Raw genomic sequence first — 144,179 nt, 5'->3', positions numbered from 1 at the left:
TTCTATGGGGACTGCCCCTCTCATGGACCTGGACCTCACTTTGAGAACCTCTAATCTAGTTCTTCAGTATTCGTCTCTAATTGGGGGGGGGGGGGCTTAGCCCCCAATGTTTCTTAACCCTAAAAACGCCCCTGGGTCACGTTGCGCTCTCTCTTGGTGCGTGCTCCCCCTGCAATAAACGTCCAGTGCTGAGTGCTCCAAAATTTTTATATATCGAATATATCTAACCTTAAAAATGTCAAAAAATTGGACTTTCAATCGAAACAACAAGTGATGAACAATGCAAGACCAATGCCTGAGCTGACTTATTTAAAACGAAGGATATCCACATAGTAGGAACATAAAATATCACTGTTTGAATACAATAGTGATGGTTAGCAGTAGGACAGAGAGGTTAAAGTTAGTAGTTGAAGCAGCAGTACTAGACATGGGTATGAAGGGGTTGACAATGGGGCAAGTGTCGTATTCGATTAAAGAGAATAATCTTCAGGACGAGGAGATAACATTTATATGTTTATTCAAAGGTAAGCATCGTTCAGCATGAGTGTAACTCCATTCACGGCTGGCAGCCAACTGCCTGTGAGGACCCCTGGTCAGGTATACATAAGCAAGGTGCGCCTGGCGCGCCTGTCGTAAATGATATATTCACAGCATGAATAATATAGTAAAGATATATTCAAAGCATGAATATTACATCCTCCTTCTTTTAGAGAAAGCTTAATAAGCTATGAACAAAATTGAAATTAGGAATGGTTGTGCAATACTCTGTAAGAGTTTCTTTGTAAACAATAACAAGTGCGTTACCTGTGTCAGGACCAGGCAATGTAAACAGGTAGGATTAATATGTTAAACATAAAGATTCATGTATCAAGGTATTACAGTTCGTATTGTGTGCCCTCTTATTCTGGATAGTCTGCTTTAATATTTGAATACTTCAGCTGTGAACAAGGTATGTATTCATGGCTTATTTGGTCGTGTCTCAACACTCTTACCATATGCAGTTCTTATTTGTAGAAGTAGCTTGCTAACAAAATGGGAATATATATACAATTAAGCAAGGTAAGTAGGTCATAGATTCAACACATATAGTAAGTCATCATTTCAGCATACATTAATATTTGTTACATTTCACCACCCCTTTTTTTTTTTTTTTTTTTTTCAATGGGGCAAATGGTGTTATAATAGGGCAGTGATCCGCCTGCACCCTGTACATTTATAGGTCTAAAATGTCCCGAGGCTTCACTGCTCGGCCGGATCTGGTGTAGTATGAAGCTGAGTTCTCTTCTGAGTCCTCTGGCAGTTCAGGGTCGTTGGTCTCCGGCGGTTGATCGACGCTCTCTGGACTCGTCATACCGTCGCTGTCCTGGAAGTGTTCCTCTTTCGTGTCCCTCAGGTGCCTGCGGTTGCGGCGGTATTCGCGTCCATCTTGGGTGCGAACGTGGTATGACCGCGCAGTGTCAGCTGGTTGTATGACTACTGCTGGCCTCCAGCGTCCAAGTTCTTGTAGCCTGACAGATTCACCACAATGTAGTGGGGGCAGCGGTCTAGCTGACCTGTCATAGTATTTCTTCTGGTGCTGTTGTCTTTGCACTCGTTTGTTATGTCCATCTTTTTGGCTTACTACCCCTGGCCGCAGCTGTTGGTTGGTGCTCGGGAGGGTTGAGCGTAGCCTGCGGCTCATCAACAGTTGTGCCGGCGATTTGAAGTTGTCGACTGGGGTATTACGATACTCCAGGAGGCTTAGGTACGGGTCTCTTCCGTCTGCCTTAGCCTTGTCCATGAGTGATTTTGCCGTCTTCACGGTTCTCTCCGCTAGTCCGTTGCTTTTTTTTTTTTATATTTTTTTTATTATTGCAAAACAAAAAATTATTAAAAGTCAGTACTCAACACACAATGCATAATGAAACTTTCAGTAAAGGTGGTTAAAATATATGCAAGTACAGAAACAGGATAAAACAAAAAAAGTCTATAATAACATTTTAACCGTATACAGTGTATATCCAGCGAAATTACAATTATATAAATGTTAGTATATAATATACCCCTAATACCTATTTTCTAAAACCCTACACACATATGCTCCAGCTCAAACCCCCCCCTCCCGGACCCCCTCTTGGATAGTACCTCCATTATCCCTCACTCCTAACCAGACACTACCATTATAAGCTAGCTTTTATTCTCTCCACCACTTCTAACCACATTGACATTTTGGATTCATTGAGCCCCAGAATTCTTGCTGTAGATATTTCTTGATATATCACATCGAGATATGTTAGAAACCACACTTTTCGGCAAATTTTTTCCGGTTGAAACCAACGTGATGCGATCAGTTTTTTAGCTACTGTGATACCCGATAAAACCAATCTTTTTAGTTGTGGATTCACTGCAAACTCAAAAACATCATTCAATAGTAATACCGCGGGGTGTACAGGTATATTCCAAAATACGAGTATTGATAATTGTTGGGACACATCTTTCCAGAATGCCTTAACTGGTGGGCAGTCCCAATACATGTGCATAAATGTTCCTTCGTCCCCATTTGTACATTGGGAGCATTTGGAGTCTTGTATAAGCCCCATTTTGCACAGCCTTATAGGAGTCAAGTATGTCCTGTGAATATAGTTCAGATTGATTTGTTGATGATCCGGGTTCCTTGATGTAAGTCGGACATTTGCCCAGGCTCCTTGCCAATCAAAGTCATATTCCAGGTCTGGTATATCCCTCCTCCAGACAGTGTCTAGTTGAAGGGTTTCATACGAGGACGTTAGTAATTGATAATAAAAACCTGATACAAAACCTCCCAATGTATCTCTTTCATAGAAAAATTTGTGGTATCTGTGGTGTTCAATTGGTATGAGTAATGGAACACCGTGAGATCTCATACAAAGTCGTAACTGTATGTAAAAAAGCCATGTGGACTCGGTGAGGTTAAACTTTATGCATATTTCGACATAACTACAGAGGCCCTTGTTATTAAAAATATCCCCTAATGAGTGTATGCCTTTCTCTTCCCATATAGGGAATCTTATAGGTCGTTTTCCCATTAAGAGTGCATTGTTATTGAATATGGGAGTGTGATTATGCCATTCTTGAGGGTTAGGATATTTCTTTTGTGTTTCCCGCCATGTTCTGATTGCATGGGTAATTATTGGGCCAAATTCTCGCTCACAATGCTTGATTGAAAGTTTAGTGTGTGCTATGTCTTTCAGTCTCTGTGGGGCTACCATGTTTTCTTCTAATTCTCTCCAAGATACCAAAGCCTGGGGGTCAAACCATATCTTCAATGGTCTTAATGTGAAGGCCTTAAAATATTGTAAAAAATCTGGGACTGCCATGCCACCGTCTGCTTTATTTCTCTGTGCGGTGGATCTTTTTATGCGAGGTGGTTTGTTATTCCAAATAAATTTGTATGTGGAGGTTTGTAATCTTTTCCAGTAGCCCTCTGGAGGAGGTAACGGAAGCATTGAGCTGAAGAAATTGATGCTAGTCCGTTGCTTTGCGGATAGTGTGGGCTTGACGTGACGTGTGTGAACTCCCACGACTTGACGAATGCCTCGAACTCTTTAGACTTGTATTGTGGTCCGTTGTCCGAGACTATGGTCTCTGGGACGCCATGCCTGGCACAGGCTGCCTTTAGCTTGTGGATAACAGCTGCCGATGTGGTGCTGTGAAGTCTGTCTAGTTCGAAGAATCTGCTGTAGTAGTCGACGGTCACAACATAGTCCTGGTTGTTCCAGTTAAAGAGATCTGTCCCTACAACCTGCCAGGGGCGGTCTGGGATACGATGAGGCATCATGGGCTCCTTGGTGTTTGATGGGCGGCGCTCTTGGCATATTGAGCACTTCTCCACGACTTGCTCTATATGTCTACCCATTCCAGGCCAGAACATGATGTCTCGTGCTCTCAGTTTGCATTTTTCCATTCCCATGTGGCCTGCATGGATCTTGATCAGCATATCTCCTCTGAGGCTGGTAGGGATGACTATTTTCTCCCCCTTGAAAATTATTCCATTCGTCTTGGATAGTTCATCTCTGTGATTCCAGTATTCGGTAATGTTCTGGGGGCATTGTTTTCTTTCCTCAGGCCATCCCTCCAGGATAGCCTGGCTGAGCAGCTTTAGCTGTGTGTCATTGTCTGTCGTTTCTCTGATCTCCTGTAGCCTGTCGTCGTGTACAGGTAAGCTGTTGTACACCATGTGTACCTGAAGGTCCATCCCTTCACTGAGACCGTCGTCGTGAGAGGTGAGTGATTTCCTGGACAGCGTGTCGGCTACTGGGATGTCTTTCCCAGGGCGGTGCACGATCGTGAAGTTATATTTGTGTAGTTGCAGTATCATCCTCTGTAACCGCGGTGGGGCTGCGGCGATCGGCTTCTTCATGATCGACTCCAGGGGCTTGTGGTCAGATTGCACCATAACATGGCGACCGTAGGCATATTGGTGGAAACGTTTGAATCCATAAAGGACTGCGTACATCTCCTTTTCGATTTGTGCGTAGTTGACCTCGCTGTCCGTGAGTGATCTGGATGCGTAGCTAATGGGCCTTCCTTCCTGCATCAGCACAGCGCCCAGACCATACTTTGATGCGTCCACTTGTAAGCTGAGCTCCTTATCTGGGTCAAAGTAGATGAGGACTGGCCCAGGTTCACTGGTAAGTATGTCTTTCATCTTTTGGAATGCAGCGTCGTGCTGCGTGTCCCACAGGAATTCATTCGATTGTTTAAGCAGCTGTCTCATGGGTGCGTTGATCTCGGAGAGGCTCGGGGCGAATTTCGCCAGATAGTTGACCATACCTAGCACGGTTTCCAGTTCTGCACGGCTCTTTGGCGCCTCCATCTCCTTGATGGCAGCTATCTTGCCTGGGTCAGGCTTCATGCCGTCAGCTGAAAGGATGTGCCCGAAGTAGCTCACTTCGGTGGCTCCGATGGTGCACTTGTCTGCGTTGAGCCGAACGCCTCTCTCCCGTGATCTCACCATCATTGCATGTAGGTTCTTATCGTGTTCCTCTCTGGTCGCGCCATATACAAGGATGTCGTCTACTATAGCTGCTACTCCGTTCAGTCCCTCGTATGTCTCGTCGATTTTTCGTTGGAACTCGTCTTGGGCAGAAGCGAGCCCAAATGGTAATCGTAGGAATCTGTACCGTCCAAACGGTGTGTTGAACGTCGTCAGCTTCGATGATTCTGTGGAGAGCTTGATGGACCAGTATCCCGACCTTGCATCCAGTACGCTGAAATAGCGTGCGCCTGTTAGTCTGGGTGTGATGTCCTCTAGTGTCGGCAGAGGGTAGTGCGGGCGCTTGATAGCCTTGTTTAGCTCCTTAGGATCCAAACATAGTCTGAGCTTGCCTGTGCGTGGTTTCTCAACAATGACCAGTGCACTGACCCACTCCGTTGGTTCGATGATTCTAGCGATGATCTGTGTGTCTTCCATACTCTGTAGCTCCTTCTTTAGTCGGCCACGCAGGGCGATCGGTGTCCTTCTCAGTGGGCAGACTACTGGTTTGGCGTCTGGGTCTATATGGATGTGACACTCTCCTGGGAATAGTCCTATCCCTTTAAACACGTCGTGGTATTCTTCCATGATGGACTGTTTATCTGTGTGTGCATTCACTGACAATACTAGTTTAATGAGGTCCATGTTCAGGCATGCCTGTAAACCTAGAACTGGGGGTGCCTGAGTGTCTACTATGTAAAAGTCTAACAACATGCCACGCTCTTTGTATTTACACTTTAACGTGCATGTGCCCTTTACCACTAGCTTCTCTCCACCATATCCTGTCAGTCTGCGTGAGGTAGGCTGTATTTTGCGTTTATCTTGTAAACTGTGATACTCTCTCAAAGGAATTACATTTACTTGTGCACCTGTGTCTAACTTAAATTTAAGCTCTGTGCCCTGTTTTCCTACTTGTATGTCTGCGAACGCTTGTTCTGTTGCATCAAACCGTCTGTCTGTCACGGTGTCTACATACAGTTCATCTGACTCAGAGCGCATGCTAATCTCGTGTACTGACTTTTTCTGGAAGCTACCGGCCCTGCAGACTTTGGCAAAGTGGTTCCATTTTCCACACTTCGTGCACTGTTTTCCCCTAGCTACACAGTTATCCCCTTCCTTGTGAGCTCTACCCCCACAGTATCCACAGTTCTTACGTGTGTCTGTGTCGCTCGCTCTGTTCGCTCTCTCTGTCCACTCTGCTCTGGGGCGATATCTCTGAGCGCTATGCTTCTGTTCATGTCTGTGCACCTCGTGCACAAGCTGCTCCTGCGCGCTGCACGTGGCGCCAGTAAAGCTCTTTATCTGTGATTGTGCTAGCTCGTGGGCTCTAGCTATATCTATCGCGTTGTCTAACACAAGTCTGATCCTACGTTTAATAGTTTCTCTCTTACTTTTGCTGAGTGTATGCCAAACACTATGCGGTCTCTAACCATCTCATCATTGTTCACATATGCACAGTCTTTCACCAGTAGTTTCAATGCAGTGACAAATTGTTCGAATGACTCGCTCGGTTGCTGGGTTTTCTCATGGAATTTGTACCTGGCGAAGATTGTGTTCCTCCTTGGAAGTACGTATGCTTCGAAATTGTCATAGTAGCTCTTCAGTACCTTTGCTTCATCTGCACTGAGAGTCCATGTGTTGTGAATGTCTCTCCCTCTTTCTCCGCTCCACAGTAGCAGGTAGCTACATTTCTCGTTGTTGTGAAGGGCCAGATTAAACGGAATATATATATTTATTTATATATATATATTTAATTGTATTTGTATATTCTCTAATATTCCCTGATATCCCTTGTATATTCCTTGTACAATATGCATTGAATATCCATTCTAGCCTACTGAACATCCCATAATAGTCTCCATTCTACTATTGGTCGAGACCTTGGTGCCAGGCTGCCATACCCCTCAGACCCAGTTCAAACGTACCGCTCGACATGTACGAACAAGTCCTAGTTCCGCGTAGGAATTTGGCTACCGCACCACTAATGGGACTATTTGTTCATAGTGCGTATATATACTGCGCTACTAAAGTAGGACTTTCTTTTCAGTCCAGTTTCTTACCCTCCAATAGAGTCACAGACGTAAAGCCTCCCCGCGACGCCACGTGTGGGAGTAAGGCCAAGTTCGGCCTACCATCGGTATTGAGACATCGTGTATATTAATATTTGAATAGTCATATTTAGCACTATATCGTCGAGTTGGACGTAGTCTATTAAGCTAATAATAGTCTGTTAATATATAGTGCTTCGTGCGGTGAGAATACTACCGTAGTCAGTACCCCATCGTTTCGGGCAGAGAACTGGCTGCTTACCCAGGGTGGTTGACCCTATGTGAAGCTGCACCCGAGGAGCCCCAGAGCCGACGAGCGAGTGGACCTGTATACCGGATTATTCTACCGACGACAGCCCGCCTTCCCAGGCACGGATTATGCTTTGGATACTTTGATTATTCCATGGATAAAGACCCCCGACACTGCCGTGTGTTGGAACCCCCCCCCCTGGAGAGGACGCAAGGTGAGGAGACGCTCTGCAAGACGAGGTCTCTTCACGTCTCTCCCCCGTGGACCGGAGAGAGCCGGCCCACAAAGAGTCCACCTGCTTTCATCTGTGGTCCAAGGATCGCCGGCGCATTGAACGGCACTACAGTGGGTTCACCTGGGATACCCTTGGCCGGACGAGGCAGCTGGATTCTACCCCCCCCCCCCCCCCCTCCTACTCCTGTCGGCTTACAAGCGACCGGATTAACCCCCTCTAGTGTATCCAGCCTATAATCATTAAAGTATCATTGCTGTTATTCCTTAACTATTCCAGGTCGTATATTTACCACCTGCGCCTTCAGAGATTGGACATTCTCTATTGATATACCGACGAATACTCCTTGCCATAAAAGTGCATCCTATTTCAATTCATAAATGTAATTAAGTGATTAAGTGCTTATTCTACACACCATCGCTGTGTAGGAAATAAAGACCTGTTTCTAATTCGTACATTTGTTTCATCTACGTGAGAGTGTTCATGATAATATATTTATGCCGTGTACTGGGTGGCCGAATATTAAGTACAAAGGTAGTGGTAGTAAGTATCATATCTAGTAATACAGTCAGGGAATTGTACCCCTCAGTTACAATTGGTCCTTCGAGCCGGATGGTAATCAGTGTAATATTAATATAGTGTTATTAATATTGAAATGGCCTATGATGAACACTCCACGAAACGATCCTCCTAACCAACGCCCGCAGCGCGAACGACGGCTCCCTCAGTACTTAGAGGCTTACGCTGTCAGTCAACAACCTAGTCTTCTACTAACAGTAAACGCGGTAAAACTAGAAAGTAAAAGTATGTCTAACCCCAACGCCCAGACTACCCCGACCATAGAGGCCCCTACGGGCTCTAATGTAACTGACCAAGTTCACGGTGGGGACCAGTGGGAACCAGACATGACTTCACACCCCGCCAGTACTGAAGAAGTAGTCCCCGATGAGTCCCGGGAAGAATACAACGCTACCGAGAGAGAACTCGGCACGGAAGAAGACGGGGAGAGCACCGTGGAGATAGAGCTCCAAGGCTCCGCAAGGAGTACCCCGAGGGAAGGCTCCCCTATACAACCGCCTTCTCCCAGCGAGGCAGAGAGGACCCTACAGCAGGCATTCCTCGTCAGCCTGAAAGCCTCTACTGAACGCGATAGACTCCAGGGTGAACGCGATCGATTGCAGATACAGCAACGGAGCGAAGAAGAGCACATACGCCTGGAAATAAGACGCATTCAGATGGAAGAGAATGTGGCCCGAGACCGAGCAGACAGCCAGCGAGCAGCTGCTGGTGCTCTACGGGACGCAGAGCGCGACAGACAGCAAGCGCAACTAATAGAACAGCTGATCAGACGGACAACACCCTCTCCCTCCGCCAGAGGCTCCAGGAACTCGTCTAGACACACCTCCAGGGCGGCATCCCCTAGCCGAGTAAACAACCCTGAACTTGACCAACAGACGAGGTCTATACCCCCCACAGACCACCTCCCCCCACCGGTCCAAGCGAGACCTAGCAACCGGGAAGGAGCAGCATATCCTGTGGAGAGGCTAAACCAGAGACTACAAGCACTGGATGACCTAACTGAAGACGAAGAGGAAGAGGAGGAGAACCACGCCCGAAGACAGCACAGTACTCTACCGGACCAGGAGGTCCGGTACAGCCCAGGCTATACTCCCGCGGAGCTGCGCTACAGACCCCCGACTCTATACACGGGTGAGCACGACGCACGACCCGCACCGAGGAACAGCACCTGGACAAGCGGGCCATGGTACACTGCCGGTACCAGCCCATACCAAGGAGCGGGAGGAGACTCGCCTAGGAGGCCTCTCCCCCAACGCTCGCCGATGTATCCACAGTCAGCGTCATACATTGGCACGCCTATGGTACCCGACTTCACCCAAGAGAACCGGGCCCAGTATACAGAACTCCGCATGTGTCTGGAGACCATGTTGGTGGATGTATTGGTTGAACGCCACAAATACGCCATCCTACTGCAGCACTTAAAGGTGCCCCGCGCACATAATATAGCGCTCGCCTACGCGACTTCCACCACCCCATACACAGCAGCGCTGGTAGCATTGGACCAGAGGTATGGGCGCATATGGGATTACGTGATCCAGGAGATCCGACACATCGACCGCTTACCCCCAGCAATAGACAATCGAGCACTGGACGACCTGTCCATCAGAGTGCAGTCCCTGGTAGGGATGTTGGGAGCGCAAAGAGAGAAGGGGAAGTATGAACTTTACGCCAACTCAAATGTGGAAAGGATTCTGGAGAAGCTGCCGCCCGCTCGTCAGGAGCGCTTTAGGCGGCAGAGGGACCACAGAAACCCGAATGGCCCCGAACCGAACCTCCTCGATCTAGCAGACTTCCTGGCGAGAGAAGTCAGCAGCCTACGGCTAGATACATTCGGACGGAGCACCCCTGGCTCCAGAGAAGGAACCAGACGACTAAATGATGGAAGAAGATCGGTGACTGTGATGCACCAATCGGAGTCAGTACCGAGCAGCAGGAGCCACAGTACCCCCTCCAGAACGGAGAAGTGGAAGATAGTGTGCCCCTACTGTGAGAAAGAACACTGGCTAGCGCAATGTGACTCCTTCCCCAAGCTGAACGCGGAGGAAGCAGGTCAATGGATAAAGTCCAACAAGCGCTGTTTTCGCTGTGCGCGCTCACACATGGCAGCCGAATGCCGCTTAAAGAAAAGGTGCACCAAGTGCGATGGAGCCCATATGGACATACTTCACGACAGTAACAGACGGCGCCCTTCACCTGCACCATCCAGCCGCAAAGCGAGCGTCATGTACATCGATCCCGCCAGCAGCAGTGGAGCCCGAGTACTCCTAAAAGTAGTGCGTGTGACACTAAGCTACCAGAATGAAGTCCTGGACACTTACGCCGTCCTCGATGACGGGTCAGAGAAGGCCCTGCTGCTCGCCTCCGCTGCGGCCCAGCTAGGGCTGCGGGGAGGCGAAACCCAGATGACAATTCGGACAATAAGACGAGATTTGAAGACGATAAAGGGCGAGAATGTCTCATTCTCTATCGCAGCAAGCGGCCAGCCTGAGCGACGGTACCAGATTGCAGACGCTTTCACCAGCCAAGAAATAGGACTGTCGCGGTACACATACCCCGTCGCCAAGCTGATGGAGAAATATGCACATCTGCGCAAGTTACCGATCCCGCTCATAGACAATGCTGACCCTGTTGATAGGCTCCGACCATGCAGACCTCATTGTCCCGATAGACCGGGTTCATACCGGACCCCGAGGCTGTCCTGCAGCAGTCGAGACCCGTTTGGGATGGACTCTCCAAGGCCCGCTCGCCAAATCTCTCAACCGAAGTACAGCCACTAGATGTCTCCACTCCCGAGTCACAGAGGGAGAAACCGCACTCCTGCAACACGTAGAGCGGCTATGGACCCTAGAACAAATGCCCTTTAAGAACGGAAAGAAAGACATTCGCTCTAAAGATGACATTTACGCAATTCACCTCCTCGAGACAGGGACCAAGAGAGTCCCGGTCAACGGCGTGTTGAGATACGCCACGCCACTCCTGCGGCGAGAAGGAATGCCTACTTTCCACGCCAAGACAGACGCCACAGAACGGTACCTGCTGAACACGGAGCGGCGCTTAGCCAAGAACCCCGCCCAAGAGAGTGTATACCGCGCTGAGATTGAGAAGCTCATCACAGCGGGACACGTCACAAAGATGGACATTAAAGAGGCTGACCAGACCACTGAATCGTGGTACGTGCCCCACCACAAGGTCCATCACAACGGTAAAGACCGCATAGTATTTAACTGCAGCTACCAGATCGGATCCCAAAATCTGAATAAAGAGTTACTGCCCGGTCCCACACTCGGCCCCTCCCTACTCGGCGTTCTACTCCGCTTCCGCCAGGAAAAGGTGGCCATCAGCGGGGACATTAAAGGAATGTTCCTGCAGGTGAGATTAGTAGAGGCGGACAAGCCCCTGTTACGGTTCCTATGGAGAGAGAAGCCAGGAGATGAGCACCCAGCCATCTACCAATGGGAAGTCATCCCCTTCGGAACGACGTGCAGCCCCTGCTGTGCGACATTTGCACTACAGAAACATGTAGCAGAGGACCCAGCAGCGGACGAAGAGGTCCGACACAGCGTAAAGAACAGCTTCTACGTAGACAACTGTCTACAAAGCCTTTCAACCCAGGAAGAAGCCGAGGCTCTCCTGATTAAACTCCGCGCCTCATTGATCAAAGGCGGCTTTGATCTCAGGCAGTGGGCCAGCAGCGATCCGCAAGTACTGCGCAGGCTCTCCTCCGAGGACAAGGCAGCCAGCAGCGAGACCTGGATGGCTACAATCCCGGGAGAAGCCCAGGAGATGACCCTGGGATTGGTGTGGCGATTCAAAACAGATTTGCTTCACTACAGACACAAGCCCCTGACTACGGAGCAGGGAAGGCCGGCGGCGGCGCCGACCACCAGACGGAGTGTGTACACAACACTCGCTCGACAATATGACCCGCTAGGATGTATTCTACCGTACACCACCAGGGCAAAAATGATTGTACGAGCATTGTGGGACAAGGACCAGGGCTGGGACGACCCCATTCCTGCACACCTTGCATTCACCTGGAGAGAGTGGGAGATGGAGCTCCACTCACTCCCAGGCGTTAATATGCGCCGAAGCTACTTCCCACCCACGGTGAGGCCAGAGACATGTAAAATGGACTTACACGTCTTCAGTGACGCCTCAGAGGTTGCATACGGATCAGTAGCCTACTTGCGGGCCCAAGCCCAGGGGGGAGAAATCTACACAGCATTTGTCCTCGCCCGCTCGAGAATAGCCCCACGCAAGCAACAATCTATCCCACGTCTAGAGCTCTGCGCAGCCCTAGCCGGAGCGCACCTAGCCACGCTCATCCAACGTGAGCTCACCATACCGGTGTCTAGAACAATCCTGTGGTCAGATTCCACGACGGTACTCGCCTGGATCAAATCGGACTCATGCAAGTACAAAGTCTTCGTGGGAGTCAGAGTCACCGAGATTCAAGACTTAACCGAAGAGTTAACCGGAGAAACAGAGTGGCGCTACGTTGATACAAAACAGAACCCAGCTGACGTCATCACCCGGGGGATGCCCCTGGATGACCTCACCCGTCGCAATGTCTACAGTGACGGCCCCGCATTCCTAAGACTCCCGGAAGGACAGTGGCCCATGCCTATCCCGAGGGAAGCAAGTCCAGAGGAGGTGGAAATTAAGAAGTCTGTGTTCTGTGGATTGAGCACCGTAGCCTCCACCGACCCTAACATAGACGATTGCACGTCCATAGAGAGTGCACAACAAAGAACATTCCTGCGGTACCACCCGGAGTGCAAGTCCCCCGCTGATATGTCAGCAGCTAACTACGAGGAAGCAGAATTGCTTCTACTGCAGCGAGCCCAGAGAGACTCGTTCCCCGATGAATTGGCCTGTCTACAGGGAGGAAAGCCCATCCCATCCGACAGCAGATTAATTCATCTGGCCCCCGAGAGCGACGCTCATACCCTCATCAGAGTGGGTGGTCGCCTACGCAGAGCCCCCAATCTACCGTCTCTACAGACCCGCCAGAAGTGGGTAAAGGAGAGAGACAATTTGACAGAAGGAACAGTCGTCATGATTATTGATCAATCACTGCCCAGAGCTATGTGGCCGGCCGGCCGCGTAAGCAAAGTGATCACCGGTGCCGACGGCAAGGTCCGAGCAGCTGAAGTGCTCGTCCAGGGTCGCACTTACACCCGTCCCGTGGCAAGGCTCATAGAACTGCCTCGACTCCCAGACACAATCGATGATGACCATGACCCTACAACCCTATGACTTTGTGAAGTTGACTGACCCCTACAGCAAACCCTTATGTGTAAATAGACAACGCGATTAATCTGTCTCTGTTTAACTGATTAGGTCTGGGACCTATTCAGGGGGTGGCTGTTGTGAAGGGCCAGATTAAACCGAATATATATATTTATTTATATATATATATTTAATTGTATTTGTATATTCTCTAATATTCCCTGATATCCCTTGTATATTCCTTGTACAATATGCATTGAATATCCATTCTAGCCTACTGAACATCCCATAATAGTCTCCATTCTACTATTGGTCGAGACCTTGGTGCCAGGCTGCCATACCCCTCAGACCCAGTTCAAACGTACCGCTCGACATGTACGAACAAGTCCTAGTTCCGCGTAGGAATTTGGCTACCGCACCACTAATGGGACTATTTGTTCATAGTGCGTATATATACTGCGCTACTAAAGTAGGACTTTCTTTTCAGTCCAGTTTCTTACCCTCCAATAGAGTCACAGACGTAAAGCCTCCCCGCGACGCCACGTGTGGGAGTAAGGCCAAGTTCGGCCTACCATCGGTATTGAGACATCGTGTATATTAATATTTGAATAGTCATATTTAGCACTATATCGTCGAGTTGGACGTAGTCTATTAAGCTAATAATAGTCTGTTAATATATAGTGCTTCGTGCGGTGAGAATACTACCGTAGTCAGTACCCCATCGTTTCGGGCAGAGAACTGGCTGCTTACCCAGGGTGGTTGACCCTATGTGAAGCTGCACCCGAGGAGCCCCAGAGCCGACGAGCGAGTGGACCTGTATACCGGATTATTCTACCGACGACAGCCCGCCTTCCCAGGCACGGATTATGCTTTGGATACTTTGATTATTCCATGGATAAAGACCCCCGACACTGCCGTGTGTTGGAACCCCCCCCCCTGGAGAGGACGCAAGGTGAGGAGACGCTCTGCAAGACGAGGTCTCTTCACGTCTCTCCCCCGTGGACCGGAGAGAGCCGGCCCACAAAGAGTCCACCTGCTTTCATCTGTGGTCCAAGGATCGCCGGCGCATTGAACGGCACTACAGTGGGTTCACCTGGGATACCCTTGGCCGGACGAGGCAGCTGGATTCTACCCCCCCCCCCTCCTACTCCTGTCGGCTTACAAGCGACCGGATTAACCCCCTCTAGTGTATCCAGCCTATAATCATTAAAGTATCATTGCTGTTATTCCTTAACTATTCCAGGTCGTATATTTACCACCTGCGCCTTCAGAGATTGGACATTCTCTATTGATATACCGACGAATACTCCTTGCCATAAAAGTGCATCCTATTTCAATTCATAAATGTAATTAAGTGATTAAGTGCTTATTCTACACACCATCGCTGTGTAGGAAATAAAGACCTGTTTCTAATTCGTACATTTGTGTTGGATCCGTTTCATCTACGTGAGAGTGTTCATGATAATATATTTATGCCGTGTACTGGGTGGCCGAATATTAAGTACAAAGGTAGTGGTAGTAAGTATCATATCTAGTAATACAGTCAGGGAATTGTACCCCTCAGTTACACTCGTCCTCTCCTTTCTTCTTGAGTGGGCCCGAAAACATCAACTCCGCGTGCTGCCTGAACTTCTTCCATTCTCCCGGTAAGTCCAGAGAATCCCAATTAATCCGTGGCGACGGGACTCCGTTGATATCCATGTTCATCCTGCTTCTGACACCATGTCGTATTCGATTAAAGAGAATAATCTTCAGGACGAGGAGATAACATTTATATGTTTATTCAAAGGTAAGCATCGTTCAGCATGAGTGTAACTCCATTCACGGCTGGCAGCCAACTGCCTGTGAGGACCCCTGGTCAGGTATACATAAGCAAGGTGCGCCTGGCGCGCCTGTCGTAAATGATATATTCACAGCATGAATAATATAGTAAAGATATATTCAAAGCATGAATATTACAGCAAGTATCAAGGGAGTTAGGGAAGTTAGGGAAGAAGGTTGTTGTGAGTGATCAAGTAAGAGAGTTAGGGAAGGTGGTGGTGAGTGTTCAAAAAGGCCAGAGTCAGCCCACAGGAGGCAATGAATGACTCATAGATTAAGTTTGGATAGGGTGGTGATGTTAGGGATGGGGTTTTTGTTTTGTGTGTTATGGGGTTGAATGGATTGTACAGTAGGTGGCGGTATGCGCCTTTTGTGGTCGCGATCTGCCATTAATTAATTGAAGAAGAAGAAGAAGAAGAAGAAGAAGAAGAAGAAGAAGAAGAAGAAGAAGAAGAAGAAGAAGAAGAAGAAGAAGAAGAAGAAGAAGAAGAAGAAGAAGAAGAAGAAGAAGAAGAAGAAGAAAACTCCAATAGGGTCCAGCTGCAACCTCGGAGATTGTTCCAGATTGGGCAACTTCCGCCCGCCTCGTCATCTCGAAGTACGTCTGACGTTGAACGTCAAAATCAAAAGCAAGTACGTCTGCGCTGACGAGAGGGGGGGGGGGGGCTTGTATTGATCAGGTTAGTTAGTAGATATTGTACCGATCAGGTATTACAGATCATATCCGCATGAAATAAACTAAAATGTTAAAACCCAGTAGATATTGTACCGATCAGGTATTACAGATCATATCCGCATGAAATAAACTAAAATCAAAAGCAAGTACGTCTGCGCTGACGAGAGGGGGGGCGGGGCTTGTATTGATCAGGTTAGTAGATATTGTACCGATCAGGTATTACATCATATCCGCATGAAATAAACTAAAATTGTTATGGTTTGTAACCGACCCCAATCGCACAACACAAGACAGGTATGATGGTTTGCCAAGAAACAGATATTTATTGAACAACAGGGAAAAACAGGGAAAAGGGCAAATGTCCCTTTAAGGGAGAATCACAAATACAGGAATATAATATGAGGGGAAGGAAAGGTGCCTTTAAGAGGCGGGCAGGAAAAGGGAACACTATGGGAAGGTAAGGGAACGCCTAAGGGAAGGTTAAGGGAACGCCTTGGGACAGAGGAACTAGAGACTAGGTAAACAAGGGACAAGGAGAACTAGGGATAGAGGACTAGGGACTAGGAGAACTAGGGATCAGGAGAAACGGGGACTAGGGGAACTAGGGACAAGGAACTAGGTGGAACTAGAAGGGGAGAACTTGGGACCAGGAACTAGGTGGAACTAGAAGGGGAGAACTTGGGACCAGGAACTAGGTGGAACTAGAAAGGGGAGAACTAGGGAACAGGAACTAGGTGGAACTAGAAGGGGAGAACTTGGGACCTGGAACTAGGTGGAACTAGAAAGGGGAGAACTAGGGAAACGGAACTAGGTGGAACTAGAAAGGGGAGAACTAGGGAACAGAGGGGACTGAGGCCCGCGGAGGCGGGCTGGGAAACAGGGAGGAACTGGGAGGACTGGTGGAAATCATCTGGGCCGCTCTGCAGGACAGAGGAGAGAGTTAATGCACAAAAGGGAAAAAACAGAGCAGGTGCAGAACAGCCCAAATAACAAAGTGAACAAAGTAATAATATCTTCGTGTGACAAACACACAGGGGGAGATGTAAAGTCCAAAAATACTATTCTAAGTGAGAACCAAAAAACAGAGGCATTACGCTGGGAGATGAAATGTCCAAACTAACTAACAGAGGCAATACGCTGGGAGATGAAATGTCCAAACTAACTAACAGAGGCAATACGCTGGGAGATGAAATGTCCAAACTAACTAACAGAGGCAATACGCTGGGAGAGTGACATCACAATCAAAACTCACCCAGGCGTATGCGTAAAGGTACAGGAACAGCAGCGGGAACGGGGGCAAGGACACTACGCTGGGTGAGTGACATCACAATCAAAACTCACCCAGGCGTGTGCGTAATGGTACGGGGACAGCAACGGGAACGGGGGCAAGGACACTACGCTGGGTGAGTGACATCACAATCAAAACTCACCCAGGCGTGTGCGTAATGGTACGGGGACAGCAACGGGAACGGGGGCAAGGACACTACGCTGGGTGAGTGACATCACAATCAAAACTCACCCAGGCGTGTGCGTAATGGTACGGGGACAGCAACGGGACGAGGGCATCGCCACCGGGTGGCTGGCTGTCCGAGCCGAGGAACAGAGCGCTGGAACAGTGGCGGTGACGAGGGCATCGTCCATCGGGTAGCCGCTGTCGGAGCCGAGGAACAGAGTGCTGGAACAGTGGCGGTGACGAGGGCATCGTCCACCGGGTAGCCGCTGTCGGAGCCGAGGAACAGAGTGCGCGCCACACCTTGGTGTGCGCGTCGGAACAGGGAGCTGGAAACAGTGGCGGTGGCGAGGATGTCGTCCACCGGGTAGCCACTGTCGGAGCCGAGGAACAGAGTGCGCGCCACACCTTGGTGTGCGCGTCGGAACAGGGAGCTGGAACAGTGGCGGTGGCGAGGATGTCGTCCACCGGGTAGCCACTGTCGGAGCCGAGGAACAGAGTGCGCGCCACACCTTGGTGTGCGCGTCGGAACAGTGGCGGTGGCGAGGATGTCGTCCACCGGGTAGCCACTGACGGAGCCGAGGAACAGAGTGCGCGCCACACCTTGGTGTGCGCGTCGGAACAGAGAGACGCCTCGGGGTGCGTCTGCGTGGAGGAGTGTGCCAAGCACGAAGGTCTGGAAGATGCGCGTCGGCGCGCTGAGGTCTGGAAGATGCGCGTCAGTGCGCTGGTACGGAGGAGCGTGCCAAGCTCGAAGGTCTGGAAGATGCGCGTCTGAGCGCTGGTACGGAGGAGCGTGCCAAGCTCGAAGATCCTTGGAAGATGCGCGTTGCGCGCTGGAGACTGGAGAGCGTGCCAAGCTCGAGGGTTCTTGGAAGATGCGCATTGCGCGCTGGTCTGGAGAGCGTGCCAAGCTCGAGCGTCCTTGGAAGATGCGCGTTGCGCGCTGAGGACTGGAGAGCGTCTGCGCTGGTCTGGATGTGCGTCAGGACGAACAGCTGCGCGGGGGTCTGCAGTGGAACGCTGGGGTGCCTCCCGTGGAAGTACAGGGAGCGCAGACCAGTCTCCCCCACAGGCAACGGCGACAGCTGGCGAAGGCTGGAGCAAACATCTTGACGCCGGAGAATGGAACAGCATAGGCAGACAGAGGATCTCCCGAAAGAGTCTAGATGTTTAGAGAATATGACTCGGCAAGTATACAACACGACCCCACGCCAAAACGAGGGGAAGCGCCCTGGTATTTAAAGCCCACAGGGGGACTAATTAGCCTGCCACCACAGGTGCGAGAGATAATAGAATATCAAACAGGTGTGGCCACTAAGGGTAAAGAACGAGAGGGTGGGGGCTAGAGAGAGTGAGTAGGGAATTCCTAACAGTAGGCTTAAAGAAGACAGAGAATAGGGAATTCCTAACAGTAGGCTTAAAGAAGACAGAGAAAAGGTAGTGAGCAGCGGGCAAAACCTCACAAAAATGTTAAAACCCAGTAGATATTTTACCGATCAGGTATTACAGATCATATCCGCATGAAATAAACTAAAATCAAAAGCAAGTACGTCTGCGCTGACGAGAGGGGGGGGGGGGCTTGTATTGATCAGGTTAGTAGATATTGTACCGATCAGGTATTACATCATATCCGCATGAAATAAACTAAAATGTTAAAACCCAGTAGATATTGTACCGATCAGGTATTACAGATCATATCCGCATGAAATAAACTAAAAAGTTAAAACCCATTTAGACTGTTTCTCATTCCTGTACTGTTGTTTATACTCTGCTCCTGTGTTGTAACCCAACCCCCTCCAATGTACAGTAAATGACCAAGTATGGTTTTGTCAATATTCCAATGTACAGTTTTGCTTGTACAGTGTCCCCCACCCACCCACCCTACCCGACCCCCCCCCCCCCCCCCCCCAACCACCTCCAATGTACAGTCCCCCCCCCCCCCCCCCACCTACCCAACCTCCTACAATGTACAGTTTCTACGTCAAATGTATATACTCTCTTTTCTGGACTCTTTTTGTATCACAAACAATACTGTATTTGCAAATCTGGTATGTCATAAATGTATAGATGTAGCAGTACTGTCTATCTGTATGTCGTGTATGTCATATGGTATGATGAATTGAAAATGCAGGGGGACCCTGATGTAAACAAGCCGAAAGTCTTTCTCTGGTCTGCATACCCTTAACAATTGTGTGTATTGAGCCGTACTGTATTGTACCCATTCTGCAATCTGTTAATACAATTTTCATCCAATCAATCACTTGCGCGGTTCCTACATTGTATAGGAAATTAAATTAAGAAAATAAACATTTAAACAACTGTGTCTTTATTGTATTATTATCAACTGAAAATAAACAAACATGTCAAACAAAAAAAGGTTACAACTGACACTTATTCATATCAATAGTTAAGATGGACGTCCTACCTAGAATCAACTTCTTCAGACGGATTCCCCTCCTCTGAACTGTAATGTGTTGTCCTAACTAGAGTACATTACAGTACAGTGCGGGAGGGGAGGGGATATTTTGGTTAATTAAGAATTGTGATAATTAATCACCAACTAACCATGTAGCAACCAGTAGTAATCACCAATAATCCCCTTAGAAACCACACAGGCTCTGCCACACCTAAACGGAATCTCACAAGTTGCAAAAACACTTCTCAAGAACAGATAATCACCCAGACACAAAAACCATGCTACATATGCATTACTGACATAGAAAATCTAACAAAAAGACATAAACAGTCACTTTGCACAGGGTGTCCACTGTCCAGTTCATGCGTTTAGCATTTAGATTATTAGTGTCATGGTTCCTGCCAGGCAGCGCTTCCTCCCTCTCTCTCCAATTCAATTAACGTTCGCTAACGTAGAGATACGTCAGACGTACTTCGAGATACGTCAGACGTACTTCGAGATACTTCCGTACTTTCCGCCAATCAGCGCACATTGTCCTGTCCCGGGAGAAATGTCGTGGGAGCTCTATATGAATTGAAAATGGGGGACCCTGATGGAAACAAGACTAAAGTCTTTCTCAGGTCTGCATCCTCTTAACAATTGTATGTATTGAGCTGTACTGTACTGTACCCATTCTGCAATCTGTTAATAAACTTTTCAATCAATCAATCAAACCTTGCTAATTAAGCTGGTCTTGTTCCTGCTCATTCCTCGCCCTTTATTTTAGATCTAAATGACCAGCCAACAAACTATGCCATGTTGTTGGGTCCTTGAATTTGATTAATTTGAATTAATGTTCCAATTGGGTAACAATGTTTTTTAATGTAGCCTAATGTAGGTATTTTGGTATGCAGACTGTTTCCCCTGAAAAAAAAAACCAACAGGGGTGCTGTGCTGCACGCACGCTGCCGGAATCCATTTTGTGCGCACGCTGCCGGATAAATTACTGTCTGTTTAACTTTCTGTCTAAGTGCACGTCTATGGCTTGGGGGGAAACATGCACTTAGAATCACCAGAAAGGCTTTCGAAATAGTGAAATGCCATGTTGGCCTCAATATTTTCAAAACAAATTATATGAAAAGGTTATGAAATTAACAAGAATGTGATAAAATATGTAATAAAAACGGAGCTCAACGCATACATTTGATGGTAGAAATCCGTTTGTTTCCTCAATACCAAGATGGTGGCGGTCTCTTGACGTCAGTGTCTTCGAGAATACCTTTAGAATAGTTCGAGATGGGTTATTCATGTTCATTGAGTCATGTGTGTGTGAATTTGCTTAGCTAGGATGCTTTTGGTGTGTCGACTGACATATTTGTACAAGTGCAAAAAATGAAATCTTATCAAGTGAAAATATCTTGTATTTGGTACAATAAGTCCAATATTGAGTAGATTTCTATCTTGAATTCTCATATTCCACTGGCAGGTAATTTAATCAAGTTTCTTGATTTTGGTCAATTGAATCTTGTTTTAAGAAAGTTAATCTTGTTTTCTTAAAATGACCAACATCAGAAGGAGAAAATTGCTAAATTATCTGCCAGTGGGATAAAGATAATTCTACACAATATTGGACTTATTGTACCAAATACAAGATATTTTCAGTTGATAAGATTACATTTATTTGCAGTGTAGTTGTAATCAGGGTAAATGTCAAGATTAATGACATGCCTCAATACTTAAGAAAATGTACACTATTTGTATTGAACATAGATATAGATGATTTAATAGATAATATAAATAGAAAACATAGATGGATACATAGAACATACTAACTGTCTAACATACAAAAATCATAACACTACAACAGCATGTTACACCTACAGTAAGAAGTCTTAGTGGCATAGGCTACATTCTGCCTAGAGCATTTCATTTTCCTGGGCTTTTTAAAGAAAAGCTCCAGGGCCCTTTGGTAGGGGGGGTTCACTGGTATAATAATATAATAACTTTATTTGTATAGCACTTTTCATACAGAGGTTGCAGTTCAAAGTGCTTCACAACAGTAAAAAATACAGGCATAAGCGAGCATAAAAAGATAGACGGGTAGAATCACAGTGTTTCACATTAGGATCTAGCATCCCAATAGGCTCTCCGCTTACAGTTTTCAGTAACACAAATAGTAAAAATAGTTTAAAATGATTCAGTTTAAAAATAGTAAAAAAGAATTATAAAATAGAACGGACATAAAAAATACAGGCATGAGCGAGCATAGCAAGCAGGGGTGCAGTCGTAATATGGGCGGAGGCCAAACGGTATCCTATTATTATGCAAAGTCTAGGCACTTATCACCTAGACTTTGCATAATAATAGGATGCGCGCACTTCGAAGCCCAAACGCCGTTTGACCGCGGTTGCCCAGCACTGCACCACTGATAGCAAGATATGGCAAATCACAGTGTTTCACATTAGGATCTAGCATCCTAATAGGCTCTCTATTCAGTAATACTCCTGTAATTCCCAACATACTTCCCAGTACATATTGCTGTAACTTTAGTGATATTAGATCCAGCGTTTCCGTTAGCCGGTAATTACCGGTATTTGAACGGCAAAATCTGTTGAAGTCCGACATATTTAATCTCTCCGGTCTTAATGTCCGGTGAAAATAATTCCCTGAGTCTAAGCACAATTTGATTATTTGAATTGTATTAAAATAGGCTAAAATTAAATAGCCTATGCGATGAACGAAACGATCATTACATTTGTTTCCTCGTTGCTTCTAATAATGACAACGACGTTGTCAGCGAGAGCTTAGTGCTGGGTGTGCGAACTTTTGTGAAGCTGCAGAGCCATAGCAACAGCAGCACAATGCAGTATTCCAGCAGTACTCCAATTCAGCCATTTTCAGCCAATGTTGGGTGGGGGGCGCTGCTGTGCGGTTCCCAGAAAAGAGCCAATAACAGCTGAATCAGCTGCTCTGCAGCGCCATACTCTTTGCAAATAAGTCGTTGCGAGGTGGAGAGAGTCGTCACGCAAACCACGATAATGTTGCCGTCTCTCTGCTTTCTCAGTTCTTCGCTTGATATAATTAATACAAATATCCAATATAACGGAATTCGTTAGCTCATAAAAATGTGATTATAACAGACTGCTGTTTAGTGTCGGACCGACTGCCCACATACGCGGTCTATTTTATTTCAGCAGCACGGAGTATCGAGGGACTTATTTTATTTGGAATATATTAATGACTGTATACGCAAAAGTAGCCTAGTTTTAAGTAATACTATTATAAATCTACATGCCTTGAGGATGACATTCTTTATATAGCCTGCCTATCAATTGTTTTAAAGCTCAATAAACTATGACCGGAATTAATCTCATTTGTCCGGTAGATTGAAATCTTGCAGGTCACGGAGACCGGAAAATTTTTTTCTAACGGAAACCCTGATTAGATCACAGGGACACGAACCCACACTGTAACTTTAGTGATACTAGATCACAGGGACTCGAACCCACACTGTAACTTTAGTGATACTAGATCACAGGGACTCGAACCCACACTGTACTTTATGTAACTCGATGAGGCCATGAGTAAGCTCAAGATGGGCAAATCTCCAGGCCGTGACAACATCCACCCGGAGTTTATCACCCACCAGAGCACAACAACATCTGACTGGCTCTGTGCATTCTTCTCTGCATGCTATCAGAGGTGCAAGATCCCCAAGACCTGGCGTCGTGCTTCTGTAATTGCCCTGCCAAAGCCAAACAAACCTGCGGAAGACCCCAAGGCATATCGACCCATCTCGCTGCTCTGTGTTCCATTTAAGATATTGGAAAGAATGACCCATAGCCGCATTGAGCCAGTAATTGACACACAGCTCCCACAGGAACAGGCCGGTTTCCGACGTGGTAGATCAACAGTGGACCAGGTAACACTACTGTCTCAAGACATCGAGGACAGCTTCCAGGCTAATGAGAAAGCGGGGGTAGTGTACCTGGACCTGACTGCCGCATACGATACTGTCTGGCACCGTGGACTCCACCTGAAGCTGATGAGGATGGTACCTGATCGGCACATGGTGAAGTTTATCATGGAGATGTTGTCTAACCGCAGTTTTGTCCTACACACCAGCGATGGCCAGCGCAGCAGGCTCAGAAGACTGAGGAACGGTGTCCCACAGGGGTCAGTCCTTTCTCCGATGCTGTTTAATATTTACATCTACGATCTCCCAGTCACAGCATCCAGAAAGTACGGCTATGCGGACGATCTTGCCATCATGCTGAGAAGACCCACATGGAAGGCACTGGAGGACGGTCTTAACCAAGACATGGACATCCTAGTAGCCTATCTACAAAAGTGGCGCCTACAGCTCAGCACCAGCAAGACCGTTTCAGCAGCATACCATCTCTGCAACAGAGATGCCAAGAGGGAACTGGAGGTATATGCTGACCACAAGCGTCTGGAGTCCCAGCAAGCCCCTAAATACCTTGGCGTGCGTCTGGATCGGACACTGTCCTTCAAACAACACCTCGAAGATGTCAGGGCAAAGACAACATCAAGGGTTGCGCTGATCCGACGCCTCGCAGGTACAACCTGGGGAGCCACTGCCAAGACCCTTCGGATATCCACCCAAGCCCTGGTCTTCTCGGCAGCAGAGTACTGTGCCCCAGTCTGGAGCAGAAGCCTGCACGTTAAAAAAGTTGATGCGGCTACTAACAACGCCCTCCGGATCATCACTGGATGCCTGAAGGCTACACCCGTCTTCCTGCTGCCAGTCCTTGCAGGAATCGCACCAGCTGGCCTACGACGAGAGGCTGCCACTATCGCCCTAGCAAGGAAGGCAGTGAACCATGACTGGCACATCCTACACAACACCACAACAACAACAGCACCTATGAGCAGACTCAAGTCCCGCCACCCCTACAACAAGGTGGCACAAGAGATGCTCCGTTCCACCACTGAGGACCTATCCAGAAATGGATGGCTGGCGGCAGCCTGGAAGAGAGAGTGGGAGAGTGCTGGGCCAACCCGTATCCACCACCATATCTGGGATCCAGGAGATGGCGCCACAGGAGACGATCTTCCACGCCGGCAATGGGTTCTGCTGAACCGTTTAAGATCTGGGGTTGGTCGCTTTAAAGCATCATTAAAGAAGTGGGGCCTGGCAGACAGCGCTGCATGTGAGTGTGGAGACCCTGAGCAGACTGTTGACCACATCCTGACCATCTGCCCCCTATACAAACCACCCTCGGAAGCCAGCCTCTTTGATGTGGGACCAGAGTTAAGGGCATGGCTACAAGATACGGAGTTGGACCTCTGACGTTACACGAAAGAAGAAGACAGGGACTCGAACCCACACTGTAACTTTAGTGATACTAGATCACAGGGACTCGAACCCACACTGTAACTTTAGTGATACTAGATCACAGGGACTCGAACCCACACTGTAACTTTAGTGATACTAGATCACAGGGACTCGAACCCACACTGTAACTTTAGTGATACTAGATCACAGGGACTCGAACCCACACTGTAACTTTAGTGATATTAGATCACAGGGACTCGAACCCATACTAAATAGTGGGACCTATTGCATGAACAAATAATCAGTGTTTCACATTTGGATCTAGCAAATAATAAAAATAGTTTAAAATGATTCAGTTTAAAAATAGTCATCAGTAAGAAGTAAAAAGTGCAATAACCGACACATGAATTTGATAGGCAGTGTATAAGAGTAGGCAGGGTAAGAATAGTGCAGGTAAATACAAGTTGTGTCAGGATATCCCTGATGTTTCCTCTTGCCACTAGGTGGTAGCAGATATCTATCAGTGAAATGCCTGAGCAAAGAGATAGGTTTTAAGCCGTCTTTTAAAGATGTCTAGCGAGTTGGCTTCCCTGATGTTTTGGGGTAGTTTGTTCCATAGTTTTGGGGCATAGTTGATAAAGGCTGCATTACCGATCCTCTTTTGACTGCTTCTGGGAGCCTCTAGTAGTCCAGCAGCTGATGATCGCAGTGTTCTTGCTGGTGTGTAATTTATTAGAGTGTTGGCGATGTAGCTAGGTCCCTGTCCATTTAGAGCTTTGTATGTAAGGAGAAGGACCTTACAGGCCTGTACACTGCGATGATATGATCGCAAATTGCCCCCTAATTTGGCCCGTGCGAGTTTAAAATAATATCTGGGGGCAAGCTTGCGAGTGGTGATTTCAACCCTTCATTCGCATTTCACTCCTAAATTAATCCATACAAATTGTAGTAAAACATTAGCCTACAACCAGGGCTGTACAGTGCAATATAATGTTGCGGTTGTAATTTCATTAGACAGACCAGCGCGGACCTTTAATAACATGCAATTTAATTGAGACAAGCAATGAGCTAACGGTAGCTACTAACCAAGGTTACCATTAGGATTATGCTAAGCTAACTAGCGATCTCTGCTAACCCTGGAAAACGGTCAAAGCGGACTCCACAAGACTAGTTCCATTCGTGAGGAAAGGGGGTGAGTTATATTGACAACGCTTGACAACAGAAGTTTAAACATAACTTCATATTTATTGGTTATTATTCATTTCTGTATATCATTGAATTTCCATCTCCGTGTGTCTCCATCTCTTCCTGTTTACATTCGAGTGTGACGTCATCACCTACGGCAGCTTAGACTATCAAAACGCGAAGGGGGGGGCTGGCTCTCTTGTTCGTTCTCGCCCCCTCTCTCTCTCTCTCTCTCTCTCTCTCTCTCTCTCTCTCGCTCTCTCTCTACATTCAATGATTTAAAGTAGCCAAATGTTACACACAGTATAAATACTAACTGGATAGTTGATGATATAAACATTTAATTTCATTATCTGAAATATTCTAAAATCATTAAGTCTGTGTGATTATTATTTTCTCACAGTAGTGTCTGTGTATATATATATATGTGTGTGTGTGTGTGTGTGTGTGTGTTTGGCTAAAGTGGATAGAAAACACAGTACTGTGTAAAAGGCACCCAAGAGTTTTTATATAAATTGTCTTAGATGTAAGCAATTTTTTTTATTAGTGTGTCAGTAGACTACTCTTAGTACATTTTCATTAAATTATTTTTTAAAGCATCTTCATGGTTTAATAATGCAAACATATGTTGCAGGGACTTATTATAATCATCATATTGGCGTGACTGTATGCATCAAAGGGTTAAATCAAGCATTTTTGATGCATGTCAAAATATCGCGATATCATTTAGAGGCCATATCGCCCAGCCCTACTATAATGGTAAAATAGTTATTTAAAAATTTGCCCCTAAAAAATATTCTTTGTCCCTAAATTTCTCATTTAGGGGCAAGTGTGCCCCTAGTGAAAAAGCTTAGCGTACAGCCCTGCCTTAAAGTCAATTCTAAATGTTACAGGAAGCCAGTGTAAAGCAGCTAAGACTGGACTAATGTGCTCTCTCCTTTTTAGGGATGCCCCGATCACGTTTTTTGCCACCGATACCGATCACCGATCGTCGTGAGCCATATCGGCCGATACCGATCCGATACCGATCGTTTTTGATTAAAAAGAAATAAAAAATTATTTTATATAAAGTTTTTTTTTTTTTTTTTTAATAAAATATATATATATATTATATAATTAGACTTGTACTTGTATTATCTGCGAGACATCTGTGTGTACTCTAGTAGCCTCCAGCTCCAAAAATGATTCTCCGGCGCTGCAGCGGGACCCTATTGGTAACGTTATGCTTTGGTCATTTCACATTCGGCAAGCCCTCAGCTCGAATACGCATTCAATCAATGTTATAAGACATTGATATCAGGAGCTATCTGTAGCTACTGCTAGCCGGCTAGATGACGTTAAGACAACTATTTAGTTCAATCGGACATTTCGTTTTGAACTGTGAACCAACGTCAGCTAACGCAAGCTAACGGAGATATCAACATGGACTACTAGGCTTCCTGGGGCATTTGTTGATATCCGGAGCTATCAGTAGCTAGCCGGCTAAATACCGTTAGACAATGCCTACTAAAAGTGAATAGTTGACTGGGTAATTTTGTTTAAACAGTAACGATAGCTAGGTAGCTAACGTTAGCTCAGGTCGAATGCACTATCTAGACTTAGCAGAGGAGGTCCGCCTCCTCTGTGTTTACAAACTCTACACGGGTACGGGCGGGGCTAGGGAGGAGGAGCAGTTTGCAGGTCCTGTGCGTCTGAGACAAGTAGGGCTGTCTTAAATGCTTCGAAGCTTCGAACGTTCGATTCGATGGCACAAGCTTCGAACACTAAAAAAAAACGAAGTTTAAAAAAAAAAAAAAATCAAAAAAAAATCAAAAAAAATTCTCAAAATTTTTTTTTTTTTTACTTCGATTTGTGTGTGTGTGTGTGAACTACCCATCCCAGTTAGGACAGCCGAATCCCGTCCAATCTTTCGCCGTCGACTAAAGACTCACTTCTTCAACCATTATCTGAAATGATAAAAAAAAAAAAAATAATCTAACCGTGACTAACCTTACTGTCATGCACTTGTCCTAATAAACTAACCTACACTGTAACACGCAACACTTTGATGAACATTGTTACTCAGCTGATAGAGTTGTACCCTTCTTGCTGTCTTGTTGTACAGAACTTGTAAGTCGCTTTGGATAAAAGCGTCAGCTAAATGACTAAATGTAAGTGTGTGTGTGTGTGTGTGTGTGTAGGTGTGTGTGTGTGTGTGTGCGCGCACCTTGTAGAATTCCACACATAAGAAAGAAAGATACTGGGATGAATAAACAAAATAGGAAATAAAATGTAGAAATGCTTGCAATACATAAATAAATATGAATCTCCATATATGAAATATAACATTTAGATAAGGTGCTACTGAGATGTTTTGGTGAGTTCTTTGTTTTTTTGTGGAAGTTGCCCTTCTTAAAAATGCATGAACATTCACTGATAATTGGTCTGTAGTGGAGTCTACAAGGTCTACATTGCCGGACCATGTAGAATCCGGACCTTGTAGACTGACATAATTCTGTGCATAGTTTAGTCTACACAGGCCATATTTCAAATAATCAAAATCTTACTTCATTCATCTTAAACATTCTTGATTTGGGGGATTGGTAGTTCCCATGAAATCTGAAGTTGTTCAAACGACAACAGCGATCCACCTTGAATTAAATCACACAGCCGAGTGAAACCTTGTTGGATGAGTCAGTCACGAAAGGGGCTACTTAATTAATTAATCCAACCCACTTTATTTATAGAGCACATTTAAAAACAACAACGTTTACGAAAGTGCTGTACAAGTCCCACAACATAAGATAAAAAAAAATATATATTAAAAAAAAAATATTAAAACATTTTTTTTTATTTTTTTTATTTTTTTTCGAAGCTTCGAATTAAAATCGAAGCTCGGCCCCGAAGCTTCGATTGCCAAAAAAAGCTTCGAAGGTCAGCCCTAGAGACAAGCGAGTGAGATATCCACTTGATCAGTTTCCGTGATCGGCGAATATGACTAATTATCGGAATTTATACTGATTATCGGCCGATAACGATCGGTGGCCGATCGATCGGGGCATCCCTACTCCTTTTGGTTCTAGTTAGCAGTCGGGCTGCAGAGTTTTGGATTAGCTGAAGCCTCTCTGTGGTTTTCTTAGGGAGACCTGTGAAAAGTGCATTACAGTAGTCTAACCGGCTAGATATGAATGCATGAATTAGCTTCTCAGCATCGTTCTGATTAATAAATGGTCGTACTTTTGCTATATTTCTGAGATGGAAGAACAATGTTTTCGTCACTCTGCTAATATGAGAATTGAAGTTCAGTTCTGAATCTATGATAACCCCAAGACTAGTGACCTCAGATTTGATCCAAGGGGTTAGTCCCCCCAGGTTCTTTATTAATGTTTCTTTTCTAGTTTTGGAGCCGATAATTAGAATTTCAGTTTTGTTCTCGTTTAGTTTCAGGAAGTTCTTACTCATCCATTTATTTATTGCCAGTAAGCAGTCTGTAATGGAGCTAATCGCTGTATCATTTGGTTCAGCAGATATGTACAGTTGTGTATCATCCGCATAGCTATGGAAATCTACATTATGTTCTCTGATGATATCACCCAGCGGTAACATGTAAAGGGAGAAGAGTAAAGGACCTAAGCAACTCCCTTGTGCAACTCCATAGTTGTTGTCGTATAAATCAGACATGTGATCTCCTAGTTTAACATAGAATTTCCTCCCTCTGATGTATGTTTTAAACCAGCCCAGCACATGTTCTGAGAAACCGACATGGTTTTCAAGACGATCGATTAGAATATCGTGATCGATTGTATCAAATGCTGCACTGAGATCTAACAGGATAAGGATGGAGATCTTATTCTCGTCAGAGTTTAGTCTGAGGTCACTGATTATTTTGGTGAGGGCAGTTTCAGTGCTATGATATTTTCTGAATCCTGACTGAAATTCTTCTAAGATGTTGTTTTCTTCAAGAAAGGAATTTATTTGAACTGAAACTATCTTTTCAAGTACTTTACTAATGAATGGTAGGTTGGATATTGGACGATAATTTGCCATTTCATTACTATCCAAGTTAGGTTTTTTTAGTAATGGCTTTACAACTGCTGTTTTAAAGGCATCCGGGAAAATACCAGTCCTAAGGGAAGTGTTTATGATATCTAGCACAGGACTTGAAACACTATTAAATACCCGTTTGAAGAAAGCTGTAGGTATAGGGTCAATGTCTGAGGTGGAGGAGTTACATTCTGAGACAGTTTTGCAGAGTACATCTAATGTGATGCATGTGAAACGTCTGGTAGGGGGCCCATTGATGCTGAGATGCATGATACAAGTGGCCAGATGGTCTCCCTGCAGCCTGTTCCTCGGGTCAGTCTTCACCTGTAAATACGTAATATATATAATAATTTGTCACTCTTTCCAAAAGCAAAGAGGCCTATAAGCGTGGCTAACGCTAATGGTGCGCATAACTGCAAGGCTAACTGCCTAATAAAATGGGCACAGAAAGAGGATTTCACCTGTCTAATGAACACACTAGAGTAGACTAGAGTCTAGACAAATATCAAGATGTATGTATCCATCTGGTGGACCAATTGCATGCTTTCGCAGAGGACAAGAAGCCTTCAGTCGACTCCTTCAGACATTAAGCAGTCCAGTGAGTCCACCCCCGCACAGCCCAAATCTTTCAGGGGGTTAGTCTCGTTCATAGCAGCGGTGGTCCTGATTCAGCAATGAATGCATATAAGGGAAACACTGGTATGATATATAAATACAATCAAATAGGCCCTACTTAATTTTGGATGATACAATGAATGAACTACTGCAAGTATACAATTTCCAATTACTTGAATTAGCTAAATCTAGTTTTGAATGTCTACTACATGATGTATTGTATTCAATGGCAATATCAACTCTCAATCACCTGAGTTCAAAGTTTATAACAATTCAATCTTTACAGAATCGGGCATCATGAACATCCTAAATGAACATTACGAGGAGAAAGTGCGCCCCTGCATTGACCTCATTGATTCGCTGCGGTCCCTGGGTGTCGCGAGCGACCTGGCGCTGCCAGCCATCGCCGTGATTGGTGATCAGAGCTCTGGGAAGAGTTCCGTGCTGGAGGCGTTGTCAGGGGTGCCTTTACCAAGAGGCAGTGGTGAGTCTGCACGTGTCCATCAAATAACACAATAGCATACATTTTCCTACATTTTAGGCATTGCGACTTAAGAGCAAGGCAACTAAGTAGTCAACTGCACATATGGTTTGACCATAAAAAATTGGAACAAAAGGTTTTATTGTATCAGGTGTACTTAATAACCAAAATCTGACTACTAGAAAGGTCTAATTTTCACGATGGCAGCCGCCAATTACTCCTTTATTATTCATCCTAGACGAGTCATTTTGGTGTCTAACCCCATGTGTTGGTGATCTAGGAATCCACTTAGCATAATATAGAAACTATAGTGAAGTGATTTCAATTATATATTAAAGTAATTGGTTTTAACCTCTTATGTTAAATGTGAAGACTATTTTCCAATGTAATTGGAAATGTCTCCTTTTTCCACATCGCCATATATTAATGGTGATTTCACTTATAATTCACATTCTGTTTTTGAGGAATAAATTCATTATTACTGTGAAATTAGTAACCCCCCCCCCCCCTTTTTCTCATGTTTTGAATGTTTTGTTGCTATTTTTCTATAATTTATTTCTTTGATTCACACCAGATTTACAATTAGTTGTCACACTCTTCCTCCCATAAAGGTTGTCTCACAATTTTTTACATACTCCACAAACAGGCATCCATTTATGCATACAATGCCTATGTTTTGACTAGTGTTGCTCTTCTAGAAATATAATCCTTTCAGGGTTGCCTATTGAAATACTGTACACCTCCAGTACAGAAACATTGTTTATGAGTTTGCGTGTCAGGTAGACCATTGATTGACAGTCGATTCTGCCAATTACGTCACACCGCTTTCACCCACCTCTGCTGTTGATAACGCTAGCCAAGTTAGCACACACACATGCACAGTGGGCCAGTGACTTTGGTGTAGGGGTGTAACAATGCATCGATCCTAAGGGGGAAATTCAACTGCATCGATTTGAAAATGTTAGAATCGATTATCGCAATTTTTTTTCTTTTTTATCTTTCTTCCCCTCCTTTTTCCCCGATTTTTTTTCTCCCATCCCACCCTTCCTGGTTGTTGCGTACTTTCCCCTACTGTTGGTCCGGGAGACCGGAGACTGTCTCATGCTTTCCTCCGACGCATGTGCAGCCTGGGGCAGGCCAACCTGGCCGCGCAGGTTCTCACCGGGGAGAGTGTAGCGTGTGGGAGGCCACACTATCTCTCCTTAGTTCCAACCCTTGCTGAGCAGGCGCCCCGACCGAACTGTAGGGGTCGCTGTCCACAACGCCCAGGACCCACCCTTCAGCTTTCCCACCCCCTGATACAGCCAATTGTATCAGTGTGAGAGGCCAGCCAAGCTGATGGCAACGCAGGGAGCTGGATTCTAACAGGCGAATCCAGTGTCTCCCGGTGTTGGTGACGAACGTAATCTCCGTGCGCCACCTGCCCCCCCGATTATCGCAATTTTAATGTGTACACAGTATAGGGATGGGTACCTTTCACATTACCTGTGAATCGATACCGGTACCCAACGGTACCTTTTTTCGGTACTTTAGTCTCAAGAAATTTAATTTACCTACCTCAATCGTAAAAAAAAAATCCAAACTTCAAATAACTACAACTTCGACAGTTTTCGGCTTGTCATTGCTCCGACTGCTTTGTTGTTGAATCAAGTCAAATCCTAGGTAAGCATATATTGTGCGTGTGAACGTTGACATTTTTTTTTCTCTCTTCTTCCAGTATCTCACTTGTTTCGATACTCGGTAGTACCGACATGTTTCGGTTCGGTACCTCAAAAGTACAGAATTCGGTACCCATCCCTAACACAGTGTTATGTTATTGTCATGTCCGTTACAGCCAACACAACGACATACGCGCTACTGCATCAACGTTATGATTAACAAAGCAAGGCATTCGTTTTGTTGCATTAACACTTTGGCTGCCAGGAAACGTGTTTAGACGTCATTGCCGGCCATGCTCAAGTTGCCGGAGGACACTTTACAGCGTCCTTATATCAATATTTAAAAAATCTGCGATCGGATTCATATGTCCCCTCCGCTGGCCTGAGATCCACCAGGAGGACCCACTGAGCTCTCTGGCGGTTCAGGAGCGCCATCTGGTGGCCGATCGGCGCAATCGCTTAAAGGGGAACTCCAACATTTTGGGAAATTAGCTTATTTAACATCTTCCCTGGAGTTAGACAAGAAGATACATACCTTTTTTGTCTCTGTGCGTGCATTTTAGCTTTGGGAATAGACGCTCCGTTAGCATAGCTTAGCTTCATCACTGGAAGTGAGTAGGGGCCGGAGCCTTACAGTGCCTTACAGTGTATTGCAAGGTCTGACATTGACCAAACTTGATATGCATGACCTTGGTGGGCTCTGGGTCAACTCCTGAAAAGGGGGTCAATGTCAGACCTTGCAATCAAAAGTTAGGGGGCACACTGAAATTATGGCAAGGGTTATTAGCCCCCTAACTTTTGATTGCAAAGTCTGACATTGACCCCCTTTTCAGGAGTTGACCTAGAGCCCACCAAGGTCATGCATATCAAGTTTGGTCAATGTCAGACCTTGCAATACACTGTAAGGCACTGTAAGGCTCCGGCCCCTACTCACTTCCAGTGATGAAGCTAAGCTATGCTAACGGAGCGTCTATTCCCAAAGCTAAAATGCACGCACAGAGACAAAAAAGGTATGTATCTTCTTGTCTAACTCCAGGGAAGATGTTAAATAAGCTAATTTCCCAAAATGTTGGAGTTTTCCTTTAACAGGATGTGCCATAGAGGTTGTGCTGGACGTCCGTATTACTTCCGGGCACTCGCTATAGGTCCCGGCATTCTAGCTCGTCACAATACACAGTGATCGATTGCCAATAACTCGATAAACAACATGATTTGGACGTATATACCATTATACAAGCTGGAGATGGACCGGGTAAATCTACATCCCATAATGATAAGATTTCTACTCTACGATGATCGCCCAACGGCGCGCGGAGACTGGGGTGAGTTTTAGCGTGTAACGTTACCGTCTTCAATACTAACTGCTATTATCAACATTTGACCCACATTAGATGATTGGTATAACGCTGCCCACGGAATTATAAACGCCCCCTAGCCCATCCGGTCAACATCAGATGACGTGTAGTAACTTCTAGAAGTACGTCTAGTTGGAATTCTTTATATCGCGCTGATTGCCATAAAACTGTATTGCATCATCAATATAATGCATTTGGGGCTATAGATCACGTTCTGGAGAAAGCTGCAGAAAGAGATGAAAACATACTTATACATTAGACCATACTTTACTATGAATATGTGAATGAAAAAGTTTAACGTTGCTACACAATGAACAATACATATAGGACTTTGAATGGGCCCTAATAATGGCAATGTAGCAATAGAATTTAAAAAGTTATAGCCATGCAAAGAAGGGGTACTTCTCCATAGACAAATAGAGCCGGCAACCTATGGTATATCATGAATTTAACCCAAGGCAACCAAAGTGTTAAGGTTATATTGCTATCAATAAATCTAGGTGTTCTAAAATCTATTGCTATTGGTAAGACTAGAATAAATTACATTAATTTAATGTTACTGTCTCAGAAAACTTGCATATCGCAATGGCGGACTTTCAGGAAGTAAACAAGCAAATTAGAGCTTCCGATTGGTCATTTCCTTTATTTCCCTTGAAACCAGTCACGTCACTCTACTGTGATTGGACAGTTGGCTTGAGTGCAATGTGGGACTTGTAGTTTTTTAACGATTTATCAGCGGAGAGAAAAAAAGCACGACTGAGGCTGTAATCTTCACTCGCACACCGTGCGAGTAATTGATTTTACCGATTCGCACACACTAGGGGCAAATGTGAGCAATATGGTCGCACTGTAGAGCCCTGCTTCATGTCGGCTCTTTCTAGTAGCTCTACGGTGCTGATGCGGTCTTGCCACTGGATTCTGAGGATTCTTCTGAGGCATCTAAATCAAATCAAATCAAATCAAATTTATTTATAGGGCCCGACAACACACGTTAATGTCCCCATGGGCCGTACAGGTCTTCTTTAAACAAGTCAAGAAGACAACATAACAATAAGTCAAGAACAGAACAAGAACACTAGATGAATGCAAATAAATGAATGAATGCAACACTCCCAGACATACCCCACGCGAAGGTAAGGAAAAACTCACTAAAACCTAACAATAGGGAAAAAAAAGCTCCACAGGCAATGTGGAGGAGAGAAACCTTAGAAGGGCCGTTCAAGGGGGGATCTCCCTTCTTAGATGTCGGTGATAGTAGTGTTGCAGACGGACAGTTGGTAAGCATGCACTCATGTGTGTGGTGAAACACAGATGAGTGCATGCAATAGCAACTGTACATTTTGAAAAATTAAAGATAGAGCTAATAGCGATAGCAACTGAACATTTTGAAAGATTAAAGATAGAGTTGATAGCGGATCTATTTGAGGCACAGGGGCGGCGCAAGAGGGTCACGTCCTCCCCGTCTTAGTCACGGGACATTCAACACTCCGGTCGTTGCTCAGGGACAGCCGGAGACAGGGGGAAGGGGGGTGGCGCAGAGAGGGTCGCGAACTCCCCGACATCATCGCGGGACACTCCGGTCACCACTACGAGACCTCCGAAGACAGGGGGGCACGCAGAGGGGGTCGCAATCTCCCGGCCTTCGTCACGGGACGTCCAACACTCCGGTCAACACTCCAAGACAGCAAGTCATAGGAAGACAGGGAGACGGGACAGGCGTTAGACAGCTCATGAGATTGTAGTAGGCGGACATAGCAATAGATACAAGTGGTAGGCATATATGTGAATGGAGTAGATATATGAAGTAAGCGTATTATGTGAATAGAATAGAAGTACTTAACCCAGCAATGAAACCGCGTTGACTGTTAATCTGTTAACAGTCTGTTAATCAGTTGACAGGACCACGGACAGACGGCGGTGAATAACTGATCCAATGCCTCGGAGGTGCATGTAGAGCAGTCACTACAAGCTTGGCCAAGACCCCGAGGCATCCATCACCTTGGTCAGCGCCAGGAGACGGGTACTCAGAGAGAAGAGGGAGGGAGGGGGGGGGGGGGGGGGGAGAGGGGGGGGGGGGGGAAGAGTTAGAGAGTTCCCATGTTTGTGGTGCTGCAAAGGAGCAGACATGTAGTACCCTGTAGTGCCATGTAGTACCCCGTAGTGCCATGTAGTACCCTATAGTACCCCAAAGTGCCATGTAGTACCCCGTAGTATCCTGTAGTACCCTGTAGTGCCATGTAGTACCCTGTGGTGCCATGTAGAGCTATGTAAGCCATGTAGTACCCTGTAATGCCATGCAGTACCAAGTAGTACTCTGTGGTACCATGTAGTACCCTGTACCCTAACTAAACTACCCTATAGTAAACTACCCAGTGGTACCATGTAGTACCCTGTACCATAACTAAACTACACAGATTAATCTAAAGGTCAGTCCCCGACCAGGTGAGATCAAGGTAGGTTGAAGGAGAGAGAGAAAAGATGAGTCTTAAGCAGGGATTTAAAAGCTTCGACAGAGCAGGCGCCCCTGATGACGGCAGGTAATTTGTTCCACAGGTAGGGAGCGCGGTAGACAAAGGCTCTGTGGCCGGCGGATTTCTTTTTAACCCTAGGGGTCGATAGAAGCCCCGCATTTTGTGAGCGCAGAGCACGAGCGGGCGAGTATCGGGAGATGAGATCAGATAGATAGAGCGGTGCAAGCCCATTTAAAATTTTGTAGGTGAGGAGTAGCACTTTAAAGTCAGAGCGGGCTTGGATAGGAAGCCAATGTAGGGCGGACAAAACTGGTGTGATGTGATCAAATTTTCTAGTTCTAGTTAGTATCCGTGCAGCCGCATTTTGCACGAGTTGAAGATTTTTGATGCTTGAATTAGGTAAGCCTGAAAAAAGTGCATTACAGTAGTCCAGACGTGATGAGACAAAAGCATGAATCAGGGTTTCAGCATCAGCCAGAGTTAAAATGGGGCGTATTTTTGCGATATTACGAAGATGGAAGAATGCAATTTTGGTGACATTTTTTATATGTGCATTAAATGTTATGGAACACGTCGAATGATTTGTTGTCTCCCTTGTTCATTTTTCATTTTTCACAGGACTGGCACCACCAGTGTTTTGTACAATCTCAGCTTTGTTTTTCTTGAGATGCTGTTTGAGTACCAGATCTTTTTTTAGTTTGATGAATGCACCTCTTGCTTTGGAGAGTCTGTTCTTTAGGTCTTTCATACCTCCTCCCTCTTTACAGATGGTGGCTCGCTTCCCAAGTATGTGAATTGGTCTACATCCTCAATCTCTTGGTCGTTGATGTTGATTTTGTCATGGTTTCTTGCATTAATTCTCATGGTTTTTGTGTTTCCGGTGATAATCTTGAGTCCCACTCGTCTGGCTTCTCTCTCCATTCTCGTAGTTTTTTTTTCCTGGATTTGGTGTTTGGTAGAGGAGAGTAATGCTACATCATCTGCAAAATCCAGATAGTTGAGTTTTGATGTCAACTTCCATCTGATTCCATTCTCGCCTTGTCCAACTGTTCTTCTCATTATCCAATCCATCATCATTAAGAATAAAAAATCTGACATGTTGCATCCTTGTTTGACACCGCTGTTGATGTTAAACCACTTGCATATTTCTCCTTGGTCTTCTACTGCACACTGGAAGTCTTCATAGAATGTTTTCACTATCTGGACAATCTTATCTGCGATTCCATATTTCTTCATAATTAGCCATAAGCTTTCATGGTGGACTGAGTCGAAAGCCTTTTCAAAATCCACAAAGTTCAGGTGGAGTGTTGCTTGCCACTCATTTACTTGCTCAATGATGTTCCGCAGCAGGGTTAGAAATTAACTTTTTTTTTCCAAGGGCTTTTTTTGCCCCACCTTAATTGATTTTCGGGGGCTTTTTTTTGTATTTCGGGGGCACTGCATTTTTATGATAAACGGTAGGTGTGGGACGGTTCACAAAATGGACGGTTCGGTTCGTATCACGGTTTTGGGGTCACGGTTTTCGGTTCGGTTCGATATACATTAATTTTTATAAAAAAAAAAAAATAACACTCAAATCTAAACATGCTTCTCATTTCTTCTCATTCACATATAAAAAAGGTTTACAGTGTTACAGTGTTTACAGCCTTAAATAATGTTTGGCACACAAAGACCGAACTGACTGAAAAATATAGGCTACATTTGTCAAAGTATTAACTTAATGCAAACAAACAATATGCTCAGCCAGCACTAGACTTTCCTTTCTTTAATATAAACACAAAAAAACAATGTCAACCATGTTTAAATTCCCTGATTGTCAGTTCTTAATGGAAAGATTCGTTTTCTGCTTGAAATTATTATGTATCTGTCTACATTTATTTAGACTAACATTATTTAAATATTGAGTGCAACTGTGGTGGATTACGTAATTCGTTGAGTTGGAACTATCTATGGGTTGGCGCCGGGTCCCCACGGACATTTTAGCGTGTGGCACCTTCAGCTCCGGTAACGTTAGGAGTAGTTCATATTTAACATCAACAAGCAGCACGATAGCAGCACGATAGCAGCAATAGTCCCGGTTGGAGTTAGTAAAACACAGTTGTATGTTAGCCTTCTTGGATGTTGAATAAACGCCTATCATTGTCTTTAAACACCCCGCCTCTCAGACTCTCATTTCCTCCTCTGCTAGGCTGCTAGCTAGTAGCACTAGCTAAGGTAACATTTCGTTGACTATTAGCTGGGGCTAGTGCTACCATAGTTCAACATGCGTTGTGTAGTACAAACTGCTAACGCTATGGCAAGATGTGTGTAGGCCTATGTAATGTTAATGGCTATGTTTTTAAAGTCGTAATGAAGATTGATTTATATTGTGCTTGCCATTTACACAAACTGACTAGCACCTGGCTGCAGTGCTAGTGCTGCTGCTGCCTGCAGCCAGTGCCCCCCTCTCCCGGCTCCGCCAAATGAAGTTTTTTATTTGCGCGTCATCTGAACCGTACGACACAGACGCTCCATTACCGGATAAATATATATATATAATTGTAAACTGTCTGGGGCATTTTGTGCCCCCCTTAACTGATTTTCGAGGGCATTTTGTTCATTTTCAAGGGCATTATGCCCCAAGCCCCCGTTAATTTCGAACCCTGTTCCGCAGTATGAAGACTTGTTCTGTTGTTCCTCTTCCTCTTCTGTAACCGGCTTGTTCTTTTCTTAGCCGTGAGTCGATTCCAATTCTGATTCGGTCAATGATGATCCTGCCAAGTATCTTCCCTACGACTGGAAGTAGGGTGATGCCTCTTGAGTTCTTGCATTCTTTGAGGTTTCCTTTCTTTGCTAGTTTGATAAGTCAAATCAAATCAAATCAAATTTATTTATAGGGCCCAACAACACACGTTAATGTCCCCATGGGCCGTACAGATCTTCTTTAAACAAGTCAAGAAGAAAACATAACAATAAGTCAAGAACAGAACAAGAACACCATAAGGTGCAAACATTTTTAGATGGATGCAAATAAATGAAAGAATGCAAGCACTCCCAGACATACCCCACGCGAAGGTAAGGAAAAACTCACTAAAACCTAACAATAGGGAAAAAAAAGCTCCACAGGCAGTGTGGAGGAGAGAAACCTTAGAAGGGCCATTCAAGGGGGGATCTCCCTTCTTAGATGTTGGTGATAGTAGTGTTGCAGACGGACAGTTGGTAAGCATGCACTCATGTGTGTAGTGGAACACAGATGAGTGCATGCAATAGCAACTGTACATTTTGAAAAATTAAAGATAGAGCTAATAGCGATAGCAACTGAACATTTTGAAAGATTAAAGATAGAGCTGATAGCAATCTATTTGAGGCACAGGGGCGGCGCAAAGAGGGTCACGTCCTCCCCGTCTTAGTCAAGGGACATTTAACACTCCGGTCGTTGCTCAGGGACAGCCGGAGACAGGGAGATAGGGGCGGCGCAGAGAGGGTCACGAACTCCCGGCCTTCGTCACGGGACATCCGGCACTCCGGTCACCACTACGAGACCTCCGGAGACAGGGGGGCACGCAGAGGGGGTCGCAACCTCCCGGCCTTCGTCACGGGACGTCCAACACTCCGGTCAACACTCCAGGACAGCAAGTCATAGGGAGACAGGGAGACGGGACAGGCGTTAGACGGCTCATGAGATTGTAGTAGGCGGACATAGCAATAGATACAAGTGGTAGGCATATATGTGAAAGGAGTAGATATATGAAGTAGGCGTATTATGTGAATAGAAATGGAAGTACTTAACCCAGCAATGAAACCGCATTGACTGTTAATCTGTTAACAGTCTGTTAATACTGTTAATCAGTTGACAGGACCACGGACAGACGGCGGTGAATAACTGATCCAAGGCCTCGGAGGTGCATGTAGAGCAGTCACTACAATCTTGGCCAAGACCCCGAGGCATCCATCACCTTAGTCAGCGCCAGGAGACGGGCACTCAGAGAGAAGGGGGGGGCGGGGGGGGGGGAAGAGTTAGAGAGTTCCCATGTTTGTGGTGCTGCAAAGGAGCAGACATGTAGTACCCTGTAGTGCCATGTAGTACCATGTAGTACCCTGTAGTGCCATGTAGTACCCTGTAGTGCCATGTAGTGCCATGTAGTACCCTGTAGTACCCTGTAGTACCCTGTAGTGTCATGTAGTACCCTGTAGTGCCCTGTGGTACCCTGTAGTGCCACGTAGAGCCATGTAGAGCCATGTAGAACCCTGTAGTGCCATGTAGTACCATGTAGTACCATGTAGTACCATGTAGTACCCTGTACCCTAACTAAACTACCCTGTAGTAAACTACCCAGTGGTACCATATAGTACCCTGTACCATAACTAAACTACACAGATTAATCTAAAGGTCAGTCCCCGACCAGGTGAGATCAGGGTAGGTTGAAGGAGAGAGAGAAAAGATGAGTCTTAAGCAGGGATTTAAAAGCTTCGACAGAGCAGGCGCCCCTGATGACGGCAGGTAATTTGTTCCATAATAAGCCCCCTCTTCCAGTTCTTCAGGATCTTCTCCTGCCTCCATATTTTTTCCAACAATTTATGTACCTTCTTTGCTGAAAACTCGATGTCTGCTTTTAATAACTCTGCTGTGATGTTGTCGATTCCTGGTGCTTTCCCATTCTGAAGTCCTTTAATCACTTCCTTTACTTCACTTGGTGTTGGTTCAGTGTTGGTTCATGTACAGGAATCTCTTCAATCATGTTAGTGAGTTCACATTCTTCCTCATCAGTTATTGGGTTTTCTGGTGGTTCCCTATTCAGTACTTCCTTGAAGTGTTCTGTCCACCTTGCCTGCACTGCATCTTTTCTGCTGATGAGGTTGCCATTCTTGTGCAACGAGAGACCTAGACAGAGCACAGCAGTACTGGACAAGAATGGCAACCTCATCAGCGGAAAAGATTTTCTGTACTTTAGTCTCTAAAAATTTAATCTACCTACCTCAGTTGTAAAGAATTTGTCCAAACTTTATTATACATTATACAAAATTATTAAATATATATTTCTTTTTGGGGTCTTTTTCCCCCTCCTTTTTTCCGATTTTTCTCCCATTCCACTGTTCGTCGTTATGCCAATTCCCAACCCCCTTCCTGGTTGTTGCGCACCCCCCCCTACTGTTGGTCCGGGAGGCCGGAGACTGTCGCATGCTTTCCTCCGACGCATGTGCAGCCAGCCGGCAGCCAGCCTGGCAGCGTGAATATTAAAGGCAACCAACTTGTGTGGCCAATCAGAGAAACGCTGAACGAAAAGCTGAACACAAGTTGGTTGCCTTAATATTCACGCAGCCTGGCAGCGCAGATTCTCACCGGGAGAGTGTAACGTGTGGAAGGTCGTACTACCTTTCTCCAGATCCTACCCTCGCTGAGCAGGCGCCCCGACCGAACTGTAGGGGTCGCTGTCCACAACGCCCAGGACCCACCCACGGCTCCCCTCCCCCTAACTCAGCCAAACGAGTTAGTATAGCGATCAGCCCGAGCCAAGGCAATGCTGACTCTCCGGGAGTCGAGACCGCAGCCTCTTGCATTGGTGACGCCACCTGACCGCCCAAGAACAATTTGTATACACACGCATATTATCTTTAAATAAAAAATTATGTTAAAAAATAACAAGTATAAAACGATTAAACAAACCACTCTAGCAGCAATGAACTATTCTGCTGAACTAAAAGGTACTGTCAATGTCTCTGTGTCGTCAACGGAGGGTTCTTCAGTGCTGGCTGCAAGCTTGCTACGTGTAGCTGCTGCTGCTGCTGGGGGCTTGCATTTCCTTGCATAAAAAACGCTACACTCCTCAGCTTTCAGAAATATGCTGTGCTTGACCAGGTGTTTCCTCAAGTTACTTGTGTTACCCTGCCCAGCTTTGCATTTTGCCCTACAAATATTGCAGCAAGCATTGTCTGCATCTAGCATTGTAAAGTGTAACCACACTTGCAACCGTTTTTGGCTTGCCATTGCCCCAACTGTTTTGTTGTTGTTGAATCAGTCAAATCCTAGGTAAGCCTGTATTGTGTGCGTGAACGTGCGGCACACTTCATAGGTTTCGTTTTGCGGTAAACTAAACGTTGACGTCATCAGACAAAAAGTATGTAGGATCTGGGCGCGCCGTGAGGTTGAAGCACTGTTGCTGTTTTTATCCATCCGTTTTCATCGAGTTTCATGGCAACAGGAGCTCCAGGCTGAAGAGGTGGCAATACACTCACGTTGTGTCCCCTATTGAAGTTCTGTTTGTAGCCTCGCTTTGCCTTTTCATCTGCTTCTCTCATCTGAGCCAGGTGACCCGGTCGGGCAAAAGTGGTTGCAGATTTGATTTGACTCCAGGGTAGGAACCTTGGTCCTGAGTTGTCTACCCATGATAAGCTGTGCAGGGCCTGTAGCTTGTAGAGGTGTTGCTCTGTAGTTCATCAGAGCCAGGAAAAGATCACTCTGTCACAGGATCTTCAGAGCCATTCTGCACCGCTCACTCGGCTCCACCATTCGCCTGTGGATTATGTGGGCCAACGAATCAATCGACCAAGAGGACGTCCCACGCCAACATACGTGGACATACTGAGGAAGGACGCAGGAGTGGAGAACTCTACGGAACTGGCCGGATGTATGGAGGACCGGGATGATTGGAATCTCCGCTGGCGAACCCGTCTGAGGACGACCAAATGATGAGTGGTGATGTGATGGAAGTCATATTCCTTGGAAAACTGCTGGAATTACATTGTGATGAGCTCCACCATATACTTCCCCTGGCCCTTTCCTTGCATTTGACGCCCTGGTGTCCCCCATGTAGACACTGCAATATCTCTGCTCTCCTAGCTTCTGGTGACTATTCTATCACCATATAGCACTAACCCAACGAATGATGACCCGTGCTGCTGTGAGGGGTAGAAGGGTTTTTACCTCGTCAGGGACACTGGCTGCATGCTTTGGCCAGCCGGTGGTCACATATTGATATATCATCTGCAGGTCTTTGTTCTGGGTTGTGTACCTGGTCCAACATGGTAGTGAACATTGGCCATCCTGCCCTCACCATTTCCTCAAGAGATTCAATGTCACTAGCTATTTCGTCAACCCCATGCATTGTGGGTAACAGTGGGTGGCGTGAAAGTGCATCTGCTACGACCAGCTGTTTGCTGGGAACATACTCAGCTGGGCTATATCATCATTCGCATGAGCAGTCTCTGACATCTTAAAGCAGTGCTTCTCAAACTTTTTCTGTCAGGCCCCCCTTTGGCGGACCAAAATATTTTGGGCCCCCCCCCCTCGCCCCAACAAAATAGTCATGAAATGGGCCATGTTTAAATTTATTGAAATAACACCAATATCGTGACCTTTCAAATTGGCCCTATATTTTGTTTTCAGAGCTGTCATGGATGAAAAGCCAGCTTCACACAGATACTGTATGTGGTGCTGAATGGTATCAACACCTTAACTGCTGCATCATGAGATACTTGGTACTCAGCACCACACTCTGAAACTAGCTCTCCAGGTGGTATCAGATGAGATTTCAAAGAGTTCTTCCAAGAGTTTGGATGGAGATGTGTCGGGAAGCGTTGTCTCAATGTTGTCTGTAAAGTTTTTTTTTTATCCAGAGTAACTTGGTGATCCTTTTCTGTGTTTTTTTAAATAATGATTTTCAGATTTTGAGAAATGGTATTTTCATGGAGAACATTGCAGCTGCAAGGCCCCCCCTGTCATGCCTCTGCGCCCCCCACTTTGAGAAACACTGTCTTAAAGACACAGTGTTAAGGGGAATTAAAGGCTTTTATGATCCAAGTGCAGTGTGATGTGTCAAACCCATATAAGTATTTTGAGAACTTCTTGCCGGCCCACACTGCTGCAAGGCAGTGCGTATTTGTGCATGTTCTGGCATCGGTGAGCAATCGAGAACAGTAAGCAACAGGTTTTTGTGATTGAGCTTGAGACCTGCTCTCTCCAGTGTCTTCAGGGTGCTCTGCAGTCATCTCATGTTCTCCAGAGTGCATCCATGCACCAAAATATAGACTTCCACACCATCCTGGTGCACCAGTAAGCCTGACATCTCTCTTTGGAAGATTTCTGGCGTGCTCATTATACCGAATGGCAGTCTGTAGCAAAGCGGTGTTATGAAAGTTGTCAGTTTTGCACTTTCCTTGTCTAGGGGAATTTGCCAAAAGCCGCTGGCTGTGTCCTGAAGGGAGAACATTTGGACATTTGCTAGCTTTGGCAAGGTGTCATTAATTGTGGGAAGGACGTATTTTTCTCTTTTCACCACTTTGTTGAGCTGTTTCAAGTCGACGCATATCTTCACCTTTCCATTCTTCTTTGGGACCACAACCATGCTGGAACACCATTCAGTGGGCTCCTTGATCCTCTTCGATCACACCTGTTTGGACCATCAGCTCTAGCTCCAGCTTCACCTTGGAGAGTAAAGGAGCTTAGATAGGGATGCCCCGATCGATCGGCCACCGATCGTTATCGGCCGATAATCAGTATAAATATGCGATCGGTGATCGGTGATAATGCTTTATTTTCGCCGATCGTCAAAACAGATCTCACTCGCTGAGTTCTGTCTCAGACACCGGGAGCTGCACACAGTGCTGCGCGTCTGCTCCTCCTCCAGCCCTCCCGCACGCATGTAAACACGGGTCTAGTCTAGTCTAGTGGGACGGGACCTCCATGAGCTAACGTTGGCTACCGTTACAAAATGACTCAGTCAACTATTCACTTTTAGTTTAATACATGATGAGGCATTGTCTAACTGAACGGTATCTAGCCGGCTAGCTACTGATGGCTCCTGATATCAACAAATGCTCCAGCAATAGTCTAGTTATCTAGTACTAGTGTATGATACCTCTGTTAGCTCACGTTAGCTTAGCTCACTGTTCAAAACGAAATGTCCCATTCAACTAAATAGTTCACTGAGGCGTTGTCTTAACGTTATATTTCCGGCTAGCAGTAGCTACAGACAGCTCCTGATATCAATGTCTTATAACACTCATTCGATGCATATTCGAAGCCCGGCTTGCGTCGCAGTCACTATATGAATTGAAAATGGGGGACCCTGATGGAAACAAGACAAACGTCTTTCTCAGGTCTGCATCCCCTTAACAATTGTATGTATTGAGCCGTACTGTATTGTACCCATTCTGCAATCTGTTAAATAAAGTTTTCATTCATTCATTCATTCATTCATTCATTCATTCATTCATTCATTCATTCATTCATTCATTCACACTAACGGGGATAGCTGAGGGAGTAGGGTATATCTGCAGAGCCTAGGGTAAATCTGCAGAGCCGAATGTGATTTGATCAAAGCAGAGTATACACACAGACAGTGGAGATAGCGAGCATTTTGACTTGTTGCGTGGTGGCGTTGTCTCGCAGATAATACAACTACAAGTCTAATTATATATGTATATTTTATAAAAAAAAATTAAAAAAAAATTATATACTTTTTTTTTTTTTTTTTATTATTAATCAAAAACGATCGGATCGGTATCGGCCGATATGGCTCAAGGTGATCGGTATCGGTGGCAAAAAACGTGATCGGGGCATCCCTAAGCTTAGACATGTCTGGATGTGTGCACACTGTATGGGACGGCATCCTCTTTTAGGGTTATTTCTATTAGTTTTACTTTCAACAGACCGATCTCAGCTGGAGGACGTGTGTCTTTGAGTTCCTCGACTCTCTTCACCAGGCCCATTGCTACTGCAACATTGCAACTTAGCAAGCTGTTCACAGACAGGCTGTTTATGACAGACACTTTAAATTTGAAACATCTCCCTTTTCTTACTGTCGATGCTGTGAACTCTAAAGGTTTGAATGAATGTAATTCTCGACTAAATCATATCTTAAAAACAATTATCTTCTCCCTGGGGTCCCTGGGACAACATATTATCAAATGGGGTTCCATGACATTACTTATGGATTTAGGGTTTCTTGACATGAAAAAGGTTGAGTACCACCACTGACCTAAGCCATTCTAGGAAATACACATAGCCTGATAATAGGAAGCATGAAATGCAAGTGGTACTAGCCTGAAGGATTCAGCCTATATTGGACTAAGATTCAAACAATGGACGTCATTCTTGAACGGACTTAAGAAAAATTTACCAAGAAATGTCTTTTGAACTTAAAAAAAAAACCAGGGGGAGCTCCAGTAGCTCACCGCGTACCTCGGACGCTATTTCGGCGTCGGGGACAACCGTGCGCGTCACGGATCTGGGGTACACGGGTTCGACTCCCGGACTCGCCGTATTTTCTCAGAGTGTCTTTCCCCCGATCTATACCCCATTCAACCTGTTTCTGTCGGTCATGCTTGACCAGAAAAAGCGATAAACGCTAATCAAGTAAAAAAAAAAAAAAAAAAAAAAAAAAAAAAAAAGGGCTTTTGAGGTGATATCACTGCGCCCAAGCAGCAGTGGTTCGGCAAAAAGAAATTCAGAGTATATATCTGCTTAGGAAACGAAAATGTATTTTTTTCTCCACATGGTAAATACACAGGTCACAAGTTCACAACATGTTTTACAGGAAAGTTTTGGAGTGTATTTCGTGACTGTTGGGAACTAGGCTAACGGTGCGGCTGTTCCCTAAGTCTAATGCATGCACAGAATAAAAGGGTATGTATCTGCTTGTCTAACTCCAGGGTAGATGGCAAATAAGCGAATTTCCCAAAAAGATCTTTTCGACCAATACTGAAAGTTAAGTAGGCTACTCGGAATCTGTATCGGCAGTAAAGATTTATTTTGGTGCATCCCTAACTGAATTAGATGATGCTCATTTTGCTGAGTGTCACTGTTTTTCAATTAACTTTCATTTAAACTCTTATCTTCATTCACTCTGTTTCTAATTTAGGTATTGTTACCAGATGTCCCCTTGAGTTGAAGATGAAGAGGACGAGAGAAGGAGAGAAGGAGTATTTTAAGATAAGCTTCAACGAGCGTGAGGAAGAGATCACGGATCCTGCCGTTGTAGAGAAGAAGATTCGGGAAGGTAGGGGCCTACTACATGACAAAGAAGAAGTTCTTCTTGGGACGTGTCTAAATCCTGTAGCCCAGCAGGATATTGGCTGTGATCATTTGGTGGCCAAGCTGCAGCTAATTTTCATATAAAAAGTAGAATTATAAACGTATCCCTTACCTTAACCGTTCCCTCTACTAAGTACGAATTAAGAATAAATAAAAATAAAAACTGCCCTTCTGTCCGATGGGATCTAGACACTACCTTCTTATTGCAGGGGTGTAAGGAAGCATTTAAAAAGGGGGGTTAATAATTTTTAAATATGGAAGGGACATGTTCCCTGCCCAGCTCTAATTGTCCCTATGCCTATTGACTATTGTGCACATACTGTAAATCCTGCTACTGAAACTATTTTAGCCTGTATATATGCTGTTCAACCAGGAGAGACTGAGACTAAGATTGAAGTGTTTACTTCAAAATAGTTCTGTAGGCCTCGCTAGCTGATGATACTAACTATCCAACCAGATAAACACTCCCAAAAACTCCACGGCAACGTTCGCATTTTTTTTCTTTTTTTTTAAGCATTTTTAGCACCTGAATCTATTGCAATCTACTCCAAAAACTAACCATGTACAGTCCAAAGATGTTCGTCCATAATTAATTGTTTGTTCACCAACTCAACATTTTAGATTTTTTTATCAACGTCTTTTTATTGTATATTTTCACAAAACAGTACACAGAATCAAATATTTTACACAATTGCTGAGGAGAGACACATTATATAAAAACAAACATTATGGGGGTTACATTCTCTGCTTGCATTTTTCCCAAACATTTCAAGAAAGGTTGCTAAATTGTGTAAAATCTCAAAACGGACCCTTGGAGAGTATCTTATCTTCTCTACCTTGATATATTGCATAATCTCTTTGAACCAATGAGAGTGCGTATGAGGGAGAGGATCTTTCCACCTGAACAGTATAAGGCGTCTGGCAGTACAAAAGGCCAGCATTTTACTTATGTATTTACATTATGTATTTTAAATAATGTAATAATTATTTATGTGTTCACCCTCTGGTGTAACACCAAATAAACCAATACAGGGGATGGATCTATTGGGTCCTCTAATATTTTAGAGATAATATCAAAGATAGACTGCCAGAAATGGTATAGTCTTGGACAAGTCCAGAACATATGTAATGGATTTGGAGGAGCTTGCTTGCATCTGTTGCATGTAGGGTCCAACTCGGGTCTAATTCTAGACAGCCTAACCCAGATGCAAGAGTGGTGAAGACCAGAGCCGGCTTCACCTCTTTCTACAGGTCTGCCATTGTCTACCTGGAGAAGTAGACACAAATTCCGATGAGAATTTTATCTCAAGCCTCTTTCTTCCATGTCTCTAAAGAGCACTTTCAGTTTCATTGACCTCTGCACCACAGCTGAAGCCCGGCTTAAGGCCAACGGCATGCCAGACATGGATGCACTCCATGATCAGGTTTGTTTTAGTCTTTCATATCAGCAAGAAGTTAGGGTGACTGGGGAATGCTGCTGAAGGACGTCCAAACCCCCAACCCTATCCAGCTGGCTTCATTCTAGGGCTGAGCGATTAATTGAGTTTCAATTTCAACTACGATTTTGGCTTCCCACAATCATGAAAACAAGATAATCGAGATTAAGCAATTATTGTGCGGCATGTCGTGTTGCTCTCATTTAGTCTTGTGTTGTAAATGCAGCGCACTCTTCCTTCACAGCGGTGCGCTCTGCCCCTCCCCCCAAGCCCAAACAGTAGTTTCAGCTTGTGTTGAGAGGGAGGAGGGAGCCACAGTGCGCTTCCATTATTTTGAAACATCTTTGGTAACTTGTAGACGATGACAAAGGCCTTTTGGTCGAGAAGAAGGGTGAAACAAATTCAGTCGTTGTCATATGATGTTTTCAAATCAATGAGTGATTTCAATATCATCAAAATAATCGCGATTATGATTTTTGCCATAATCGAGTATACCTACTTCTTTCCTCCTGAGCTTTCCGGTCACAAATGAAGGAAAGGCTGTTCTCCTTCATGATCAGTGCATGGATGGACCAGAGAAATCGGTGAAGCGTGGAGCTCCTGTGACATTCACGTCAAAGGCAATTTCTCTCTGACATGCTGAGACTTTTATAAACATGCTCTTAGTCAGAAGGCTCTACTAGAAGCAGCACTGAGTGTCCAACAACACTTTTAAATTCCATAAACACTAAAGGTCTATAAGTGCAAAGCACTCTCCATGGTGCTGAAACCTTCATCTTGGATTTACCAAATGTTACATTTCTAAATACCTGTTACAGAATGCAAATTTGTAAAGTTATCATTTTAATATTGTACAATTTGTAAAGGTATACTATTGTCAGATTATTATTGAATGAAAAATGCTATAGTGTTCTGGATGGGTGTAGAATCAAGGGAGCCAGTGTAGATAATGCACGTCAGTAGTCAACATTACAAGCAGGCATGCGTTGTTCATGGCACGGGGTACCACTCAGTGGTACCTCACTGAGTATTAAAGATTTGAGCAGAAGCGCGTGCACGCACATGCACGCGCTCGCGAGAACGCGCTGCGCTCGGCTCGGATTGTTGTGTTTACCTGCGGCGCTACCTCGCATTATCATAACAATAGCCGCTATAGGCTGGTGTCTTCAACCAGTCTGGGACTCTTTGTGATGTAAATATGGAACGTACCAAGTTGCCGCTGCCCACAGAGTGCACCCACCACCACTCACCCCCGGACAACAACACACTCTGCAAACAGCAGCAACCCGGGACATTCCATATCTACATCACAAACTTCGGGACTGAGTAGATAATTAATTAATCTTCTCTTTATTTTTATTATTTATATTAAAACTGAATCAAACCATAAACAAGGTTGCCTGTTGGGATGTTAGATCCTAATGTGAAAAACTGATTTTATATGTCTGCACTTTATGTGCTCATTTTATGCCTGTCTTAATTCTGTTGTGAAGCACTTTGAGCTGCAGTTTCTGTATGAAAGGCTATACAAACAAAGTGTATTATTGTGCGCGAGGGAACATATGCGCATGCGCGCGGGGCCGCGCGTGCGTGCGTGCGCGCGCGTGCGCGCGGCGTCATTATCCTGCGTGGCGGCTCAGCCCATAATAACAACGCAACGCTGATTACAAGAGAGATCACGGATTATACATACATTTTATAGCCTATTGAATGAGTTGGGACTTGGGGACCTCTAGTGGTCGGTAGGTAATTCAACAGCATGTTTGGTTGCATGGGATGGTCTTCTATATAATTATAATAAGCAATTGGGACACAACAATCTTGTGATTTTAATAAATGAGCTTACAAATGCTTATATTTATTCCCTATTCCCTCTAATTATAGGAAATAATTAGAGGGAGTAGATGAAATGGTTTACGAGGATCTTCTGATTGGTTAATAATGACGGGCGGAGAGCGGTTCTGTCAGTTGGGTACTTCCATTTCAAGTCATTGTAATTTCAGCTATGATACAGTAGATAATATATAATGGAGATATAATGTTTTTGTGCTGGAGCCACTTTATCCAGACGGCAACTCCGGTCAGAGAGCGGACAGACACAGAGAATAGTCCTTTGTATTTTTTAATGAGTGAGTGAGTGGTTTCTGCAACAGAATAACAGAAATACAAATAATTAGCAGAGTTAAGTATAACATGCTGGTATTCAGAATACACACAACTGAAAGGATGCTATTTAGCATATACGCATCAGCACAATTAGCATGGACCAAACAACGCACGGTAGCAAACCCAAGTTCCAGTCATAATATGTAAGTCACAGCATAATGCAGGCTACATAGGACATTCGTCTATCCTAAAACCATAGGCACTATATTTGTAGGCTATTGATAACTAACTTACTTCACGAACACACTCATGTTACAGCATTGGAACATGTGCCGGCAAGACACCACCTGCATTTAACACCACACTATGACCCCTGGGCTGTCCGAAGAAGTGCCTGACTGGAAGTAATAGGACTCCTGGGCTGTCCAAAAAAGTGGCTGACTGGAAATAATAAGACCCAGTGTAACGGAGGTACCGCGAGTCTATCCTCAGTCACGATGGACTTCAAAGTGTTGTGAAGTGACTGTGTACGTTAGCGGTACTGCAAGTAAACTCACTCCCCAGAGGCATCCAGACACATTACCAAGAAGTCCAAGTTTCTTTAATTGTTGTCATACAGAAGTACAGAATACTTTTATACAAAATGCTTCTTACTGTTACGCTCCAGAGACTGTGCAAGACAAGGTAAGTATGAAATAAAATAACATAGTATAGCATGTAAATTAGAAGTAAAAAAATTTGGTCACAGTGTTCAGTATAGACATATGTACAATGTTCGATGCAGAAATGCAGAAATGGGATGAGGTGCAATTTAGGTACAATTTACAGTAGGTGTACGAGTTGTAGTGCAAATCCTTTATCAATAAATATAAAGTGTGTTTGTGTGATCTAAAGTATGGAGAGTGGGTGCTGCAGTGTGTTGTTTGTTTAAGTGAGTGTGCGTGTGGGTTGTGTGCATTTGATGGTTGTTGCATAGTGTTTATTGTTCGTTTAGCAGCCTGATGGCCTGGGGATAGAAGCTTCTTCTGAGTCTTTCTGTGCTCGCCTTAAGACTCCGGTATCGCTTGCCTGACCGCAGCAGTTCAAAGAGGCAGTTGTTCGGGTGGCTCGAGTCCTTAATAATTCTCTTAGCCTTCCCCCTGCACCGCTTGTTGTAAATGTATTGGAGGGTGGGAAGCCCCCCTCCAATTGTGCGTTCGGCTGAACGTGTCACTCTTTGTAGTCTGCTACGGTCTTGTGCAGTGCTATTCCCAAACCAGGAGGTGATGTTGCCAGTCAGGATGCTCTCTATTGTACATGAGTAGAAGTTCCTAAGGATCTTCTGACTGACTTGGAACTTCCTTAGTCGCCTGAGGAAGTAGAGGCGTTGTCGTGCCTTCTTCACAACACTGTCAATGTGTGTGGTCCATGTCAAGTCCTCGGATATGTTGGCTCCGAGGTACTTGAAACTGTTCACTCTCTCAACCGGTGCCCCGTCGATGCTGAGGGGGCTGTAGTCATTGACCCCCGACCTCCTGAAGTCCACAATCATCTCTTTTGTTTTGCTGACGTTCAGGGAGAGGCAGTTCTCCTGACACCACTGTGACAGATTCTCTACCTCTTCCAGGTAGGCCCTCTCGTCGTTGGCAGAGATCAGGCCCACCACTACTGTGTCATCAGCAAATTTGATGATTGTGTTGTTGTTCCGCTGTGCCACGCAGTCATGTGTGTACAGGGAGTAGAGGAGGGGGCTCAGAACACAGCCCTGGGGGGCCCCTATTTTGAGCGTGATGGATGAGGAGGTGCAGTTGCCTGCTCTTACCACCTGGGGTCTGCCCGTCAGGAAGTCCAAGACCCACTGGCAGAGGTCATAGTTCAAGCCCAGGTCCCTGAGCTTGGCTATGAGTTTGGAGGGGACTATGGTATTGAATGCTGAGCTGTAGTCGATGAACAGCATTCTCACATAGTTCCCCTGCCTCTTGTCCAGGTGTGATGCTGCTGTGTGCAGCACATGGGCTATGGCGTCCTCCGTGGACCTGTTGGGGCGATATGCAAATTGCAGGGGGTCCAGGTTGATGGGGAGGGAGGAACAGATGTAGCCCTTCACTAGCTTCTCAAAGCACTTCATTGCTATGGAGGTGAGGGCTACAGGGCGGTAGTCGTTGAGGCAAGCGGGCGTAGATTTTTTGGGTACAGGGATGATGGTGGACTTCTTCAGACAGGTGGGGATGACAGCCTGTTCCAAGGACAGGTTGAAGATGTCAGTGAATACCGGGGCCAGTTGGTCGGCACAGACTTTTAGGACGCGGCCGGGGATGCCGTCCGGTCCTGCTGCCTTCCTGATATTCACTTTTTTAAAGATCCGTCTCACCTCATGCTCTGTTACCCTGAACACTGAGTCTCCATCAGCAGACCCCCCCCCCCCCCCCATTGCCGTGGTTTGTAGGCTGGTGTTGTTATTCACAGCCTCAAACCTCGCATAGAAGGAATTGAGATCATTTGCTAAGGAGATGTCACTGTTCAGTTTGAGGGAGGTGCCTTTGTAATCTGTCATTGTTCTGAGGCCCTGCCACATGCCTCTAGAGTCAGCCTGTTCAAACTGAAGTTCAACTTTATCCCTGTAACGCCGTTTTGCCTCTATTACTGCTCTCCTGACGTTGTATCTTGCCGTCTTGTGTTCTTCCATGTTGCCTGTCACCAGCCCGGTGTTGTAGGCTGATGTGCGCACTTTCAGAGCCTCACGGACGGATTTATCTACCCAGGGCTTTTAATTTGGGTAGATTCTAATTGTGGTAGAGGGGATTGTTTCTTCTACCAGAGTACAGACAAAGTCAAGCACCGTTTCAGTGTATTCGTTAATATTGGCTGTTATCACGGAATACCCTCCAGTCTGTGCATTCAAGTGCAGCTTGAAGTGTCTCCTCTGACGTCACGGTCCAACACTTAACATCTCGCGAGACCACCGGCGTTCGCTTGAGACTTTGTTTATACTTTGGCAAAAGAGAAATGGCGGCGTGATCGGACTTACCGAATGGGCTAAGAGCCTGTGACTTGTACCCATTCTTAAATTGCGAGTATACATGGTCTAATATGTTCTCGCCTCTGGTGGGACAGGTCACATGCTGATAGAAATTCGGCAACACCTTTTTAAGACGCGCGCTGTTGAAATCGCCCAGAACCAAAATGGCAGCGTCAACGATAGCTATCTGTTGTTTATTTACCTCGTCGTGTAGTTTTGAAAGTGCGGCCCCAGTGTTCGCGTGTGGTGAATTCACCTCTTGGTATAGTCGTCTGCGATGTTGCCCGCGGCGCGGGAGACCGGGGTTCAACTCCCACTCAGGGCGATCCCTTAACGGGTCGAATCTACACAACGCAGAGCGAGATCACACCGGTTACACCAGCATAACAAATAATGGGGAATTTACCACAATATAAATGACGAGTTCCTACTTTTCATTACACAAACTAATGATAACATAACATTTAATCTTAACTAGAGGTGTAACGATGCATCGATTAATCGAAATGCATCGATTCTAATGTGACTATTCAACTGCATCGATTGGAAAATGTTAGAATCGATTCTAATCGAAATAAATAAAAAAATATATATTAAAAAAGAATTATTTTTATCAGTTCCAGGGCTCTACAGTGCGACCAAATTGCTCTCATATGCCCCTAAAAATATTTGTATGCGAACGGTAAAAATCAATTACGCGCACGCTGTGCGAATACAGATTATAGCCTCTCGTCTTTTTTTTCCTCCGCTGCGAGATCGTTAAAAAACTACAAGTCCCACATTGCACTCAAGCCAACGGTCCAATCACAGTAGAGTGAAGTGACTGGTTTCATGGGAAATAAAGCAAATGACCAATCGGAAGCTCTCATTTTTCTTGTTTACTTCCTGAAACTCCGCGATCAGGGCTCTCGTTTTCCGAGACACCAACTTATTATAGTCTTTCTCTTACCAATAGCAATAGATTTGAGAACACCTAGATTTATCGATAGCAATAGTAATATAACGTTAATGCAACAAAACGAATGCCTTGCTTTGTTAATCATAACGTTGATGCAGTAGCGTATGTCGGTGTGTTGGCTGTAACGGACATGACAATAACATAACGTGTACACATTAAAATTGCGATAATCTATTCTAACATTTTCAAATCGATGCAGTTGAATTTCCCCCTTAGGATCGATGCATTGTTACACCCCTACACCAAAGTCACTGGCCCACTGTGTATCTGTGTGTATAATAACTTGGCTAGCGTTATCAACAGCAGAGGTGGGCAATGGGTCCAGCTGCAGCGCCGGAGTGCAAGCGATGTGATGTAATTGGCAGACTTGACTGTCAATCAATGGTCTACCTGACACGCAAACTCAAACAATGTTTCTGTACTGGAGGTGTGATTGATTGATTGATTGAAAACTTTATTAACAGATTGCAGAATGGGTACAATACAGTACAGCTCAATACACACAATTGTTAAGGGGATGCAGACCAGAGAAAGACTTTCGTCTTGTTTACATCAGGGTCCCCCATTTTCAATTAATCAGGAAAGTGTACAGTAGGAAAGTGTACAGTATTTCAATAGGCAACCCTGAAAGGATTATTTTTCTAGAAGAGCAACACAGCCAAAACATAAGCATTGTATGCATAAAAGGGGCTAAAGTTAAGTGACTGAACCTTTTGTAGCAGTAGTTTGATTTGATAGTTTATTTGATAGGGACAGCACATGTTAATGAACATCAAGTACAAAATGTAAACATGCAGGGTTGTAGCAAGAGCTAATTTACACACATGCACGCACAGTACAAATATACATTTATTTTTGAAAAAAAAATAAACTCTGTTACTTGAAATATTTTCACTGTGCTCCTAAATATTTTTGGGTGCTCCTAAATTTCTTTGTGTTCTCCTAAATTTTTTCATTTAGGAGCACCTGTGCCCCTAGTGAAAAAGGTTAGCGTAGAGCCCTGAGTTCCCCCAGCCACATTTGTGTATTCAAATGTTTTTGGGGAATTAACTGATAGAAAATGAATCTAAATCGAATCGTGGTCAAATGAAGAGATTTCATGAAGCATTGAATCGTTGCCTGAATAATCGTAATCCAAATTAATCGTGAGGTTGCATCGTTACACCCCTAATCTTAACTCATTGACCGCCACGCTGTTTTCCCATCTCTACTCAATGGCGCCAGCGTTATTGACCATTCTAGCTATGTTTGCAGACCCATTGTGTTCTGTATTATAGCTATGGAGACAATAGTATGGCTCATTTGACAGGCATTGTTCATAGTCCAACACTGACTAACCAGTTCATTTCTACATACTGTAGTTTGTCCGCTATTCCATGCTAAACATCGTCCCTTTCCAAAATAAGTATTTTTTCATAGATCGCAAAATATGACTCGTTATATGCATTATGCCCTTCGGGTTGCTCGCCTGACACTCAATACTTCCAAATCAAAAAGGTATATACCATATACATATGTGTCTTCACAAAATCATCAAGGGGGGGGGGGGGGGGTCGTTTTAACTTGAAACTGCAATCGTTACCAAAAGCATGTTTTAGGTCCGGTAAAATACGACACTGATTGGTACAGAAGCATGTTTTAGGTAAAAAAAATACCAGCAGGTTACTTAACCTGTTCCACCCCAGGTGAAATCTGCATAAAATGTATACCTAATGGTAAATGGAATATTGCTCCACTTCTACAAGGGCTATTTGCATATTCTTGGTATCTAGGAACATCTATGGACCTCAATGAATGTATTCTCAGTGTCAGAAATATTGTGTCTATTACTAGGCTTGCTTAAATTCTGATGAAACAAAGGAAAATATGAATTATGATTTTTCTTTTCATCTTTGACAGTGAATAAAACCATGATAATAATGACCAAACTTAAAAAACTGCCACTGAGCTAATTCAGTACCCTCTTGATCATGTGTACAAAAGATCTAAGGAAATTAATAAAGGGAAGATGATAAAATTGAAGGTTTTGTATATACAGTACTGAATTCTCCCATCCGGACCAATGCAATTTGAAATATTATTATAGAATATAGAATATATGCTTATACATTACCTTATTATAGCCAATTCGCACATTTATATATATATACATATAGTATCTTTCAAATGGCCGAGTTCAATTTGGATATAGTATCACCAGGCATGCATAATAACATATACAGATATTTAATGTAATCGACTGTACTTTTTTATTTCTCCCACAGTGTAATCATTTTGTAACTAATTTCAGATCTAATTATTCCTACATGATTACAATAGTGTGGAGAAACTGACTGCGTTTCAATATTTGTCAAACGTTACCTTTTGTAGCTTATTATCGCGAATCATAACAATTATTGATATGATTCATTCAGAACGCCGAACTTTGAACGACCATAGCGGACCACAGGAAGTGTAGTTTTGAGAAATTCCGACGCTGGCAGATAGCTGGCGAGGCGCTCTTCAAAATGGCTGCAAAAAAACTACAATTCCCATGGTTCAACATTTCCATTTCCGCTTCAGCGTCAAAAACGCGAGTGAAAAATAAAAACGTAAAATGATATAAACTCACTTTTAACCTATTGCTAAACTATTGCCAACCTAACGTTTTACATTCTACATGTATTTGTGACATAGTAGTGATAATAATACTTGAAAACGTTTGATTTTAAAAACGTTAATTTATTGCATCACTCATAAAAATATTAATATATGATAATAATGTCAAAAAGGGGTCGGTGCCGTGGGGTGGAACAGGTTAAGATAGACCTTACCTCAGTCAGAAGGTACTCCAAAATGAATAAATCCCAGTCGTCCCATGGCGATCGCAATTACTCGTGTATATTGGGCATGGCTACTGTAACTGAGGGGTACAATTCCCTGACTGTATTAATCAAGTATTGGTATCATTAAACCACTACCGTATTATGTACATTACTGGCCGTACCGTACACAGGTATATCAGATGAGAACTTCTCCACAATAACACGGTTTCCACACAAATACTCGTTTAGAATATTTATTACAGCAAGAATACAAATATACGTTATATTGAATGCGCTTATAAGGCAAATCGAATGTGCATAGGCAAATCAATAGTGAATATTAGTAATTATCTCTGGTACTCAGGGGAGATACTGGAAAGGGGTACTACCGGTTGTAAGCCAGCAGGGGGAGGCAATGCTCTATACAAAGTCAATGGGTTCAACAGGGGCTTCAACAAGGCACCTGGATACGGTATATTACTCCCTGCTCCGCGGGGAAAAGCAGCCGCTGTAATTCCAGTGTGCAGCAGCGCAGGTGGAAGCCGTGGAGTCTCTGCTCCAACAGAGACGGGCTCGAATGATGTCCTCACGGGCATGTGTAGATCCCACAGTAGCAGCGGGGTAGGCGGTTCTCTGCTCCAGCAGCCACAGTCAAAAGCAATAATCCTGCCGGAAGGTGGCTCTGCTGGCGCCGATGTAGATATCCTCCGGTGCGCGGTGGGTCACAGTTGAACTTGACGTTACTATCCTATTAGCACGCGGCAATAAGTGCTCTATGTAGACGCACAATTACCCACTTCACGTGGTCTTTGACTCGTAATGAAGGCTTTTACTAGCAAATAGCGAACGATACGTTTAACAAACGTAGTAGGATAAACACGACTCTATTTGGGGCAATACGAGCCCTACTCTGCCCACGTTGCGTAATGGGGAGAGACGTCACTTGGATAACTGGAACTGAACGAGACTGAACGGGACAAGGGACTTCACGTGTTTGCCTGCGCCATATTTATATGTACGGTGGACAAGTAGTGCCGATCTGCTTTCGGTAGCCGTATTCCTGCGCGGAGCTGAGGCTAGTAGGGGCATGTCTCGTCGGCACCTTTCAAGTCGGCTCTGGGGGGTAAGTCACTGGCGCCTGGTGGCACGCCATCCAATAGGAGAATGAAATATTATGGGCTATAGTAACTACTAGGTTAAAGGGACATTCCGTGTATATGTACAAAGAATACACAAGGGATATCAAACGATATACAAATACTATTCAATATATATCCATAAATAAATATGTATATTCGGTTTAATCTGACCCTTTGTAACAGCTACCATATGGGAAAGAATAGGTCTGAGGCACCAAATCTTCCACCGATTGCTATGTCCTGATCCACTCCGAGGCGGAAGCAGCCGGAGGTAGCTCAGTACTGAAGACAACTGATATCCCCAGTTCAAAAGGTAGGCGATACTGCCATCTGGTGGGATTCGATCGTCATTGCAATTCCAACGTAGACAGCTGTGCCAGGGAGACCCAGGGTGCTCCGAGCGAGTGTTTAGAACGGGGATCAAAGGAAAAATATCAAAGGATCTTTTGGTGCTCAAGCGTTGGCGACGAAACACGAGTATACTAGTTTTTGGCGCACAAAGAGTTAATTAGTAAACATTTAAAATCATTATCAATTATACATTTGTTGTTGGTTACTATTCACTTAACAAGTTTAATTAATTATCAATTTACCATTTAAATAATGATGGTTATTATAAAGTGTTACTGTAGTTTTAGTTTCTGAAAATCGCCTAAAAATATATACCTAGTAAATGGAATATTGCTCCACTTCTACAAGGTCCATTTGCATGTTCTTGGTATCTAGGGACATCTATGGATCTCATGTATTCCCAGTGTCAGAGATATTGTTGTCTGTTACTAAGTGTAACTGAGGGGTACAATTCCCTGACTGTATTGATAAGTATGGTATCATTAAACCACTACCGCTTTATGTACTTTAATTACTGGCCATACAGTACATGATATATAAATATGATGAACACTTCCCACAATGAATCGGTTCCACACAAAGTGGTAATTAAGTATTTATTGCAGCAAAAGGTACGTAATATACTTCTCTATTTTACTTTGGATGTGCTTATAAGGCAAAGGAATGTGCGTAGGCAAATCAATAATGAATGTCCATTCTCTGGTTACGCAGGAGGTAATTATACAACCTGAATCTTAGGGAATTATATCTATGGTACACTAGTAATATATAGCGGGAGATACTGGAAGGGTCCCCCCGGTTGTAAGCCAGCAGGGGTAGAGGATCTGTCGGTAGTAGAGAGTCTGGTCAACGATGACTAAGGAGACTCCAAGTACAGGAGACGGTGCAATAGTCTCTTGATCCACAGACGAATACAGCTGTTCTCCGTAGACTGTAGCTCCACAGTGAAGAAAGCTAGCCGGCCTCAGGCTCTCTGAGGCGCAGACTCGACGTGGCTCCTCACAGGGTAAATCCCACACGTGTAGGCGTCGGCGATTCTCCGCTCCATAAATCACAGGACCAAAACAAATATAATCCAGCCGCAAAGGGCTATGTAGTCGTCGGGTAGATTAATCCAGTGTACATGTCCACACGGTTCTCGTCTAGGTCTCCTCGGGTGAAAGCGCCATGAAAGCAGCCCAGCCTGGATAAGCACTCTAGCTGGTACGAGGAAGCGTTGGTGATGCTGGTCACTGTAGAACTTTAGCCGCACGATACACTATACACAAATAGACTATTACTGACTTAATAGAAATATGTCGCACTCGACGGTATAGCGCCAAACTCTGACAATTCAGTTATTAATTTGCACGCGGTCTCAATGCTCTATTTGGGGCCAAACAGGCCATACTTCACCGCACGGAGTATCGTGGGTGAGGCTTCAACTTATTGGGTAACTCTACTTCTGTATTCACCTGCGCCATATTTATATGCACGGCGAACAATCTAGTGCCAACTTCATTTCTGTCTTGTATCCCTGGGCAAGGCCGGGCATGTACAGACATGTCTTGACGGTGGCCTTGAACCTGACTCTGGAGGCATGGCCCTGGCGCCTGTGGACCGCTGTCCAATAGGAGAATGAAATATTATGGTCTGTACTAGGCTAAAGGGATATTCCGTGTATATGTACAAGGAATATACAAGGGATATCAAACGATATACAAATACTATGCAATATATATCAATCAATAAATATATATATTCGGTTTAATCTGATCCTTTGTAACAGCCGCCTCCTAATTAGTCCCACCTAATTAGCTAAGCAGAGACAGATTAACCGCACTGTCCACTACTCAATGTCTGTTGTGAGGGGTCGGGCAGTTCACAAAGTCATGGGGTCATGGTCGTCATCGATAGTATCGGGGAGCCTTGGCACTTCTATTAGCCTCGCCACGGGTCGGGTGTAGATCCGTCCTTGGACGAGCACTTCGGCTGCTCGGACCTTTCCGTCGGCACCGGTGATCACTTTGCTTACGCGGCCAGCCGGCCACATAGCTCGGGGTAGTGACTGGTCGATAATCATGACGACTGTTCCTTCTGTCAAATTGTCTCTCTCTTTCACCCATTTCTGGCGGGTCTGTAGAGACGGTAGATAGTGGAGTAGGAAGCTGTTCCAAAACTTGTCAGCCAATACTTGACTGTACCTCCACATTCTTCGGCCGTTCGCTTCTTCAGGCCTGTACATTGTCTGTGGTAGCGCGTGGTCCAGCCGCCCCATCAAGAGTGTGTTGGGGGTGACTGGGTCGACATCTGCTACATCACTTGAGACGTAACCGAGGGGCTTTGAGTTCAATACTCCCTCGATCTCCGTGAGGACTGTCATTAGGACTTCTTCCGCCACGGTCTGGGCCCCAAGCACGGCGTACAGGGCTGTCTTTATTGAACGTACTTCTCGTTTCCAAGTTCCACCGAAGTGAGGTGCGTTCGGGGGATTAAACTGGAAGTCAATCTGGGATGGAGCGAGGTGGGTCTTAAGTTCTGGGCCCATAGCTTGGAAGCTCTCTCTCAGCTCTCTTTCTCCGCCTTTGAAGTTTGTCCCGTGATCAGACAATAATATAGACGGTTTGCCTTTCCGCGATGTGAATCTTCGGAAGGCCATAAGGAATGAGTCTGTGCTCATGGTTGGAAGGAGTTCTATATGCATCGCTCGGGTGGTCATGCATTTGAATACAATACCCCACCGCTTCTCGGTTCCTCTTCCTTTCTTTATATACAGCGGGCCGAAACAGTCCATACCGGTGGAGTGAAAAGGCTTGTCGCCGAGTCGGAGGCGACAGGGAGGTAGGTCAGCCATCCGGGGTATACTGGGCTGCGCTCGCCACTTACGACAGTCTAGACAGGTTCGCTGGAAGCGCCGCACTGCTTCTCTCCCTTGCAGTATCCAATAACGACGTCTGATCTCCGCGAAGACTCTCTCTGCCCCGGCGTGATGCACATCCTTGTCGTATTTCTTTATGATCAGCTCTGTGACCTTGTGTCGGCTGTTTAAGACTATCGGGTACTTGACGTCATCCGGTAAGTCTGGAGCTCTCCGCAGACGACCACCCACTCTGATGAGACCATGGGCGTCGCTCTCGGGGGCTAGGTGGAGCAGTCTGCTGTCTGATGGGACGGGCTTTGCTCCCTGTAGACAGTCTAGCTCATCGGGGAACGAGTCTCTCTGGGCTCGTTGTAGTAGAAGAAGTTCTGCTTCTTCGTAGTCAGCTGCTGTAATGTCAGTAGTGAGCTGAACCTCTGGGTGGTGCCACAGGAATGTCTTTAGCTGCGCACTCTCTAGGGTGAGGCAATCGCCTATGTCGGGGTCTGTGGAGACGAGTGTGTTCAATCCACAGAACATAGATTTCTTGTTTTCGGCCTCTTCTTTACTCGCTTCCCGTGGGGTGGGTGTAGGCCACTCTTCTTCCGGGAGCTTGAGGAACTCTGGCCCGTCACTGTATAGGTTGTGACGGGTGAGGTCATCCAGGGACATTCCCCGGGTGATGACGTCAGCTGGGTTGTGTTTTGTGTCCACATACCTCCAGCTTGCTACTTCTGTTAAATCTTGAATCTCTGTGACTCTGACTCCCACGAAGACCTTGTATCTGCACGAATCAGACCGGATCCATGTGAGTACTGTCGTGGAGTCTGACCACAAGATTGTTCTTTGCACCGGAATGGTGAGTTCACGTTGGATTAACGTGGCGAGTTGCGCTCCTGCTAGGGCTGCGCAGAGCTCTAGACGCGGGATAGATTGTTGCTTTCGTGGGGCTATTCTTGAGCGAGCCAGGATGAAAGCAGTATGTATTTCTCCTCCCTCCTCTCGGGCACGCAAGTAGGCCACCGAACCGTAGGCTACTTCGGAGGCGTCGCTGAAGACGTGCAGGTCCATCTGGCACGTCTCCGGCCTCACTGTGGGTGGGAAGTAGCTGCGGCGTATGTTGACACCTGGGAGTGAGCTGAGTTCCGTCTCCCACTCTCTCCATGTGGATGCAAGGTGTTCGGGTATGGGGTCGTCCCAGCCCTGGTCCTTGTCCCATAACGCTCTTACAATCATCTTTGCCCTGGTGGTGTAAGGTAGAATACATCCCAACGGGTCATATTGTCTGGCGAGTGTTCTGTATACACTCCGTCTGGTGGTCGGTAGTGCAGTCGACCTTCCCTGCTCCTTGGTCAGGGGTGTGTGTTTATAATGGAGCGAGTCTGTTTTGAAGCGCCAGACTAGTCCTAATGTCATTTCTTGGGCTTCTCCTGGGATGGTCGCCATCCAGGTCTCGCTGCTTGCTGCCTTGTCCTCGGGGGAGAGGCTGCGCAATACTTGCGGGTCGCTGCTGGCCCACTGCCTGAGATCAAAGCCGCCTTTGATCAGGGAGGCGCGGAGCTTGAGTAGAAGGGCCTCGGCTTCTTCTGGCGTCGAGACGCTTTGCAGACAGTTGTCCACGTAGAAACTATTTCCTACACTTTGTCAGACCTCTTCATCAGCAGCTGGGTCCTCTGCGACGTGTTTTTGCAGTGCAAACGTAGCACAGCATGGGCTGCATGTGGTTCCGAAAGGGAGGACTTCCCATTGATAGATGGCTGGTTGCTCATCCCCGATCCTCTCTCTCCATAGGAACCGCAGCAGGGGCTTGTCCTCCTCCACTAGTCTCACCTGCAGGAACATCCCTTTGATGTCGCCGCTGATGGCCACCTTGTCTTGGCGGAAACGTAGTAACACGCCTAGTAGAGAGGGGCCGAGTGTTGGGCCGGGCAAGAGCTCTTTATTCAGATTTTGTGATCCGATCTGGTAGCTGCAGTTGAACACAATACGATCCTTGCCGTTGTGGTGGACTTTGTGGTGCGGCACGTACCATGATTCGGTCGTCTGATCGGCCTCTTTAATGTCAATTTTCTTTATGTGTCCCGCTGTGATTAGCTTGTTAATCTCAGCGCGGTACACCGTCTCTTGAGCGGGGTCTCTGGCTAGGCGCCGCTCTGTGTTCAATAGATAACGCTCCGTCGCTTCTTTTGGGGCGTGGAAGGTAGGCATACCCTCTCGCCTCAGGAGTGGAGTTGCGTATCTCATCACTCCGTTGACTTTGACTCTCTTTGTCCCCTGCTCGAGGAGGGCTATAGCGTAAATGTCTTCCTTGGAACGAATGTCTTTCTTTTCGTTCTTAAAGGGCATTGTCTCTAGTGTCCATAGCCTCTCGACATGCTGTAGGAGGGTGGTGTCTTCTTCTGTCACTCTGGAGTGGAGGCAGTTAGTGGCTGCTGTTCGGTTAAGAGACTTAGCAAGGGGGCCTTGTAATGTCCATCCTAGGCGGGTCTCGACTGCTGCAGGACAGCCTCTGGGCCCTGTGTGGACCCGGTCTATCGGGACGATGAGGTCTGCATGGTCGGAGCCTATCAGCAGGGTCGGGGTGGCACCGTCTATGAGCGGTATAGGTAGTTGACGCAGGTGCACATATTTATCCATCAGCTTGGCGATGGGGTAGGTGTACTGCGACAGGCCTATTTCTTGGCTGGTGAAAGCGTTAGTAATCCTATACCGTCTCTCTGGCTGCCCGCTTGCTGCGATAGTGAAGGAGACATTCTCGCCCTTTATCGTCTTTAGATCTCTTCTTATTGTCCGAATCGTCATCTGGTTTTCGCTCCCCCGCAGCCCCAGCTGGGCCGCAGCGGACGCGAGGAGAAGGGTCTTCTCTGACCCGTCGTCAAGGACGGCGTAAGTGTCCATGACCTTATCTTGGTAACTCAGTGTTACGCGGACCACCTTTAAGAGCACCCGGGCGCCCCCGCTGCTGGCGGGGTCAATGTACATAACACTTGCCTTTGTGCTGCTTGAGGGTGCAGGCTTTCTTCTGTTACTGTCGTGTAGGACATCTAGGTGGGCTCCGTCACACCGACTACACCTCTTCTTTAAGCGGCAATCGGCTGCCATGTGACTGCGCGCACATCGGTAACAGCGTCGGTTGGACTTTATCCATTGACTCACCTCATCGGCGGTCATCTTCTTGAACGTGTCACATTGTGACAGCCAGTGTTCCTTTTCGCAGTACGGGCACACCATCTTCCACTTCTCTTTCATCGAGGGGGTACTGTGGTTCTTGCTGCTCGGTACTGATTCTGATTGGTGCATGACTGTCACCAATCTTCGGCCATCGTTTGCTCTCCTAGCTCCCTCTCTGGAGCTTGGTGTGCTCCGCATGAACGTATCCAACCGTAGGCTGTTGACTTCTCTCGCCAGGAAGTCGGCTAGGTCTAGGAGGGATGGCTCGGGACCGTTAGGATCACGGTGGTCTCTTTGCCGCCTGAAGCGCTCTTGTCGGGCGGGCGGAAGCTTCTCTAAAATCCTCTCGACATTAGAGTTTGCGTACAGTTCGTGCATACCCTTTTCTCTTTGCGCCCCCAGCATCCCTACCAGGGATTGTACCTTGATAGACAGGTCATCTAGTGAGCGATTGTCTGTGGCTGGGGGTAGGCGGTCAATATGCCTTATCTCTTGTATTACGTAGTCCCATATGCGTCCATATCTTTGGTCGAGTGCTGCTAGAGCCGCTGTGTATGGGGTAGTAGAGGTGGCATAGGCCAGCGCTATATTGTGCGCTCGGGGCACCTTGAGGTGCTTCAGTAGGATAGCATACTTGTACGGTTCATCAGCTACATCGGACATCATTGTCTCTAAGCACATTCGTAGCTCCGTGTACTGTGCTCTGTTCTCGTGGGTGAAGTCCGGAAACGTCGGTGTGCCAATGTATGATGCCATGGATGGCTGGCACATCGGTGAGCGTTGGAAGAGAGGCCTCCTAGGCGAGTCTCCTCTTACGCCTCTTGGTGGGCTGGTACCTGCTGGGTACCATGGCCCGCGTATCCAGGTGCTGTTCCTCGGGGCTGGTCGTGCGTCAAGCTCACCCGTGAATTGAGTCGGGGTCTGTAGCGCAGAGCCGCGGGGGTAGAGCCTGGGCTGTACTGGACCTCCTGGTCCTGTGGAGTACTGTGCTGCTGTCGGGCTTGACTCTCCTCCTCTCCCTCTTCTTCTTCCTCTGGCAGGTCCTCTAGATCCTGTAGTCGTCTATTTAGCCTCTCCGCGGTGTAGACCGTTTCTTCCTTGTAGCTGGGTCTCACTTGGACCGGTCGGGGAAGGGGTTCGGAGGGGGGTATAGGCTCTCTCTGGTGGTCGGGCTCAGGGTCGCTTGATCGGGTAGGGGAGGGTGCCCTTGACCCTTGTCTTGACGAGGCCCTGGAACCCCGTGCGGAGGGAGGGGGTGTTGCCCTGGTGATCAGCTGCTCCATTATCTGCGCTTGTAATCGGTCGCGCTCGGCTTCGCGCTTGGTGAGAGCGAGGTCACGCTCTGCTTCTCTTTGGGCACCGGCAGCGGCGCGCTGGGCTTCGGCGGCGGCGCGCTGGGCTTCGGCCCGGTCCCTTACCATATGTGTCACCTACCAGCGCTTGCGACCACAACTCGGCCCGCCCCTTTCTCGGCTAGACCTTCTAGAGTTTTCTCTTTTTTTTATGTGTTTTTTTCTTTTCTTCACATTATTATAAATTGAATGTATAAGTACTTGTTTACTATAAAAACGAACAGTTAGAATATCTAAAATAGTGTCAAACCTGTGTTTAAATTTAGGTTGTTCACGGACTTTATTTCAATGAAACGGGGGCGTAATTACTGTATTTGCATGTGAATCAAACCTAGCCTGCAGCCCGCAGAGATTTACATTGGGGGAGTGTTTGAAGCGACGCACTGGCTGTTTACACTTTCAATGGGATTAGCACTCTGGATCAGAAAGAGATGAATGCATTGGATCTAATGAACGAGTACAGGAACTTTGTTAAACCAGTTGATTCAGTCTCTGCTCACGGTGAAAACACCGCGCTATTCAACGGAATTAACTGAGATCGGTCGAGATGCGTCTGCATGGGTAAGTTTAAGAATGTTTGTTTATGTTTACAGTAGCATGTTTACAATTCCGCATCTTTGATAAAACTACACCAAGTTTTTCTGCCGACCACAAGTCCAACCATGTCACGTTTATTACATTAACGTTAGCGTTAGCTAGCTAGCAAGTTAAAGTTGCTAACGTTATATTGATAGCTATTGTTTCAGATAGCAAGGTGGAGAGCTGTAAACAAGACGAAAGTGTATGGATGCAGGGTCCATGTGTGTGTGTGTGTGTGTAATAACAACAAGTTTATAATCTCAGCACAGATTGCAGAATGGGTACAGTACAATACAGCTCAATACACACAATTGTTAAGGGGATGCAGACCAGAGAAAGACTTTCGTCTTGTTTACATCAGGGTCCCCCATTTTCAATTCATCATAACATTGACATACATGACATACAGGTAGACAGTACTGCTACATCAGTGTCTAAGAGAGGTGATGAGCATCAGATAGCAAGGTGGAGAGCTGTAAACAAGACGAAAGTGTATGGATGCAGGGTCCATGTGTGTGTGTGTGTGTGTGTGTAATAACAACAAGTTTATAATCTCAGCACAGATTGCAGAATTGGTACAGTACAATACAGCTCAATACACACAATTGTTAAGGGGATGCAGACCAGAGAAAGACTTTCGTCTTGTTTACATCAGGGTCCCCCATTTTCAATTCATCATAACATTGACATACATGACATACAGGTAGACAGTACTGCTACATCAGTGTCTAAGAGAGGTGATGAGCATCAGATAGCAAGGTGGAGAGCTGTAAACAAGACGAAAGTGTATGGATGCAGGGTCCATGTGTGTGTGTGTGTAATAACAACAAGTTTATAATCTCAGCACAGATTGCAGAATGGGTACAGTACAATACAGCTCAATACACACAATTGTTAAGGGGATGCAGACCAGAGAAAGACTTTTGTCTTGTTTACATCAGGGTCCCCCATTTTCAATTCATCATAACATTGACATACATGACATACAGGTAGACAGTACTGCTACATCAGTGTCTAAGAGAGGTGATGAGCATCAGATAGCAAGGTGGAGAGCTGTAAACAAGACGAAAGTGTATGGATGCAGGGTCCATGTGTGTGTGTGTGTGTGTAATAACAACAAGTTTATAATCTCAGCACAGATTGCAGAATGGGTACAGTACAATACAGCTCAATACACACAATTGTTAAGGGGATGCAGACCAGAGAAAGACTTTCGTCTTGTTTACATCAGGGTCCCCCATTTTCAATTCATCATAACATTGACATACATGACATACAGGTAGACAGTACTGCTACATCAGTGTCTAAGAGAGTTGATGAGCATCAGATAACAAGGTGGAGAGCTACATAACATTAGGTTGTGGTGGCTAGGAGGGATATGAGAACTGTGTGTGTGTGTGTGTAACTAGGAGGGATATGAGCACTGTGTGTGTGTGTAACTAGGAGGGATATGAGCACTGTTTGTGTGTGTGTAGTTTAAGATGCTGCATCACCGCTTAGCCACTGAGTCCAGCTAGTTTAAGATGCTGCATCACCTCTTAACCACTGAGTCCAGCTAGTTTAAGATGCTGCATCACCTCTTAACCACTGAGTCCAGATAGTTTAAGATGCTCATCACCTCAGGACCGTGCGTATGTGTAGCTAGGAGTGATATGATAAGCAGTGTGTAAGCAGCTTGCAGAGCTACATAACATTAGGCCCATGCCACTGAGTGAGGACTTTGTTGCTTTTTCTCGTTGTGACATAAATTTAACAATAATTCTGGTGTCAAAGCAGCATGGGGGGGGGGGGGGGGGGGGGGGTACATAGCTTCACAGTCCTATACAGTCCAGATAGGGGGTCCTGGAGAGACAGGGGTCCTGAGGAGAGAGAACTCTGATTCAGCAGCACTTAATTATGTTAATGTTATTCAGGTGAGGGGCGTTGCTGGAGGGGGGTTTGTTGACGCCCAGTTGAAACTGTCTGAAGTGTGAAAAGTTGCCTTCCTTTGAGACACCTTTTCACCTCTTTGGTAATCTAGAACACAGCCAGTTTTAGAAGTTATAATTGGGCACATCGTGTTCAAAACATTCTCAGATGTCAACATATGACACATCATTTGAAAGCTTAGATTCTGTACTTTAGCAATCTGGAATAATCTGAAAAATGAAAATGTAGAGATCTGGCATAAAGCGCTGTGAGGTGACACATATTCTCTTCCGTCTGAAGGCGTCTAATCTCTAGACGTATACGATCTTCGTCGCTCCGTTGCTGCGCTTGAAGGCGTTCTCTTTCCATGGAAGAATGTTCGCGCTCACTAAGCGTCTGTGCTTGGAGTCGATCGCGCTCTGTTGAGGCTGCTAGGCTGGCGAGGAATGCCTGTGCCAGCATCTTGTCCGCCTCGCTGGGGGAAGACGCTGGTTGAGGTGATCCGCTCCTGGCAGTACTCGTTGGAGATCTGTTCTCCTGTGGCGAGTCCTGGAGATCCATCTCCGGGATGCTCTCCTCTTCTTGTAGCGGGTAGAGTTCCATCCCTGGAGGGCTGCCTTTATCCTGGAGCTCTCCGGGGACTACTTCTTCGGTCTTGGCGGGGGGTAAAGTCATGTCAGGTCCCTCCTGGTCCCTACCGTGAGCTTGGTCAGTTACGTTAGAACCCACTAGGGCCTCTATTGGCGGGGTAGCCTGGTCGATAGGGTCGGACATAATTTTACTATCTACTTTTTCCGCGTTTACCGTCTGTAGAAAGCTAGGTAGTATATTGGCAACGTAATCCTCTAAGTACTGAGGTGTCTGCCGTCTACGCTGCGGGCGATCTACTTTAGGAGAACCGTTTTGTGGAGTGTTCATCATAGGCCATGTCAATATTAATACCACTATATTAATATTACACTAGTTACCCTCCGGCTCGAAGGACCAATTGTAACTGAGGGGTACAATTCCCTGACTGTATTGATAAGTATGGTATCATTAAACCACTACCGCTTTATGTACTTTAATTACTGGCCATACAGTACATGATATATAAATATGATGAACACTTCCCACAATGAATCGGTTCCACACAAAGTGGTAATTAAGTATTTATTGCAGCAAAAGGTACATAATATACTTCTCTATTTTACTTTGGATGCGCTTATAAGGCAAAGGAATGTGCGTAGGCAAATCAATAATGAATGTCCATTCTCTGGTTACGCAGGAGGTAATTATACAACCTGAATCTTAGGGAATTATATCTATGGTACACTAGTAATATATAGCGGGAGATACTGGAAGGGTCCCCCCGGTTGTAAGCCAGCAGGGGTAGAGGATCTGTCGGTAGTAGAGAGTCTGGTCAACGATGACTAAGGAGACTCCAAGTACAGGAGACGGTGCAATAGTCTCTTGATCCACAGACGAATACAGCTGTTCTCCGTAGACTGTAGCTCCACAGTGAAGAAAGCTAGCCGGCCTCAGGCTCTCTGAGGCGCAGACTCGACGTGGCTCCTCACAGGGTAAATCCCACACGTGTAGGCGTCGGCGATTCTCCGCTCCATAAATCACAGGACCAAAACAAATATAATCCAGCCGCAAAGGGCTATGTAGTCGTCGGGTAGATTAATCCAGTGTACATGTCCACACGGTTCTCGTCTAGGTCTCCTCGGGTGAAAGCGCCATGAAAGCAGCCCAGCCTGGATAAGCACTCTAGCTGGTACGAGGAAGCGTTGGTGATGCTGGTCACTGTAGAACTTTAGCCGCACGATACACTATACACAAATAGACTATTACTGACTTAATAGAAATATGTCGCACTCGACGGTATAGCGCCAAACTCTGACAATTCAGTTATTAATTCGCACGCGGTCTCAATGCTCTATTTGGGGCCAAACAGGCCATACTTCACCGCACGGAGTATCGTGGGTGAGGCTTCAACTTATTGGGTAACTCTACTTCTGTATTCACCTGCGCCATATTTATATGCACGGCGAACAATCTAGTGCCAACCTCATTTCTGTCTCGTATCCCTGGGCAAGGCCGGGCATGTACAGACATGTCTTGACAGTGGCCTTGAACCTGACTCTGGAGGCATGGCCCTGGCGCCTGTGGACCGCTGTCCAATAGGAGAATGAAATATTATGGTCTGTACTAGGCTAAAGGGATATTCCGTGTATATGTACAAGGAATATACAAGGGATATCAAACGATATACAAATACTATGCAATATATATCAATCAATAAATATATATATTCGGTTTAATCTGATCCTTTGTAACACTAAGCTTGAGTAAATTGTGATGAAACAAAGGAGAATATAAATTATGATTTTTCTTTGCATCTTTGACCGTGAATGCTAAAAATGACCAGACATGAAAAACTGCCACTGAACTCGTTTAGCACATTCTAGAGATCACGTGTACAAAAGATCTAAGGAAATGAATAAAGGCCAATAAAGATGATTAAACGGAAGGTTTTGTAGATACAGTACTGAATTCTGCCATCCGGATACATGCCATTTGAAATATTATAGAATATAGAATATCGGGCCTATAAATTACCTTATTATAGCCAAGTCATACATCTATGGATCGAGCCAAATCTCCTCTTTCCAATGACAAGAGTTCAATCTGGATTTAGTACCACCAGGCGCCCCTAACGGGGCAGCAAAAACTGTGAAGGAAATCTACTGTAAGTACAGTTACTTTTTTATAATGTAAATGCCTCCCATTTTTCATCAGATTGAGATGTGTCTTTTTTCTAGACGTTCACAGAAAGGTAAAGAAACAAATTAAATTGTATTTTATGGCAATAACGTTCAGGTTTGTTCGACCCGTGAGATATAATCATGAAAATCATGTTAAAAAAAATATTTTCACGTCAGAAGTTTGACAGGGGCTGGTGTGAGCTGGGTAGTGTACGGTAGTTTTATGAAATTCGAAAGCTCTTGAGTCTCCTCTTTCATGGGACCACAAACACGAATGACGGCGTTACATTTTATTTTATGACAAACGTTCACAACAATATCACAAATAACGTCAATTTGTACATAACAAAGAATATTTTCAGCAGCTTTCACAGAAGCAGGTGTGAGCTGGGTAGTGTAGTTTTATGAAATTTCTATGTCCATTGAAAGCCCTGGGTCTCATCTGTCTTAGGACTACAACGCTTTGATGACGAGTTATTTCCTCGCGTCTAATTCATCCGGTTTCTGCCGGGATGCGCCGAGATATTTATGAACTTTATGAATATTTTGCTAATAACACTTAAAATCATTGTTAAACAAACGTAGTGCTGAAAATATTCACTTTGACTGCTGTTTTGATAGGGTTAGGGTCTTTACTCTTAGCTACATTTGAAGGAGAAAAAAAGCAACATTAATTAATACGGACTGTATTGATCCTATTCATGACGTGAAATAAATCTCGGCCCGATAACGGGCCCATTGGGCTTAAGGGGTTAATAAGACATAGATTGAAAACAATTTGTACTAAGTAATGGCTTATTTTGAAGGTATGAACCTGTACTTTCATATCATGTTTGAAGATGGCTCAACAAGACCCTAAACTCTGTGCACGTATGTCTAATAAAATTATACATCATTATACAATCCCTCCAGCTCAGGATTCTCTGTACTTCCTTAAAATCTGAGTTTGATATGTGACTCAAATAAACTTGGGAACCTATCATGGTCGCTAGGGCTGTGACGAGATATATTCTGGGACGAGAGAAAAATGTCTAGATGGGAAGATATTTTCCTTTATCGTTTCTATCGCTATTGTCGCAAAAAAAAGCGGAGGGGCTGCCATAGAATGAGACGCCCTGCAACACTCCTGGCCTGTGATAGAAATGAAGCAGACCCCCATCTCACAATTTAGCAATACAAATGTCTTGAAAGACCCCAGAGCATTATCTGCACCGGCATCATATTTTTATTGAATACAAATGCATCAATCTGCTTTCATGGACCATTGGAGGAAGGACCCAATATTTAGCCTTCAATTGTACCTTGTGTTTTTATTTACTATGTTTTTTTTCTTTTTTTTTTTTTTCTTTTTATAAAGCTCGTCATCCGTTTTCACTTGACTCAAGACGTGGTATTATTCAGTTGCATCCAATTTTACTTGATCAAGGATTATTGCCAATTCATTATACGTAGTCTGAAATAAAATCAGTGGAAATGATTGGTTTTGCGAAAGATAAGTGATGCTGAGGGGAGAGATGTTTTCTATGTGTTGCGTTTGTGTGCATGCACGTGCCTTTCATTTGTATTTAGTTCATACTCTGGATTATCAAAAAGTAGTCGTGAAGTATGTGGTTATTTTATGTAGACAAATGTTTTATTGAATTTACAGAAAACGTTGCTGGCCAAATTCCCAAATCATGTCTCCGACATCAAGGCCACCTAATCATCCCTTCCCCTTAATTGGCTGATTGGCTCAATCCCTGTCTCCTGATCCGTTCAGCCATTGTGTAGTGTGCTGTGTGCCGGGTGCCAGTGTATGGCAGCCATTGAGTCTGCGTAGCCCAAGGTTGGGTGCTACCAGTGGTGGTGAAGGAGGCGATTTCCACCCTACATTGTGGGGAGTGCTTTGAGTGTCTAGAAAAGTGCTATATAAATGTAATGAATTATTATTATTACAATCATGGATTGTGCTTTTAAACCATTTATCTATATGTGATGTGTTACCATTAGAACAATCACTAGATATGAAAATTATAAATACAAATTCATATTTAAATTGAATATATAAATTGGGGATTCAATATAAATTTAATCCCCTCACTACAGGACATTTACTCTACCAGGGCCACCAGGAGAGCACATAACATAATTAAGGACAGTACACACACCCAGCACAGACTCTTCAACCTCATGCCATCAGGCAGGCGATACAGGAGTCTGAGCCAGAACTACGAGACTGAGGCCCCGTCCACACGAGCGCTTGATTTAATATAACCATGATTGTATGTGCGCAGTTGCACTGTTCGGGCACACACAACCGGGGATTTGCTACACTGCAACCGCGGTCTTGAAAACCGGGGCCCAGGGTGAAGTTGTGCGGTTTTGCAGTTGCGTGTGGGCATAGCAACCGAGGTTATTCCCAGTGTTTACAGCAGAGCTGTCGCAATTATTTCCCATGTTCACGGCAGACCACGGGGTAGAGAGATTAGGGCAGAGCCAGCTACACCAGTGTTTACAGCAGAGCTGTCCCAAGTAGCGTTATATGAAAATGATTGTAACAAACTTTTGTTCGAAACGTATCGTCTGTGTTGAAGAGTGTTGTGATCGACTGATGTCTGTTGTCGCATTCCTGACCTGATGCTCAGAGTAAACATGTAGCTGCGGCTAAACTAAACTCATGTGTTGTCAAGTTATTGTAGGCTTGGGCGGTATCCTTATTTTCAAACCGGCAAACCTTTATGTTATAATACCCCGGTGCACGGTATTTGACGGTATGACTTTCATTTTCATCAGCGGGGGGGGGGGGGGGGGGGGGGGGGGGGGGGGGGGTTACGTGTTACCAAGTAAACAAATCATCGTCAGCTCTCAGAATGGTAGTCCCGCACCGGTAGAAGCCCGCACCGTTTTAGCGTTAGCATCTAGCCTATAGCCATGGCAGACTATTTGATTCCTTAAGGGCTAGAAATTGCCTGGGTTTTGGTCATATGCTCCCGAAATGCTCCCGTTGTTTGGCTACTTCTATGTGCAGTGAAAACTACTCTAATGCTTTATAACCTAGTCATTTATTTAGTTCAGGGTAATCTATGATTAGCCGCAGAGCTAACGCTACTTAACGTGAGCTAACGCTAGTTATTCAAGCTCAGTAGCTCACAGAGAGAGATAAACAGCTGACAGCGGATAGTACAGGACGGTACAAATACAATAAAAAGGCGGGTGGGGGCTGTTGTGTAAACCTTGTACTCTTTACTTCACATATAATAAGAGATGGATTGCTCCACAACAACACTGCTCTCGTCACAACGCTTTACGGTATTTTCACAGCACTGTCGCAACGTTACCGTAAAACGTGAACACCGTTGTGACCCACTCGCTCCACTAGAGCGGTCTCGCCCTCTGCTGGCGCGTCTCCGTTTCACTGTTATAGAAACTGAAGCGCATCTGTGATTTTGACGGTGACGGACGGTATTGAAAATCAATACCGTAGGTATTTCTAAATACCCTGGTATACCTTAATACCGTCATACCGCCCAAGCCTATGAGGAACCCAGTCCAGACTGCATCCCCTTAACAATTGTTTGTATTGAGCCGTATTGTATTGTACCCATTCTGCAATGTGTTAAATAACGTTTGCAGGGGGGCAGGTGGCGCACGGAGATTACGTTCGTCACCAACACCGGGAGACACTAGGATTCGCCTGTTCGAATCCAGCTCCCGGCGTTGCTATCAGCTTGGCTGTCCTCTCACGCTGATACAATTGGCTGTATCGGGGTGGGAAGCTGAAGGGTGGGTCCTGGGCGTTGTGGACAGCGACCCCTACAGTTCGGTCGGGGCGCCTGCTCAGCGAGGGTTGGATCTGAGGAGAGATAGTGTGGCCTCCCACACGCTACACTCTCCCCGGTGAGAAAATCGGGAAAAAGGAGGGGAAGAAAGATAATAAAAAAAATTATAATAATAACGTTTGCATCCATTCATAGCGGTAACATTACCACATTCCGTTAGCATTTAAGCTACATAGATATAGCCATTCACATTAGCATGTAGCTAACAACGCCGGCGGTCTTTTGTGAGACTAAACTATCCGCTCTTGGTGGTAAATTGTGTTGCTGATGGTTTTTGTTTCGTCAACAAATGAGAGGCAGAACACACAGTGAATGTATCAGTTTGTTTATTGCAGTTTCTTTCTTTACTGAAAATATATGTTCCGTTGGCAAAATGATCAATAGGGTCCAGCTGTGTTTCTAAACAGGAAGTTTAGTGAGCGTTGCGGTTTAACCTTTTCTGATTGGTTGAAATGGCCTTCATGTCTGAACAACATCGCCGCCTACTGTTTTGGCATTGTACTACATGCCAAAACATGTATCGGTTGCTGGTGCCGTGGGTACGCAGTTATACACGGCAGGGTTAGAAATTAACATTTTTTTTCACAGGCTTTTTTTGCCCCCCTTAATTGATTTTCGGGGGCTTTTTTTTGTATTTCGGGGGCACTGAATTTTTATGATGAAAATTAACATAAGGATTATAAAACATTGTTGACACTTTTTTTTACAGTCTTCGTCCCTATGTTTGATAATGTAATGTTAATGTCTCCATATATAGGGCTCTACGCTAACCTTTTTCCCAAGGAGCACATGTGCTCCTAAATAAAATGTTAATAAATAAAATCTAAATAAAAATTTAGGAGCACACAAAGAAATTTAGGAGCACAGTGAAAATTGTTCAAGTAACACAGAGTTTATTAACTATTTATCTCATGCATTATTATACTGTGCGTGTGCACACTATGAATTGAAAATGGGGAACCCTGATGTAAACAAGACGAAAGTCTTTCTCTGGTCTGCATCCCCTTAACTTGTGTGTATTGAGCTGTACTGTATTGTACCCATTCTGCAATCTGTTAATAAAGTTTTCAATCAATCAAACGCAAAGGATATCGGTTGTCAAGCTGCTTTTGTATGTTGTAGTGTTGTTATGATACCAACATTTTGACTTTGATACAGATAGGAAAGGTAATGGAATATATTATTAGATGACAGAACATTGAAAATTCTTTATACAATTATTTAATTCATTATGAAATAGAAATTCCGTTTTTGGGTGGAACGTTTGTTGCAAGGAGGGAGGAGGCGGGGACCGCTGCGTGTTACACACAACACGGAGAAATGGTCTAGCTGCTTCGGTGCGTCGTTAACGTTAACGTCGGAAGAAATTCCCCACTAAGCCCTAAATTCAGAGCAGAGCAGTATCCTAATGACTTTTATGCTTCAGTCGATAAGGTGTTTTGCGAATTCTGTCAACATACCGTGGGGACTGGACCCGCAAAAACACGTGCGAATATCACTTCAAAAGCCATGTCAGCCGGATTCCTCTCTTTCTCCTCGTCTCTCTTTTGCTCAAAATAAAAATGAATGGGCTTCATGGCTGGCTGATTTTTTTGCGTTGTCTGATTCTGAATGTATAACTTGCCTAAGCCGGTACCGTGACTTTGTTTTCGGGCGCTACTGTGATTGGACGTTTATGCGCCTTGTGTAATGTGGGACTATTATAACAGCGGAGCTGTTTTGTAATCGTCACTCGTCTCGAGTAAATGATTTTTCCGGGTGGCGCACACACACATATTATTAGGGCCAAATACAAGGGAAATGCTCGCACTGTAGATCATATATATAATTATATATATAATTAGTAAACTGTCGGGGGCATTTTCTGCCCCCCTTAACTGATATTCGGGGGCATTTTGTCCATTTTCAAGGGCATTTTGCCCCGAGCCCCCGTTAATTTCGAACCCTGATACACGGTTGTTCACCTATGTGGACGGAGTTTTATTTTTTTCAAACTTCGGTTATATTAAATCCAGCGCTCGTGTGGACAGGGCCTGACAAAACAGTTTCTACCCACAGGCCATCAGGCTTGTGAAGGCCAGCTCCCCCACCTAGCCCCCCCCCCCCACCTTCTTGAAACTGATCCCCCGCTTTGTTCCAGGCAGACACTCTGACCTGACTGCTGCTGTGATCACACTGTCACCCTTCCCCCGAACTATGAATCACTAAAGACACTTTTTTAACTGCTGCTGTGACCCACTGTGATCTCCATTTATATTTATATTGTAAACTGATCGGAACGTGCAATGTTACTCACTGTGCCTTGTATATATTATATTTATCTATTTTTACCTTATTTGCTAGCACTCTCTTGTATTTAAAATATGTTTTAGTTAAGTATTGTGTGATTTTGTGTGAAGGGCGGACTAGCAAAGTAAGATTTTCATTGTATGGCAAACTGTCTGTTTAACTGTGCACATGACAATAAACTCTTGAATCTTGAATCTTGAATTTCAGATAAAGAGACTGATAAGGACGTTCATCACCAAACAAGAAACCATAATTTTGGTGGTGGTCCCGTGCAACGTTGACATAGCAACCACAGAGGCTTTGAAGATGGCCCAGGAGGTGGACCCTGATGGAGAGAGGACCTTGGGTAAATATACGATTGATCTGTAATGATGTCTGATAGAAGCCCACTCTGCATTTAGGAAACATAGAGGCCTTAAATGAACAGTTCCCTTTGTTTAAAAAGCGTATCTGATTTATTGCAAACTAAGGCCTAGTCCATATGTACACAGGTATTTTTGGTATATTTTTCCTTTATTTAAAAATAAATCCTGTCGACATCAATGGTGTTTTAGAAAATCAACACAAAAGCGCTTGCATGAATGACCTAGACTGGAGGCTGCAGGGAGCTCTCCATGGTCCTGATTGCAGAGAAAATACTCAAAAATATCCATATACATGTAGGGGCCATTAGTGATGATGTTAGTGTTTTCCATAAGCTTAGTTTTCACCCTTCTACAGAGTTTCTAAAAATCTTCACCCTGGCAGGAATGTTTAAAAAAAGGTCCGGCTTCAATGACCTAGTTTGCATTGTGGACGAAAGGCCAAACCACATAGAAAAAATCCTGTGTACGTGTAAACGAGTCATTTCAATCTGGCACCAGTGTTTTGGTATTGGATTTTTTTTTAAGTTGAAACATTCATTAGCATGAATTTGAATGTAGTTGTATACAGTTAACAATGCTGTCGAATAATTAGGACGTTTTTTTTGGAAGGTGCCACATGTGACTTTCCAGAGACGGTAGATACGGTTTCACCACAGGGGTACAAGTCAGCAGCTTTCATAAAAAACGAGGTCCCCAAACATGGCTCTCAACAATATATCCGTCAATATACAAAACAAAACCTTTGCAGCCTACCACTCTCCAATACCTCTCGGGAGCCATTCTTGAGTCGGTAAAAGTGAAAGCATTTAGAATTGAGTGAATGTCCACATGTAAAGCTGCAGTCAAAATATGTTCCCTACTTCATGTACAGTACATGTGAGGCTGCAAGGGGAAAAGTAATTTTTTTTACACTCTGTTGCACATACACACATTTTGAATCATTGCACCCAGTTTGCATCGTGCTAAATTTTGTGACTCACCAGGGCTCAACCAATCTGAGAGCAGAGGATTTAAGCTGTTGAGCAGTGCAAGTGATTGTTTGAACTTCAAGAAGCCTCATAGCGTCATTATTTTAACTGCAGCATGTAAGGAAACCTGGCAAACATCCAATGTGACTGTGACTCACAGTTTGGGGGCTGACTAAGGCAGGGGTTACACACAGTGTTTTTGTGCTTGTTTTTATACGTTTTTGAATACGTTTCATGTCCCTTTTACACAGAAATGCGTTTTTTGGTGGATACGGCTGAAACGCTAAATTGTGTTTGCGTTTTGGAGAACCCCTAAAAAACGCGCCGACAACAGCTGTGTAGTCTGCACGGAGCCGTTGTTGCGAAAATACCATCTGCGTGCCCTTCCGGTGACAACAGTGTGTGTGTGTGTTTGGGACATAGCTCCGTGTCCCAAATAGCTGCAGCTACCATGTGTTGTCAAGTTATTGTTATAAGGACCCCAGTCCAAGCTACAACAGTCTGCATTCCCTTAACAATTGTTTGTATTGAGCCGTATTGTATTGTACCCATTATGCAATATGTTAAATAAAGTTTACATCCATTCATTCTGCTAGCATTACCACTGGCTAGCTATCAGACCCTGTTAGCTCAAAGCTCCTCTTTCAACTTAACAAGCATTAAACAAAATGGCCCAGTCATCTATTCACCTTTGTTTAATACACACAGTGTTGTCTCTAATGTTATCTAACTACTGATAGCTCCCGATATCATCAGTTTGGTGCTGGCTAACTAGCGTGAACTAATGTTAGCTTCTAGCCACAATGCTATACTGTTAGAATGGCATATTCCATTGACGTTAGCATGCAGCTAACAATGTAGCTACCGATCTTTTTTTAGACTAAACTATCCGCTCTTGGTGGTCACTTGTGTTGATGTTAGTTTTGTTTCATCAACAAATGACAGGCAGAACACACAGTGAATGTATCCGTTTTGTTTATTGCACTTTTATTAGACTTTGCTGAAAAAGAAGTGCTGCACTGGGTAAATAGACAAAAGATGGTGGCCTTGTTGACATTTGCTTTGCAGGCACATTCAAGTTCTGATTGGTTGAAATTGCCTTCATGTTTGCCACCTACTGCTTTGGCAGTGTACTACATCAGTGTGCTCAGGTGACAAAAACGAAAGTGTGACTTGAGGCTGCCACGTTGCGGCGAAACTCATCTGACAATGAAACGAAAATGAAACGAAAGGTCTAACCGGCGCCTAAGTGTTGGTGCTGTGAGAATGGAAACAGACTGCGAGATTAGATTCTACAAACCTTGCATAACTATGTATATCGGAATGATTTCGAAATAACATTGATACCCAGTCATAGTATTTGGGCTATGGTCCACCACCCAGTGTCTTCTGCCCCCTGATCTTCTCTGGCAAACATGTTTTACCCTTTATAGGCCTGCCGCGATAAGCAATAAATCGATTAATTGCCGCGATAATAAAAATTAATGCAATGATTTTGACGGGCGCGATTAATTGCTATTTGCGCGTTTGTTTTAATGAGGCGGAACCAGTGCCCCTTGTCAGTCACTGTCCGTGTTGGGAGGCGGGCCGCTGGCCTTACTACAGAGCACAGCACGGGAGCTCGCCTATAGCAACGCCACATATAGCTTAACTACATTTCTCAATAGTGTTGCTCCTTTTAACCAAGTAGCGTTATTTGTAGTGTAACGTTAGAATAACACAGAATAACGTTAATACAATTACATGCATCATTGTTTACAATGAACGGGTGGGGCTAGTCAAAGGACTGGAGACGGGGACAAGTTAAACATGAATAAATTTATTATAACAGGTCGTTTTCGAGTCGTGCTGCAGTGCTTACGCACCACAGCTATTCTATTATATACTGCTTTGACGCTTCCTCCTCATCGTTGATTGCATGTAGTAGCTGCATCTAACGTTAGTAGCTAACGTTAAAACTAAAAAACACAACCGGACGAGACAAGTTGTCGGCTAGGATAATCACAACAATACTTCCGGTCCGGTCGGTGGGCTTCAAAATAAAAGTCTTAAACACCGGAAAAGACGGAGCGGTGGGCTTCAAAATAAAAGTTTTGGGAAATACATTTCTCAAAAAAATTCTCTAACCGGTCGCAATAATATCGCTTATCGCGATATTTTCGGGGGCAATTAATCGCCCAGCAAAATGTGTTATCGTGGCAGGCCTAACCCTTTAACACTTTCAGTGCCCAGCAGGGGGCGCACATTTAGTGCTTGAATGCCCACCAGAATGTTAGCATTAATATAGCCTAATCTATGTTTTAAATTATGGCTATGTGTCTAATCTGCCCGTCGCATTATCAATGACCCATTTCCAGTCAACATTGTCGAAGCGGATTGTTTTTTTATCGGTTCATTTCCGTTTTATAGCATTTTGAAAAGCCCTTGTTTTTACGGAAAAAAGAAGAGATTCCATGATAATCGCCCTGTACTGTAATATTCTAGAACGTTGTCATTTTTCGGCCTATTTATGAATCGTTTTCGTGATCGCTCGTGATCGCTCTTACAGTCAAACAGCCATATCACATTATAGGGGAAAAGCTAATATCTCCGTGAAAACGGGTCTGATTATCCTAAGACTGGTAAAATAGATTCCTTACCTGAGATCAGATGGTATACAAATGGATTATTCCAATTCCTGATAGCCATTCCAAAAATCTATCCTTTTATTGATCCCACGCGTATACTGTAAGACAGTAACCACGCTGTGCTGAGGGTCCAGCATGAAGCTGATCGGCTCCGGTTACATGCGTGAGAAGTCAAATGTGGAGTCCGGGTTTTTTTTTCTCATGCATTTTCATTGAGTCCAATCCAAAAGGGTGAATTACCATCTGGGAGACGATGGGGGGGCACTTTTTTCACATCTGAGCGCCTGGGGTGGCTGATTTACCAACGGTAGACTCGATTGATGAAATATGAATTCAGATCGATAAAAAAAAAAAAAAAAAAAAAACGAATATTCTCATTATGGGCATTCAACCCGCGGGGGGTAAACCCGAAATATCTCGGTTTGGGCATTCAAAGTGTTAAGAGACCAGGAGGCAGCACATTTGATTGTACCTGTTGTGTCTTTTTCAAGACGTGTTGTCACAGTGACACATGCAGACATATCAGGGGGTCCACATCTCAGAGGACCTGACATGGTCAACACACATAGACACAGTGGTAAAGAAGGCGAAACAGCGCCTCTACCACCTGAGACAGTTAAGGAAGTTCAGAGTATCGGGGAAGATACTCCAGTCCAGGGTTCGAAATTAACGGGGGCTTGGGGCAAAATGCCCTCGAAAATTGACCAAATGCCCTCGAAAATCAGTTAAGGGGGGCAATAAAAGCCCCTGACAGTTTACTAATTATATATATAATTATATATATGCTCTACAGTGCGAGCATTTCCCCCGTATTTGCCCCTAATAATATGTGTGTGTGTGCGAACCGGAAAAATCATTTACTTGCAGAGTGAAGATTACAAAACAGCTCCGCTGTTAGCCTGTTAATAGTTAAGAAACTGGACTGAAATTCAGTTTTTGGGTGGAATGCAAAGAGGGAGGGAGGCGGGGCCCGCTGCGTGTTACAGGGTGCTTGAGAGGTGCGAACGCAGACAAGACAGAGAGCTATGCTCGGCTTTCATCAAGCATGCATAGTGTAACTTAAGTTACACTGCTATCTTAACATGCATAGCGCGACCTGTGTAACGTTAAGTAACTTGTGTTCGGCGGGGAAAAACCATTCCATTTGTAACACAACTCCAAAGAATAACATCCAAATGATCCCGATGCGCATTTCCTTCATTCCACAGCACTGAGCGCGCAACGTATTTCATTGATCGATCTGACAACAACACAACTTGCCCTCAGGGACAATCATATTTAATCTATTTAGATAGAGTATGTATGTATTATTTACAGATAATTGAAGGTACCTCAAAACATGAAACCAAGCCATGTCACACATCGTGTGTGTGTGTGTGTGTGTGTGTTACTTGAACAATTGTCACTCTGCTCCTAAATTTCTGTGTGCTCCTAAATTTGTATTTAGATTTTATTTATTAACATTTTATTTAGGAGCACATGTGCTCCTTGGGAAAAAGGTTAGCGTAGAGCCCTATATATGGAGACATTAACATTACGTTATCAAACATGGGGACGAAGACTGTAAAAAAAAGTGTCAACAATGTTTTATAATCTTTATGTTAATTTTCATTATAAAAATGTTGTGCCCCCGAAATACAAAAAAAAGCCCCCGAAAATCAATTAAGGGGGGCAAAAAAAGCCCTTGAAAAAAAATGTTAATTTCTAACCCTGCTCCAGTCCTTCTACTCAGGAGCTGTAGAGAGCATCTTGACCGGAAACATCACTGCCTGGTATGCAGGGACCGAAACTAAAGCCCGCCGCCCGCTAGGGGCGGTCTGTTTTTACCTTTGGCGCATGACACTTAGAGGGCTGCCCGCCGTGTGGCGTGTAGACGTGTAGTTCATAACGATACTCTTGTGCGAGTACAGATTATAGCCTCTCGTCTTTTTTTTCTCCGCCGCAAGATCGTTAAAAAACTACAAGTCCCACATTGCACTCAAGTCAACGGTCCAATCACAGTAGAGTGACGTGACTGGTTTCATGAGAAAAAAAAGCAAATGACCAATCGGAAGCTCCCATTTGGCTTGTTTACTTCCGTCTGCTCTAGTCTATATCGGACCTCCACGAGCTAACGTTACTGTTTAAACAATGACCCAGTCAACTATTCACTTTTAGTTTAATACATGACGAGGCATTGTCTAACGGTATCTAGCTGGCTAGCTACTGATAGCTGCTGATATCAACAAATGCTCCAGCAATAGTCTACTCGAGTGCATAATACCTCCGTTCCCTCGTTAGCTAGCTTAGCTACCTCACGTTAGATGATCCATCTGTCCCAGTAAACTAAATTGTCTTAACTTTATCTACCGGGCTAGCAGTAGCTACAGATAGCTCCTGATATCAATGTCTTATAACATTGATTGAATGCGTATTCTAGCTGAGGGCATGTTGAATGTGATTTGACAAAAGAACGGTAACGTTATAAATAAGGTCCAGCTGCATCGCCGGAGAATCCTTGCATGCTGAATGTAGGGTCTAGCTGAATATAGGGCTAGCTGCAGGGCCGGATAATCCTTGCTGGAGCTGGAGGCTACTCAAGTATACACACAGACAGTGGAGCTGTTTGCAGATAGCAAGCATTTTGACTTATTGCGTGGTGGCGATGTCTCGCAGATAATACAACTACAATTATGATTATATAATATATATTTTATTAAAAAAAAAATTATATAAAATATATATATATATTTTTTTAATCAAAAAAATTGGCAGGTAAGAAATATGCTTGGCGGGTAGACTCTTCCCATCTACCCGCCACTGGCCGGTGAGTCAAAAAGTTAATTTCGCTCCCTGCTGGTATGGAAACAGCACGGCACAGGACAAGAAGGCCCTACAGAGAGTGGTGCGCTCAGCCGAGCGTACCACGGGTATTGCACTACCTCCCCTGCAGGTTCTATACAACAAGAGGTGCAAATCCAGAGCCTGCGGAATAATGAAAGACCCCCACCACCCCAATAACAGCCTGTTCCAGCTGCTGAGGTCAGGCAGACACCTGCGAACCCCAGCTACTAGGACAGAGAGGCTTAGGCTCAGCTTCTTCCCCCAGGCCATCAGAGCCTTGAACAATGAACATCGAGTGCCACAGAACACTGAACTATCCACACACAAGCACACATGAGCACACACACGACACGCACGACACGCACGCTCACACACTAGCAGCCACTTTAACACTTTAACATGAGCGGGCACACACTCATGCCGCACACACCCACTTATGGCCAAAAGGAAAGGCCACTTTAAATTAGTATAACAACAGTAACAGTGTATTGCACTACCAAAGCTACCTAGCATGTCCTATATGTTCTGTAAATAACTATGTACAGATACCGAGATGTCACACCATGTTACCTGTTTATTGCACAATGTTTGTTTTATTGGATTCTATTATATGTTGTACCACTGTATTGCACATCGTTGCGGGCAAGACCACCCGCATTTCATTGTACATGCTTTTGTACAGGCATCCTCACCAAGCCTGACCTGGTTGACAAAGGCACAGAGGAGACTGTGGTGGACATTGTTCATAACAAGGCCATTCCTCTGAAGAAAGGATACATGATCGTCAAGTGCAGGGGACAGCAAGAGATCATGGAGAAGGTGTCCTTGAGTGAAGCCACACAGAGAGAGAAGGCCTTTTTCAAAGAGCATGTTTATCTGCGGTAAGCTATCAAGAACCTCTTTTCTACTTAGCTTTTTTACACAACACCATTATAAATTGGAACAACAAAAAGGAAGTCATATTCATCAGCAAAAAAACGACATAAAACGATAATGTGTAACTTTAATTTTCGTGTACAGAACAAATTGAGACCACCAGCGTGGAACCAGATTGTTCAAACTTCTCAGGATACCAGACGTATGCTTAGAATGAATGAGAATGTGGGGTATTTTCTGCAACAATAGAAAACAAATACAAATACATACAGCCACCTCGACCACAAATGCGCTTTGCAGAAAGCATGCAAAAGAAGAATGTACACAGATGTGACAGAATAAAGACACTTAGGAAAAATGGGTTGAAAACACAGGCAGTACCACTCGCAGCCAGCAGGTGCCACAATTACAGATTATCGTTTTAACAAAAATGTAGTTAAAGACTAATGGATCTTCAGTTTACGAAAGCAAGTTGTTGCTGATTTGCTGAAATTAAATTAAATTCAATTGTGTGAGTTCATAGAGACATCAAGAGTTTTCGTTAAAACAGAAACCAAGCTAAAACAAAATGGACTAAAACAAATACACTTTTATTTTTTTTATATATATAAATGTTTTTATTTTATTTTCATACATAAAACGGAACATAACAGTACGTAAGGGATAATGTTTTTTTTTTATCAACTTTTTCTCCCATTTTTCTATATTTTTCTCCCATCCCAATTTCGTATCATCCAATTCAACCCTCCCCTGTCACGGACACCGTTTCTTGCCTCCCACAAGCCGGCTGCAATGTGGACTAAGTCATACATAGCACAAGTCCCCTCCGGTACTTGAGGTAACAGCAGTCGCATCTTTTCACCTGCGCAGCTCGATCTCTCAGTGGCGATCTCAATGTATAGCTACGAGGTCATTGTCGCAAAATAATTGTAGAAATGAACTAATTAGTCAGTAATGGACTATGAACAATGCCTGTCAAATGAGCCATACAATTGTCTCCATAGCTATAATACAGAACACGCAGGTCTGCAAACATCGCTAAAATGGTCAATAACGCTGGCCCCAGGCGGTACAGATGGGGAAAGCTGGTGCTCAAAGAGTTAAGAGGTTGGGTAGTGTAGAGGTCTAGGCAGTGGGGCAGCTGGGTAGTGTAGATGTCTAAGCACTTGCCTACCACCGCAGAGACCCGGGTTCAATTCCTGGCAGTGGTACCACCGCCTTGGTCCATGCCTACGAACACAATATTGGCAGTGTTTGTGGGTGGGAAGCCGGTGGGGTATGAGTCCTGGTCGTTGCAACAGTGACTCCTTTTGGTCGGTTGTTGTTCAGCAGGGAGGGCATCTGGGGGAGATGGCGTGAACCTCTGTACACATTATCCTCTCCCAGTCAAACTCCTCGCTGTCAGGTGAAAAGAAGTGGCTGGTGACTCCACATGTATCAGAGGAGGCATGTGGTAGTCTACACCCTCCCCAGACCGACAGTAGGGCAGCATGTGTTAGTCCAATGTTAGTTTTTTGTAAGGGTCCCGCTAGGGGTGGACGGTATGGTCTAAAATTTATATCACGGTATAATTTGAAGCATAGACGGTAACGGTATATATCACGGTATCAGTGTTTCCGTTAGAATAATTTTTTTTGCCTGATAGGCAGGCTATATAAATAATGACATCCTCAAGGCATGTAGATTTATAATATTTTAACTTAAAACTAGGCTACTTTTGCGTATAGTATATTATATTCCAAATAAAATAAGTCCAGAGACTCCGTGCTGCTGCCGACTTTAAATCAAATGGGTGTCTGTGGGTCGCCCAACATTAATAAACGGCAGTCTGTTCACATTTTTATGAGCTAACGAATTCCGTTATATTGGACATTTGTATTAATTATATCAAGCGAAGAACTGAGAAATTTGGCAGAGAGAGACGGCAACATTATCGTGGTGACTCTCCACCTCGCAACGACTTATTTGCAAAGAGTATGTCGCTGCAGAGCAGCAGATTAATCTGTTTTAAGGCTCTATCTGGGGACCGCTCAACAGCGCCCCCCACCCAACAGCTGAATTGCCAATGGCTGAATTGGAATACTGCACGGTGCCGGTACAGATGGGTGGGTTATGGTGGATTCTGCGGCTCTGCAGCTGCATATGCTTCGCGCAAAATCCAACATCCAGCTCGCGCTGCCCAGCCGTCAGAACACTACACATCATAATGTTCACAGCAAACTGTAGTTGATCACCAGGTATGTTTTATTAACGTAGAATAATTCATATAAGAAAAACGATAGGGAAATATCTTACCTTTCTCCACTGGTTAAAAATGCCAGGAACTGAAATTGAAACTTGCTGTGCGCCGCGGTGATATGTGTTTATTATGAAATGACAATTGTGTGTTGACACGCCCACTGCGCGAAGCCTCCTAAATACATTTTTCCAGTTTGCACATATCTATTATCTATGACTAATTCTATCTATTTTTAGGGGCAAATGCGAGTGAAATAGTCGCGCTGTGGTTACATGACGTCATTGCTATTTTAGAGCTGCTCTGCCGGTTACAAGGTATAGTCAAAATCCATACCGTAGAGCAAATTTATACCGTTTATACCATCCACCCCTAGGTCCCGCCTCCACCAATGCGGTGGAGGCGCAAAAAACAGCGGTGATGCGGTATTCAGCCTACTCTGCGGTGGCCGTGATGTAACAGCGCTACCGCGGTAATGCGGTAATCGCGGCAGCTCTAGCTGCAACTAGAAACACTGGCCTGGCCTGCTTCTAAGGTCATGACTGACTGCATAAAATAATTTTTTTTTAATCATCTGGAAGCAACTCACTGATAATCGACTGGTGTATTAGACCCATAGCTATAATTTAAAATGTATTTTAAGCACTCGCAAATCTCGCAGTCCCCCCATTGATTAAAGCAGTGGCGTTCTAGCGCCCTCTCGCGCATTAAGCAATGGCGCATAATGAGTTAACCTTGCCGGTAAGTCCATTATCTTTGGTAGATCCTTAGATTACCATATTAGTCTGAATATAAGACGACCCTGATTATAAGACGACCCCTCTTTTTCAAGACTCATTTTTGGGTTTAGTTAGTTCTGGGATGCACTCAGGAATTCCCCATTGTTTCCACAGCTCTTTGTATGATGAAAACCATGCCACCATTCCTAAACTGGCTGAGAAACTCACCCTGGAACTGGTGCATCATATTGAGGTGAGTTCTTATAGATTGTCAATTTGTACACAACATGTATGCATGCTCAACTTATGTTTCCTAAATCAAGGTGGATGGGAGGAGTCATCATCTCGGTGCCTTGCTCAGAGCACATTGTGGCCATGTAGCTATTGAAGCAAGCTGGCTAAACACATGGCGTTAGCTGCCACTCAACAGTGGTACTGCTTTTTCTTGCAACGTTAGCTAAATGCTTGTAGGAGCGATCGGCTGAAACAGAATACAAAATACCAAAGATTAACGAATGCTGTTCCTAACAGGAGATTTGAGAACTAGACTGGTTACCAGCCATACAACCCCTTAGCATGCTCCACACTCATGCTTGGACCGAGTGTTTGTTAGTGAAGGGAGCAGCGTTGCCCTAGAGCCCTTTGCAAGTGTGCCACCCTAATGCTTGGACTGAGTGTGACCGACCGACAATGCCATCCTTAGAGCTATGGATGCCCCGATCGATCGGCCAGCGATCGGTATCGGCCGGTATTCAGTATAAATATGAGATTGGGGGAATTCCGATAATACTTTCTAGTCGCCGATTGCGAAAAATCGATGACGTGAAAATCATGAGCCAATTCTCAGTTTGGAGTTGGTGTCATTGTCTCATGTTAACTATCCTAAAACATGTTGGCGGTGTGGAACTATTACAAAGTGTTTGAGACAGATGCAACTAAATGCTATCTGCAATGTATGCCAGGATAAAATACCTTGTGGGGGAAGCAATGTAAAAAGTTTCAACACAACTAATTTAATAAGACACTTGGAAGTCCCATCACCCAGAGGAGCATGGAGAGTTCATTAAGCTTACCGCGGAGAGTACAAAGAGAACCAAAACGGCTAGATATTACAGCAGGCTAACATTATTTCCAGGAACAAAAGCATTCATTCCAAAAGTTAAATCGTTGATGCTTGAAATGTCCGGCTTGAAAAGCTTCCATGTTAATGTGTGGTTTCGTTTTTTACTTAATAGCGAATGTGATAATCCAACAACTGAGCCAGCTGGCTGCTGTCATTGCTAACGCTAGCGGACCAGGCGAATGTAAAGCATTCCTTCCGAAAGTTACATCACTGGTGCTTGATATGTGTGAACTTTGTGAAACAACGTGCCGAACTTACAAAATGTTGCTACCATGTAACATCTCCAGTCTCTCTTTCCTCATCTTTCTTCTCTGTTCTCCCAGCTCTTAGGACCCTGCTGTTTTATCATAAATCGATCAATACAGACGTATTAATTAATGTTGTTTCTCTTTCAAATGTAGCCAAGAGTAAAGACCCTAACTGTATCAAAACAGTAGTCAAAGTGTATATTTTCAGCACTACGTTTGTTTATCGATGTTTTAAAAAAAATTCAGAAAATAAGAATTTATCAGAATAATGCGAATTCTAGGGCTGACCTTCGAAGCTTTTTTTGGCAATCGAAGCTTCGGGGCCGAGCTTCGATTAAAATTCGAAGCTTCGGGAAAAAATATATATATATTATTATTATTTTTTTTATCCTATGTTGTGGGACTTGTACAGCACGCCGCTTACTTTCGTTTCATTGGAATGGAGGCGCAAGATTTGAGGCAAAAAAATATATAAAAAAAATTAAACTTCGATTTTTTTTTTTTATGTTCGAAGCTTGTGCCATCGAACGAAGCTTCGAAGTATTTAAGACAGCCCTAGCTAATTCTATCTTTTATCGTAAAACCGTGAGGAAATTACTAAATCCAGATTTAACACTGCCATTGGAAAGAGGAGCCTTTTCCCTATCTATGTCCATGTTCTTAGTGTACGCACTACCAGGAGAAGACACTGCATTTTCATATGTGGAGTGAAACTGTCTGAATGTGGTGCTAAAGCAATGTCCAAACATGAGACAATTCAAACTGAATTATAAGGAAATTATTCTCACGAGGTACAGGGATGAGGAAGGGATTTGACATACACGGGTGTTTACATTTAAATTGTATTTCTTTCATGTTTTACATATATCATTTTTGTTTTGCATATATATATCTCATTTGAGTAGTGGAAAAGGGGTAGGATTAAATAAGTTTATTACATGGCGTTTTCACATTCGCCGAAATGCTTGCTTGTGATTGGTCAATAGCGCGCGTCAGAGGTCAGTTATCAGACAATAATGACCGCTGTGGGACAATAATGACCGCTGTGCGCAGCTGTTCGCAATCAAGCCCACAATAATGACCGCTGTGCGCAGCTGTTCGCAATCAAGCCCACTGACATCAGTGCAAACTGCCGGCTGCCGGGGAAGCTGCTGGGGGGCGGAGCGACGAGCACTCAGCGGAGCCAGAACCAGTGTTACTGTTGCGAGTCGATGTAAAATGAATTAGGTATATTGTTAGTAAGTTAGCCATGTAATAAGCGGGATAATGTATAGCCATACTCGATCATTGTCGCAAAATAATTGACCTTCACTGACGTTTAAAACACCTCGCCGAGGCGGCTCGGTATTTTAAACTCCGTGTCGGTCAATTATTTTGCGACAATGACCTCGTAGCTATACATTATCCCTTACATACTTCTTCCTACTCCTTTTCGAACATGTAAATTGAGTTATGTTTTGCTTTTTTTTCATTGAATTTCTAGAGATCAATGATTTGTTTTGATTTTATATTGTTTGTATTTACATGTTCGAAATAAAGATTTCAAATCAAATATGGCCATAATAAGGTCATTTATAGTTCATAATTCAATTTTGAATGTGTAACAAATGGATTATAATTATTACTGTATCTACAAATCCTTCTGTTTAATCATATTCCCTTTATTCAGCTTAGAGGTCGGTGAGCGAGGTCAGAGGTTGCACAATTTTAACACAAATGTTATTCACCGGCAAAGATGCTAAACAAAATCTATTCACCGGCAAATATGCTAAACAAAATCTTTATTTATATTCTCCTTTGTTTCATCACAATTTAAGCAAGCCTAGTAACAAACACAATATTTCTGACACTGGGAATACATTCCCGATGTCCATAGATGTCCCTAGATACCAGGAACATGCAAATTGACCTTGTAGAAGTGGAGCAATCTTCCATTTACTTGGGCATGTACTTTTAGGCGAAATTCCGGAATATAGGGCTACAGTTTAACAGAATGTTGTGCTACCTGGCTAGCTATCCGTACCCAGCATGCCGTTCAGCGGTGTAACAGTTAATAGGGTCCCATCTCAATACACTACACAGTAGTGTTGTCAAAAATATCGAAGTATCGATACATATCGATACTGAATATTTAAAACAGTTACGATACTCATTTCCCTAAATACCGATACTTTCTGTATCGGTACCAGCTGGCGAGTGTTCTACCGGAAGTTGTTGACACGCTGTTCAGAGCACGCTTGCCCCTCCAGCTGTTCAGAGCACGCTTGCCCCTCCAGCCCTCCCCCTCACAGAGTGAGCCGTCGGCGTCTTCAGTAAACATTTTAGCTGAGTGAACTAAGATGGCAGATGCAGCGCCTCCACAACTTGTCCTTAAAGATAAAGAAAACAGCAGAAGTGCTGTTTGGAGGTACTTCGGTTTTGAAGTAAACACAGAAGGGAAAGCTAACGATGTCACGATGCCCATTTGCAAGCGGTGTTACAGGGCAGTGCCAACGAAAGGTGCTAACACCTCAAATATGGCAAAACACCTGAAGGACCGGCACGCGGATCTCCACAAAGAAATGAAAGAGGTTTGTGACTGAAGCATTAAACCACTAACTCTAGTTTAATACAAGATACGTTGTCTACTGATGGCGCATGATATCAACAGCGGATTCGTTGTACGTTACAGCTATTAGCTAACGTTAGATAGCTACTGCTAGTCGTTCCTCTGTTAGCTTATGCTAGCTAGCCGGCTACCTTTTATAATTACTGCATGGAAACGGAGTAACATTACGTTTAAACGTTATGTCGAGGTCATACAATACTACACTCGACACGAGGTTAACGTTACCAGCCCCGGAAAAATCTCTCTCTCTCTCTCTCTACATGAGGTTAACGTTACCAGCCCCGGAGAAATCTCGCTCTCGCTCTCGCTCTCGCTCTCGCTCTCTCTCGCTCTCTATCTATCTACACACATGAGGTTAACGTTACCAGCCCCGGAGAAATCTCTCTCTCATGAAAATTGTTGTAGTCATATATTTTAGTCTTATTAACTAAAATATTTTAACCAAATAAAAAGCAGCAGCACTATTGCATAACTAAGTCATGTTTGCTATGTATTTCTTTCTTTAGAGAGAAACAACGGGTTTTAAAAGTGTTATATTTCTCTTTTCTTATAGTGTCAGAGAGAAGCTGAGGAGAATCGACCAGCAACAGCACAGCAGCCTACCCTACCAGCATTACTTGAACAACAAAGGAAGTATCATGCAAACTCAAAGGAAGCCAAGAAACTTAACAGGGCTGTAGCAGAGTACATATGCATGGATCAGGTCCCCGTCTATACTGTTGAGAAACATGGGTTCAGACAATTGCTTGGACAGTTAAATAACAAGTATTCCCTTCCTTCACGGAACCACTTCATGTCAACTGAAATCCCTGCCCTATATAATGAAACAAAAGACAAAATCATGGAGAGCTTATTTTCATGCACCACTGACTTGTGGACCAGCAGGGCCACGTCCACATTCATGGCAGTAACTCTGCAGTTTATTACAGAATCCTGGGACATGCAGAGCTGGTGTTTGGGCTGTGTTGGGCTGCACTCAGAGCACACAGGGGACAGTTTGAGAGAGGCGTTGGAGGAGATGGTACATGAAACATGGAAGCTGGACATGTCAAATATGGCTGGCATCACCACTGATAATGCCTCAAATAACAAGAAAGCATTTAAGCAGGACTTCACATGGGTCCCCTGCTTTGGGCACAACCTTCACCTAGCCATTAGCAAGGGCCTGGATATAGGCCGTGTGTCTGCAGCACTGTCGAGGCTGAGAAAGACAGTCTGCCTTCAGCAGGTCACCAAAGATGTCCCGACAGCTGAAGCAGAAACAAAAAGAGTTGCAACTGCCTGAACACAAACTGATCCATGATGAGCCGACACGCTGGGACTCAGCGTATCAAATGGTGGCGAGATTTCTGGAACAGCAGCAAGCGGTCTGTTCAGTTCTAGCCGACGATCGGAAGAAATGGCTATATTGAGCCCTGTCAGCTCTTTCACTGATGCCCTTAGTGGTGAAAAGCACACCACTCTCTCCTCTGTCCTGCCCCTAATTTGGAAGTTATCTTCAACTTTGACCATTGAGGAAAGTGACAGCCTCCTCAAATGTGAACTTAAAGAAAATATTGGTGCAGATCTCAACGAACGATATAACGACGTCGACGGGGCTCTGCAGCTGGTGTTGAACACAGCCACGTTTCTCGACCCAAGGTTCAAGGACAGTTTTGTTATGTTAAGAGACGAGGTCAAACGAAATCTGATGGGACACTCGCACTGAAACAGGAAGACAAACGCCCGCTCCTCCTCCATGTGCCACTGCCATGCAACCAGTACCAGCTAAGAAAAGTAGAACGGATCTGAAGGGACTGTTAACCAGCATACAGGGGGAAAAGAAGGGTCAACATGGTGGCGAGGATGCAGAGGACGCAGAGGCTGAACTAAAAAACGAGTTCACAATATATGAAAAGATGCCTGAACTCAGCGCAGGAGACGACCCACTCGCATGGTGGAGGACACATGAGAGAACTTTACCTCACCTTGCCCAGCTGGCGAAAAAGTATTTGTGCATCTCTGCTTCAAGCTCAGCTTCAGAACGTGTATTTAGTACGTCAGGGCTCATTTGCAGTCCAAGAAGGGCACGGCTTACAGAGGAGCACATTGACATGCTGGTGTTCCTAGCAAAAAATCTGAAAGTTGTAAAGAAACTTTAGGCTAGTACATTATTACACTACTTGCACCACCTTATGTGTGATTAGTCTGAGGCTGTTGAATAAGTGCACTACCTATTTAAGAAGAATTTAACTTTAAAATGCACTTTTTTTTTTTTACTTGCACTTTAGTGCCTTTTGAATGTGTGCTTAATGCAAAAAAGTTTTAATTATTGTTTTAGTCATTCTGCTGTCTAAATGCCCTACCTCAAGAAGAATATTGTTTCATTTGCTGGCTGCTACTTGAAAATGCATAAGATTGCAGTTTTTTTTTTCTTTTTTACTTGAGGCCTTTATATAAGGTATGATAAGGTATAAGTAGGTAATGTATGAGAGGGTGGTATTAGAAGGTATTAGAAGTGGTATGAGAAGGTATTAGAAGGTGGTATGAGAAGGTATTAGTAGGTGGTATGAGAAGGTATTAGAAGGTGGTATGAGAAGGTATTAGTAGGTGGTATGAGAAGGTGGTATGAGAAAGTATTAGAAGGTGGTATGAGAAGGTGGTATGAGAAGGTATTAGAAGGTGGTATGAGAAGGTATTAGTAGGTGGTATGAGAAGGTATTAGAAGGTGGTATGAGAAGGTGGTATGAGAAGGTATTAGTAGGTGTAATGAGAAGGTATTAGAAGGTGGTATGAGAAGGTATTAGAAGGTGGTATGAGAAGGTATTAGAAGGTTGTATGAGAACGTATTAGTAGGTGGTATGAGAAGGTATGAGAAGGTGGTATGAGAAGGTATTAGTAGGTGTAATGGTATGAGAAGGTAATGCACTACCTAAGAAGAACTTGACTTGAAAATGCATAAGATTGCACTTTTTTCTTACCCTGCCTTTTGAATGTGTCCTTATTGTTTTCACTAATGCAAAAAAAAGTTTTAATTATTGTTTACTACTACTAGTACTAGTAATTTTGCTGTTGTGAAGTTATATATGTTACACATATAGCCCTCGCCCTGTTATCTTTATCAAAACTGTTACCAACTGTAATACAAACAGTTCAGTTTGTCAGGTACATGCAACACAGATTACAGTGAGTGTTTACATCTGTCTGCTTGAGAAAATACTATGTTCTAACTTCTGCATCTGCAATAAAAATTATTGAAGTGAGATGAACAGTTCTTTTTAAATGTGTGATCTAAAGATAAACAAAGGGTTTTAAAAGTGTTATATTTATCTTATCTTATAGTACCAGAGAGAAGCTGAGGAGAATCAACCAGCAACAAAAGCTATTTTTTTTTTTTTTGGTATCGAAATGGTATCGAAGTATCGATACTTTTCAAGGTATCGTATCGAAGTCGAAACTCCAGTATCGTGACAACACTACTACACAGTGTAGATGCTGGTAAATGTGGTGTTTAAGATGTTCAGTTGTCATTACAGCAACACCTGATATATTGTTGAAATTATAAAAAAAAAAACAATACAATCTATTAATGGAGTTGAACAAGGGGAAACCCTCTCAACAGCGATGCATGATGCACTGTGAAACCCATACAAGCTTTTCTGGTGTCCAAGCATTATGTTTTTTTTTTAACATTTAAAAAAAAATTGACATGACATAAAACTAGACACACAAACATTAACAGTAAATATCCACAATAAATCACAGGACTATACAGTCCATTATTTGGATCAATGTAAATGTAGGTTACAAGATATATACATAATACTTACAAAAATACATTATGTTTGTAAATTAAACTGACAAACTTTAACTGTAACTTCAATCGATTTCACACATTGATATGTCGGATTTCCCTAGCTGTCTAAAGAACTACAGTTGTGTCATACTGGAGGGGCTGAGTACTTTCAGTCTCAGGTGTCGAAGACACACTCGCAGAAATGACAGCTACATTGCTTTCTGGGTAAAGTAGTCATGGGATAGTGTTATCAGCATGATTCATAAGACAGATTGAAAAGTATCCACCTGATTTGTACAAGTGATGGCTTATTTTGAAGGTATGAACCTGTACTTTAATATCATGTAAAAACAATTATACATTGAAGATCCCTCTAAAGGGCCCAGAATCTGTGCTGGGTCACAATCGCAAAATAGCTCAGACCTCAGAGTTAATAAGCTGTGGTGTTCTCAGATAGCTCTGCCTGGGCTGGAGGAGCAGATCGAGGAGAAACTGGTACAGATACGCGCAGAGCTGGAAGGTTGTGGCACTGGACCGCCATCCAATGCATCAGAGAGAACCGCCTTCTTCATTGATGTGAGCTCCTTCTTGTGACAGTCTCAATCTACTAGGCCTGTAGTAAATTTTTTATAATCACTGTCATCAAAATAAGTTAAAAGATAAAAAGGACAGACATTATTGTGCACCCCTGGTGACAATGGCCTAAGGTTTCCTTTTTATCTGGAGCCAATGAGATGTTGGGATAGTTAAGTTTCAAGTTCAAGTTTCTTTATTAGTTGTCATACAGAAGTACAGAATACTTTTATACAAAATGCTTCTTTCTGTTACGCTCCAGAGACTGTGCTAGACAAAAATAGATAAGTATAAAATAAAATAAGTATAGCAAGTGAACTCGCGTTCGTGGACACAAGTGTTCAGTATGTACATATGTACAATGTTCAATGCAGAGTAGAAGTAACTGAGTTACCATAACCATACAATATACTAATATACAATATACTATATAGTGCAAAGCAGAGATGGGATGAGGTACAATTTACAGTAAGGTGTAATGAGGTATGGGTTGTAGTGTAAATTCTTTACCAATCAATATAAAGTGTGTTTAGGTGTTCTAAAGTGGGTGCTGCAGTGAGTTGTTTGTGCTGAAAGTTACCTCAGTCGAAAAGTCAGGGTAGCTTTTGGGCTTTTGATATTTTTACAAACCGATGATTCTGTGTGACTGGGACACCACATCAGGTTGACAGAAATATTCTGCAGATATGTATGGAAACTCAAACGCAGGGTATTGAACGTGTGTGTAAAGGTAGTCGCTGACTCCTCTGATTTACTTTTGCCGCCTTCTGTTGCAGAAAGTGACTGCGTTCACTCAGGATGCCATCAGTCTGACCATGGGAGAGGAGCTGAAGAGTGGAGATCACCCCAACGTCTTCCCCACCCTCAGAAGAGAATTTGGGAAGTGGAAAACCCATCTCGACAAGTCGAGAGACAAATGTGAGGATGCCATCTCTGTTTTAACCTAGGTTTAACCTTCTGTAGTGGTAGTGAAAGGGTTAACCCTTTGTCGTGTGGCAGTGAACGGGTTAACCTTCTGTATTGTCGCAGTGAAAGGGTTAACCATTTGATAGTGTGGTAGTGAAAGGGTTAATCCACCATGGGCTCTTCCCATCCCACATCAGCTCAACTGTGAAATTGATGACAATGACTCTGGTACATTTATTTACCCGTAGCATGTAACGTCACGGTGACCAATTGCAGCCACTCTTTAGGCCGCGTTCACACCTACCCTGTTTGGTCCACTTTAAGTGGACCATGGTCCCTTTTGATCAATAGTCCGTTTGGTTTGTACAGGTGTGAACACAAACCGAACTATTTTGAGGACCAAACAACCGAACCATGGTCCTCTTGAAAAGTTGGGACTCGGTTAGTTTCAAAGTGGACCATGGTGCGTTTGCTGTTGGTGTGAACGCGATCGAACTTTATATAGTACCTAATCTAGAGCAAATGAGTGGCTGGCGCGCGACCCAACTTGACAGCGCCAAGTGACAGCTTGCACAGCGCGCGCGACCCAACTCAAATGAATGACAGGCGCGTGGACAGTCTCTCTTTTTCTCTCTCTCTCTACTCTAGATTCGCGCCGCACGCGGACAGTCTCTCTTCCTCACTCTCTACTCTCGTCGACTTGCGCCGTGCTCGTAATAGTATCTCTCATTACGCTGCCGGCAACTGTTTACGTTTGTGAGTGCTATAGTCCAATAGATGCGACTGTATGTCCTTTGTTTACAAATTAGATCCGCACCAAAAAGGGTAGTGTGAACGCAGACCAAAATCAAACAATGTATCATTTTCACATTTGGTCCACCAGAAAGTCCGGACTATCCCCGGACTTTCAGGTGTGAACACGCCCTAAGTCTGGGACCAAATACGGCCACGCCCCACTCCCAGTAAAAAGTGGGAATCTCTAGAATGGGTTTGGGGCGATGCTGTATACGGAAGTGGCTCTCAAGGTGACTATAGACCACCGCAACACTTCCGGGATTCTGAAATCGGGGAGGAGATAGCGGGCGAGCATATGAATGAATGTGGATGAGAGCCGTGATGTAAGTGGTTGCAGATACGGCTGTGGGGGTGCTAGAGACATGATCGAATAGACGTTTATGCGCCTCAATCTCCTGAACACGGCGTGACCCATTCCTAATCGATGAGAACTAAATCGGCAGAGAAAAAGCCCATTTTAAAGCACCTATTCCGCATGCACATGTGCAGAATGCCCATGGAGTCTGGACGACGTGAGACGACGCACGAATGAATGTGAGGGCGGTGCTTCGGTGGTAATGTGAGTGGCTACAGACCGCTGCACTTAAATATAAACATTAGTCTACCTGGAGACTGAATGAGGTAATTGTAGATGTCGCCATAAGACGCGTCTGGCCATTTAGTGGGATAATTTTTTCATTATCCTGTTCGGCTGAAAGGACACTGGCCACCGAAGCTCCCCCCTCTGATGGAACAGTCCACATTCATTCGTGCGTCATCTCGCGTCGTCCAGACTCCATGGGCAATCTGCGCATGTGCATTCGGAATAGGTGCTTTAAAATGGGCTTTTTCTCTGCCGATTTAGTTCTGATCGATTAGGAATGGGTCACGCCGTGTTCAGGAGATTGAGGCGCATAAACGTCTATTCGAAAACTTCTTTGGTTTTTTGGTTCCAGAACCGGAAGTTAGGAACCGGTTCCTATTAGAACCGGTTTTTGGTGCCCAACCCTACTCCTGTGCCAACTTGCTGTACTTTGCTTGCAGGTCTGCAGCCATTATTGCTGGATTATGAATAGCCCCAACTGTGGCCAACTTTAGCCAAGGTACCGTTATCAAGCTAAGCTAGCTGACCCTCGTTTACTAGCTTGTCCACAAGGTTCTTCACATTGACATTTGATAACGTTAGTCGGCTAACGCTATAGTCGGTAGCTACTTGGCTTGAATCCGATTCACTGTGGGTGCATTCAGTTTGATAGACGGACAGTGTCAGGTCCTCGAGAAAGGAGAGGCGATCATCTGATTTGATGCAACGTTAAAGCGGATGTTGTTCCAACTAGCTAGCTTTTCAGCTAATGCTAATAACAACTAGCTAGCTTTTACATTTAGTCATTTAGCTGACGCTTTTATCCAAAGCGACTTACAAATTCTGTACGACAAGTCATCAGGAAGGGCACAACTCTATCAGCTGAGTAACAATGTTCATCAAAGTGTTGAGTGCTACAGTGTAGGTTAGTTTATTAGGACAGGTGCATGACCGTAAGGTTAGTTAGTATTTCTTTAATTTTTTATTTTTTAATTTCAGATAATTGTTGGAAGGAAGTGCGTCTTTAGTCGACGGCGAAAGATTGGATGGGTTTCGGCTGTCCTGACTGGTGTGGGTAGTTCATTCCACCATTGTGGGGCAAGGACTGCGAAAAGGCAGGTTCTCCTTGATGACCCTCCCGGAGCTCGGATAAGAGTGGGTCTGAGACGGCCAGAAGATGCAGAGCGTAGGGGTCTTGAGGGTGTGTAGTTAGAGACCATTGACCGGAGGTAGGCGGGAGCGGTTCCCTTTGCCGCACGGTATGCCAGGTCAAGGGACTTGAAGCAGATTCGTGCAGCAATGGGGAGCCAGTGCAGGTCCCTAAGAAGTGGGGTGACATGGGCCGACTTCGGTAGGTTTGAGATCAGGCGACAGGCGGGCCGCTGCGTTCTGAATAGGGCTGTACCGAATGTCATTTTTTAACATTCGAAGCTTCTATTTAAGTATTCGAACGAAGCTTCGAATGTCTATAAAAAAAAAGAAAAAATACTTTAAAATATATATATATATATATATTTTTTTTTTTTTCAAACTAAATCCTCAATTTAAAGTGAAAAATAAAGTGATTAATCTGATTAAATGAGTCTTTTTCTTTATTAAATCAACTTTCTTTAATGAATATAACTCATCAGTTTCATCAACATAAATAATCCAATAAGGGCCCCGTTGGTATGAAAGTGATGGTGACGTCTTATAGTATAATATTATAATATTAGTGTAGCCTAATCTTTAACTGCAACTGTGAAGAAAACCCCCATTGGTTTAAACAGATTGAATAGACGCATACAAAAAAGAAAGAAAAAAGTGTTTTTCTTAAAAATAAAAAATTCAAATGTTGATTTAGAATTCGAATGTCAACATTATGATCGAAGCATTCGGTACAGCCCTAGTTCTGAATGAGTTGAAGAGGCTTGGTGGCAGTGGCCGGGAGGCCAGCAAGCAGTGCGTTGCAGTAGTTGATTGGACGAGGAGTTGGGTGGCTTCTTTTGTCAGGAAGGGGCGGATCCTTCTGACGTTGCTCAGGAGGAATCTGCAGGTTCTGGTTGTCGCTGCGATGTGAGCAGAGAAGTTCAACTGGTCGTTGAGGACAACACCAAGGTTCTTGGCGGTCGTGGACGCGGTCACAGCTGCATTCTCGACTGATGGAAAGGTCTGTCAGGGGGGAGGATTTGGCCGGCAGGTGGAGCAATTCTGTTTTGCTTAGGTTCAGTTTGAGGTGGTTGGCCGTCATCCAGGCGGAGATGTGGGACAGACAGGCCGAGATCCACTCAGAGACGTGGATATCTGAGGGAGGGAAGGAGAGGAAGAGTTGAGTATCATCGGCATAACAGTGATACGAGAAGGCATGAGACGTGATAATGTTACCCAGTGTTTAGTGTAGAGGGAGAAGAGAAGGGGTCCTAGGACCGAGCCCTGGGGGACACCCGTCCGCAGGGGGCGGGTGGCCGACAGGGTCCCTCTCCATGACACTTGGTAGGAGCGGTCAGCTAATACTAATAACGCCAGCAAGCAAAACACATCCGAGCTCCCCGTCACACCGCTCTGTCGGGGACAATGTCATTTAAGAAAGTATCTGCTGTTAAAAGGACAAACGGCATTGACACTTTAATTCATCGTCGATTAAAAACACGATAAATTACATCATATGGGATCGGAGCATAGACTTGACGCGTACAGCATTTTAGGCTGGATCGGAGGCATTTCCTATACTGGTATCGGCATCGGAACAACTCTAGTAACTTCAGAACGTTATCTTTCAAAAGAGACCAGGCTTATGCATGTGCTATAAGTATAAAGCTAAGCTTGTCGAAAAAAGTATGCAGTCCTCAAGTTCAAGTACGGTAATAAAGAAAAATTGCCACTTTTCTGCCTGCCTGGTAAGAGGTTAATGCTCCTGGTTAAATAAATAAATAGTGCTCAGCTCTCATCACTGTTGGAAACACCCAATAGGCATTTCCATTGAAATGAGGGGGAAAAGGTTCTAAGTGGACAGGCAGCCTTAAAGGAACACGCCAACTTTTTGGGAAATTAGCTTATTTGCCATCTACCCTGGACTATAAGCAGATACCCTTTTCTTCTCTGTGCATGCATTAGGCTTAGGGAACAGCCTAATGCATGCACAGAGAAGAAAAGGGTATTGTTAGATTCTGATCAATCAGCCAGTATCACGTCTTCGTCTGTTTGGCTGGTGTTATCTTTCCATCCACTGACCCTGCGTTGTGTTTGTTTGTTTGTTTCTTGGACGTCTCCTCATACTGGCTGTATAATCTTCGCCATCCCCCTTTAATGCAATACTGTAACCATAATAATTCACCACCTTCGTAAGAATTCGACCCTTGACAGCGTAATGCCTTTCTTGAAAGAGCGTTTATTACATAAACAGAAACCTCAGCTCAGATGTAATCCGATTGTATTGTCCTTGCTATCGTCTCTTCTGCTGTTCAGTCCAATAGTGGCTCAGGCCTTGTCGTTAGCCAGAACCCTTCTTAGATGGCAGGCCGAGTCTGTCTAAAGTGAACTTGATTGATCCATCTTGGGAGACTACACAATTCTTTGTGTGTGATATCTAGTTATTATGTTGAGTCAAAATTGAGTTTGTTGGCCAGCCGTCTGATGGTCATCGGTGTTCGTAATCTTACATTTAAATTAAATGTTTGCTCATGCATATCTTTGGACACCTCTAGCTGATAAACCAATCGGGATACAGAAACGGGAATCGGGACCCCAACATTGTCAACAAGTTAACAACGGAGAATGGATCTGACTGGAACGCTAGCTGGATTATACATTGCAACATGAGACCACAATTTGATTCGAAATGTATTACATACCTCACTTTGTTGGTCTCTCACGAAAGTATTTCTTTCTCTGGTCTGTATTGAGCCGTACTGTATTGTACCCATTCTGCAATCTGTTAACAGTTTTCAATCAATGTCAGACGTCCTCTCTATAAAAAAAATGATTGAATTGCTCAGAATTTAAAATTATGTCCCCAATAGGACATAATAATATTAATATTATTCCCCAGTATGACACAATAAACACAGGTCAGATCTAGCCTGGAATAGAGAACAGAATGTTGATTTTTTGATGTTCAAGTTTCTTTATTAGTTGTCGTACAGAATACTTTTATATAAAATGCTTCTTTCTGTTTTGCTCCAGAGATTGTGCTAGATAAAAATAGATTATAAAAGTATAAAATAGAAGTCAAGTACGTAGACAAGTGTTCAATATATACATCAAATGTCAAGTTAGTTAGCTTGCTATAACACTGACGAAGGAATATGTAATTCCGAAACATGTTTGTTTCAGGCTGCCATTAAATACTTGAACCTGAGAGTGCTGGTCTAGCTTCACAGCTTCTTTTTTATTCAATATATACATACAATGTACAATGCAGAGTAGAAAAGTAACTGAGTTACAATACAATATACTATACAGTACAATGCAGAAATGGGATGAGGTACAATTTACAGTAAGGTGTAATGAGGTATGGGTTGTAGTGCAAATTCTTTGCCAATCAATATAAAGTGTGTTTAGGTGTTCTAAAGTGGGTGCTGCAGTGAGTTGTTTGTTTAAAGTGAGTGTGTGCGTGTGGTTGTGTGTGCTGTGAGTGCATTTGATGGTTGTTACATAGTGTTATTGTCATTTGTATGTGTGTAATGTGTAACTAGTACAGTGGAGGGGTGTCCAGTCCAGGGCCCAGAGAGTAGAGAGCTGTGTGAGTCGTCCCCGGACAGCTTATGTGAGAGGATGACCATCCTTGTTCAAAAGTTGAGCTCTTGCAGATTAGCCTGGCCCCACTTCTATCCAGAACAATATATATATATATATATATATATATATATATATATATATATATATATATATATATATATATATATATATATATATATATATATATATATATATATAAGGGGACTGCACATTGTTTATTCACTGTGCTGTTTACCATGGCCTCTCATTCAATCATGATATTCATTGTTTTGGGAAATACAGGTCCTGCAGTTGCCACTCTGATAATGGTTCTTGATATAGAGCAGGGCCAGTCACCTCAAGAGCTCAATCTTTGAGCTTGCATGATTACTATATAACCCTCAGGCTAGGGTTAGATTAGGCCTAGAATATATCTGTCGTGTGGTCCAGGGTTGAGCATCTGGGGAAACAGAAAAACAATCAATACATTTTGGAACATTGTTACTACAATAGATAACGTTATTCATCATATTAACAGATTGCAGAATGGGTACAGTACAGCTCAATACACACAATGTTTAAGGGGATGCAGACCAGAGAAAGACTTTCATCTTGTTTACATCAGGGTCCCCCATTTTCAATTCATCATAACATATTACATACATGACATACAGATAGACAGTAAACAACAGCACAGGGACCATCCAATATCAAACTATTGTTAAGGGGATGCAGACCAGAGAAAGACGTTTGTCTTGTTTACATCAGGGCCCCCCATTTGTAATTCATAGTGACAACAGCATCTAAAACAATATTTATATGTATATTTATATATTGGAAGAGTATATTTATGAGACAGTATATTGTGTACATATGTAACGGTTGTGACAACGTCACAGACAACAACACAGACCGCTATACCATAGTGTAACACACAGCAAGAATGTGAAACAAGTTACTATTATTAGTATTGGGTTAGAGTTGTTTGATTTACACTAACGTAATGTTAGATTGCTATCTGAGAAAGTTAAAATGCTAACGTAACGTTAGTCTATGTGAGGCTTGAGCTGGCTACAACATTTTCCAATGTGTAATCGGAAGTCAAAACGGACTGCATATAAACTGCTGATGACTCATAACTTCCTATCACGTTTGAATAATGCTGTAAAGTTAAGTAAAAATGCATTTCAATAGTAATGTATATGAATTGAGAGCTTACCGATGCAGAGCTAAATCCAGTGTTGTCAACAGACGAGTCGCAATTTTACTTCCTAGTTTCCGGAGCTTGAGGAATGTCATTGGGAGAAATCAAGTCACCTGACGTAACGCGTTTTGATTGGTTCCGCAGCAACGCCCCTTTTCACAAACTTAGGTCGTTTTTATCTTATCAACACATTAATTTTCATAAAGATATGACCCAAAAACCGTTGCCAACAAACGGAAATGTGTTATTATAGTATATTATGTAGTTCATATTACAATAACATATACTCTAAAACCAGATCAATCATTTCATTAACGGAAGCCTCTAGCAACCTTCGGCCCACCGTCTATCTCCCGTTAGCCGAAGCTAATGATGATGTGGCATCCCCCCCCACCGGCGAGGGTGAGAGGGATGAGAGTCTCTGATTTCTGGTTTCTTCTCTTCTTTGTGTTCGTATCTCAGTCGTTCTTAGTCTGACTTCCACCCGGAAGGAACTTACTTTTTCTATATTCTCGCCATAGCAACGACAGGCCCGCCCCTCTTCTGGTTGTCATGCGACGCGCCATCATGGCAACGGTTTTTAACCTTTAACACACATCAAACTGCCGTTTCATTACTGTCAAACCCTCCATCGCTCTGCTCTCTGTCTCCTGCCGCTGTTATCCGTTGTTTATGTGCTGTGGAATGCAAACATTCTGCTCGCTGCTCCTGCTCCCACTGACTGCTGCTTCCACCACCACCATTCTAACTGTCACCATGCACAGCTGCCTCTCTGACCTGGCACCGTTTAGATGCTGTCATCTCCCCCCAATCTATACATCACATACATTGAAAAACACAGATTTCTCTCAGTATGTATCTGCTTGTCTAACTCCAGGGTAGATGGCAAATAAGCTAATTTCCCAAAAAGTTGGTGTGTTCCTTTAAGGCAGTGTTTCTCAAAGTGGGGGGCGCGCCCCCCAGGGGGGGCGCAGAGGCATGACAGGGGGGGCCTTGAGATTTATTTATAAAAAAAAAAAGTTTTTTATTTTTTTGGATTACAGAAAATGATCACTAAAGTGCTATCTGTTGCAGCTGCACAGTTCTCCATGAAAATACCATATCTCAAAATCTGAAAATCATTATTTAATAAAACACCGAAAAGGATCACCAAGTTACTCTGGATAAAAAAAAAACTTTACAGACAACATTGAGACGAAGCTTCCCGACACATCTCCATCCAAACTCTTGGAAGAACTCTTTGAAATCTCATTTGATACCACCTAGAGAGCTACTTTCAGAGTGTGGTGCTGAGTACCAAGTATCTCATCTCATCAGTGATGCCACAGATTACTTGTAAAAGTAATCTGATTACTGATTACTCCTTTAAAAAGTAATCTAAGTTACTTTACTGATTACTTGATTATCAGAGTAACTTAGTTACTTTGAAAGTAACTAGCTTACGAAGTCGTCGTCGTTCCCCCAACAGTTTTTTTAAACGCTTTATTGAAAGTGCATAAATTGTTTTTAACTTGTTTCTCTGCACATAACGTAAATTGTTAAACTAGTGCTTCAGCTTCTGTACCATCAAGTATGGTAAAGCAACAGTCTATGATGCTCACAGCATTAGAGCAGCCAGCCAGTGGTTTTACAAAACCAGTGTATCACATCTAACAAATGCAGGCTGAACTATTCAATTATATCAACTGTAACTATTAAATTGTTTTTATAAATGTCTCTCTATAAACATACAATCAGTCTCTCTTTAACTGTAAATCTGGCAAATAAGAGCTTTTGCTCTGCCACCATCAACCCTCCTGTACCTAGTCGAAGCGGCGGCTAGTGTTGTGATTCCAGATGCTTTCAATGCAATTGGATGTGCTGTTTTTAGCGGTAGACAGTATTTTGTTTCCTCCGCCGTGAAGTAGTGACTGAGGCTACGTTTAGACGAGCGTTTTGGGGTGGAATTCTGAACAGAAACCGAATAAGTCATCTTGCGGTTTCACTTTTAATTTTGCCAAGCGTTTTGGGGTGGAATTCTCCGACGACGGAGCCCTGCTGTCACACGATTGGCGCATATGTCACATGACGTGCTGTGAAGACCCGCCCTACTCTGCCTCTGATTCGCAGACTGGATGGGGAATGTGATTGGATCAAAGCAGAGTCACTCACAGACAGAGGGACCAGTCACGCCGCGGGACACATTCTTGTATTTAACCCTTTCACTGCCACACCACGTCACCCCCATAAGAAAAACAGCTCAAAATGTATTTTTGACTGTCGAAAACGAAATAAAATACTGCATTCCGCCTGCATTATGAATTTATGATGAGATAGTAACGAAATAGTAATGCACAGCCACTTGGACAAGTAACTGCAATCAGATTACTGGCTTTTAAAGATTAACGCGTTAGATTACTATTTTCGGGGAAAAGTAATCAGATTACAATAACGCGTTACTTAGTAACGCGTTTGTGAGGTTTTGTCCGCTGCTCTCCAACTTTCTCTGTCTTCTTTAAGCCTACTGTTAGGAATTCCCTACTCACTCTCTCTAGCCCCCACCCTCTCGTTCTTTACTCTCAGTGGCCACACCTGTTCGATTATCAATTACCTCTCGCACCTGTGGTGGCAGGCTAATTAGTTCCCCTGTGGGCTTTAAATACCAGGGCGCTTCCCCTCGTTTCGGCGTGGGGTCGTGTTGTATTCATGCTGAGTCATATTCTCTAACATCTAGACTCTTTCGGGAGATCCTCTGGTCTACCAATGCTGTAAGATGGATCTCTCCAGCCTTGAGATGTTTGCTCCAGCCTTCGTCTGCTGTCGCCGTAGCCTGTGGAGGAGACTGTTCTGCGCTCCCTGTAACTTCCACGGGAGGCACCCCAGCGCTCCACTGCAGACCCCAGCGCAGCTGTTCGTCCTGACGCACATCTAGACCAACGTGCATCTTCCAGACCTTCAAGCTTGGCACGCTCCTCCGTACCAGCGCACAGACGCGCATCTTCCAGACCTTCGAGCTTGGCACGCTCTCCAGACCTCAGCGCGCCGACGCGCATCTTCCAGACCTTCGTGCTTGGCACACTCCTCCTCGCAGACGCACCCCGAGGCGTCTCTCGGTTCCGACGCGCACACCAAGGTGTGGCGCGCACTCTGTTCCTCGGCTCCGACAGCGGCTACCCGGTGGACGACACCCTCGCCACCGCCACTGTTCCGACGCGCACACCAAGGTGTGGCGCGCACTCTGGTCCCTCGGCTCGGACAGCCAGCCACCCGGTGGCGATGCCCTCGCCCCGCTGCTGTCCCTTACCTTTACGCATACGCCTGGGTGAGTTTTGATTGTGATGTCACTCACTCAGCGTAGTGCCCTTGCCCCCGTTCCCGCTGCTGTCCCTGTACCTTTACGCATACGCCTGGGTGAGTTTTGATTGTGATGTCACTCACTCAGCGTAGTGCCCTTGCCCCCGTTCCCGCTGCTGTCCCTGTACCTTTACGCATACGCCTGGGTGAGTTTTGATTGTGATGTCACTCACTCAGCGTAGTGCCCTTGCCCCCGTTCCCGCTGCTGTTCCTGTACCATTACGCATACGCCTGGGTGAGTTTTGATTGTGATGTCACTCTCCCAGCGTATTGCCTCCTTTAGTTCTCACTTAGTTATTAGTTTGGACATTTCATCTCCCACTCTGTTTTGTTCTCTCGTGGATATTATTTTGGACATTTCATCTCCCACTGTGTGTTTGTTCACACGAAGATAGTATTTACTTTGTTACTTTGTTATTTGGACTGTTCTGCTTCTGCTCTGTTTTTTCCCTTTGAATATTAACCCTCTCCTCTGTTCTGCAGAGCGGCCCAGATGTTTTCCCACCAGTCCCCAGTTCCTCCCTGTCCCCAGCCCGCCTCCGCGGTTCCTGTCCCAAGTTCTCCCCTTCTAGTTCCACCTAGTTCCTGTCCCAAGTTCTCCCCTTCTAGTTCCACCTAGTTCCTGTCCCAAGTTCTCCCCTTCTAGTTCCACCTAGTTCCTGTCCCAAGTTCTCCCCTTCTAGTTCCACCTAGTTCCTGTCCCAAGTTCTCCCCTTCTAGTTCCACCTAGTTCCTGTCCCAAGTTCTCCCCTTCTAGTTCCACCTAGTTCCTGTCCCAAGTTCTCCCCTTCTAGTTCCACCTAGTTCCTGCCCCAAGTTCTCCCCTTCTAGTTCCACCTAGTTCCTGTCCCAAGTTCTCCCCTTCTAGTTCCACCTAGTTCCTGTCCCAAGTTCTCCCCTTCTAGTTCCACCTAGTTCCTGTCCCAAGTTCTCCCCTTCTAGTTCCACCTAGTTCCTGTCCCAAGTTCTCCCCTTCTAGTTCCACCTAGTTCCTGTCCCAAGTTCTCCCCTTCTAGTTCCACCTAGTTCCTGTCCCAAGTTCTCCCCTTCTAGTTCCACCTAGCTCTTCTAGTCCCTAGTCCTCTTTCCCTAGTTCTCCTAGTCTCTAGTTCCTCTGTTCCCAAGGCGTTCCCTTAACCTTCCCTTAGGCGTTCCCTTACCTTCCCTTAGTGTTCCCTTTTCCTGCCCGCCTCTTAAAGGCACTTTACCTTCCCCTCTTGTGTTATTCCAGTGTTTTGTGTTTTCTCCCTTAAAGGGACAGTGCCCTTTTTCCCTGTTCTAAATAAATATCTGTTTCTTGGCAAACCATCATACCTGTCTTGTGTTGTGCGATTGGGGTCGGTTACAAACCATAACAGTACGACCCCACCAAATTGACGACCCCAGCCAGCACAGACGGTGTATGTTGAGTTTGCCTTTTTTTTTTCTTGTTCCCTCTAGCTCCCCTGTTAGCCCTGTTAGCTCCCCTGTTAGCTTGTTAGTCTCCCCTCTAGCTCCCCTGTTAGCCCTGTTAGCTTCCCTGTTTGCCCAGTTTAGCTTCCCTGTTAGTCCTGTTTAGCTCCCTTGTTAGCCTGTTACTCCCCTGTTTAGCTTGTTAGTCTCCCCGGTTAGCTCCCCTGTTTGCTTCCCGTTTTGCCCTGTTTGACCCCCCTGTAGCTAGCCAGGCCCAAGCAGCTAACCCGGTCCCTCTGCATGGCCTCCACTTTTTTTTGTGTAGTTTATCCCACTGCTAGGACTGCCCTTTCAGCTAGCAAGGTCAGTTTTTCTCACACAGCTAGGACTGTCCTTCCAGCTAGCTTGTGCTCTCATGCTGGTCCAGCCCTGTCTGCCAGCCTAGCTCCGGCAGCTAGCGCAGCCTCTATGTTGATGTAGCAGTACAGCTAGCATAGGCCCTGTAGCTATCAGTGCCCTGGCAGCTACCCTTTCCCTCTGCTAGCCTGGCTCCGGCAGCTTGCGCAGCCTCTATGTTGATGTAGCAGTACAGCTAGCATAGGCCCTGTAGCTATCAGTGCCCTGGCAGCTAACCTTCCCTCTGCTAGCCCTTTCCCGGTGCTTCCATGGTTACCCCTTAGCTACCCTGCTTGCCCCTCAGTTCCTCTAGACCAGTTGCTCTAGACCAGTTCTCTAGACCCAGTTCCTCTAGACCAGTTGCCCCTCTGCTACCCTAGTTACCCCTTGGCGACCCTGTTTCTTTTGCTAGCCCCACTCTTGTGGTGGCTTCCCCTGCTGGCTTGGCCAGTACCTCTTGTTTTGCCCCCTGCCACTCTGTCTGTATTTGTTTTGGGTCGCCAGGTGGCTCCCGTTGAGGGGGGGGTACTGTGAGGTTTTGTCCGCTGCTCTCCAACTTTCTCTGTCTTCTTTAAGCCTACTGTTAGGAATTCCCTACTCACTCTCTCTAGCCCCCACCCTCTCGTTCTTTACTCTCAGTGGCCACACCTGTTCGATTATCAATTACCTCTCGCACCTGTGGTGGCAGGCTAATTAGTTCCCCTGTGGGCTTTAAATACCAGGGCGCTTCCCCTCGTTTCGGCGTGGGGTCGTGTTGTATTCATGCTGAGTCATATTCTCTAACATCTAGACTCTTTCGGGAGATCCTCTGGTCTACCAATGCTGTAAGATGGATCTCTCCAGCCTTGAGATGTTTGCTCCAGCCTTCGTCTGCTGTCGCCGTAGCCTGTGGAGGAGACTGTTCTGCGCTCCCTGTAACTTCCACGGGAGGCACCCCAGCGCTCCACTGCAGACCCCAGCGCAGCTGTTCGTCCTGACGCACATCTAGACCAACGTGCATCTTCCAGACCTTCGAGCTTGGCACGCTCCTCCGTACCAGCGCACAGACGCGCATCTTCCAGACCTTCGAGCTTGGCACGCTCTCCAGACCTCAGCGCGCCGACGCGCATCTTCCAGACCTTCGTGCTTGGCACACTCCTCCTCGCAGACGCACCCCGAGGCGTCTCTCGGTTCCGACGCGCACACCAAGGTGTGGCGCGCACTCTGTTCCTCGGCTCCGACAGCGGCTACCCGGTGGACGACACCCTCGCCACCGCCACTGTTCCGACGCGCACACCAAGGTGTGGCGCGCACTCTGGTCCCTCGGCTCGGACAGCCAGCCACCCGGTGGCGATGCCCTCGCCCCGCTGCTGTCCCTTACCTTTACGCATACGCCTGGGTGAGTTTTGATTGTGATGTCACTCACTCAGCGTAGTGCCCTTGCCCCCGTTCCCGCTGCTGTCCCTGTACCTTTACGCATACGCCTGGGTGAGTTTTGATTGTGATGTCACTCACTCAGCGTAGTGCCCTTGCCCCCGTTCCCGCTGCTGTCCCTGTACCTTTACGCATACGCCTGGGTGAGTTTTGATTGTGATGTCACTCACTCAGCGTAGTGCCCTTGCCCCCGTTCCCGCTGCTGTTCCTGTACCATTACGCATACGCCTGGGTGAGTTTTGATTGTGATGTCACTCTCCCAGCGTATTGCCTCCTTTAGTTCTTACTTAGTTATTAGTTTGGACATTTCATCTCCCACTCTGTTTTGTTCTCTCGTGGATATTATTTTGGACATTTCATCTCCCACTGTGTGTTTGTTCACACGAAGATAGTATTTACTTTGTTACTTTGTTATTTGGACTGTTCTGCTTCTGCTCTGTTTTTTCCCTTTGAATATTAACCCTCTCCTCTGTTCTGCAGAGCGGCCCAGATGTTTTCCCACCAGTCCCCAGTTCCTCCCTGTCCCCAGCCCGCCTCCGCGGTTCCTGTCCCAAGTTCTCCCCTTCTAGTTCCACCTAGTTCCTGTCCCAAGTTCTCCCCTTCTAGTTCCACCTAGTTCCTGTCCCAAGTTCTCCCCTTCTAGTTCCACCTAGTTCCTGTCCCAAGTTCTCCCCTTCTAGTTCCACCTAGTTCCTGTCCCAAGTTCTCCCCTTCTAGTTCCACCTAGTTCCTGTCCCAAGTTCTCCCCTTCTAGTTCCACCTAGTTCCTGTCCCAAGTTCTCCCCTTCTAGTTCCACCTAGTTCCTGCCCCAAGTTCTCCCCTTCTAGTTCCACCTAGTTCCTGTCCCAAGTTCTCCCCTTCTAGTTCCACCTAGTTCCTGTCCCAAGTTCTCCCCTTCTAGTTCCACCTAGTTCCTGTCCCAAGTTCTCCCCTTCTAGTTCCACCTAGTTCCTGTCCCAAGTTCTCCCCTTCTAGTTCCACCTAGTTCCTGTCCCAAGTTCTCCCCTTCTAGTTCCACCTAGCTCTTCTAGTCCCTAGTCCTCTTTCCCTAGTTCTCCTAGTCTCTAGTTCCTCTGTTCCCAAGGCGTTCCCTTAACCTTCCCTTAGGCGTTCCCTTACCTTCCCTTAGTGTTCCCTTTTCCTGCCCGCCTCTTAAAGGCACTTTACCTTCCCCTCTTGTGTTATTCCAGTGTTTTGTGTTTTCTCCCTTAAAGGGACAGTGCCCTTTTTCCCTGTTCTAAATAAATATCTGTTTCTTGGCAAACCATCATACCTGTCTTGTGTTGTGCGATTGGGGTCGGTTACAAACCATAACAGCGTTACTGGCATCACTGCATCTCATGGCCCACCAAGTATCTCATGATGCAGCAGTTAAGGTGTTGATACCATTCAGCACCACATACAGTATCTGTGAAGCTGGCTTTTCATCCATGACAGCTCTGAAAACAAAATATAGGGCCAATTTGAAAGGTCACGATATAAATTTCAATAAATTTAAACATGGCCCATTTCATGACTATTTTGTTGGGGCGAGGGGGGTGGGGGGGGGGGGGGGGGCCCAAAATATTTTGGTCCGCCAAAGGGGGGCCTGACAGAAAAAGTTTGAGAAGCACTGCTTTAAGGCAAGACATACTAGTCTCAAAGTACAAGGTGCATTCACTATACTGGTGGACATTATTTAGCCATTTATAGCCCAGGTGTTACCAGATCTTTGATCAGTGCACATGCCGTACCGTATTTTTGATGACACGGTATGCTAGTATGCAAGCACTAGGTATGCCCGGACAGAAAGATGTAGTGATGCGTGGACAAGCCTATACAGATCCCTACATGAACTCTTTTGTAAACAGTTGGCTCACTCCAATACTCAAGACAACTTTGACCTGGTCACTCTCCATGTAACAGTTAGCAAGAAGATCAAGCGTGAGATGGCGGACTATGAGAAGAGGCACCGTGGCAGAGAGCTACCAGGCTTCATCAACTACAAGACCTTTGAGATGATGGTGAAGGATCAGATCAAACAGTTGGAGGAACCTGCTGTGAAGAAGCTGAAGGATATTTCAGGTCTGTTCACCACAAGTTTCCCTAACCTTTGGTTTCGGGATCCTGATATTAAAATGGGGTAGCTTTATTACATGAATAAAATATATACAACATTTCAAAACCCTCATGGTCAGGTAGGTATTGACGTGAATAGAGCCTGATATGTGGCAGCAATAGCAACCCCTCTCCCATCCCAACTAAACTCCAACCTAGGGCTGGGTGATGTATGGCCTCTAAATGATATCGCAATATTCTTTGGCTATATCACGATACACGATATATATCGCAATATTTTGACCCTCTCTAAAGCACTTAAAAATGCTTGATTTAACCCTTTGATGCATACAATCACGCCAATATGATGATTATAATGCAACATATGTCTGCATTAAACCATGAAGATGCTTTCAAAAATAATTTAATTAAAAGTTTCTAAAAATCTAAAAGTAGTCTGACACACTAATACAGATTTATTTGTATTAACCGCTTCCACCGGTACCGGACCGCAAATGACATCACGTCATAAATCATTCTCTCTAGACTGTCTGACATAATTATCGTTTTATTTAATTTGTTTAAACTTATTCAAGAGTAAACATCCTAACCATGTCAAAACGGCAGTCATATTGTATATTTTCAGCAATACGTTTGTTTATTTGTTATTAGTGAGATTTTAGTTTTTGAAATGTGTTGTATTTATCGCGGAGATCTGCCATTTTGAATTACCGTAGTGGCCGTCGCTGAATGATGACGATTGTAGTCATTATGAGAAGAGGACATCCAGAGCTCTGAATGAGCATTGGAATTTCAAAGAACTAAAGAACTACACTACCCAACGGATTCTAGTTGCCTTCAAGCAAATTACTTGTTTATGAATCTTTATTTCTCAGGATTATATACCACAAAACTGAACGTTATTGGCATATATTGGAGCGCAGTTAGTTTGTCTCCCCCTACTGTGAACATTTAGCAACCATCAGTGTTGAGGATCAGTTTAAAAATGGTGGAGTTGTCGCAAGAATAAAAAACCTACTGTACATACAGTAGATTTCATTCTCTGTTCTTCATGCATGCCTGGTGATACTAAATCCAAATTGAACTCTCCCATTTGAAAGAAGATTTGGCCCAATCCATAGATGTGCGAGTTGGCTATAATAAGGTAATTTATAATATTTCAAATTGCATGGGTCTGGATGGCAGAATTCGGTACTGTATCTACAAAACCTTCCGTTTAATCATCTTTCCTTTATTCATTTCCTTAGATTTTGTACATGTGATCTCAAGAAGGTACTGAACGAGCTCAGTGGCAGTTTTTCATGTCTGGTCATTTTTAGCATGGTGTTATTCACTGTCAAAGATGCAAAGAAAAATCATAATTCATATTCTCTTTTTTTATCCACTTTTTCTCCCATTTTTTTCTCCCATCCCAATTTTCATATCGTCCAATTCAACCCTCCCCTGTCTTCGAACGTTGTTTCTTGCCTCCCACAAGCCGGCTGCAATGTGGACTAAGTCATACATAGCACGAGTCCCCTCCGATACTCGAGGTAACAGCCGTCGCATCTTTTCACCTGCGCAGCTCGATCTTTCAGCGTCGGCGGTCTGGGCTTTGGAGGGGCCCCACCCCCGTCGCTTCTTGATTCTACTGCGCAGGCGCACCAACCGACCTGTAGGAGTCGCTGTCCACAACGCCCGATCCCCACCCTTCAGTTTCCCTCCCCGTAATACGGCCAATGTGTATTACTGTGGACGACCAGCTAAACTGAAAGCAATGTGGAGAGCGGGGCTCGAACAGGAAGCATCACAAAGGAAGCATCCTGTTCGAGCCCAGTCTCGAGCATTCGTTGCGAGTGCCTTGCCCACTGCGCCACGTAGCCGCCCTAGAAAAATCATAATTCATATTCTCTTTGTTTTATCACAATTTAAACAAGCCTAGTAATAGACACAATATTTCCGACACTGGGAATACATTCACTGAGGTCCATAGATGTCCCTAGATACCAAGAACATGCAAATGCACCTTGTAGAAGTGGATCAATCTTCAATTTACTTAGGTATGTATTTTAGGCAGATTTTCAGAAAATAGGGCTCCGGGCTTAAGAGGTTAACATCCAAGACGATTTATCCTACTGGTAAACATAACACTGTAAAGTAGGGATGCACCGAATATTCGGCCACTGAAACATATCGGCCGAAAATGGTTAAAAAAAGGCCCTTTCGGTTTTAGCACCGAAAAAATATCACAGAATGTCAAAGAACAGGGTTACTTTCGTAACCTAACGTGTTGTTGTGATGACATAATCAAAACACATTTCATTAGACACAGACCAGCTCGGACCTTCAATTGAATTGAATTGACGCAAGCCGCCAAGCTAGCTAGCGTTAGCCGCCACTAAGCTAGCTAACGTTAGCCGTACCCTAGACAGCGGAGTGACTCCACGACACCAGCTCCTCCGCGTGTATACCAAACCAAGCCGCATTTCTCGGAGACGCTCTCTGATTGGCACTGACTGACGCTCTCTGATAGGCCACTGACGCGTTTGGCCAATCCGTGACTAGCTGTGTCTTTGCCCATTTCCATGTCAAACAGCCTGCAAACTACCTGGCGTTCTATCGCCATGCTCTAAGACGAACTCTAACCTTAACCAACTTCGAAAGAGTGCCTAAGCTTAACCGGCGAAAGAACTTGCCGTCACGCTCTTAAGACAAACTCTAACCTTAACCAACTTTGAAGAGTGCCTAAGCTTAACCAGTGTAGAAACCGGCGTCGGCCAATCAGAGAACGTCTCCGAGAAATGCGGCTTGGTTTGGTATTCACGCAGCTCCTCCAGCTTCCAAACCTGTGTGTTGATATCCTAGTGTGACATCAACTACAGCATCTAGGAAGCTCAAAACTCAAACCTCATTTTGTCCAGTAAGACTTGAAAAGAGATATTATTTTCTATATATTATCTACTGGCCTAGATCTTTCAGCAGTCAGTCTGGAATTAATGTATACATTCAAAAGTGCTGAATACATGTTTTATGGACCCATAATAGTTATTATTAATATTATTTAAGTTTTGCCATAATCATGTCTTTTGCCATAATCAGCTAGCTGAACAACATTGGTAAAAATAAATACATTAATCATATTCTGCATTTTGGCATTCGGTTTTCAGCCAAGAATTTCCCATTCGGTGCATCCCTACTGTAAAGGTGTGTGCATCATGTGTACTAAATATATATATTAACTTTAACACATTGGGTGCCACGCCCCTTCCGGGAAGTGCATAGGCCTTGCCACCCATTAACCCCATGTAAGCGCTCCCCTTGTTTGTAGAGCTAAACCTATATTTTATATTATAGCTATGGATCTAATAACGCTGTCGATTGTCAGTGGGTTTCTTCCGGTCAACACGCAGAAAACGGATAATTTTTTCGTCTATACATTTCCGTTTTATACCGTGGTGAATATGAGTATAGTTGTAGAGTGATCCTGTGTAATCCGAGGGAACTCCGTCAAACAGCCCTTTAGTGAAATCCATTTATCACATTGCCATTTTTCGCCTGATTATCGAATCATCCTGAAATCAATGCTAGATTATCAGTATGTTTCCTCGTGCATACATGAAAGGGGACGGGGGAAAACCGGCCCCCTGTGTGTCTATTGCAGCCAACACACACACAGGCTGCAATCGCGGGAAAATAATTATCGGATCAACGCAAGATTGGTAATATATAGTCCTTACCTTGTATTTGATGTACTGCAAAAAGAATAATCCAATTATCTGATCGCCATTCCAAATATTCATCGCGATCATTTGTCCGACGTTATCCAGCATTGCACATGAACTTGTCTAGGCAACCGTGATGACCGCTTGTCTTGCCGGAGTCTTTAGAACCCGCCCCCACGCCGCAGCTCGGCCGAGAAAAGAAACCACGTCGTTTCAAATGGAGTGCAATACCGGCCGCAAGGCGTTAGGCGGCGGTATTGACCGTCTGCGATCTCAGACACATTCAGGACAGCATACACAAGGTGCCTCGATGGATTATGAATGGCTATAGCGAATAAAAGGAAAACCGAGACAAAAACGTAGATCTACGTTTCCGGCACTCAACCGCTGGGCCACAGAAACGTAAATCTATGTAAACGGCAACCAATGTGTTAACGGACAGTTCATATTTCATTTTATTTTACTCCACCTCTTTATTGCATTATCTAAGTTAAGCACAATAGAATAGAATAGAATAGAATTATGAAATAAAATATAGGCCAGGGCTGTACAACTGTAAATAAAGAGGTAGAACAAAATAAAATGGGATATAAATTAAATATAGCACAATAGAATAGTACAATTATAAGTAAAAATTAAATGTATAGGAATAAGAATAGGCCAGGGCTGTACAACTGGGCAAGATGTGGTCAAGTATATACACTAATTAGAATCGCATAACAATACAGTGGGATGGGATAATTAGCAGGGCTGTGCAATTGGGCAGTTATGTGCAAAGAGTATGAATCAGCGAAGTATGAACGAGTATGTTTTCATTGTTTATGCAAGTATATAGGGCGACAACCGTGGTTGTTTAAAAAATAAAATAAAAAAATTATTCGCCTTATTGACCATTTTAGCGACTTTTGCAGACCCATCGTGTGTTCTGTATTATAGCTATGGAGACAATGTATATGGTATATACCTTTTTGATTTGGAAGTATTTGGAGTTTCAGGCGAGCAACCCAACCGATTTGGGCATAATGCATATAACGCATCATATCTCGTGATCTATGAAAAAATACTGGATTATTTTGGAAAGGGGTGATGTTTAGCATGGAATAGCGCACAAACTACAGTATGTAGAAATGAACTGGTTAGTCAGTGTTGGACTATTAACAATGCCTGTCAAATGAGCCATACTATTGTCTCCATAGCTATAATACAGAACACACGATGGGTCCGCAAACATCGCTAAAATGGTCAATAACGCTGGCGCCTTGAGTAGGGATGGGAAAACAGAGTGGCGGTCAATGAGTTAATAAAAAAAAAAAAATATAAAAAAAATAATACAAATTCAATTTTTTTTAGTGCGGTACTACCGCATCCCGCGGTGATGAACACACAAAACCGCGGTGAGAAAATGTCATACCACGACAGCCCTACAAGTATATAGTCCAGTAGGGGTGTGTTTACTGCAGTTGTTGAATACAAACCACACTGTTGGCTCATCAGGCTCATGTGTTTCTTATATTTCACCCCTAGATGCTGTTAGGAAATACTTTGTAAAGCTAGCTCATATCAGCTTTATCGGATTTCCTAACCTCGTGAAAACGGCCAAGGTAATCAATCGACTAATTTGATTTTGTAATTCTTTCAGCCTTCTGCATTCTGTTCAGTATGCATTATTATTTATTAATGTTAAGAATGACCGGTGGTATGCTTGTCAACCAGACCAAGATAGAGGCCATCAAACAGGAGAAGGAGTCTGTAGCTGAGGACATGCTGAGGACTCAGTTCAAGATGGAGTTGATGGTTTATACCCAGGATAGCATGTACAGCAACAGCCTGCGCCAGAGGAAGAGGGAGAAGGAGAAGGAGGAGGATCAGGAGTATGATGAGGAGGAGGAGGATGAGGAGGAGGATGATGAGGAAGAGTATGATGAGGAGGTGGTTTCAGATTCGGACGACTGCCTTGATCCCACGTCTCGACGACAACACAGTGCCACACTGCAGGACATGATGTTGCACCTAAAGTCCTATTACTATGTAAGTTTGCACCATCTTACATCCGTAGAATTGGAACGCTGTGAGGGGGTATTGCGATCTCTCCTGTCCGTGTGTCTATTTGTCTATCTAGTATTTTATCTTCCCTATTGCCCATTTGGCCTCTGTCATCTTGAAATGCTTCAACATGTACGTAGCTGTAATATATCTTCATGGGTCTTCTCCGTTCGCCCCCCCCCCCCCCCCCCCCCTTCCAGATTGCCAGCCAGCGTCTGGCTGACCATGTCCCGCTGGTGATCCGGTACCAGATGCTTCAGGAGTCTGCTGCTCAGCTGCAGAGGGAGATGTTGCAGCTGCTGCAGGACAAGGAGAACATGGACTACCTGCTCAAGGAGGACTTTGACATCGGGAGCAAGAGAGCTGCCCTACAGAGTCGCCTCAAGCGCCTGATGCAGGCCCGCTCCTACCTGGTGGAGTTTTAGCTTGATGCAGGCCCACTCATCCTACTTTGCTGCAATTTCTAGCCATTACTTGATATATCTTGTTCACAGACAGACGGACCCCTCTTGATACACAAAACAATACTAGGACACGGTTATGCTTCCAAATTCTCCGTGCTACATACTATTTGGATGCAGTTTTCAGTATGTGATATGTTTGTATGTGAATACAGTATATGAATACTGAACTACTTTTGATGGAGTGGATGGTTGATGGTGCAACCTCCTCCAAGAGTATGTAATATGTACTGAACAAGTAAACTCCAACAGTACGTAGTGTGGTGTACATACTAGGGATTTTTTTTTGTCCGATGTCAACGTTTCGTTTACCGCAAAAAGAAATCTGTTTCAATTGTTCTAAATAAATAATAATGATAATAAATAATTTGAAGTTTGGACACATTTTTTACAACTGAGGTAGGTAGATACAAATTTTTTAGACTAAAGTACAGAAAAAAAGGTATCGTTGGGTACCGATATCGATTCAAATGTGAACGGTACCCAACCCTAGTCCATACTCTACTTTATGTATGTAGTACATACAAGGAATTTAGAAGCAGCTTATGAGTTAGTTATTGTATTTTCACTAGTTCAGCTTACACCAATGATGACACAAACACAAAATAAGTTATACATTTTTTTTTTTTTTTTTTTTTCAAAGCTGCAATAGCCAAAAGTTGGCAGCTTGGAGGATGCACTTGGAGCACACCCGGCCAGGGAGAGGGAAGACGGGGAAGGGAACTGGTGGAGTGGCACTCCGGAAGGGGATGGAGGATTCTGAAAATTAATGCTTGCCCTAAAAAGGTGGAAATAATGGAGGTCTGGATGAGTCCGAGACCCCAATTCCAAAGGGCAGTGAAAACAAGCATGAAACCGTCCAGACCCACAGTGTAACTACGTGTAGGTAGGCGTTTGTCTTGCACTTACATGACCTGCGCACATGTGTCCTACAAAACGTCCCACAAAATGTCCCTTGCTAAATGTCCCTGTACGAGTGAGTGAGGGACCACAATGTGGCCCACGGCAGCAGTCCTGCGTGCCAGGGGACAAACGGGTAACCAGAGCCAGTTTGGGATAGTCTGGGGGAAAATGGTTCCCTGACCCCCGAGGTGATCTCATGGAATACATTCTGTATGTAATAATAATAATAATGGATTGGATTTATATAGCGCTCTTCATGACACCCAGAGCGCTTCACAGAGTCCATTATTCGTTCATACACAGTCGTCCCGGTGGTGGTAAGCTAGACCTATCTCAAACCCTGCCCCTTTTCTTGATCCTCCAATCACAGCTGTCGCTTACCTCTGACTTCCTCGTACAAACAAACTTTGTTTGTACGAGGAAGTCAGAGGTAAGCGACAGCTGTGATTGGATGATCAAGAAAAGAGGGCAGGGTTTGAGACAGGTCCCTGAGGCAGACTCACGGAAGCGTGGCGAATAATCATCGCCTACAGCCCCTCCGACCACCACCAACATTCATGCACATGCATACACATTCATACGAGGCAAGTAGGTTAAGTGTCTTGCCCAAGGACACAACGGCAGTGGGATGGACATGAGCGGGATTCGAACCACCAACCCTTCGTTCATTGGACGACCCGCTCTACCCCTGAGCCATGCCGCCCCACGTATGTAAAATATAATTAAGGGCAGGAGGTAGGCTTCCTTTCAGGATCGCAGACGGATCTAGCAAGGAGGTGATTACAGAAACTAACTAGCAAAGATTCTAAAATCAATCTGATCTTTGTTGTGTAGAATGATCTTCAGTTTTAGAGTAATCTGTAGATTTGTTTATTTTATGGATCCCCATTGGTCTACACCCATGGGTGAAAGACTATTCTTCCTGGGGTCCGAACACATAACTTACAACATTACATTACAGTAATACAAAAACATAATTGACAGTCATATTGCAGTATTCGCCATTTATTAAAGGCCCAACATTTTATAATTTAAATATATAATAATGTTTCCCATAACCCATTTAGACCTAAAACGCCTGCTGCTAATGCATTATATAGCCTGCATATACACACACGTGTTTCCCAGTTTCAATGGGATAATGTAAAAACGCCCATAACATAATACAAATCTAATCTTGAACCTTTAATGTAATTAAAACTGATTACATAATTTTTTTTATTAACTACGGCGACGCTGATATCGCGGGCGTGATAGAATGACGTCAATTGTTTGACGTGGTCTGCCTGGGAATTGTAGTCATTTTCCGGGTTTCTTTCAACGTAGCTCGGATGATAAGACCGGAAGTTACACGCTACTTTTTATTTGGTGTTGATAAAACAATAAATAACTGAACCAGGATAATTTCAATTCGTGCTAAATAATAATTTTTTTTTTTTTAAACTTACATTTTTATTGAACATTTATAGACAAACAACACAACATATACAATAACATCAACAACACTATTAAACAGACATAAATAATAAAGAAAAAATGTAATACCCAAAAGACGAAAAATAAAAAATACTGACTTAAGCAAATATTCACATACATAAATAATGAAGTGGAAAAAACAAAACAATTGTCATATCTTAAACAAAAATAAAATTAGAAAACATTAAGTGTGTGACATGGGTTCAGAGACCCTCTTTGAACCTCTTTCCTCCTTTACCCTTCGCCCTCTTGTGATGTATTTGGTTCTTCCTCTGATGTCGTTTTCGTTCCCCTTGTAATCCTCCCACTTTCCCCATCTTTCTCCAAATTTCTCTTCCTGTAACCTCAGCATGTGTGTTATCCTCTCCATATCCTGTATCTCTTCCACTATTCCTACCCATTGTGCTATTGTCGGTGGGTCTTCTTTGGACCACAGTCTTGTTATTGCTTTTCTGGCCGCTATCAACATTATCTTTATTAAATATTTGTCCCCCCCTTGTATTCCCTCGTGTGTCAGGTCTCCTAAGTAAAGCACCAGTCCTGTTTGTGGTAACCCGTATCCTAATATTCTGATCATTGCCTCCCCTATCTCCTCCCAATACCCCTTCAGCTTCTGACATCCCCAGAATATGTGCGTGTGATTTGCCCCCTCCTTCCCACACATCCTCCAGCATGCTCTTTGTGTTGGTGCATATTTTCCCTTCAGCTCTGGGGTTATAAAGAATCTGATTACCGTAATTCCTCTAATAGTGACCGGTATTCAATTACAAACCGGGTCTCTATTAATGGCCGGGTGCGCTCTTGAGCTAAGCAATTATAAGCCGACCTTCTAATACAAGCCGGGTTGCTAATATACTGAGCTGCATACTGAGCTGCTAAGGTAAAGTGACTTGATTTCACTTTGAAAACGTTGAAATGACCAGTGACCACCTGTAATTGCACCGTTTACTATTTCATACCAGGGTTTCCGTTAGAATTTTCTTTTGCAGGTCTGAGTGTCCGGTAGATTTCAATCTACCGGACAAATGGGATAAATTCCGGTCAGAGTTTATTGAGCTTAAAAGCAATTGATAGGCCTATATAAAGAATGACATCATCAAGGCATTTATAATATTTTAACTTAAAACTAGGCTACTTTTGCGTATATACAGTCATTAATATATTCCAAATAAAATAAGTCCCTCGAGACTTCGTGCTGCTGCCGACTTGAGGTGTCGGTGGGCAGTCTGCCCGACCTTAATAAACAGCAGTCTGTTATAATCACATTTTTATGAGTTAACGAATTCCGTTATATTGGACATTTGTATTAATTATATCAAGCGAAGAACTGAGAAATTTGGCAGAGAGAGACGGCAACATTATCGTGGGTTTGCGTGATGTATATCTCCACCTCCCAACGACTTGGTGCTGGTCATAATGTCCTGTGAAAATAATTCCCTCTAAACACAATTTGATTATTTGAATTGTATTAAAATAGGCTAAATAGCCTATGCGATGAACGAAACAATCATTTGTTTCATCGTTGCTTCACCAAGCAGCCGGTCTAATAATGACATCCTGTTGTCGGCGCGAGCTGGCTGCTGATATATTTACGTGAAGCATGGAGCAGCAGTGTTTTTAGGTCCGGTCTGGAAACCGCTCAGCAGCGCCCCCACCCAACAGCTGAATTGCCAATGGCTGAATTGGAGTACTGCACCCTGCCGGCCGGCAGATGGATGCTTCTCGCAAATATATCAGCAGCCAGCTCGCGCTGACAACAGGATGTCATTATTAGACCGGCTGCTTGGTGAAGCAACGATGAAACAAATGTAATGATTTGTCTCTTACTTCCTTGATCAATTCAAATTTGACTGTTTTTGATTAACGTGATTACTCCTCTCCTCAGGTTCCGTTTAAAGGAACTATAGTATGCATTTTCATATCCAAATCTCTTCAGTTTCTCATGATCCTGTGCTACCAAATGTGTCTCCTGCAGAAAAATCACTTCCATCTCACTTTTTTTACACTTCAACATCACTTTGCCCCTCTTTATCGTATTATTCATTCCATTAACGTTTAACGACATCATTTTTATACCTTTAACCATTGTCATCTTTCTTCTTCTTTCGTCTGTCAGTCCCCCCCATGTCACATTCATTCCCCCCTCCGGTTGTAGCCTCCACTCTCTTCACCGAATACATATAATGATTAACATAAATAAAAAACATAAACTTTACATAAAGTGCTCCCAAGGCGTTCGGGGGGTCCCTGTGTCCCCCCCTGTCCCCTGCTGGTGGGTGAGGAGTAATTGCTCTCCTAGTGAGAGGCCTCCTCCTGACGGCTTGGGGGTTTGAAACCTTTACCCCCAACCGCTCGTCATATTTGTCCAGCCTTCTTACTGTTTTTATTGCTGTCGAGCTCCTGGTCAAAAGCGCTCTGTCCTTCATTCTGATCAAAGACCCCCATTTCCTAGGTCCCTCTCAATGTGGCTCATATGTTCCAATGTCCCTCCTTCCTCCCAAACCCGTGTGTGGTGTCTTCTGTGTACCCCTTTTTACTTTCTTTTCCTCCCCTCTATTTTCTATGTGATGTCCATTTATCCCCTTAATCCCTTCCAACTGTGTTACTCGCAGCGTGTGTATGTATTTGTTTCAATATGTTCTGTGTTCCGTCTATCATACCTAATTATATTTCCATTTATTTCCTCCATCAGCATGTGTATTATGTGTCCATGTATACGTTATGTTCGTTCCTATATCCTGCCTCTACCTGGGAATGTGTGTTATGTATATGTTATTTCAGTTTCTATATTTTGTCTCTATTTGGATAGTTTTTTCAATCTCTTGTGCGTGTACTCATCCGTTCGTCTCCTCCCGCCTCCTCTCCCCTCCTTCTCCGTCTCTGGCCTCCTCGTCCGTCTCCGCCTTCGGTCTGCCACGTCTCACCTCGGCCTTCTCCTCTCTCCTCCCTCCTCTCCCGGGTTTCGATCTCCTACTCTGGTCCATCTGCGTTCTTTCTCCAATCTCTGCTGCACTGATGCAGGCTCAGCGTCTGGCCCTTCTGTCCCCTTCCTTCTCCGTCCTCCGCCATCTGCATCCCCCGTCGCCTCATCTCCTCCGCCGCCTCCCGCGCCGTCGCGTACGTCACCGTCCCTTCCTTCCAGTGAATCCTTAGCGAGGTCATGGGTGATTGGAATTTCATTCCGTTTTCTTTCAGAATTCTCTTCAGTCCCGCGTAGGACCTGCGTGTTATTGTAATCGTGATCAAACGACAGTCTTTTCCCCTCGATTTCTATCTTCTTGGTCCACGCGGTTCTGAGTATCAATTCCTTAATCTCAAATCTCAGAAAGTTAATAATCACCGCCCTCGGAGGTCTGTCCGGTTTCGGTCTCGGAGCCAACGCCCTGTGGGCCCTCTGTATCTCAATTTTTTCCAGTCCCGTCTCCTCCAGTTGTTCCTTGATAAGCTTTTCCACATATTGGGTCACCGATTCCCCTTCGACTCCTTCTTTCAATCCCCATATTCTGATGTTATTTCTCCGTGACCTCCCCTCCATGTCCGATATCTTTGTCTCCATCTGTTCTTGTTTTTGAATTGCACACGTTAATACCTCGTGTATCTCTGTGTTCCATTCCTCCGCTTGCGCCGATCTAGTCTGTAACTCGGTTACGTTTCTGTCCTGTTCCGCCATCTTCTCATCCACCCTTTTGAGTTCTGTATTCATTTCACCTTTGAAGTCCTCCTGTTCCTTCCTCAATTCCTCCCGTAACTTCCCAATATCGTTCCTTATCGTGTCCGTGTTCAGTTTTATCGTCGCTGTTATGGTCTCCAATATCCCGGCCTGCATGACCACGGCCCATCCTGGCATTCCCGTGTCTGCCTCAGCGGGACCTCCCCCTTCTTCCGCCTGTCCCTTCTCGGCTTCGCTTCGGGGGCTCTGTTTCTTCAAATTCTCCTCTTCTCGTGTGTTCTCCATTTCTCTTTCCTTCACAATCGTTATCTCTTCCTTACTTCTCGTGTGCATCTTTTATTTTTAATCACTTTTCGGGTCTCTATCTATCCGTTTTTTCGCTCATTTGACCAGGAGCTCTACCGCACGTGTGTTAACCGTCTGCTCTCATACCGGAAGTCCGCTAAATAAACTTTTACGTGCGCGTAAAATGTGCCACATTTATTTTTTATTTGTTGAATAACTTTGGTTAGGAAGATCGTATTGTCACACGGTACGGAAACGGAAGCTGCAGACTCAGCCTTACCCCCTTCTAGAAGCTTCTCTAGACGGTTCCACTCACTCTTCCTCGTGTTTTGCATGACAACAGTCCGGAGATTGTCGGAGCAAGTTTAGTATAATTAGACTTTTTTGGGAAAAAAAATTGCATCATGACGAGGCGAGCTGAACCGCGTCAGAGAGCCGTCTCCTACTGGGATGATTATTTCGAAGATGACTAGGAACTGGATGCACTTATTGGCGTGGAATCAGGCTCGGATATTTCTGCTGAACAATCTGGCTCCGATGTGGAGGACCCATCCTTTGTCCTCGACAGGTACAGCTTTATTGTCTCACTCATTACTGTTCTGTCTGGGAAACACCTCACATGTACAACGTTTGAATAAAACACTTAGTGTTATAGTTGAAAATAATGTATTTCTACATGGCATTGTACACAGACGATGAGCCTGGGACTAGGAGAGGAAGGAGAGGAGGCCATGCATGAGGCCGACAGGTGACTGTTATTGCTTTTTATTTTTTATTTTATTGCTTGCAGACTTTGCAATATACTGTGTGTGTCTCTTTGCGTTGATGGCCACAAGTGGGGTGGGGGGTGGGGGGGTCACTGCTTTGTGTTGATCAGGACCAGGTAAGAAACTAAATAAATTACTGGGGTGCTCCAGTAGCACACCATGTTACCGCGCTGCGTCGCGGGACTCCGTGCTGCGTCACGGATCTGGTTGACTCCGAGTTCGATTCCCGGACTCGCCGTCATTTGCCGAATGTCTCCCCCTGCTCTCTCTCCCGTTTCACCCTACAATGTCGGTCATGCTTGACCAGAAAAGCGATAAACGCTAAAAAATATAGTAAAAAAAAAAAAAAAAAACTAAATAAAAGGGTTGCTTGCTGTATGATGTACTGTTCAACTGTTCATAAAAGTTTATTGTCTACACAGCGATGAGATACCAGAACAACTTGGGACCGGAAGGACAAGGCGAAAAGGCCCAGCCGGGAGGGGTCCGGCCAGGTCAAATGACCCAGACAGGTGAGATAGACTTATTATGGAAGTTATGCTTTAAAACTGTTCATAAAAGTTGAAAATAATGTGTTTACATGTCATTGTCTACACAGCGATGATGATGATTTACCTGGAACATCGACCGGAAGGACCCAAGCCAGGTCCCGGTCCAGGTCAGACCCAGACAGGTGAGACAGACTTATTATGGCTGTTTATAGCTTTTTTTTTTATTACTCAGTTTGCAGACTTTGCAATATATACAGAATGGAATGTTGAGAGCGTATATACAGTGTGTGTGCACTGTTGTAGTGTGATAAATGAGCAATGTTTTATATGTTGTTTTTCTCCCTAGGTTCAATGAAGACCGTGGCTGACAACACGAACAAGTATGCTGCAAGATGGAAAGCTCTGGGCCAGAAGCACAAGTGGGTGGATGTCGACACGGATGAGATGTCCAAATTCATCGGCCTGCAGTTGTACACGGCGCTCCTCCATCTGCCTGCCATCCCGGACTACTGGAAAGTACAGCACGTACTATCTGTGCCATTTCCAAGGCTGGTCATGTTCCGGGACCGATACAGGTATAATATATAGTCTTGTATAGTGTATGTACATCGTGTCCCATATGTTACTTATGTTTATAGTGTCCTATGTTATGAGAAGCGACAATAAAGCTGACTTTGACTTCAGGTCGATCCTATGGAACCTCCACATGAGCGATCCAGTGGATGATGACACCAAGAAGGGAACACCGCAGTATGACAAGCTGTCCCGGTACGTACTATATTATCTTATTCTTAGGCCTATTTTATTCTTAGGCAATTTTTTTGTTATTCTTATTTGTGACTTTGTTCTTGATTCCTGCAAGGCCCATTACCACCCAAAGAAGGACCTGGCGGTGGATGAGCGAATGGTGGCGACAAAGGCGCATACTGGCATGACCCAGGTATTTTTTTCTTTTTATACCACACATCCTGACACTACAAACACCACGTCCACACATGTATACCTGTTCAAATGTATATGTTATTCCATTATAAATCAATAAACTATTCTATCTATCTATCTACCCAGTACATGAAGGACAAGCCAACAAAACGGGGGATCAAGCTGTTTGTGCTGGCGGACTCCGATAACGGCTACACTCTGAACTTCAACGTCTACATCGGCAAACAACAAGCGCCGACAACTGAACACGGGCTGACCTATGATGCCGTTGTTGATCTCATTCAGGTATAATATTTTTTCTACTAAAATTGTGTTTATTTTGCTCTGTAAAGTGTCTTTGAGTATTTGGAAAAGTGCTATACCTAATTGATGTATTATTATTATTATTATTCAGCCAGCGTACCTTTGGACTGGATACCACATCTATGTAGACAACTTCTACACCAGTCCCAAGCTGTTCATGGACTTGCATGCCATGAAGTTTGGAGCCTGTGGTACGTACAGGGAGATCCGGAGAGGCTGTCCCAAGGGCAGACCAAATGCCCTCACCAAGAAGTCGGAGAGAGGCTCCATTAGATGGATCAGAGAGGGGTCCCTGGTCTTCACCAAGTGGCTGGACACAAAGGAGGTATGTACTCCTATACACTATATTTGTAGTGTAAAATTTCCGATTTGTAGTGTAAAATTTCCCTGTGGATGATTCTTTTCTATTCTATTCTGTCTAGGTGTCAGTGTGCTCCACCATATTTGTATACCTGTTTATTATGTCTATTTTATTATTTTGTATTATTGCACAATCGAAGCGGGCATGGCCACCCGCATTTCACTGTATGCCTGGTATGTATGTGATGAATAAAACTCTTGAATCTTGAAGGAGCATGGGCACTGGATGGTCAAGACGTTTCGTTGTCCCAACCCCATCATTCACTACAACAAGCACATGGGCGGAGTTGACCTTTCAGACCAGCTGATCCAGTACTACTCCACACACCGCAGAACTTCCCGCTGGTACCGGACCATGTTCTTCCACTTTGTGGACATCGCAAGCACCAACGCCTACATCCTCCACTGTGAAATCAGTAAGGCAAAACAGGAGGCACACATGACTCACAAGGACTTCTTGTGCGAGATGGTGCGTGAGTTGTGTGGCGTGGACATCACACTAGCTCCTCTTGACAGGAAAGTAGAGCATCTCCCTGTTGCCATCGCCGCACCTACAGAGGACGTCAGACAGAAAGCCACACATGGCCGCAGGATCTGCCAGCAGTGTCACAAAGGGGGGAAAAGGACCCTGACTCCCTGGAAATGCAAGCACTGTGATGTAGCCCTCTGTCTCGTCATTGGCAGAAACTGTTTCGAAGTGTGGCACAGTTGAGCACATACAGGGCAGCACAGTACAATGTTGCACACACACACATATATGTGTGTAGTCTATATAGTGTATATTGAATATTCCTTGCAGGCATCACGGATGTCATGAATGAGCGGCTTTACACTCGTCATATTCCACCCACTTGTACTTCTTCCCCATTGCAATGTTTAGTGCAACATGTTTATTCGTGTTGATACACAGGGTCTCCATGGTATCAATGGTGAAATGAGCATGAAGAGCTGCGTACGTACACACGTGTGTAGTGTTTTTTTTTTTTTAGGATCCGCCTCAGGCATCCTGCACTCTATATGACTGAACTCTAGTCATATGTGTACTGTATATATGTATATTGAATATCCCACTTTACTTATTTTTTACTTTTCTTTGTAAAACACTTACTTTTTTTGTGTATGGAGAAAATAATGCTTTGTAAATTGAATTCTGTTCTGTTCTCTTTTGTTTATGTAAATATGCTACCTGAGGGTGCATTTCCACTGTTTTATATGCTTGATTGAATATGTTACTTTGCATTGGTTCATAGTAAAAAGAACATTTTCTCAATCCGATTTTGTGTTTTGTGTTGTACATTATGCAGTATACAGTATTATACAGTAGGTCAGGTCATATATGTGAGGCTGTGCTGAAAAAAAGGATACCAAACATACCATGGTAAAACATTTTAAAATGGGAATTATACAATTTAAATCAAAATTAGCTAAAACATTGAAAATATCCCACAACTCCGATAAAAAAGTGACATGGTGTAGTTGACAGTCATATTGTGCTATTGGTTGTGTAGAATAATCTTCAGCTATAGAATGATAGTTGACTGTTATATAGCCCAGCCAATGTACTGAAGATGACAAATCCTTAAAGGAACGCCCAACATTTTGGGAAATTAGCTTATCGTCTTCTCCAGATAGAGACAAGAAGATGGATACCAGTTTCCTCTCTAGAAAGCTATCTGGCTGCACATTAGCCTAGCTTAGCACAATGAATGGCACTATCCGCTTCCATTCATTGTGCTAAGCTAGGCTAATGTGCAGCCAGATAGATAGATGGATGATTCTTTATTAATCCCCTTGTGGAAATTAATGTGTCAAAGCAGCATGGGGGGAGGGAGGGGGGATACAGAGCTTCACAGTCCGATAATATACTGAACCCAGCCACAGAGGAAACTGGTATCTATCTTCTTGTCTCTCTCTGGAGAAGACTGTAAGCTAATTTCCCAAAATGTTGGCATGGCAAGTCGAGGTCTGGGTAAAAAGTAGTTTCACATCCCATCAGGCTCCACAGAAAAGTGACTAACTCTGAAAGTTACATTTGCATTATTTTAATTTTAAAACGGGCTCCACAGAAAAGTGACTCTGAAACTCTGAAATGTACATTTGCACAATTTTAATTTTAAAAACTTCTGCTCTTATTATACACAATAAATAAAAAAGAAAAGGCATGAGATTCATAATGACATGGGGAAAAAGCATTGTCACAAATATACAAAATGATGAATGACAACGATCTGGCACTGAGTTAGCATCAGGGGTCAAAAGTGGGTGGATATATATCATTTTAAATAATTTAGAATTTGTATACTATCAGAGGTGCACTTGATGGTGGGCTGAAAAGCACCATCATAGTTATATTCCATCTACCTGGCAAACGCTTCAAGAATATACTGTACAAATAGGCCCCAAATGTATAGTCAAATAAACTAACTTTCAATGCAAACATTTGAATAGACTAAAATCTGACGGATCACTTGTGAGATCAAATAAATTGAGTGCTACTTGATTTTAAATGCATTCAACAAGTACAGTGTTTGGCCCAAATCTGGCAGTATCTGTATATTTTTCAGTGAAGATGAAGAACCCGGACACTATGCTCCAAAATATACCTTTAATTGATTTGAAAACTATGACTAAACTAAACATTTCAACCGTGCTGGGTCTTCATCAGATCTCCATGTGAACCACTCACTTCGTGTCAATGATATAGACAGTATATTAAAGGTGTATTTTGGTGCAGTGTTCAGGTTCTACATCTTTTCTCTGCAAGTTCCAAGTCAACCCAGCGCAGAGTATGATGTGCTTATGGCGGCAACAAAGAAAAGTAGTCTTACAAGTTTCTAACAAGCTCCCACCGTAAATGAAAAGGCAGCATTTTGAAGCTACTGTATGTAAATAAAGTTACTCAGCTGATAGAGTTGTGCCCTTCCTGATGACTTGTCATACAGTACATAACTTGTAAGTCGCTTTTGGATAAAAGCGTCAGCTAAATGACTGAATGTAAACGTAAAGATTAGTACAATATCTCCAACACTGGACAATAGTGTTAAAGATAACATGTTTGAGATCATTCAGCCCTCCTGGCCTAGCCCAGAGGGCAGTGTATCTATAGGCCTACTGTAAGATATCTGCTTTTGCCAAAATCTCAGAAAATGACAAGGTTGAAGGAGATAGGCAAGAAGATAATGCAGCCATTATGTGTCCCAGCAAATGTAATTCAATTTGAGACAAAATGCAGCAAGTGAAAGCAACCCATACAAGAGCTGCCCATAAGAGTGGGGATCAGGTGGATGTAGGAAATTATTCTGTGTATGCATGCACTTGTTATTATCAAACATTAGAATATGATAAATATTAAGGAGTAAATCAAGAAGGCTTTCTTTGTGAGATATTTTGATCTAGCTTACTTTGCCTAAACTATATATATATATATATATATATATATATATATATATATATATATATATATATATATATATATATATATATATATATATATATATATATATATATATATATATTAGGGCTGTCATGAATGCTTTAACTTTGGAGATTAATTTAAATGATTAAAGCATTAAAATAAATTAATCTATGGAGTGAAACATCTTCAATCTTAGCGCCGCGGATATAAGAAAGAGGTCTAACTGAGTCAATGTCGATGGTTTTGTTGAACATTTGTATTTCACAGGAGAGAAACTATTCAAAGAAAGCTATTAAAATAGTATTTGAATCTAAATCAATCTTTGTGTTGATTTTACATTAATTCCATAATTTTAGTCAAGTAAATATCTGTTACAAGCTTCGGTCTTAACACTTTCAATGCCCAAAACGTGATAAGACGTTTTATCAGCCCAATGCCTGAATGCCCACGACGACAATTAGCGTTTTATTTTTTTATTAGCGATCTGAATTCATATTTCATCAACCGAGTCTCCCGTTGGTATGCAGCCCCTGTCGGAGCTCGGATGTGAAAAAACCGCCCCCTATCGTCTCCCAGATGGTAATGCACCCTTTTGGAATGGACTCAATGAAAATGGATGAGAAAAGAAAACGTTTTTGTGTATTCTAGAATATTCCGGTAAAGGGCGATTATCATGGAATATTTATATTTTCCTTGAAAACGGGGGCTTTTCAAAATGCTATAAAACGAAAATGAACCGATAAAAAAACAATCCGCTTCGACAATGTTGACTGGAAAACGAGTCATTGATAAGCGACGGGCAGATTAGACACATAGCCATAATTTAAAACATAGATTAGGCGTTATTAACGCTAACATTGAAGTGGATGGTGGGCATTCAAGCGGTAAATCAAGATTAAGCTTGGGCTCTGAAAGTGTTAAGTAGAAAAATTCTATTTTTAATCCAGATTAATTACAGAAAATTGTGAGATTAATTAGTAAAAAAAAATGTAATCTATTGACGGCACTAATATATATATATATATATATATATATATATATATATATATATATATATATATATATATATATATATATATATATATATATATATATATATATATATATATATACTGTTTGCACCAAAAACATTTGTCTTCAAGTTGTTGTGTTCATGTGCTTGTGTTTACGAGTAGTCCAGCAGGTCAAGGTAAAGCTAGCTGATGATCTGGAACGCAAATACAGTTTTTCCTCTACATTAGAGAGATCTATTTTGTACATCGCTATCAGTAGCCCACCTAGACAGTCTTTATGTTAACGTCAACAATGAAAGCTAAGCTCACCACCCAAAAATATATTTTAGGGAATGGTGCCATTAGCGTTGTTGCTAACATTAGCTACCAAACGAGCTACTGTAACGGCAAAAATCATAGTTTTGCCCAGCATTAGACATAACATTAGCTAATGTTAATGGTAGCAAATATACTCAATTGTTATGTCAAACATGCACATATTTGGACTGGACCAGAAACTGCTGCATTGCGATGTGGCATCTCATTGAAATGAGCTAAACCTACAGTATTCCTGTCTCTTTTCCTACAGTATGCATGGCAAATTGTGGTCACTCACTCACTCACTCACTCACTCACTCACTCACTCACTCACTCATTCACTCACTCACTCACTCACTCACTCACTCACTCACTCACTCACTCACTCACTCACTCACTCACTCACTCACTCACTCACTCACTCACTCACTCACTCACTCACTCACTCACTCACTCACTCACTCACTCACTCAAGTCAATCACAGATCTGGCAGAGATGTTTAGTCGAACGCATGCACAGACTTCCTCCTGCTCGGGCACAAAACTAAGGTCAGACTAAGCGATGCCTTTCTCTGCATCTCCCTAAATTAATTGTGTGACATTAGTGAAACAGTATAGTAACTGGTGCAATATTTATATATTTTTTTAAGGAAGTACATTTTTATATGGCGTAATTAGAACCAGGAGGACCAAATAACATGAAGCGCTGGAAATACACCATTGTCCTCTTACCACAGGCTCTTTTCCATAATACTTTTGTACCTGACTTCCTTATCAATATTGACGTTGTCATGCTCAAGGCTATATTAATCGCCTACAATGCCTAAAAAAGTATCATGACCTTAAATTACCTTTAAAAGTAGAATCTGTAATATGGCAAAATAGCCCCTCTTGGTACTGTGCTTTGTTTATATTTCTTAGTTTTTGTTTGATGTTTAGATTGAATTTGTGTGGGTATAGGGGAGGTATTTGTATTTCTGGCCACACCTCAGAACCTGCAGCAACCCCTCCCATACATTGTACCCACTCAAATTCAACCCACACAGCAAACCAAAACAAAGAAATCTCAACAAAGCGCAGTACCAAGAAGGGCTCTTAGGCGCTCTTTAGTTCGCTGTTTGGTGGTATTACAGATTCTACTTTTAATGATGATGAAAAAGGAGGATTTATCAACATGAATATGATATATATATATATATGAAATACTGATATTCTGTTTGATAAAACATGCGTCAATCTCTTTATACAGATAATACTGTACAGTCTGCAAGATGCTGTCGGTAAAAAGAAACAGACAGGTGGGTAGAGAAAGATGGGTTGCTTGAGAAAGAGGTGTAGAGATAGGTTTGGTTGGTAAATCGGCAATAGACCACTAAGTGAATACATCACAAATGTACTTGAAATGGACAATATTTGTGTGCTGGATGAAAACACCTTGTCTTTGGGAAAAGTATCTAAAAGTGAATGAAAATTCAAACTATGGCCCCTCCCAATACCTGTGGCTTTAGCTTTTGTGTTCATGAGGCAGAATTGTTACAATAGCCGATAATCCATTTTCCCAATGATAAATCCCTATACGAGGACCTCGCGGGCGGTCCAAAGTGACGTCAGACTACACCTCCCTATAGTCAGGCAGTGAGAGGGAAGTGAGAGGTGGGGGGTAAGGTGGGCGTGTGGGGCCAGCAACCCAGGCAGTATGTGGGTAAGTAGTAGTATGGGTGCGCCCATATATTGGCTTATACTAAGCTATAGTGGACAATTTGGACTTCAAAAAGCAACATTTGAATCAGTCTGATTTTGTGTGTCCATAATATATTTGGCCAATTGGCCCATTTCTTTGACAATTTTACTTGGATTGTGTTGTTTAATACTAGGGCCACTTGAAAAACATTCAAGGACAAATAAACCTCTCCTTTCATTTACATTTGTTTGTAGGGGAGTGTTGTAACCGCCCTACTCTCTCCATTCCTCTTGGTTATCTTAAGATGGGTTTGTCTGACCAAAATACCTTACCTTGCACTAAAAAACGATATACTGATACAGGCCCATATGGGTCACTAAAGAAATCTGATATTGGTATTAAAATAAAAAACACTGGTGCGTCATTTTGTAGGTAGTCGGGTAAGTTGGTCTGTAAGTGGATACAAGGTATGGTATTAGTTTTTTATGACTGTTTTGACACATTTTGCAGATCAGTTTCAACGTGCAAAACTCAAAATGCAAATAGCCAAACTGACTTGCAGAATTCCTACCTAAATGCAAAGTGCAAAACTCTAACTCTAACTCCATTCTCAGAATACAGCCACCTAATATTACATCAATGTTCAATAGCCAGGCGCCGCCCCCCCTGGTTAACCCTGGTTAAAAGAGAGATGAACAAGAAATCTTTTTCTTTTGTTTTTTGTTTTATAGCCCTATAAATAATATAAACATGTTTAAAATGAATAATATTTACTCATTTTAAGTATGTTTGTGTTTCCAATGCACAATATAACGTTAATAATATCAAATATAAATAATCTTTTTCCTGAACAGGAAGTGACTCACGTTCCGTTACCGTAGCCTCATTTCTCCTAGCCTTATTTCTCTCGTCTCGGGCTAGACGCAATCGCGCTCTGAGTGCGCGTGCACGCCGTGCACTGTTTCATCGCTGTATCCGTCGCAGCCAATCAGTGCGTAACGCGCTGTGCGTTGAAATATGATGTATTATGTTGGATTTGAAGCAGTCTAAGCCAGCAGCCTTAGCAGCGTCTATAATTTCCGTAGCCGCATTTCGCAGAGACGCTCTCTGATTGGCCGACGCCAGATGTTGTGATGCAGCTATTTGTCTTAGAGCGTGACGGCAAGTTCTTTCGACGGTTAAGCTTAGGCACTCTTTCAAAGTTGGTTAAGGTTAGAGTTTGTCTTAGAGCATGGCGATAGAACGCCAGGTAGTTTGCAGTCTGTTCGACGCAGAAATGGGCAAAGAAATCATCACAGTACTTGTGTTGTGTGGTGCTAACACTTGGCTAACAAGAAGCTATAATATGGCGGATGCAGTCTGGACAGTGGTCTGGATATACATCAACAGTCTGGGACTGTGGGACAGTGGATTATACACTTTATCAAGCCCTCCTGCCCTGGACGTTTAAACTAAACAGTGAGTCTCTCTCTCTCGCTCTCTCTCTCTCTCGCTCTCTCAACACAGCGATGCTGTGTTCCTGTGTCTCTGAGAAATGCGGCTACGGAAAGTATTGACCTGTGCTTGCTGAGATGATAATAGCGCTTCAAAACGCGCTGCTGTGTTGTGAACTATAACATTAATTTCACTGCTGCTGATGCATAATGTATGAATGAATGAATGGTGAGTTGTTTAAAATGACAACATATACATGTGTTAATTATTTTATTGGATTGATCCGAGAGACAGAGAGAGAGATTGCTCCAGAGCATTTATTAACGTTACATTTTCAACTCGACCTAACGTGAACCCCCTGCGACCACCCAACAGTAGATAGTACGGGCCGCCACTGTACTAATGTCTCATTACCTTCAACAACCTAGCCCAGTTGAGTAGCATTGCAATACAATTGATAATCTCTTCACCACTACATAAAAGGCTGCTTAGAAACCTGAAGAAAGGAGCAACATGGAGCAAGTCGGTGCAGCTGACGTTGGCAACGAAGGACAGGGTCGTGGCCAAGGAGACAGAAGAACATCTGTCAAATTAAATTATAACCACAATTGTTGACCACGTAATACAGTAAACCGAGGTCTAACACTGGCTTAAGCTGGCAGGGTGGTGCAGCCAAACCTGAACAGGTCAATGGTGGCATCCATTATATGGTTTTTTACAGTAAGAGAGATAAGCAATAAGTCAATATGTGTAATTTACGTTACAGTAACTGTAAATTGAAATTACAGTAATTGTGAAATTGATATTGCTGTCTGTTACAGTATATTTCATAAATACTAAAGGTGTGGGTGTGAATTCTTTTTGTAATTGTTATCTTTACTGTTCTGGTGCTGTTATAATCTTTTGCATATACTATTCTCTGATTTGACACTGGTATTTACATTTTGCATGCTACATTGCATTTTGAACCCAAAATTAGCAGTATAGCATTCTGTGTCAAGAGTTTTGCACATTGAAACAAAATGCATCAAAGTCGTAAAAAACTAGAAAAAAAAGTAGCTAGGGTGGTTTATTAGATAAGGCGACGGGTATGGTGTTAGGAGGCATGAGGGCTGGAGGGCAGTTTGTTAGGTGTATTAGTAAATAGAGGTGGGTCGAGTGTTTAGTACATAAGTAGGGAGTGAGAGACAGGAAAGGAGGTAGGGTTTAGGTTTGGGGGGGCGGGGTGGGGAGGGGCAGCAGTCCAGAAAGTGACGACGCATCAGTAAGATGCATCCTGATTAGAGGGCCGGGAAGGGTTTGGTCCGAGGGGCGAAGCAGGTTTCCGGGAGGAGGGTGGTCTCTGGGTGCTACCGGGGGGGGGGGTTACCATGGTGACGCTCAAGAGTTCTGAAAGGGGGAGGGGATGGCTAGGAGAGTCGGGCGTTTCCATTTCAACGAAAGGTTCTGTGCAGAAGTCAAAGGTCAGGGAAGAGCCGCTACCATGGAAACCTGAGCCCAGCGGTTTTTACATCCCCTGGGTCTGTCTGTCCTGGGCTTCACAGACCTGCCTGGAAAACACACACACGCACACACACACACACACACACACGCACACACACACACACGCACACACACACACACACAGAAGGGAGAGTTTGCAAATGCCCTCTCCCTTTGTTACTAGAATAGTGTGTCAGTAAAAGTGTTTGCCTTGAGGTTTTACCTCATCTACAAGTACTGTACTGTTCCATCACATGCTGCTCTCTGTTCCTTTGCTGTCAGGTAGAAGGTGTTTTTCAGTGTGGTGTCAGAGCACTATTCATAGGATGTGGTGTCTAAAGACCAGCTGACATGGTGGAGTGTACTGTACACAAATCATTACTTTACCAATGGTCAATTATGGGGAATAGAACTCTGAATGTATGATACTCCTGTGACTGTATTGCTGTTACACGTTTTGTCATACAGAATGTTTATTTTTATCACACACTAAATCTTGACGTTTAAAGGAGTGCGCCAACATTATGGGAAATGTGCTTCTATCTTTTTCAGAGTGAGACAAGAAGATAGATACCAATTTCCTCTCTGTGTGTTCAGTAGAAAGCTATCTGGCTGCAAGCTAGCCTAGCTTAGCACAAATGAAGGGAAGCAGATACGGACCACTAGCCTAGTTTAAAAGTCTGGGAGAGGTGTATTTGGGCAACAGCTAGGCTAGCTGGTCCGTATCCGCTTCCATTAATTTGTGCTAAGCTAGGCTAGCTTGCCGCTGGATAGGTTTCTAATGAACGCACAGAAAGTGCGGAAAGGAAATTGGTATCTATCTTCTTGTCTGACTCTGGAGAAGATGGTAGTGCATTTCCTATAATGTTGGGCGAGTTCCTTTCAGTACAATCTCATCATATAATCTTGTTGTAAACACACACAAAGCCTGGGTGTCTTGCCTTGTGTGTATGTATGTGTCTTGCCTTGTGTGTATGTATACGTGTCTTGCCTTGTGTGTGTATGTATACAGTACGTGTCTTGTCTTGTGTGTATGTACATGTGTCTTGTGTATATGTATACGTGTCTTGTCTTGTGTGTATGTACATGTGTCTTGTCTTGTGTGTATGTGCATGTGTCTTGCCTTGTGTGTATGTACATGTGTCTTGTGTGTATGTATACGTGTCTTGCCTTGTGTGTATGTACATGTGTCTTGTCTTGTGTGCATGTACATGTGGCTTGCCTTGTGTGTATGTACATGTGTCTTGTCTTGTGTGTATGTGCATGTGTCTTGCCTTGTGTGTATGTACATGTGTCTTGCCTTGTGTGTATGTATATGTGTCTTGCCTTGTGTGTATGTATATGTGTCTTGCCTTGTGTGTATGTACATGTGTCTTGCCTTGTGTGTATGTATATGTGTCTTGCCTTGTGTGTATGTACATGTGTCTTGCCTTGTGTGTATGTACATGTGTCTTGTCTTGTGTGTATGTACATGTGTCTTGTGTGTATGTATACGTGTCTTGTCTTGTGTGCATGTACATGTGACTTGTCTTGTGTGTATGTACATGTGTCTTGCCTTGTGTGTATGTACATGTGTCTTGCCTTGTGTGTATGTACATGTGTCTTGTCTTGTGTGTATGTACATGTGTCTTGTGTGTATGTATACGTGTCTTGTCTTGTGTGCATGTACATGTGACTTGCCTTGTGTGTATGTACATGTGACTTGCCTTGTGTGTATGTATATGTGTCTTGTCTTGTGTGTATGTACATGTGGCTTGTCTTGTGTGTATGTGTCTTGTCTTGTGTGTATGTACATGTGTCTTGTCTTGTGTGTATGTGCATGTCTTGCCTTGTGTGTATGTACATGTGGCTTGTCTTGTGTGTATGTGTCTTGTCTTGTGTGTATGTACATGTGTCTTGTCTTGTGTGTATGTGCATGTCTTGCCTTGTGTGTATGTATATGTGTCTTGCCTTGTGTGTATGTACATGTGTCTTGCCTTGTGTGTATGTACATGTGTCTTGTCTTGTGTGTATGTACATGTGTCTTGTGTGTATGTACATGTGTCTTGTCTTGTGTGTATGTACATGTGTCTTGTCTTGTGTGTATGTACATGTGTCTTGCCTTGTGTGTATGTACATGTGTCTTGTCTTGTGTGTATGTACATGTGTCTTGCCTTGTGTGTATGTACATGTGTCTTGTCTTGTGTGTATGTACATGTGTCTTGTGTGTATGTACATGTGTCTTGTCTTGTGTGTATGTACATGTGTCTTGTCTTGTGTGTATGTACATGTGTCTTGCCTTGTGTGTATGTACATGTGTCTTGTCTTGTGTGTATGTGCATGTCTTGCCTTGTGTGTATGTATATGTGTCTTGCCTTGTGTGTATGTACATGTGTCTTGCCTTGTGTGTATGTACATGTGTCTTGTCTTGTGTGTATGTACATGTGTCTTGTGTGTATGTACATGTGTCTTGTCTTGTGTGTATGTACATGTGTCTTGTCTTGTGTGTATGTACATGTGTCTTGCCTTGTGTGTATGTACATGTGTCTTGTCTTGTGTGTATGTACATGTGTCTTGCCTTGTGTGTATGTACATGTGTCTTGTCTTGTGTGTATGTACATGTGTCTTGTGTGTATGTACATGTGTCTTGTCTTGTGTGTATGTACATGTGTCTTGTCTTGTGTGTATGTACATGTGTCTTGCCTTGTGTGTATGTACATGTGTCTTGTCTTGTGTGTATGTACATGTGTCTTGTGTGTATGTACATGTGTCTTGTCTTGTGTGTATGTACATGTGTCTTGTGTGTATGTACATGTATCTTGTCTTGTGTGTATGTATACCCTGGGCCTCCACTAGCAGCCACACTCCTGAGTGCCTTGAGGCTGAGCGCGGCGGGGAGATCGGAGCTGTCGCAACGCGGCGTCACCGTACTGGATACCTGAGCCCATCCTCTCCGGGTCCAGCTCTCCTAGAGAAACACAGAGAGTGGCTTGATTTCAACGTTTAAAAATCCTCTCAGGTCTCAAAGCTGCATTATGGAAGATTGCCACCCTGTGGCCGTGAGAGGTAACTTTGTCGTGTTTAAACATGGAGGATGAATGAAAACTGCCACAAAAGTAACAAAATCTAAAAAACTAAAATGACTTCATGCAAGGTAATTTGGGGAAGTATCTTGTCAACATGTGTTGTTCACATTTTATGCTCTAGAAATGAGACCGTAGCCTTTTACGGATTTTGAGGCACCGGTTGTATCTGAGCAGAAGAGCTTGTAGGGACACTTTCTGTGTTTCATGCATCATTATTGGTCCTTGTTCAGCGCAAATCGGCTCATCTCTGTGATTTAGATAGCTGAAGAAGTGCTATCTTTGGGTATTTTTGGAATGTTTTCTCAGAATTCTGTCTTGGAATTACATCGTTCAATAACGGCCAGCAGTCACTAGGAGATGGTGCACCTGAAAGGGTTAACTCCTGCTGGACCCTGTAGAGAACACTTTTTGAACCAGATTAAAAGTGCCTGTGAGGTGAAAAACTACTTTTATATAGATGTCCAGTGACAGATAAATTGACCAAAATAACTTATATTTGTATATAAAAATTCCATTCTTTACTACTGGAAAGTGGCCAAATAAATGATTAAATAAACAAAGTGACCAAATAAATTATTAAAACAAATCAAAATCTTCTGTTGATTATTACTTTTAACTAACGAATGACGCTTGTAGACTTGTTGTATAAAAGCAATATCGCACAGAAGGTTGTGCTGTTATACTGAATATCAGCACGGCTGTGGTTTGTATCTGCGGCCTTGTACCCATGACTGAATAGGATCGATTCACTTTAAATCCAATCAATTCAAAATTGAAAACAGAAATAGATGCTTACTTGTTGATGATAGAACATCCAACTTAAAAAGATGGACAGGTATGGTGTCAGAGGGGTCACATTTGAATGGCTTAAAAAGCTATATTAGTAATAGACAGCAATTGGTTCAAATAGGCCAGAACAAGTCAAGGTGCTTAAATATTACCTGTGTGATCAGTGTTAGGACCCAAATTGTTCATATTATACATTAAAGGGGAACTATCTTATAAATGGCCTTTTCCAGTGTTTAGCATTGTTTTCTAGAAATGTGGGGTTGTACCAACACTGTCTAGGTCTCAAATTCTCATTTTGGCGCATTCCTCCAGTTCAGCTTAGACAAGATCCTCCCTCACTAAACCAAGCCATTCTGAATTTAGCGGATCTGTGACGTGTGGGGGACAGGGCTCCAGACTAACATTTTTCAGAACCGTCCCGAAATACAGTTTTAACCATCCCAAAGTGAATGTAAACTGCATTAGTTTTGAACACCACACACGCTGATCAGCTGGATCGATATGAAATCATTGTAGGATCAAGGTGGAATTGACGTCAGATAGTCCTTTGAACCGGGTTATTCCAAAAAGAATATTCCAATTGTCTGATCACGATTTCCAGTATTTCTGGTCCCGGACATAATTTGGCACAACTGGATCGAGTGTGCTATGATGCGTTTCAAGTTGCTTGGGTGAAGCGTTAGACTTGCCTGGACCAAAATTCTCCGCCCGGAGGACATTAGATGTGACACACAGTCTGAAACAGGGTTTCAAAGGGTGGGTGATACTGCCACCTAGCAGGATCTGGCCGGTGCTGCACTTTTTGGGTCTTAGTATGGCTTTCAGCTGTAACATATAGGCTGTGAGTGTAATATTGATATTAAAATCGAATAAAAGAAAAAGAGATCTAAAAACGTAATATTACATTATTGGCACCCAACGGCTGGCGAGCAAACACGTAATATTACGTGATTGGCCGTGAATGATAAAGTAACACAAAATATAGTCCCTGGCAACATACAAAATCTTTTCATGGGCAGAGATGGGGGTTATAATCTAAGAGGGAAATTGAATTTAAAACAACCTATTGTCCGTACAACTCTCAAAAGCAAGTGCATCTCAGTTTGTGGGGTATCCATTTGGAATGGCCTTGATGTAGCAATAAAAACAAGTAATACTATTCAAATGTTTAAATGCAGATATAAACAAGTATAAGTTAGAGCTTGAAAATAACATGAACTAGTATTTTTGTAATTATTTATTTATATTTTGTTGTAGTGGATAGGTATATTATTTTTTGATGTTGATAAATAACTTATTACATAAATTAATATGATATTGTAAGGAAGGGGCAGGACCAGATAAGCTTTGCTTCTTTCTGTCCCTTCTCGAACAAAACCATTTGTCTTGAGCTATGTTGATTGTAGCTTCCATGTCTAGGAAGATATATTTAATTTTATTTGTATTTTATTTTATTTAGGTATTTTTTGTTATTAAAAATGTGTGTGTTTATGGTTGTTTGAGATAAATAAAGATCAAATCAAATCCATTGCCATTTATTTGTCAATATGTTAAACCTTTTCATGCCAAAGGTTTTTCCATTATTTGAATACTTAGGCTTATGGTTAGGGGTCCTACCTGCTACGTAGGGCTT

At 44.0% G+C, this 144,179-nt stretch overlaps 2 protein-coding genes across 2 annotated transcripts in view; one reads left to right on the top strand and one right to left on the bottom strand.

The window, feature by feature from the left end:
- Positions 1-31,098: 31,098 nt before the first annotated feature.
- On the top strand, positions 31,099-120,137 carry LOC311223441 (interferon-induced GTP-binding protein Mx-like; the record flags this gene model as incomplete). The annotated part of the gene is made up of 12 exons (XM_084308228.1): positions 31,099-31,285; positions 47,605-47,742; positions 49,146-49,201; positions 78,480-78,618; positions 85,738-85,936; positions 89,061-89,139; positions 97,094-97,216; positions 97,990-98,131; positions 113,816-113,974; positions 119,194-119,270; positions 119,383-119,697; positions 119,913-120,137. The coding sequence occupies 12 exons, from the start codon at positions 31,099-31,101 to the stop codon at positions 120,135-120,137; spliced, it is 1,839 nt and encodes a 612-aa protein (XP_084164354.1).
- A 21,386-nt stretch (positions 120,138-141,523) lies between these two features.
- rab4a (RAB4a, member RAS oncogene family) overlaps positions 141,524-144,179 on the bottom strand; it is a gene marked incomplete at both ends in the record, with an annotated part of 18,235 nt that continues 15,579 nt past the window's right edge. The window contains one exon of the mRNA XM_084307645.1: positions 141,524-141,639. Within this exon, the coding sequence (XP_084163771.1) occupies positions 141,524-141,639 (116 nt within the window). The remainder of the gene's footprint in view (positions 141,640-144,179) is intronic.

Source organism: Notolepis coatsorum (assembly GCF_963971535.1).
Source record: "Notolepis coatsorum genome assembly, chromosome: 2".
NCBI classification, from domain to species: Eukaryota; Metazoa; Chordata; class Actinopteri; order Aulopiformes; family Paralepididae; genus Notolepis; species Notolepis coatsorum.
This window is presented reverse-complemented; position numbering and strand designations above follow the sequence as displayed.